The sequence below is a fragment of the Corvus hawaiiensis genome, chromosome 2 (assembly GCF_020740725.1).
Source record: "Corvus hawaiiensis isolate bCorHaw1 chromosome 2, bCorHaw1.pri.cur, whole genome shotgun sequence".
NCBI classification, from domain to species: domain Eukaryota; kingdom Metazoa; phylum Chordata; class Aves; order Passeriformes; family Corvidae; genus Corvus; species Corvus hawaiiensis.
The window spans coordinates 99649403-99793581 of NC_063214.1; the positions used below are offsets into that span (position 1 = coordinate 99649403).

Here is a 144179-nt window from a genome sequence, read left to right on the forward strand (position 1 = left end):
ACATTAATAGGAGAAATTTTATTTGATCCTTAAGCTTTGTATCTTTAAGGCCTTGTTTAAAAGAATTTTAATTTAATCATGTTACTGGAAATCCTTTTAAATACTCTACCGTGATAGGATGTGTTCTCTCTCTTTTGTCTCTTTCTCATTGTCTTTCATGTGACTCATGATAATGCATTGTTTCAATCTGTAATGTATTGCTGCTATTGCTCGTAACACCTTGAGAAAGAACAGGATCAGGCATTTTTTCAACAGAATAAACAGCAGTGAACTCCACTGAATGTCACCATCAGGGCAACAGGGAAACAAGCTTGAACATGAAGAAAGCACTTCCAAAACATTACAGGCAAATACAGCTATGGATGCCTTTAAAGGGAACTAGCTGAAAAAAGTAAATGCAAGAACTTTCTTGGCAATATATGGAACTATACTGTAACTCAAAGCTGGGTCTCAAGGTGGCTTGTGTTTTAGTGTCCAGAACATCACATGGTACGTGGCCCTATGCAGAGAAAAAAAAACCAACAAAAACCAACAAAACCCTCACACTTTTGGACAACATATGTTCTAAAACTCATTGACTGTTTTTATATTCTTCTTGCAGCTTTTCTTCTTTTAGTTGCTTGAAGTTATGCCAATCTCAGATCAACAAAAGAGATTTAGAGAGCGGCAAAACTTATGGAATGAATTATTTCAAGTAGCATGACATCTCCACTCCATGTACAGAATACACTAGAAGCTTAAAGACATTACAAGGTAAATGACTCCTCATTTGCATGTTTTATTGTATTAATTGCTATTATTTTTGATGGTTTGAAAACAGAAAAGAATCCAACACACAGACCACAACAAATTAAGTAAGTTTCAGTACTGTTCATTACTTTGGCACCGGCACGATAAGAAAGTCAATTTAATTTTTAATTGCAATAACAAAAATAATCACTGTTTGATCATTGAATCTTATTTTATACTTGGAAATATAAAAAACGTCTTCAGCAAATCTTGTCTGTCACCACAAGCCCAACGGCAATTTGCTTCCTAGACTGGTAAGTTATCTTAATGAAGGCTATTTCACTCCATGAATCCCATCCTTTAGTAAACATGACCTACAAAAAGATTTTTACTTTGCAGAAAACTCAGAAGCTGAGAACTGTCTTATATTGGCAATTTCCATGTGTCACATAAATAGAACAAAATTGGTAATGATGCCATGAAGATTTTTGCCTTTTCTTTTTTACCTCTGTTATACCCGTTATACCTTTTTACAGCTTCTGTATTCCTAGTGCTTTTGCCTACATTCTTGGACTTGTTTGTTAAGCTAAGAGGCTAAACATTTTAGAAGCTTCATAGGTAGGGATCAGTGTGCCCCAGGCCCCAAGGTCCTCTCCAGAACATATTCTGTAAACCAAGATAGAACCATCCAGGGGAAGGTTCCTTGGGGAGGGGGGGCTCACTTGAGCCTCTCATTGGGGAATCTTTGATAGATATGCTAATTAGTAAAGCCTATAATGTTATACCCAATGTTGGGGGAGAGGAGGAGGAGAGACACAGAGACACAGGGAAAGACTCGGCAGGGTGCATCTCGATGCATATGACCTGGACGTGTACACCTAAGGATCCTTAAAAATAAATACCAAGGTAAAATCCCTTTTCCCCTTCTAACTGTGTACGCCTCTTGATTTTAAGACCAGGAAAAGGCATCAGTAAAAAGCACCATCTTTTAAAGCTGTAAACCCTCCTTTGATGAAGAAATGTGATACCACATGTCAAACTTCAAACCATTTAATATTTCATGGAGATGCTGTAACAAAAAAAAAAAAAAAGAAAAGAAAAGATAGGGTTAATACTATTAACTTGGCTGCTCCTTTTCCATTGAGGTGAACCTTGCTCTTGGGGGTAGGAAGTGAGATTTTATACTTTGCTATCAAAGACTTACACTTCAAAGTGATACAAAAGGCATTTAGAGTGACAACAACCAACAACCTGTTCTCAGGAGGTGACTCATGAATGCACCCCAGTAAAAGCTGATACAGAACAGAGGACAAGCTGCAAGGCATCACCACAACCTAGGCTGCCGTTTTGAGAAATGCCCTGTACATATCCTAGCTTCACTCTTGGATATTGGCTACTGCCATAGCTACACTTTTACTACTTCGAAATTATTGACACGTGGTTGGAAGAGTGGAATTGAAGAAAACTTCCTCTTTTTATTCCTCATTCAATAGCTCCCAGTGTTAATCCCCAGCAGAAGAATTGAAATCAACTCACCTTCATGATACTTGTTTATTCAGACAATATTACTCTGTTTCCAACCTTAAAATATTTTGCATCCAAAGCTTTGATATGGTTAAGTATCTTATTCTTAAACTGAATGCATAGACTTTTCTTATTTGGTTGCCAGTTCAGCATATTAATTAAAATTTTAAACAAATTAACATAATAATTTCAAATCTGCCATATTTTGCATGTAAATGATCACCAGCCACATAGAAAAAAAAATCAAATAGAAAATTACTGGCAGAATCTAGTCTCTGAAACAGACTTCAGATGTTTTCAAAATCCAAAAATTCATTATCTCAAAACGAAGGGTCAGCAAGAAAACCTGACTCAAGGGTAATGGTCACTCATGTTCTGATAGACTGCCTAGAAAATCTATTTAAAAATAAATATTACTATAATTTTTACTATTACTATAAATCTCCCTTTCTTCAGTAGTCAGATGGTGATATTAAAGAATGGATTCAGTCCCTAACAACACCTGCTTAAGTGATCCACCACCACACTTTCCTTTTTGCATCACCAAGATTTTGCTGGGGATTACATGAGTCACAGGAGCTTTATGAAAACATTTGAGAACAGGTTCAAAATGCACTGTTAGAATTTTTTTTTATTTTACAGCACATTGCAATAGTCTCACTCTCTGGTGGCAACTACCTGCAGAGAACAGAAAGACTTTAGCCACAATCAGCTATTGAAAACTCCTTTTCAGATAAACTAAGTGGAAGTAGTGCTTTTGATCCAAACTTCAGGTCCCAGCAGGGAAACATTTCTGATAGATCAGCTGGGTCAGCAGGCTCACTTACAGCTGCTACATGGATGATGGCAGAGTGGCAGGAGGAACAAGTGTCACAGCACAGGACTGCAGTGCTGCTTTAAGTCACAGGCCAGTAAGAAAAATAAATCTCAAAAACCTAAATCTGAATAGATTCAAAGCAGGAATTTATTAATATGAAGAGACTGCTGTTCCTGGATAATGCATTTACATAAAATTGCTGGTCTTTGTTTACATATCAACTCACAGCTCAGCTTTATTAACATGAAAAAATATATTTTACCTACTTCTGTTTACGTCTCTGTGCTTACTTTTTGCAAAACCTGCTAGTAGAATGGGTAAAAGCTTGACGAAAAACTAAGAACAGAATGTTAAGCCACCTAGTTAACATGCATCAAAGATGTTGGAGTGAAAGCTCCTCTGGACTCAGGCCCAGAGGGAAGCCAAAGCACAGGGATTGAATTAAAACCTTTGGACAAGCTGAGATACATGAAGCCACACCAAAGTGAAATAGAAATATAGATTTTTAACTTCAGTAGAAATATATGCCAAGTGCCTTAAACATTAAAAAGCTGTAGCAGAGACCTTAAACATAGTTCTTGCTGCAGCAGTGTTACCTTTTCACAGAATTCTTTACTTTAGACAAAATATAGATAGAATTACACTGTTCATATTTTTTAGATAGAGTGTTCACATAAACAAGAGCTGATAGAAACTGTACATGCAAATCTGTGTAATACCTATGTAACACTTGTGTAAGACTTACGACTGTTAGAATTAGACCAGGATAGGTTAAGAAAAGAAAAGCTAGAATCGTGTGTTAATCTTATTGGTCAGTTAGCAAATGTAATCCACACTTCTGTAAGAAAAAATAGATGGAGCATATAGAACATATAGAAGAAGCTGGTTTTGCCTGCTGTTGCTGCTGCTGCTTGGCTTTATCATGTAACTTCCTTCGAATTCTGCCTTCAAGAAAGCTGTGAGACTATGAAATAAAGAATTTAGCAGAACAGCAGCCTCCTCTACTCTTTTACCCTGGTCCGGGAAGGAAGGGTACCCTGTCAAAAGCTTAACACAAAGGAAACTGGTTATCAGTACAAACAGAAGACATGCCAATTGTGAATATTTTACTTACTATATTAATACAACCTAGCAGCACTGCTTCACTTAAATGGTGCTTCACAAGCACTTTGATTAGAATAGGGTCCTAAATTCAATTACAGTGTCTTTTTAACTGAGAAAATAGAAGCAGGCCAAAGAAGCTCCTAGATATTATACACACAATTTGAATCACTCTGTGTTTTTTGCATTTGTTCACTAAACTTCAGAAGCACAAAACAGCATAGAATCTTTTACTTTTGTATTCCAAATCAAAAACTGAGCTCTCTAATGCTTAACTTTTGAAGAGTTGCCATTGTAAAGCTCAAGAGTTTTTCTACAGCTAAGTTTTAGTATTTGCTAAGCTGCTCAGTTATACTCTCACAAACCTGCTCAAAGAAGAGACTTGGTCCTTCAAGGTTTAAGTTTAGGCTCTGCAGGCTCAAGCAAGCTGCTGTTTTCGTCATGTGAATTGCAACAGTATTGGCACTGAAAGGGCAACCACCTCCTCTACATGGCTTACACTTGGGCAGAAAATTAAGAGCATGATGATTGTAAAGCACTGTCCTTCTCCAACTGAAGGATTTCACTGTCAAGGATTCTCTAAACTAAAACAACTATTGACTGAAGTTCAAATAAACTGACTCCTAAAATGACATTTTTGTATACAATATTGAGAAAAACAGGAAATTTAGCTTAAAAGCCAGCATAAACCTAAACAGGCATCATTTTTTCTACAATGTTTAATGATAGAATAAGTGCATTTGCAAGTAGGTACTGGTCAGGCATATCAAGTTACTTCTTGGATTGCAGTCCAATTCAAGCTTATTTGTTTTCCCAAAATACTTTTCTCTCATTCATCTTCTGTATTACAATAGTCCAGAATAGGGACAATATGCTGGAGAGAAGAATTAAAAAACAAAAAACCAACAAATGACTAAAAAAAAAACCCCAAACCTGAAGTTGGTTAGTTGTTTAAGCTGACACAGACATTTAGAAGGTATTTATCTGTACTCTGATTATGTAAAAACCAGTACAGTAGGGACAGCACCTGCATGGCACCTTAGAGTTCTGCATACTAGAAGTAAGACAGGCCCGCATGTTTGTTGTTTCGGGTCGCATACCAGTTTTGGGATGCGCCTCAGAGACTTCAGTGGCCTGAATTACAGATGTAGTAAAAGGTGTTAAGACTCTCGACTGCCCCAGCAACTCATTGGCATTAAAATCTACCTTAAGTCAAAGTTGGTATAATAGCCCCACTGACTGCTGCACTTTTCACAGAATAATTGTTTGAAATATGATTGCACAAAACTAAAAAAGGAGTTGATACATAGAAAGAAATTCATACCATTCAGCTTGCTAAAATTTTACAGTATTTCTGGTTTCAAGGCTAAATACAAAGCTTGACACACATTCATATGTGGTGATTTTTTGAAGGGTAGATGAAAAGGGGGCAAGGAAGACAGAACAGAAAGAACAGAAGGTAGAGACTTCTACAGGCAACAGTAGGAGAGCCTTTTACCGTCCCTGTGAAAAGCTGCCTGAATTCTGAAGCTGAGATTGAAGCAGCTAGCAGGAGTTTGCACAAGGAAGGGCTCAATTTGTGAGTTATATAAGAATTCACAAAGTACTGGGCAGTATCCAGATGTAACAGGGCCAGCTGCTTTCTACCATTCCTTATATTACACCTTTACTGGTTAACAGTGGGTCACAGAACAGTGGGCTCTTGTCAAATGCTGTTTTAAGACTGTTTTGCCCTAAAAAGGCCCAATGAAGCATGAAGTGAGAGATTTGGGAGTAGTGAGTGTGGACCAAAAAAACCTACCTACCTACCCTGAATGAGTGAAATAGCGTATTTTAAATGGCCTCTATTGGGTAAGATAGGGAGTTACACGGGCATTCAAAAAAGATACAGCACTCGGAACAAATGAACAAAAACTCCACCCCATGGCTGGGGTATGAACAAGATGCCAAACAAAATGCTTTACTGTTACCATTCAAAAACTTCCTGTGTTTTAACTGAGAAGTTCTTTTGATACATATCAAAGACATGTCTAAAAGCATGCCAGGACTCATTGCACTGTTCCTTTACTTTCCATTAGCAGTCTCTCGAAGCACACAACATAGTGGTTTACAACAGCAAAACATCAATCCACAGAATTTAGAATGAAGCCAGGCAGGAAAAAAAAATATTTGGTCTTAAAAAAATGAACCCTTAACTAGTCCAAACTTTAACCAGTCAGATCTATGACTATGCAATTGTATCTGCCAGATTACCATATCCAGTGGGTAAGAAATAAAATACATTTGACTCAAGAGAAGGAATTTAACACAAACAGCTAAACATATTTTGTTAAAAATGGGACTTTTCAAGTTCTTGATGGAAGATGAAATAAATAAAGGGTAAGTTACGTGTGCTTGACAATGTAAGAATATTTTTTGTGACATTTTAAGACTATTTTCTGATGCTTAAAGAAACAGATTGAAATGAGTGTTGTGGACAGTTTTCAGGTCATTAAGCTGTGAAAATGCCAAAGCAATTAGGGTCATATAATCGAAGTTTAATGAGAAGTCTGAGTTAACACTTCATTAGTGGTGCACTACCTGAAATGGTTTTGAAAATGTACTTTTTGGTGCTTCTTCCAAACCATCTGAGATCTGTTCAAACACTTGTGTTTTGTTCTGAAAAGATTTAACACATGAAAAGAAGGAACAGTTGTTTTTCTAGTCCTCTCGTCTTCCCTTCATCATTTTCTTACTTGAAGAATCCAAATCTCCTCCCAACATAAATGGAAGCAAACTAGGTTTAAACATTTGAAAAGATATAAAGATTTATTAAATGAATCCAGATTTGACAGGTATTACATTAAATTAAACAGCAATAAAGTTTTACTAGGGTTTATGTACAGATCACAGTGATTTTCATTGTGCAATGAGGGCTGACTTTGTAACTTTGAACAGTACTTACACATGTGAGCTACAACAAGCAACCAGCCAACACACAACATTAGCCCAAGTTAACCTTGCAAGTTGAGCAGTCCAAACGGATTATGCAGCACACAAATGCCTGCTACCACTATCACTACTTACTACACAACAGAGTATTTATAAAGCAGTCAAGGTTTGCCATAGAAAAGTGCAAAACATGGGAAGTCTGTACACAGTACAGTACAAAAAGGATTCATGCTACAGTCATTGAAAGCTGAAAAATAATTCTATAGCATAGGAAGCACTGCATCACAACTCTTCTGAATGGCAAGCAGATGGGCTGAGGAACAGCCGTATCTTCATTGCTTTCAAAACTGTAAAATCCCTGTTCATCCATTTAAACATAGTTTAGTACCTATATTTGATCCATAACAATGACTTTCTACAGTGGAAGATCACATTAGTTAAAGCTCAGTAGCACACATATTCATTGATCAAGCTAATTTACAGGAAAATCTACAGCATGTTCTTCATTGAAATCATGAAGCATTTATATCATTTGGTTACAAGGCAATTGAGTTTACAATTCATGTTTATCGCTTCAAACCTCAGATTGGGCAATTAAAAATATATATATATATAAAACTCAAAAATAAAGGTTGTTTTTTTAATGCTTAATATTCTTGTTCACGGATGTAGAATACCAAAGGCCTGTGGGCTCTCTCGCAAGACAACAGTCCTTATGCAACAGTCTATACGCAGAAGTACACATTAACAGAAAGAATCAAAATGAAATGAACTTCAGAGAACACCCTACTTGAATAGGAACTGAAAAAATGTTCTAGTCTTCTTAAAAAAAAATCCATAAATCCAGAGTTCTTAGTGCAGTATTTACCTGCATGAGCACTCAGACAGAACTACATTAGTGGGCCATGAAGTCCCAGTAAAGACTTAATATAAAGCAGACTCACTTGTGCAAATAAATGAAACGGCCAGGTAATAACACCTCATTAAGTCCAGGACTGTAGAGAAAATAACTGATCACTTAAAATAATGATTCAAAAATGTTTTGGTTTTATTTTTCAGTTCAGGATTTTAATTTAAAAAAATTGAAAGCAGTTTTGTACTAGAAAGCATGCCGACGAGGTCAGTAGTTAGGTGTATGTACACATGGCTCGGAAACAATGTAAAGTCAATGGATTATCATTATTATTAATATTGTATTCACTTCCTTAGTCTCTATCATAATGAGTGTCAGTGCATCCACTGCCAGCAATGGCTAAGATTCATAAAAAGAAAATCCACTATCTCCTGTTGTTCAAGCATTCCAAACTTTAACCACCACTGTGGCAAATTATTCAAATTCAACTTCATTTCCTCAGATCTGAAGACACAGAGCAGCTTTGAAATTTGAAGAAAAATCCTATATTTAGCACACTTTCTTGTTGCAGTATGCAAATTTTTCAATAAGAAATTGATGTTGTAGTATTCAGAGTCCATAAAATACCATAAGCTTGCACATCAAGAAAACTCCCGAACTGTTTGCTCCCCCTTAGACAAAGTAAGCTGTATTTTATGTGTTTCAGTTTTTCCAGTTGATTTAGAATACCAACTTCCACAGATAAAAAAATTAATCTGGCCCACTATATTTGTAAGAGAATAAGGTACTTACACTAGGTCAAAATTGTAATTTCCTACGCATTGTCCTGTATTTCATTATACATTCCTACACAATATTTATTGAGTGGCAGCTGTGGCCATCAACTTGCATTGATTGCATCACGACAGTTTTCTGATATCCCAGAATTATCATTTTGAAATATCCTGATTTTGTTACACATTGTGCATTTTTGCAAAGAGTTATACAATCTACACTTGGCTTTATGAAGAAATAATCTAATACCCTAGAAATTACAGGTTCACAGCAGCACTTCTGTATTGTTTAAACAAAAAAAATGGAGGTCACTTTTCCACAAGGAGACCCCAGTAACAGATCTGCCATAAAATGATAAATATGGTAATTTCAGAAAAAATTTGGTATAAATATGGTAATTTCACTAGAAGTTATCTAAACCCACAACATCCTGTAGACTGTAATTGCTTTTTGTAACTGAAGCACTTCAAAATCAACTCTCTTATATTAACACAAGTATCACAATATGTAACATGAAAAAAAAACCGGAAAAAAGAGATTCTGACTAGTATACAATCTACCTTCATGTTTCTGTGCATTCATATACATAGATACATACATGTGCACATACTGATATTCAGTGCTACTTAAAATGAAGCAATATTGCAAATACTTCCAAAACACAGTGTGCTCAAGCTGCTAGAAAGATGTTAGCACAGGATTAAAAAAAAGACTGTGCATCTAAGGTTTGAACTCTGTACATACAAAATTGCTGGCAGCAGGTACTAGGACATCTTCAAAAAAGGGGGAGCAGAAAAATAAGGCTATACTATATATTCAGTCTTCCCTCTGATACTCTGTAGTGCCCAGCATTCAACAACTATTTCACCAATGAAAAAGATCTGTTACAGCTCATGCTTTATACTTGGAGAAGACAACAAGCTTGAGAGGGAACAACTACTGTCAGAGTCAGTTAAAGCTCTTTTATCATTATGCACTGACTTGCATGTTTACGAACAGTTTTCATGTGAGGAATCTCATTTCAGACAGTGTATAACCACTCAAAATTCTGGTTTGCAAAGAGACACAGTTGTAACAGAACTTCATAAATTAGCCATTAAGATGCATCTTAACAATAAAACATGCCCTTGTCTTTCTGCTTTCAAGTACTATGGTTGTAAGTGTGAGGCATTGGAAATTTTAGGTACAAATCTTTTTTAAAACGTAATTATTTTTATTTTTTACAAAGAATTATAAAATGTATATAAGATGATGAAAAACTCATTTATCCTTTTTAAGACTTTTATTCCTAAAGAACTTCTTGAAAAACATTATTTGAAAAATAAAAATCATAGACTCTGCAAAGTACAAAAATTTACATCTTTGCACAATTCCTGTGCTTTAGTTGTACTGTATTCATTATATACATATATACTAATTTGTGCTTTTTATTACACAAGTTTAGTATAAACTTATAAAATTAAGTCTATGAGTTAACTATGCAAAAAGGGTGTGGGAATAGCAGGAAACTTAACCATAAGTTAAAAAAAAATCGTAAAAATATCTTTTTAGTTAGTCTACTTAAGAGCAGACTATCATTATTACAATTTACTAACGTCCAATGTTTACAGCAAAAATTATTCCTGCCTGCCTCCATCTTTTTAGACATTTACTATATATTAATACACATATCTGAATGCAGTATCATTCTTAGTCACAAAGAAAATCTTCATTTATATCTGAACTCCATTATTCTTCAGACTTGCTCTTAGCACTTCAATTTCCTTCCAGTTTCTAAGACAAAAGAAATAACACAAAACTCAAGGTGTAGTATTTGAACTCAGTAACAAATATCAACCTATCACAGTTATAAAAGAGAATATCCAGGGTACAGAATTAATCTGACAATCTTATTTCTCTAAAGTCTGCATTCTTCATCGAAAAACCTTACAACTAAGAACTATCACATTTCCTTATCAGTCAAATCAATCTAGGTATTTCTTTTTAACACACTATTTTAAAAGATTTAAGGACAGAAGAACTTAAATTTATCTGTATGCATATAACTCTTCATCACTGTAGAAAACCAAAGCGTCTGAGATTAGTGATCTTTGTCACTCCGTAACGCATTATGAATCAGAAAATGTAATTTCTGCATGTGGCTCGCACTCACAGATCTGCAATGTTTTCAAGAGCATTCTTGACTTTGGACATACCTTGTCCAGTGTAGATGTTACATTCAGAAGTTCTTGAAAATTTCTAGATCTTTAGGAGGTACTGGAGGTGTCTTGTTCCAGTCATCTTCAGGATAAGCTTCAAAATTGGAAGTATCTCCATCATTGGATACTTTGGGCACTATGGGAGGCTAGTCAGAACAAGCACAACAAAAATGTTAGTAGTTTCCTCAATGAGCTCCTCTCCATCATAATAAAGCAGAAATTCTATAAAAGATCTGTTAAACAAATGGAGTACAGATTTACAGTTCACCTTTTCCCTAATAATGAATGGCATGAGAGAGAGAAGCTTGCAGCAACACATACATATTCCCACACTTTGTCAACTTTACAGTTAAATACTGTGGTTAAAAGTCACTTAGATAATTAATACACTTAATGCAGATACCTATTTTATTGAGCACTAGTTTTAGCTGCTTTGCAGACTGAAGGTAACTACTGCAAAAAATTACAACTAAACATGTTATTACAACCAGGCACATGTTACCACAGCATAATATGCCACTCTTCTTCATTCCTCTCCTCTTCTGTGGCCTATGAACAAAAAGGTGTGTAATCATATTAGGCTCTTTTCAACTAAGAATCTCCAGAGCAGCATGGGAAATTGCTTCCATATTGAAGGAAAAAAGCCTCCTCTTTGCGCTGCTTTCAAACAGATTGATTGCTTTCAAAGAGGTTGAAATTACTTACTTCTGTCTACCTACTATGATTTTTCCTAACCTAGCAATAAATTCAAGCAGGTAAAGAAATTGCTTCACCATAACTCATTTCACAAGGATGGCTATAAAAGAAGCTTAATTCAAATGGACTGGTTTTATGAAACTTGAAGGTGCTAAGAGAATTATCTGTTTTCTATTTGTTTTCTCAGAGAATCCTTTCAATTTCTAGTATTGCTCGTCAGCTTCACAGTACCTGTAGTTCCAAGTCGTCTTAAATCTAATATTGAGATTACTCTGCACTTCTGGTCACAGACAGTGAAGTAAAGATGCTTTCATGAACGTTTCACTAATTGCAGGGGTTAATGAAGGGCAAAACCCTTTCTCCTCTCAAGGGACATTCATCTCTCTATCCTTTTCTCAGCAATTGAGAGCTTACCTATCGTGCTGAGTCCAACAGAACACTTTAGAATAAGAAAACCTTATGAACGATCACTGAACTGGCTTAAAGTTAATACCACAGACGGAACTATGAAGTTGTAACTATAAATGTTATTCTGCATCTCCTCAAAAAGATAAAAGTCTGGCTTACACTAGCTCATGAGATTTTATCTGATCTTTTGGGCTTCTCAAAATGATGTCATCATCAGTAGGTTTTCAATGGGAAAGCACAGGTCCCTGTAAGATAGTACTTCTACCCTTCAGCCAAAAGCAGAGTCCTAATTTTGTGTCTGGCAGTCACAGTAGAACTGCCCAGATGCTGAAGAAAATGTGCAGAATCTGCTCTGCCCCAAAGAACTGTCTGCTCCACTGTGAGCAGTGTCTGGTACCCCTCCTCCCCAAAACAGTTTTGTTAAGTGTCACACAGAAAGAGAAAACAAAAGAAAAGAGAGAAAGGATGATTAATGAAATGATTTTCTCTCTTTCAATCATTACTATTATTTATATGATATTCATATTTAAGACCTTATTAGGACCATGAAACAATGCATCATTTGTACAATAGACAAATTAATGCTTTTTACAGGGGAAAATGGAGCATCGTGTGTATTATTTCATATTTTTAATCTCTTCAACAGTATGAAATTGTGAAACAAATTCTGAAGAATATAGCTGCCTCTAGAAATAATCAAGTAAAATTCTGATCCACTTCACATCCCTACTCTAAGGTTTCATTAAGTAGCATCTCATCTTCTAAGAGCTTAATGTAACCATCACAAAGATTAAGAAACAAGTTTTGTATTCATAATAATCTGAATGCTACAGTAACTCTTTTAAAATTTATTTTTAAAATAAAAATGCCATGCAAAGGATGTTTGGACCCAAGACTTTTGATTGTACATCTAATGATAATTTTTTAATACTATTTGATTTTTATTGCTTTGGTTGTCATAAACTTCAGAATTTATATACTTATAAAACAGGTTATTATCCAGTTTATGTTCTTTGCAGGTTTCAATAAACAGATGTGACTGCATTACAATGCATATACATAAAACATCAGCTGGGTGCAGTAATGATTAAAAATAAAACAAACCCACGCATTTGAAACACTGTAAACTTATTTTTCTTAAAGAGAAAGGTCACTACAGCTTTGTATTACATGTTGTTTACAAGAATATGTCAAGAACATTTTAATCTCATCTTTTTTTTTTTGCAAGAATTCAAGGTATACCTGGAAATTAAGTGGAAGAAACTAATGCAAAGAAAAGATAAACAAATGTTTAATTGGTACTTGATTGACTGCATATGGCAACTCAGTCTCTGTTACAGAAAATCACTGCTGTAAGGAACTGTACAAGTTAGAACTCTGAGGAAGGAAAGAAAGAAGGCAGTTTTACTTCGAAAGGACTTTAAAAAGCATTTTGCAGTGTTGATAGCTTTTGCAAACATCTGCCCTCATGCAATACTAGAATTCAGTGCTGTTAAAAAGTATGTTAGAATTACATTCATAAATCCTTCTCTTTCACCTTCCCTATTCCTCCTATTCCCATATGCATTACATTTTATTAAAACATTTACCTGAATTGAACTTGGCACAAAAATTTAAAGCTCACAGTAAAATACTTCCATAAATGTAAGGACAAGGAAAAAAAGAAAATAAAGTAAAATCAAACCAACAAACTACCAAGCCCCTCCACTTCCCCAAATAAAAATCCACTTACGACAAGTAATCACTTACAAAACGCTAAACCTGTAAACTAAACTTTGCATTAACTAATCAGCTTCAGCAAACTAAAGCAGGGATTTATTTTAGACATTTCGTATATAGACAAAAATGCAAACAGACATTTATACAACTAACTCTGCATTGCAAAAGAGCAAATATGCCTTTAATTATTAAGTGTGTGTATAGGCATGTGGTCATACACACACAAACACACAGATGCAACAGCCAACACACCTTCAACAGATCAGCTTAAATGAACAATGATTTCTCCTTGTGATGTCTATACAGTATTTGCAGAATGTACCTTTAGTCTCCTTTGAGGTACAGCATCCCAGTCTATAGACCTGAACCATCGATGTCTCTTCACATCATCTGCTCCATTCTTTAAGGAAAGAAATCAAAATAACTATTTTGTAAGCTACATGTAAGCCAAACCATGTATTTCATTACAAGAACTGTGATATCAAAGCAGACTAACAGTCTATCCTTTTTTCTTTTTTCCAGGTGATAATCATTAAAAGATTCTAAAGGATAAATTCATAGTGTTAATTCCCTAGCAGTTCCTGAGTTCCAGCAATAAAATCCAAATATTTTTGATTTGGGGTTTGTTCGGGCTTTTTTAGCATTCTTCTGACACAAGGGAGATCAAGAACAGGCTTTAAAGTACTCACAAAACCATTCACTACAGTCCTATTTACTTCTGTTTTCTCCAACATTTTAGACAATGCCTTTTATTCAGATATACTTTCTAATTCTTGCACTAGGAAAAAATAACTGGCAGTTGATGGTGTTTAAATAAAAATAATGTCTAGGGAGCACATAGTTTTTTCAAATATTACAGTCGTTTAATGCTAACAGCAAGAGGTTCTCAGTACTGTTATGAAAGTAAATATATTAAAACATTTGTTTTCATTTTAGATACACAGTTAAAGGTGTATTTGCCTTGTAATGATTACTCTCTCTGGGTTGCCTGTTTTGATTAGGTATGTAGGGAACAAAAATGTATCTTTTTTTCATGATTAAGCTTCTTTCAAGCACAGACTCATTCTCAAGGCATTAAGCACCAGGGAAAAACATCTGGCTGTCTCAGGCCTGATCACAGCACAGCACTCAAGCTTATGGCACATACAGCTCCACAAAATGAAGTGTAACACACATTTGGGTTTTTTCAGGTTTATGTGGAGTGGAACTATCCATGTTCATATCCAATGAGGCATCAAGGAGAACAGTATCACCTACTTCCCTCAAAAGCAGATCTGACTCAATGCTTCACCAGAAAATGTCCAATGGGATTCACATCTTTTTAAACCAATTATGATCGTGGAAAAGGATCAGACAAGTCTGACCTACTGCTCCCACCCCAAAATCTGCTTTTAATTAGAACTGGTTTTGATTTAGGCATTTCAGTCAATTGTAGGGAAAACCCCAAAACAAACCTAAGCAACCACAGACTAAAAAAATCCCAAAACAACACAAAAACCAGCCAAACACATTTCCCAAAACCCATGTTTGAGTAAGTCAAGATTTGCTTCTGTTCTTGTTTTCCTTCAAAACTGTCCAAAAATATACAAGTTTTCACTTTGAGTGAACTTTGAGTTTATAAATTTTCAGCTTAAGAAATCCTCCTGAAAAACACTAGGATTTCAAAACATAAGAAAAACATTATTTCCTGTTTTTTCTTACCAGTCTAAGTTTGTGCCATAAAAGGCTCCAAAAGAAAACACTGGACAGCTGGTTAAAGCATTTATACTTTCATCAATATTTTAAGAAAACCCTGGATGATTGTGCACCTTTTACCTTCCTCACCTATGTTTACCATGTGCTTTGGGCCTAAAAGAAAACCTCTAACATTCCTTGCCCAGAGAAATAAAAATTTTAGATGTCTCTAAAGAAATGAAAGGTTAAACAAGCTAATTTCAGTATCTATTGTCTTTGTAAATCTGTTCAGATTAGGGTAAATAATTCTTCCTGGTGGAAGAGTATTTGACTGTTCTTATCAGCCCCACCAAGACAATGAACAGGTATCATGGTACTACAACAATCCTTATACTCCTAAAAATAATTTTTAAACTTCAAATTTGGTTAGTGCTCCTTCTGGGATTAACACCTCCACAAAAAAGAACCAAATGAGCTGGCACCCTGTACTACAGGACTTAATACCAGGTTTCTGGTCTAATCTCGCTTTTCAAATTAATGAAGGGAGTGATGGTGGGGGTGGTGCTGAGGACTGAGGGAAACCATCATGAAGGATAGCATTAATCCAAATAGGAGAATGATTTTCAGAAAAACAGAAATACACAGGTTAAACTTTGCATTTAGGATTGCATAACCAAAGTAATGTATGGGAAAATGTATCTGTTTCATGCTTATAAAAACAAAAACTTTATGAAGAGCTGGTCTACGTATTTCCTACACAATTCTTTCAACCTCGTTCTGTGTTACACATAAGATTTTACACTGACCTTCATATTTCCTAGTCGTCTTGTTCTGTCAACCACAAGCAGCTTCTTAATAAGGTCTCTGAAGTAAAGAAAACATGTTCTCTGTTAAACAGAAGTAATTTATATTTGACCGTCATACAAGTGTTGCAGAATACAACATACTTCCCTTTGACCCATTCATTTCCTCATCTTTTAGGATATTTAAGAGTAAGCAATAAAAAAGAATCTAACAGAATTCTTGCAAATTGCTTTTAAACTCTTTCAAGAAACAAAGTAAAAAAACTCTCTCTCCTCCCCTGCCCCTTGCCAAGTAGCAAGCACCATTTATTTCTTTGTATTTTTGTATTTTGCTGGGCATTCCAAATCTCAAAACGGATCTCCTATCTGTTTGTTAGAACTCAACACTAATATATATTAAAAACGCAGATAAAACTGCACCCTCATCTTTATGCTAAATATCCAGGGAAACCATGGAAGAGTTAGTCATCTGCTTTAAACTAGTATCATCTATAATTTCATTGAAAACAAAAAGCCTCACCGAGATACTGGTTCATTCAACAGATCTACATTACACTAAATCAATATTTCAAAGGACTAACAGACATAAAACTCTTCCATTTTAATAGCAAAGTTCTTCAAATATTAAGGCCCAAACAACTATAACAAACCAAAAGTATCATAATTTATGGAATTAGCTTGATTACTTATGAGTTGAAAAAAAAAATATGGCTTCATATTTCCATAAGCAGTTATGTTTTATCTCAAAGATTATTTTGTTAGTTAATTTTAGAAAAATGGCATTCTGGTCTAATTGCATAAAGTACCAATGACAAGAAAGAACGAAAGTTCAACCATCCTTATTTCTACAATCTCACATAGTCCTGAGAGATGACATACTGCATGAAATGCTGGGGATTACAGAATATGGCTAGTTCCAATTTTAAACAATATGAAAGGTTAAAAAAAAAGTCAACCGTTTTATTTACATAAAAGAACACAAACATAACAATGACACACCAGCCTCTTTCCATCCTTATCTGTAACATCTACTATCCCCCCCCCAAACAGCATTGTGTCACCTATCCTTGAAATCACAAAAATGTATGCAGAAAGAACACATGAACTGAATGTGCTAGACTGTTTAAAAAGCTGTTGCATTTCGCAGGAATACAATTCTAAAATTCAACTGGAAGAATATTCAATTACCAGGTACATGAATAAAAAAGTCCATGTAGAAAGCAATTTTTAAAACTCTCATGATTACTCCAGACAATCAATATTTGAATTAGATTAAATCTAATTAAATGTGACCAACTCCTTTTACAGTCACCTTCACAGAAATATCCCTTTCTACTTCACAAAAAAGACCATTCCTTATGGAAGGGGCTACAAGGATGACTTTAAGCACACTTTAAAACAGAAGCAGGACTGAAAAGAAATCCAGAAACCCAAAAAAGACATTCACAGAGTTTATGGCCAAAGATACTTTCCTATTCCTATAAAACCAGACAACATTTCATGGATCATTCTTGGCTTCCTTCAAAAATTCATCAAAGCACAGTTAAGGGATGAGCTTAAAGAAGATTCTTGCTGCGTTGGACAGAAGAAATATCCATTGAATTGAAACAAAAAATAGATGGTTTAGTACTTCTTTACTACACTGGTTCAAAAAAATAATTTAAAAATTATCTTGTTAAAATTAATTCAATAGATATGTTGCTGTATGTATTTGGAGGATCAAATTCTACATGAAGGTCTCTCCAGACAAATAATCACTAAAATGCTGTTCCAGTGACATTTCATTTGGAGTTTTCCAAAACTGGCTTTTCAAAGACAAATTTATAAAAGCAATAAGAAGGATTTACATCCATGAAGCAGGTGGGAAAGCAGAAGTGGTACAAATTCAGAAAGTAAAAAGTGCGGGTGATAGGGGGTAGGTGAGTAAAATAATGTCAATGCCCGTAAGCTCAAGCAGTACATATACCTAGGGAGAGAAGAGTTCAGAAAGGGAAATAATTTTGCTGCCTCAGAACAAAGAGTTAAAATACTGTATAGCACTAATACTTCAGAAACTGTCTAGGTGTGACAGGACCCAAGATAGTGTTCTTTCTGCCTGAAATAAAGACTTATTGGGAGAAGAGAGAGAAAACAGAGAGGCTAAAAACGTAAGGTAAGAAGAAGACTGCCTTCACTGGACAAAATAATCCTGGCACTTGCTTTAAGTTAATGATGCAGATATGTTCAAAGATTACCCAGTTTTGCATATTGTGGTTTAAAAGAAGGAAGAAGGGTTGAGGGCCAAGACATTGTGCTCACAACTCACTGCAGAAAGCAAGTGAAGCCACAGAAACAGTGTGGCCAGCAGGACAGGACAGTGATTGTCCCCCCATACTTGTCACTGGTGAGGCCACGCCTAGCGTTCTCATGTACAGTTCTGGGCCACTCACTTCCAGAGAGACATCGAGATGCTGGAGTGTGTCCAGAGAAGGGGAATGGTGAAGGGTCTGGAGGATAAGCCCTGTGAGGAGTGGCTGAGAGAGCTGGGCTTGTTTAGCCCGGAGAAAAGGAGGCTCAGGGGTGACCTTACCAGTCTCTGTAACTTCTTTCACTATATTAGATGGGTTGTTACTGATGATAACCTAATTTGAGGTGTTCCAGCTTCTGGTCACAATATTATACTTCAGTGCACAGAATACTACAAGAGATAACCAGTTTTCCTTCCAATACCAATTGGATTAGGAAGACCAGACAATGAGACTACACTAAACTGGAAACAGCGTAGAGCTACTAAGAGAAAACTGTTACAAAGAGACAAAAATATGAGACACTCGTCAGCCTAAGGGGAGGCAGACATGCCTCATTCACTGCACCCAATGATTCAGTGGAGGCTTTAAAAAAAAAAAAAAAAAAAAAAAAAGCCCTTCTCAAACGATTAGTTTTGCTTTTATCTGTTTACCCATTTGTGACAGTAAGCAAGTGCCTAACAAAACATCATGAACGATTAACATGTAAAATAAGTTCCTGTCTTCAATCCCTCATTCATTCACTCAATTATCTCTGGTTCTTAAGAGAAACTTCATGTTTATAATTGCATTTCTTCTGTTTTAATGTTTACTAAAAATTATTTCAGTTATGGATTTTTTAAATAGAAAAAAACATTTCATCTGCAATGTACTTTTAACAATTGCAAAATACTGAGAATTAAACACACATTATATGTATTTGTAATACTGCATATTGAATTGGGCCCCCGCTATCATAAATTTAAGTTGGTTTTACACTAGAACTTCTGAAGTACGAGAGTTCTTTAAAGTAATTATGTTGAGAATGATTTAAGTAGTATGTATCTATAGATAGAAACAGCTTAATGTTGTCTTCCTGCTCTTCTAATTTTTACTCAAATTACCTCCTTCGTATTTCTCCTCTTTACCTTCTTACAGTACAAGCCAATGAGGCTTGTACAAAGTGGAAGAGCATTTAATATCCCATAATACACAGAAAAGAGTCAGATACTATCTTAAAACTGTGCCACGACCTTGAAGTCTACCAGATATCTAAGTTTATTTGGACTGCAAGTGTAAATGTAATATAACATTTTCCAACATGATGTTTCAGAAAATCAGAATCTGAAATCAGGTCTTCTAAAAAGATTATTTAGGAACAGTGCTCAGGAGGTGTTTAGAATAGAAAAGAAAGTGTTGGGAGTTATGGACTTACTTTACATATAAATCCAAATGCCTCGGGAAATCTATTTTGCCAGCAAGAATCTTCTGATATATACCAAATGGATTGTCATCAAAAAATGGAGGAAACCTATTTTAATACAAAAAATTTTTAGGTATTAGAAAAAGAAATTCTAAAAATCTTATAAGCCATATTATGTTATAGCAATTCCCCTCAGAAATAATTGATTATATTGTTCTTTCTGGTAAGACACCACCAATCAAATACTATCTTGAAGAATAACATAAGGCTGCCATTGCAAAATAGAAAACATTTTTGTATGTAACACATTGAATGCAGAATTAAAATTTAAATATAACAATAGAATAGAAAAATATTAAATTGTTACATTAATGCAGTAAAAATATAATTTATGAAACAAATTTTCTGTGTTAAAAGTAAAAAATTATTTGCTTTTACCTCTAAAACCCAGGGATATACTCTCCAAAAGAGGACTACTATTTTTGACCTTGTCCTGTAGTTACAGGCACACCCTTATTTACCAGTTTCTGTCTAAAGTGTTAAAGAGTCTTCGCATTAATACATTATCCAGTTCAGTTATTTGTTGTACTTCTTGAATTCAAGTATGTTTTGCTAGATAAGGTGTTTGAAACAGACAGACTACTCACAGCTCTCCAAGTGCAGCTGCCTTTCTGTGTGGGACAGATAAAAGTTTTCATTTCATAATCCTCCCCACGATGAATAATAAATTAAGATGTAATTAAAATTCTACATTTATATTGTTTATGAAGTTCTTAATGAAGTTATGAGCTGACAGAGAGACTACTTCTTGTTGTACAGTTACAGTAAGAACTGTTTTCTGCTGTGCTTCCTTTTCTCGTATAGTACATCCCCCAAGTACTGCAAGAGGCTCAGGGTACATCAGTACAGCCAGCTGAGCCCAGGTGCCGACAGCTTTGAGTGTCAGTCATGTTCTTAAAAGTTACCACAGGAAACCTTCTAAGGGAATGGAATAACTCATTCACTAATCTCAGTCCTGCTTTGCCCTCTGTAACATGACTCAAACAACCCTCTTACTATGTTTCTGCCTCAAAATCCCTACAGAATTTTAAAAAAACCCCAGGTTTTGAGTGTTGATCATATTAATAACATCCAACCACTATTACAGTTTAATTAAAATATTTTCACATCTCCCTAATGTTTTATAATTACTTTCTCGGAGAACTTAACTGTGTGCATACACACACAAATGCAGTGCTTGTGGCTTTGGAAATCACTGGTAGCACAAAAACAAGGAGGAAAACAACATTTCTTCACTTCAGGCTATTTTTTAAATTTTATGGTACTCAAACTAGCTTATTCCTCAACAACTACTATAGATTATATTCATTATGTTTTCAGAAGTATTAATTTCTTCATTATTCAGCTGATGATCACGTGGATTAGCATTCCCTTTGAAATACTGCAAAATTCGTCCACGGAAAAAATCAAATCCCACCAGAATAATAAAGACAAGCTGTCTGTAGGCTTATGGAAAAAAAAAAAAAACCAGTAATAATTCAAAGCACTGAAAAGCATGACTAAACTATCTGGTTAGAGAAAGACTAAAGTACATTTCTTGCTGGTGTTCAGAAAGCCAGAATACCTTCTTTACGAAAAACTACTTCCCATCTAACTGGAAAGTGGAAGAATCTCATGAAGAATATTTGTGTTATTAAAAATTCCTGCTTTGACACTCAAGAACAAAGAAAACATGGTATGTATTTAACATACACAAGTTTTTCCCACACAAGAAAGACTATCATATAAAGTTTCTTTTTTAGTCAAGCAATATTAACATCCTTCACAGTCTCCACAGCAAGCTGACAAACTCAATTTTCTATTTGTTATTACCTATTAGAATCTATAAATGCATAAAGCAATTAGAATGATAACTTGTAACTACGTATTACAAAGCTGCCAGCTGCAGTAAGCAGATTACTCTACATGACTGAGGTGTGAAATCAAGAAGAATAGAAGTATACATATTTTTTTTCATATTTACATGCTTAAGTTGCTCTTTGCTTTCCCACTTTGAAAATCCAAAATTACTATGCCTAGAGTTCTTGAGAGAAATTTAAATCACACTTGGCTGTATAGCAATTTTATGGCAATTCTGCCTAAAGTGCATTTGAACTGTAGGCAAAATGGGAACAGCTTTGAAAGATTACAGAGTTTTCTTACGGACAAACCAAGTAACTTGATTTTGACGCTTTTTGTAAATGTCAACCTTCAACAGATTTCAGACAAAACAATGCAAGTATTGTGCTGGAAGCTACCTAATAAATCAACAAAAATCCCCTTGAGTTTCAGACTTTCTTCACACCACAACACAAACATCTGCCTTCTTTTCACCAACGGAAGAGAAGCTACAAAAAATATCATCTCTGTAAATGGGAGAACAGCTGCAAACCATTCATTTTGTTAACTGAAGCATAACAGTGGCATGGACATGAGTCTCAAAGACAGTCTGAAGAACAGAAGTTGTAAAACCTCAAGGGGAAACACACAGGTCTGAGAATATGAAACTGCAGACAGGAACCACTACCTACCTAAAATGACAGACCAGCACATCACATATGACCAGCAAAGCAAAGACAAAAACCACAAAGCCCACATCAAACCACAAAATTCATATCAGCTGCATATCTGATAGCAGTACAATTACTAATATCTATACATATCTAATGTCAAATAACAAGTATATTTTTCTCTGCATTAAATTTTAACAGAACTCATTTACTCAAAATAAACAGATGTTCCAACTTGTGTATTGACAATTTGTTCAGCTTGTTTAGATTAATGCTATGAGCTTGGTGTTATTCATCTGTTAAGATTTTTTCTCACCCTTGCTTCTCCCTGTTCTTTCCCTTTTCTGTGTCTTACTATGCTAAACCTAAATGGGACCTTGCCTTAAACCTAGTTTGTGCAGAATGAGAATTCCATGGGCCTCTGGAGATTAAGTTAGGGAAATAAGACACTGTAGAACAGGAAGGTGTGGGATTGTTTGTTTGTTTTTAGAGAGGCCATTTCCTTACACACACATCTACCAATTCTTTTCAATTGCTTTTGGGCTTCAGAGAAACTAACTTCAGGAAAAAACTATCAAATGTCTTACATTAATTTACTTGCAGACAGTAACTTAGTCTTGAAGTCAGGTTTTGTTCACCTTCAAATATTTTCAGATTCTTTAAATCTTCTTTGAATTTTGATGGATAAAGTTAACTAGGACTACTTCTGTAATAAAAGCCTTGATAGTAAATATCTAGCCACATCCTGAGCTGGTGAGGAAAAGGGCTTCAAAACACTATTGCCAAGAACAGCAAAAAGCTGATGAAATGCTAAAAGCATACACTCATTGTGACAACCATTCCATAATTCCTGCCCTCCTTTAACCCCCCCCCCCCCAAAAAAAAAATCCTAAGAAAATAGTATCTATCTATACGCCCATCTCAAAAAACCCAAAGCAGACAAAAAAATCTCCAAACACAAACATCCCAAAAAAACAAGCTTGTGTTAAGCCCCTGTCCCAGCTTTGGAAAACGACTGAATGCTACTGCGTTTTATTTTTTAGTGTTGGATGGAATCCCTATCCAAAGCAGCATTCAATCATTATGAAGAGCACGTCTATACAAGTACTGTAGTAAAAATCCTTAGAATATCACACACAGCAGACAGCTGCTCTGTCAATCAGTCTATATAAAACCTCACTTGCCTTTTAGAAAAGTGGAATCTATCTCTATTGGTTAAAAGTCTCTAAAGGCCAAAGTGTTCATATTAAGGCAGCTCCTTCCCATCCCCCCCACCCTGAAATCTGGGTCTCATCCCTTGAGCCAGATGGCGTCAAGACACAGAAGACCCAACACAGAAACAATGGCAGCTGCTCCCTTTTTTTATGAACAATATATACCAGTCATATTTCAGCAGAATGTACAGCAGTCATACTTCAGTACCCTGCAGTCTTGAGGTCTCAATGACTCCAAATATCTTGCTTGATTACCACCTGTAGTCAGTATGTTAACTTTGTAAACCATGTTTCCATTAGTGGTCTAGCAGAGAGAATCCCACCAACAACTCCTTAAGGCACGCAAATAAAAAAGGCCCAATATCCACTTACACTGCGACCACACAGACCTAACAGAGAGTGGTCCCACTGACACCCATAGCGGGAAGGTAAATCACAGCTGGGTGACTGCAGCACCTGCGCTCATATTACAGCACCAGACACTTTTATCTACAGTCTTCCTGCTGTCTAGGACTAAGATTAGTGGTAACAACCCTGCCGGGAATCTCTTGTTCCTTTCATCTCTCTGAGAAGGACTCTTTTGACCAACTTGGGCTGCTCACCTTACAGGGAGCGATGGAAGAAAGGTGAAGCCTCGTCTCTGTACAGATCAGCCTACATAAATAACCATTTTGTATCAGACCAGTCAGCCAAGCCTGCCTGGGTCAGCCAGCAACTATTATATATTTTTATTGCTTTTCTGTCCACAAATTGCCGTGAGAGTCAAAGTCAATACATATACAAGCCTTCAGGACACTAAGAAAGCAAGCAGTGAGTAGCAATGCTGTGCTGGGATAAAGTTGTGTTGCTATTGGGTGGACTTTACAGCAGTACACGCAGTGGATTAGTGCTCTGAAGTGACCACCCATCCGTCAGGGGAACTACTTGCTAAGGCAAACTTACAACCTTGTCCAAACACTGGAAGAGTCACCAAAGCCACTTTGAAATGACAGTACTGCATAGAGAAAAGGATGAATAAATCCAAGCAAGGACACTTGGTTCTGATCATTCTACAAAGCTGCAGATTTATAAGGAAAGGCCACAGGGGACTCCTGACACATCCGGGGACTGAGAAGGTGTAAAGCAGAAGGCAGAAGTTTTAAGAACTATGAAATCAAACTGATGAAATATACTATGTTTCTTTGTAAGCTATGAAAGTCTTGCTTTCATCTGCATTTGTCATATAGCACCCACCACAGCAAAGCCAATTGCTTTCAAAAATCCCAAACTTTTTTTGCAAGTACCTTCAAACAACACAATCAAGACAAAAAAAGGGAAAAACATGTGGATGCCTTGTTTAGCACACAAGTAGCACACACTCTCCCTAAATTAGTTATTTTACTGAAAAAAACATTTATTTTTTGAAATCAGAGCAAACTGAGACAATTACTCTTATCTAACTAATACTAACAAGTCACAAACAGTTAATTATACTAAAGCCAGACTGTTTCTTCAGTTTGAATTTGTATCTTCTGGAAACATTGTTTATCAAACAAATTCCAAAACACCAAAAGTAGCATTTGAGCAAACTGATTTCAAACAGACCTATAAAGCTTTCCCCTGTTCTTCCTCTGGGTTAAAGAAAACCAGAGCTCAGTTGCAATAAAAACTGTATTAATAAAAGTTCTCCTACTTGCCACTATGCATTTTTACAGACTGAAGTTCCCACTGGAACTAGGATTTCACTATGCTGAAAATTAATTACAGAAGTTGTCCTGTTCTTTTCCCTTTAAATAGAAATGATTTTATGAATAAAAATTTGAACTTTGACAAAACTTGAATTTCCAAAACAGATAAGGAAAAGAGAAGCTGTTAAAAAAGTCTTAAGTAAAACAAAAACAAACAAAGAAAAAAACCACAAACTAAACAGAAAACCCAAAACCAAAACAACAAACAAAACCAATGAATTCAAAAACCTAAAACATTCCCATAACAACAGTGATATATGTTCTTTTGTACAGCTTCCCAATTCCTTTCTTCAAAGGCAGAAATTAAACTGGCATATCAGTAATAAATTTAACCCAAATTTGCTAATCCAAATATTGTAAACAGAACTAGCAAATAATTCTGTATTACATAATATTGCTGTGATATAGTAATTATCACTTACCCCGACAACATCTCAAATATAAGAATTCCTAGGGCCCACCAATCCACAGCTCTTCCATGGCCTTTACTTTGTATAACTTCTGGTGCAAGGTACTCAGGAGTGCCACAGAGTGTCCACGTTCTGGGAACAAAAGAAAGAAAAATAAAAACAAAAAACAAACAACAAAAGCAGATCAAAGTGAAACTGAAACAACAGTAATAGGAAAAACCAAACACACACATAAGAAGTACCCAGCATATACCTATGTATTTACTGTATAAAGAAACAGAGAAATAAGAAGGGCCTCTACAAGATCTGAACAGATTGCTTTGATGATCTTCTCCAATTCTCCTGGAACAGAGATATACGCAAATTAAGAAACTTCCTGTCTGCATAAAATATCTGTGTACTGAGTTTCCCAGCTGGTGGTGTGGTACTCTACCCAGCAGACTACACATTGCTTTGAATTATTGACAGTCTTTTTCACTCTGTAAGCTGTAGACCCTGGAAGTTCATGGACTACTTCTGACAGGCCCAGCAGAAGACAAGCTTATTGGCCTTCTCCAGCAAAACAAAGCTTAATTAAAAAAAAGGGAAGGAGGGAGTTTTTGAAGAAGTAGTAGTTTAAACAAGTGAAAATCAAAGATTATTTGTTTTATGATCTAGGTAAAGTTTTTCAAAGAGTATTGGAATCTAACCTATCGTCACTTCCACAATAGTCACTAAAAGGTAAACATTTTGTATTTTTAGTTATTTACAATATTTACAAGGTGTAGTTACGCAAGTGTGAGACAAGCAGGCAATACGTATTTTTGATATATTTTAAAGTCATTTTTAGTCATAGCTTTCTATGGTAAGGTCAGAATAAAACTGTTATATTGCTAACTAACTGAGGCTCAAATTCTATAAAGAAACAAAACAAACTGAAGCTAAGCAGTTAGGTTTACGAAGACCAAATTACATTTGAAAAGAAGAATATTCTGAAATAATTTCTTCCAGAAATGTGAACTTTTCTTCGTAAAAATGCCCAAGTAGAATTTGCCTGGCTTCGCTCCCTTGATTTAGGTTTAAATGTACACTTGAGAAAAAAATATGCTCTCATTTTGAATAACTTACCCTTCCCCAACATCAAGTCAGAAGACGGAACTTTGAAAATGTGCTACCAGTTCAAGAGAAATTGAAATCACAGCACAGAATAAGAAAGAAAAGTGTATCACATTTTAAAAGGAGTTCTAGTAAAGTATGACAAAGAATATAGTCACAAACGGTCACTACACATGATTTCTAACTTGCACCAAAAAAACCCTCTCAGTATTTGTGAGAGGAAGAATTTTCTCCAACCAAACTTGTAAAACACCTCTGAACAAATGCAGTAAGATGAATAGCAATCACCTTTAGAAGTAATACTAACTCAACTTCTTTTTTTCTGACAATGAAGGGTAGATGATTGTTCCACCCTACTCTGTGCTGACACAGCCTCACCTTCAGTCCTGTGTTCAGTTTTGGGCACCACAATGTAAAAAAACACATTAAGCTACCAGAGAATGTCCCAAGGAGGACAACAAAGATGGTGAAGGGTCTGGAGGGGAAGCCTTATGAGGAGAGGCTGAGGTCACTTGGTCTGTTCAGCCTGGAGAAGAAGAGACCAAGGGGAGATCTCATTGTGGTCTTCAACATCCTCACAAGAGGAAGCAGAGGGGCAGGTACTGATCTCTTCACTCTTGTGACCAGCGACAGGACTCAAAGAAATGGCCTGAGGCTGAGTCAGGGGAGGTTTAGGTTGGATATCAGGGAAAGGTTTTTCACCCAGAGGGTGGCTGGGCACTGGAACAGGCTCCCCAGGGAAGTGATCACAGCACCAAGCCTAAGAAAGTTCAAAAAGTGCTTGGACAATGTTCTCAGGCACATGGTATGACTCCTGGGGGTGTCCTGCACCAGGCCAGGAGTTGGATTCGATGATTCTGATGGGTCCCTTCCAACTCAGCATATTCCATGATTCTCTGAAATATTTTAAAGGAAGTTTTTGGGATGTTTTTTTGTTTGGTTGGTTTTTTTTAAGCCTTAGCCTTGATTCATAAAAACAGTTAAGATAAAGAAAGAGAAGCTGTACAGTCAGTTAAGGCTTTAAATAAAGAATTATGACTTGAACTTCTTTAAGCTTCATTTTACTACGGCGAAAACCAAATTACTCCAGCTAAACTGTCAGAAGTGTTAAGCACACCTTGCGTCCAATGTGCTTCAAGGTTCTTGAAACTACATTTGCAAGTGTAAAGAATACATATTTAATTTTTATCATAAATTTGTCTAAAAACCATAAACTCTTATTTTCCAAATCGAGCATACTGAATTCTCACATACGTTGCTGCTTTACACTACTGCCATCTAGCAGTTACCTAGATTAGGACTACAAAATGAAGAATAACAGCAAAGCTCTGTCATCTTTTAAAATGAAGTATTTCTCCCTCTCCCAAATTTAAAAAGCTGTATCCATCATGTGACTTAATCATACTGATTTAGCCAGCTGTGCAAATGAAGCAGCTGACAGTTTTACTGTGTTTTTACTGAAGCAAGAGGAAAACTAATAAAGGCCAACGTAACTTGAAGTCTCCTAGCTGCATTAGGAAATAAAATTCATTACCACCAGGTTAACCACTTCCTTAATTTCAATCAAGAAATTTATGTTTACTAGCTACACAAAAACTTGGAAGAAGCTCATGTTCTTTTTTAAGATGTGTATTTGTGCCGTAAGATCATGACTTCTGTTTCGTCTTCTGCTGGTCATGAAACAAACTATTCAGTATTTTGGAAAACACATCAAGTAAATGCTACAAAAAGATAGTATTTTAATTTTTTTTATCATTACTATTTTGTGACTATTGCATATTCATCTGAAACTTCAGATAACGTTTTTGAAGAAAAATTACAATGCAAAAAAGTAAGAATAGACTGTTCCCTTTAGACTGCTACAAAATATTCATGACTCTGAATTTTCAAGATTAAAGCTGAAGTACAGGTAAGTGATAATTGATAAGGTTGAACATGTAATTTTAAAACATGAAATAAAGAATCTACATTGGTTACAAAGGTAAGCTACAAAGTAAGTTTGTGAAACTTTTGAAGAGTACTGTGTGAAGAAGTTAAGTCTCGATGGTTAATACGTTTTAGCATTCTACACCATTCAGCATCCATCTCTGTAGTACTTGACAAGCTTTTCTGCATAGGAACCAGATTAACAACGTTTGTCTTGGTATTCTGGCAGTTTCTCTATAATTATATTTAATAAAGATTGCTTTGTATCCAGCTGACGAAAGTTTGTTCTTCAAGACATTCCTGCTTCCTTCTACAGCGACAAACTATACACTTTGCAAACTAGACTTACTGTGTCTTACTTAGTCTTTTTCTGTTCAATCCACTGTGTAGAACAGTCATGAAGCACATCCAGCTTAAGCAACAGTGCAGAACTATCCCAAGTATGTTTAAGACTAATCACTTCTCAAGTTTCTAGAAAGACTCACAGGTAAATTTTTTAGGAACGTAAACTGAATAAACTAAAATTAACAGTGAATAACATTCCAGAAAAAAAATAACTCAAGTCTTAATTTTACCTAAAACTTTTATAACTTTCTGAGTGAAACCTGTCCATAAAAAATCCATGAAATTCCATGCAGATTAGTTTTGTGCTTCTCTGAAAGAACACGGGAATTAATTCCCCCCCCAGAAAACCCCAAACCAAACCAAAAAAACCCTACCAAAAACCACACAAAAAAAGGAAATCGGATCAGAAAAAATTTTCAGTGAAAATACTATACCCAAAAAGAGGTATATGCTTTTCAGAAAGAGAAAAATGTAACAGTTGCAAAGGTCAAAGGAAATCCTTTTCACAGCCTTCAGGTAACAGTAATTTATAAAAACCCCCTCCCCATCTTTCTTCTTGACATTGCCCCCTTTTAAAAGTAGTAGCACATCTATTTTATATGAATGTACTTACAAGAAACTGAAAAGGTTATTAAGTCTTCTGTTAAGCAACATCAAGGTGGAAAAGAGAAGAAATAAACAGCAGCTGAGGCAAAGACAAACTGTTTTGGAGAAAAATTTAGAATTTTTACACATACACTATGAGTAAAAAGGGAGGAACAAGGATAAACAGAAGGACATACCAACAAAGAACAGAAGGAGCAAAGAAAACCTCCTCTCTTTCCTCTGTCTCTAACAAGAAAATATTAAGAGCCTAGCCCTTCAGAAATTGTACTAATAAGAAGGTACAGGTGGCAGGCTGCTTTCCACAGCGGGAACATGAGCTATGAGCCAGACACTCTTTCTAAAGAGCAGCTTAACTGCAGGGCAACATGGTGAACATTTCATCCCTTCACAAATGGTAATGGGAAAAAAGGAAAATGTGTACAGAAAAATGTCAATTAGGCAGCTACACAATCATTAGTGTGAAGCATTATGTATTTGGAATGTGCAATTGTAACCAAAATCTCGTGCAGACCATCTTTTGATTTACGTACTGTATCTTCTTTCTAGGAATGTCTTTGCTGATCCTGAGAGCAGGTTACCTCACAATGTTTGAAAAACATAAATACTTCATGACTTCTTTTTGCAGTTCATGAATACTGTATACATGCACACATCTATACACTCACTGACATCTATACACCTAAGAGTCATGTGTACAGATGTTTGCCATGAATAAAAATGACAAAATACGTCCTATACTTTTGATCAAATAGGCTATGCCATAAACAAAAGCACCTACTGGAGTGCATTAATAGATAAAAGGCTGATAACTGTGTATATTTACAGTGACAAAACCAGTGTCATGATGATTACTTCAGCTAGTGGTGAGAATATTACATAGTTCCAAAAAAACCCAGTAACACAAAAAGCTAAACCAGATTAGCACAGGTTAACTACCTGTGCTCTAACTGAGAATGTCCTTGCTCATTCCAATTTTATGGTCTGTATTTATGTTACCTGTTGTACATTTGAAGGTATCAGCTATGAATATAAAACTACTATAATGTTCCATGATTCAATTCAATACAAACTGATCAACTTCACTGCTCTCCAAGCAATATAGGGAACACAAACCCAATTAAAACCAGTAGTGGTAACTTAGTTTAATATCCTAAAATATATTTGAACAAATTTACTCTTAGAGATTCATCTTCCAAGTTGAAAAATATATTCTGATGTGAACTATCACCTTATTTAACGAAGGGTTACTTCTCTTGTGACCTAAACCCACAAAATAGGAACTACCACTAAGTGGCAGTATTTACATGTAAATGCAAGTCATAAGAATTTGTATGAAAATGTCTTACAAAGAGATTGTACTACTTTCTTACATGGATGTTTGTAACCTCTTCCCGCAAAAAGTTATTTTGATTTAAAAACAAAGTATTAAAATAAAAGGCCAGAATTTGTAGGCCTTTTTGCTTGGGCAGTGGAAACTGAATTCAAATGCGTTCGTAATAAAATTCTATGGTTTTAAAACAGATTTTCAGACCTTAAAGGTGAATAGAACTTTTCATTACATTTTGTGATTGGATTTGTCTTATCTGACTTTTACTTCATAAGGGATCTACTAAGCAGCTTCCTCAGATCCACTCTCCTTTCAAATTGATCTTGTAGAACTCTCCTCACACCTGGACCCGTTTGTTGCAAAAGCAGCATCAAACAGGCTGATGACCAAAGAGGATGAGCACCTACGTAACACCTAACTCACCACGACACTGCCTCAACCAGAACAATCAAATATGGTATCCCTCAAGAGATGACTCAAAGGCATAACACCAAACCTTGTCACACCGCTTTCCTGATACGACAGGAGGTTTTACCTCCCTTTTCTTGAATCCCAATGCTCTTGCTTACTCTTAAAACCATGTATTATGGTCTTGGAAGAGCTGTCCGAAGAGCGAGAATCGAGAAATCACTGGGCTGGGGGGGAGCCTCCACATTATCAAAGAAGTTTACATATTTTAAATTTTAAACTAAAACTGACAGCAATATAGAAGCTAGATTTAAATAGATCAGTCCTGCTGAAGCTGGCCTTATGGTTTCTGTCTAGATTTTTGCAGTTTCATTTTAGCAACAGGCTAGTGAAACCACCATATCCCATTTTAAAATGTTATTCCTACACTTCAAAAATCTCTAAAAGGGAACTTTTTACAACACGACTGCTGAAAACTTAAATATACAAAAGCAGAAAAATAAAAATATTTTTCTCTGGTTGCTTGTGTGTGATATTCCTCCTTGTTATACCTAAGGGGTAATACTGGTTTCCAAACAGTCACTGTAAGATGGTAATTTCCTTCATATTAAGGGATTTGACATAAGTGAACCACATGGAGTGCTAAATGAAATGCTGAGCACCTGAAATCAAACTTTTTTTCTAACTGTTTAGCATGCAAAACGTAATTACCATAACAAAACCCCACTCACCTGTCCACCAGTTTTTTTGCAAATCCAAAGTCAGTAAGCTTGATATGTCCTTCTTTGTCTAGTAATATATTTTCAGGTTTTAAGTCTCTGTAAACGATTTCTTTGGAGTGCAGGTATTCTATTGCACAAATAATTTCTGTCGAGTAAAACAGTCCTGTGCTGTTGTTGAAACGCCCCATGTTGCGCAGGTAACTAAAAAGTTCTCCTCCTGGCACATATTCCATTAACATATATAAAAAACGTTCATCGTGGTTGGTCCAAAATCTGTAATAAAAGTATTATTTTATTGAATAAAGAAATTATGTCTCTGATTTGCTTTACAAGTAGATGTCTGTAAAATGGCCTCTGCTGACCCAACCATGTACATAAGTGATTTCTGATTCCCTGCCTGCAAATATTGAACCCCCAAGAAGTCATCAGGATTACGTTAAGACATTCAAGTAGCTGCTTAACCTGCAATGTAAACCAGATAGTTGAGGATAAGTACAGCACAGGCCAAGAAAAAAAATTGATACATTCTGTGTCATCGTACAAAACAGGTCTCTTCTAAGCACCAGACAACTGACTTGATATAAAGACTACACATTTTTTACACACATTTCATATTATCAGGCATTGCCAAAGTGATGGTGGTAGGCAGAATCTGCTTTTGTAAAGACTTTCATGACAACATGTTCAAAACCAGACATCAAAGAGTGATCCTTCTCCCCTCCTATCCCTTCTTCCCATGAGATACACAATCCCAACTAAAGCATCAGATGCCAATGCTTGCTCTTCTATGTCATGTTTCACAAAAGCAATAGAAAAGCAAAAATGACAGCAAAACAAGATTCATTTCTGTACCTCAGAATTAATCTAAGGATAGGTACCTTCCACTCCTCAGACTGCCACCTTTTGTTTAAGAGCTATTTTTGTGGTAGTCAGAGCCACGTAAAGAACATGTAAAGAAGAAAGAAAATGATACATGGCTTTAAAATGCTTCATTATAGAATACAGGAATCTTGTCTTCCACATTCCCCTAAATCATGCTGTTTTTCTTTCTATCTACATTAAACAACTCACATACCACAACCCTCAATGTAGCTCAACGTTTAAGAAGAAGGAAGTATCTGGTAACATCTTAAAGCACACTACCATTTAAAACAAAGAACAATCCCTAATTTCATAATAAAAGGTAGAGAACACTGTATCCTTACCTACTTATTGATACAGTGATACAAGAACAGAAGCTACTTTAGCTTCTAGTCAGTGCTTCTGCAGTATCACAAGTACCTTGTGCTTAATCAGGGCACAGAGCCTCAGGAAAGATAAGCAGAGCAAACTGAGCTCCCTAACACACGAATGACTTTTACTCAGGAAGATTTTATTTTTGATACCAGCACTGAGGAAACCCAGGAAATAAGACTGAGTAACAGACATCAGCTACAGTTCTTCCATTCCATCAGTGATGGAGAAAGCAGAGTCCAGCTTGCTTTCTGCTTTTATGGAACTTCTTCCCTATCACAGTCATCAACATCATTAATTGGCTACTGATGATGTGATGTTCACAGTATCTTTATCGACCATGCAAAAACACTCTGCAAATGTATTTAAGGTAATTAGGCAAAGCTGTATCTACAATAAACAATGAAAGAAGAGCAGGAGTGGGTGCAACAAAGTAAACCACATTTATGGGAGAGGAAGAGCAAAATCTGACAATACAGAAGGACAAAAATGGAATACCTACATATACATTAAGCACAGAATTTTTACTGGAATTAATTTCTTCAACAGTTGACTCAAAGGTTTGTCTATCCACAGAAAAATGGATATATTATTTGGTATACATGAAAAAGAGCAAAACGAAGAACTTCAGTACTTGCAGTTCAGATTGCTTTAAATGGTAATTTAATACAAAAAAAAGAAAAAAATCACAAAAGCTGTGATTAGAATAATGGGTGGTATCATTAACTCTACAATTCAGCTTTACTACATAAACTGTGGATGCCATTGTGAACTCCTACAAACAACCTGTTTTAGCTTACACGACTACAAGACGTAGTTGATTTTTATTAATTCTTGTTCTCTTCAAAAACAGGTCAACATTACACCTCACTGTAATAAGCTGCACCACAGTAGTATGACATGTTATTCAAACACGTCAGTAAAGATTGCCTAGGAATCTCCTGTGATCAGTTGTTGCAAAAGCACCTAAGAAGCGTTTAAGAAAAAATTGTACGTAGATGAGTAATTCCAGTCTCTACAGAAACACTGTACCTCCCTATATACAGAATAGGTATTTCTCAAAAGTAACAGGAAAAGGGGAAAAAAAAAAATAGGACTCTTTACATATAGGAAGATACATGGAATTTCCAAACACCAGAAATGAATTACATGCAGTATTACTTTATAATTTTCCATCATAAAATCCTGAAATAATATGCTGCACTGACACCTATTCCTCCCTGTTTTGCAACCAGGAAAATACCATCAGTGTTTAAGATGGCGAAGCTAACTGAAAACACAAAAACCAGACCACGTAGATAACATACTTTAAATGCAATAACTATAAACTATAGTTAACTAATAAACTAGTATAAACTAAATATAAACTAATAACTATGAACTATAAAGTTTCTTCCTCATTTTTGTTAAACATTTATAGTAACTAACAGAAAAAAACCCCAAACATATATTGGGCAGGGGGTAGCTGAAAAAAGCTTTTAGTGTGTGACAAAAAGCTGCAGAAAGTGCTATTTGTCATACACTCTAGTGATAATCATCCACAAAGGCTTGTTTAACCTAAAGCACATAAATATTGTTGTGACCTAAATTTTAACCACCTCACTTTAGCTGCATTGCTTGGAGTCTCCTCTGCCAAGGAAAGAAGGCATCACATGGACAATTACATGAGCACAGCTGATGCAACATATCATTGGACATTTCAACAGAAAAGGCAGAGCTCTAGAAGACATGAAGAATATTTGCCTTGCACACAAACTGAACTATTTGAGTTGCATCCCTTGGCAACTCAAAAAATCCGTTATTTTGTAAATAAGGTGTGAATGAAATCCAGGAAAACTCACCTGTTTGGATTTTTGATCACTTCTGTATGAACATGAATCCTCCCATCCCTGTCTCTGACATCTCACCCAAGTTTCTCCATTCCTGCTGTTCTGACACACAGACCTACTGACATGGGGTTTATTTGGCAGTTTCCTTGTTGGTTATGGTAGGGTTTTCTCTTAAAGAATTTACAAATGTACATAGATAAACATAAAACATCCTGTTCCCCCTGTTCCATCCATATTTCAACCCGTCTAATCAGATGTACTCAGCCTCTCCATCTTGCTTTCTTCCATGAATCTCAATCTCTGCACACTCTAAAACTTATCTTACTGATACTACGCCACACACAGGATTTCTGAACACTAGCTGGAAACTAACAGCATCATGATGCTGGAAAATGCCAACACCACACCAGGGAAAAAGCCTCCTCCTGCAGGGCTCATTCCATCTTCTGGATGACTACCATGCTGTTCCTTCTTCTTTTCCCTCTGATACTTTCTTAACCCCGGGAGGAAGCTGCACTCCCTGCAGCTAGATTAACTAAGGTTAATTTTGTCTAATTTTATGTAAAACTGATTAAGGCAGATAAATGGAAACATATCTTGGGTAATAGCCAGCCCTGTATCCATGCATGAGAAAATATAAATGGAAATTAACTCTGCAATTACCAGACGTTTCATTATCCCATTAACAGATGTGGACTCAGACACACAAGAAGCACTGTGGTGCTGTGAACAGAAAAGTAGGATACGTTCTTTCTCTCTTTAACAATGGGACCATTGGGATCATTAGAATTACCTCAATTCCACAAAAAAAAAAAAGTATTCTTCATGAACTCTGTTTAAATCATGCTTCTCAATAGGTTCCATCACTTACAATCTCAAATACAGGAATACCGAAGTCAAAGAAGTGCTGCAGTTATTTAAACTCTTTAAAAATAAAGTTTACAAAAGTATAGTTCACTTAAGTTTTAAAAAACTAGATATTTAAATCTAGGAATATCTTCATCTATTTACCAGTATCTACAGCACATACATGTAGAAATACTTTCATCACCATTCTAACATCAAGAATCGTTCTAGAAGTCATTTTGATGAGCCAGTCCTAATAATTCATTAGCATTTTCCCCTCACTTCAAGAGAAAATGTCTCTTCTGCAGTGGGAAAATAAGAGAGAGAAAACACCTTATAATAAATTATTGTTTGAATGTTTAAATTATGCCTCTCAATTTTAAATTCTTGATTCTTCTAAAATACATACTTTATTCCAAAATCTATTTTAATCTAGATTACATAATAGAAATTAAATGCTTGATGTCAGTAAAGTACATAAGAACTTGCAATGAGACTCTGGAGTAATTTAAATGCACTTTCTGTATGACTGAAATGAATTTTAAAAATACAACAACTTACAATCTGATCAAAAACGGGTGGTTGACTTCTTTCAAGACAGACTTTTCATTGTGCACATGTTGCTCTTGCTTCAGTCGAATGACATCAGGAATGCTCATAACTTTCAGTGCAAAGTAACGCTTGCCCATTTTTTCTCTCACCAGATGAACACGTCCAAAGGTACCTGTGCCTGAAAAGTTGAAGTAGAAACATCAACTTACTGTAAAAAGGGAAAAAGAACAAAGATAATTTGCTAAATGAAAACACACAGGAACTCCAATTATTCAGGTGAGGAGATGATAAACGTAAATGCACACAGAGAGGTGAAGTGATTCAGTAGGATAAGGAAGTGATGGGAAATAATACATAAAATTTGTTGATCCTCCTAAATATAAACATTTTTTTTAAAATCTGCTTATAGCGCTCAGTGTCATATCACTTCGAAACAGTAGCTGTCTGCCATCCTTTTTTTTGTAGTTAATGTATTCCTTTTCCAGTTCACTCTAAAAATTAAAAAAGGAAAATCAAAACATACTGACTTTAAAATAATGCATTAGGCATTTCTCTATTCAACAGTCATTAAATTTCCTTTAAAGTACACTGAACTCAAGACAATTGTATGTAACTGAACTGAGTATCTCTTTTAGTTTGAAATGAAAGCTAAAAGTATCAGATTTAGCCACATTGGTATTTGTTGTGCAGCACAGTGTTACACATTTGAAGATGAACACACATTTCAGCTCATTGGGTGGTTCCTTGTTTTTCTGCTCATTAAACAATGCCATGGAGGTTCCATTACCACAGTGCACTAGATATTTTTAATCCCATTCTCAGACAGAAATATGTGCCACTATAAAGGACACTTGGCATTCAAACCAAGTGCCTAACTTGTAAAAGGTCACTTTCCCCAGAAAAGTCAAAGGCTTATACTTAAGTTGACAATCATTCTCCTCTTCTTTGCCCATACCCTAGGAAAGGCAGCACACAGACCTGTTACAGTATTATACACTGGTTTGTTACTTGATTTTGGATCGTGTTGATCTGTTATGATCAATTTATAGTAAAAACAATTTCCTAGGATGTGTAACAAGTATAGGGAAAGGAGTATGTATGTGAAAGGAAATATATTTTTGAGTGGTAGGAGAAAAAAACAAACAAATGAACTTCTAAAATTGCATTACTGGGGAGATGAGAAAAAACAACGGAGTTTTTGCATCTGGTAGGTTCAATTTATGTTTGAAGTACTTGTTTTCTGTAGGTGTATTCTCACCTAAAACATTTTGTTTTATTTAACAGTTTTCCTTTCCAGTCACTTAAAATATTGTTTAAGACACAGCATTTACTAAAAACAAAATACTCATCTTACAAACTAAAAACTACCAACCCCAGCAATCCAGTTTTACAGAATGTGCAGCTCCACTAACAATACAGCTTTCAAAGCCAGTTTTTAAGCTAAAACTTCTCACTACACAAACACATCAAGGATTACCATTGTACAAGCACAAAAGATTCTATCAAAGAAGTTTTACATTCCCACCTGTCCTGAGTTACAGTTCTTTAACCATGAAAACTGTATACAGGTCTCAGAAAAAGCCTGCTGTTACAGCAAAGTAAACCATCAGGTTACCCTGGAAAATTTATCAGGCAATTAAATCATTTAACAATGTAGTCACATTACATGACCACACCTGCAAACTTCATTTGCTCAGAGATGGTCTTCTGCAGTAAAAAACAAAAAAAAAACCAACAAAAACCCCAATCAAACAAACAAAAAACCCCAAACAAAACAACAAAAAAACCCCCAACTCCAAACAAACAGACAAAAAAGGCCCAAAAGCTTCCAAGCAGAGGCATCTGTTCAAGCTCCTTGAAATACTGATTATTGACATGTACACTGAATGCACAGACAAAGGAAATTAACTTGGGTTATTTCTGAATTAGGAGCTGAAATTTAAATTCTGAGTAAAAACACTGTGAAGAATAACTATAATCATACTGCAAATGAACACCATCTTTCATTTTTAAAACTTCCAAATGTGGACTCAGGGAAATTAACAATACTAACCCCATAAGCAAATGTGGTTTTACATGCATTTTGATACTTCTATGAACAAACTGCTTCCACAGACATACTCAACAGATAAGTCAAAAGTGAACATGTATCTAATTGTTCCTAAGTCTCTAGAGATTACATGTTTCAGGACTTGTTCTGCTTGTTCTAGAAATTTTTATTTTAGAACGCTTTACTTTTCCCTATGATATTGGTTTAACTTTACAAGCCACTGTTCAGAAGTACCAGCAGTAATAATAGAAATCATAAGTTCCATCTATATGTCAGGGACCTATTTAGCAATAGTTCTAACTTTGGAAACACTTCCTCCTTAAAAATGTCTCTGCCAGGAACAGCAAAGCCTGGCAGGCTGTTCCAGAATAGTGGCAAGGACCTAATCTAGAAAGCCTCTGGGAAAACCAGAAGACCACACACAGGCAAGAACAGAGAACCTCCCTAACCAGTTTTATTGTTGAACTGATCCTAGGCAGACTTTTTTCAAACATCTTTAGCACAGTTCCAAGCAACTATGAAAATCAAGACAATACAGACCAAGAAGCCCTCTAACATTTGTTTTCAGACATCTCCTTTCATAATAGGCATTTTCTCCCCATCAAGTGTTCTCAGAAAATCCATTAGGCCTGCATTAGCTGGCAGTACCCAGACACACACCCACCACTCTTCTGTGGGACTAATTGTTACGCTTTTTGTTTCGTTTTATGCCTAGCCGGTCTTCAAATAACCAGATAAAGTTTGCATACAAAAAATACAAATTCAAAATCTCACTTCAAACCTGCTCATACTTTTAGCCATTTCTGCAAACATTTTTAAGATTTTCTTCCTTGCCTTGCCTCCATAGGGAGGAGGGAGAAACAGGATGACAGTCAAGGTGGGAGGCTGCAACAAGATGTTACTCTGGTTGTTTAGCATAGTCAAGAAAATCTGGTTTTTAAGAACATGTCGCATTGTGACTAGGTGGAAATTATGCCCCTCAGATTCATAAAAAGAAAACTCAAATCCTGAAGCATTCAAGTGTCAGTATACAAGGTAAAGGCTCAGCTCCATAAATTTTCAGGAAGGTTTCTGGAAGCAAAAAAAGGCAGCGTTATTATTAGTCTTCCACCAAAGCACCACTGCGTTCTACCCTCCAGGAATGAGACACTAAATTCACAGAACAATTTCTGTTAATCCCTATGAAAGAACTCGTCAACTTTTTCCCCTCATCATCTCAGAGTTCAGCTGTGTGAACCGATTAAATTTGACCTTTTGTGACAGATAAGTAAACATTCCTTAGGATTACCTTAAAATGGAAATATTCTCTTGTCCATAAGAATTAAGAGAAATCTTGCTTACAGATTTTTACATTAGTCTAATGACGTTTATTTAATATTTGGTTCAAACCAAGAGAACTTGAGGGACCCTGCACCATTCTAGATTAGTCCTGGGATCTACCAAGTACTATCCTGCTGAAGGAAGAGCAATGGCTTCATACACTCCCTACATACATAATCCTACCTTTCTGTTTATTATAGTACATACTACCAGAGTTTCAGAGCAAAAATAAAGCACCTACATGAGGAAATCACACCTCAAGAGAACAGCTGTTCTTACAAAGTCTGAAGGCAGATTTGTAATTTGCACAGGCCCCTTCTCCCTGCTAAGTCCCATGGCAATTGAAGATCTCTGGCCACCAGTAACAACAGCAAGTGAAGAGCGCCTGTGCTGTTTTCAACACAATTCAGGATTTTCAGGACTAAATGGGCAAACAGAATAAAATATGCAAAATGCTAACCACTAATCCAGTAAAATCTGTTTACAACAGAAACAATAAAATTCTTGGATCCCACTGCAAATTTTATGTGGTTGCAGAGATTGAAGGAATGCCAGCAATCTTCTCCATTAGGTAATCTTCTCATGTTAAAGAGAGGAGGCCAAAACCTGCAGAGGACCAACTTGGCCTAGGTATCAAACGCAAGTAGGGTATTTTCAGTCTTACAGAACAAGCTGGATACCCTAATACCATGCAAAATACCATAGCAAGTTTCCAAGATTTTGTTCTCTTTGAAGCCTAGCAGAAAAGAATAAAGAACGTGGGAACATTTCTGACGCAATTTCAGATACTTTTGATGCTAGGTAAACCAATCCTGCAACTTTTGATCAGCTAAAACAATTGAGTGAGTACTCATGTAGCTACTATTTTGCTATTGATGTAAATGACTAATTTAATGCTAATCCAATGCTCTTCTTTATTTGCTCCCATTAATTAGACCCAGCTATTCCAGCTTCCCATCCTTTGAATCCCCAGCTCTTCCTTAAAACCAAGTTTGCCTTGCTCAGATAGTTACCATCTGTTTTAATGAAGAATAAACTAGGTCATGTGAGCTCTACGACCCTGAGGGCTGCTTTCTGAGCCCCAGAAGGGTTGGCCCTGACTTCAACAGATGCCTACAAAAACCATCAGATGCATTCACTTTTATTTACAGTTAGAAGAAACATTTCCTACTGTGATGAGTATTAGTCTTTATTGATAGCCACAAGCACAATACACTTAATTCTGTTAAATATCAGAGATGAACTAAGTGAATTGTATCAGATTACAAACTCACTACTGAATGTCAAATTTTGTCTGCCATTTAATCTTTGTCTTGTTTTGGGATGGAACTTGAACAGGCTAGACTAGGAAATGGGGGTTGTCAGTAATTCTTGACAAAGAAGTGGAAAAGTGGCACAGCAAAGGAAAAACAGCCTGCCCAAACAGACTGGTAATCAGAAGATTAACACTTGGGAGAAAGATTTGGGGAAACCACAAGGCACAAGCAACTGCGGGCTTCTACAACAAAAGATGTGGTTGGCACATGAACAGGGCAATTCAAAATGAGGATGATGATTTTGGACATCACAGTAGCCAAGTCCACATTTTTACTAATGTTTCAACCCATAGACCAATGTCACTGAAAACGCCAAATTCAGTGTCTTCATTGATCTGCAAGCCAGCTGTGGATTGCTCACTGTAAATCTTAGACCATTGCTTTTATAGATCTGCATTACTCTAGAGGGTTCAGATCTAACACTGAAAAATATGTCAGAGAAATAACAAAAGTCAGAGGAGGCTTTATAGGATGCCCTTTTTTTGTCTAGAACTGAGCTTCTCACACTGCTGAATAAATGAAAGAAATGTCTGATCACAATTTTTGCAAAGCTTTTTCATATCCTTCAGTGATACGGACTGAAATCAGACATAGTCTGATTAAGATGTTAACAGCATAGAAAACAGAGATGTGTGTGTAGTGTTCACACTGACAGCCCTGCCAGAGGAGCTTGCTTCTATGCTTCTTCTTATTCATCCGTTGTGCTATGAACACTACATTTCCATTTACATCAAGAACCCCCTGAATAAAGAAAACGTCTGTCTGCTTAGCAACAATGAGAGCAAGAACACAGCGAGAACTATGCCCGTCACATTCCAGGCAAGATCACTGGATTACCTGTTCCAAAAATTTTACTGGCACTGGCAAACCAGTGGTTTTCTCTTCTGTTCTGGATGATAGCTTCACCCCTTGCCAAACCAACTGAAAGCTCAGTATCATTAATTCTTTATCCCAGCTCAGTAGAACAAAAAAAAAAAAAAAAAATTAACTGTGCATGCTCCAAGTACAGCCTAGCTTTTGACTCAAAGGGGATGCCGTAAAAACTTTCCAAAGATCCCAAAGACCTGGCAATTTTTAGGTTTCTTCTTACTTGGCATACAAGGAGCCTGCAACAACACACCACTAAAACTACATTTCACCACCTGGAATTCGGTTTAGTCTCTTTTCAATTTCACACAAGATTTAATATGCCAGAGAATACCAAAAAGTTGTGTCAACAACTCTTGTTGTTAACCCACCCATTTAAATCTTTCTGAACTACAATCCTTAAGAACAAAGGACATGGGAATCACCAGGCTAATTAACACCCATCAGCAGAGTTTCCTGTTTTTCACACAGTTTGGAGACACGTTTCTGATTTCCAGAAAGTGCCAATCAACTGAACACCAATGATGCAAGTTCCTCTGTAATTTTGGGTTTTTGATTTTTTTTTTTTGCTCACAAATTATTGTCTCTCTACAAAACTATTGTAAGTATCAAGGCGTCGTTAAGCAAAACAAGCAGAATTCTTGAAACTTTCTTCTGTCTCTTTATTCTATCTTTCTTTTGGAATACTAGGGACCAATAAATACATGAAACCAGAAAGTATCCAGATTGCTGGTTACTCTCAATTTCTAAACAACTCTTAGAACACTGATTCTAAATGCATCTCCCTTCTCAAAACTTTTAACATCAACAACCTTCAGAACAATTATCATAGAATTGGTATTTCCCTACTTGGTTCTTCAATGGTATTTTTGCAACTCTTTCTTTGCCTTTCATGATCTGCAATTCGTGACACGTTGATAAAAAGGAGATGACCAGATGAGTGGATGATAAAACTTTTACTCCATATTGATACTAGGACATTGCAAAATCATTATTACTCCTATTTTTACCTATTTAAATATTACACTTGAAGTATAGATAGGTCACAACTTGAAAACTGGAGTTTTTTATAAAAACAGCTCAAATAGTAACCTTGAAAGCTGAACTTCTTTTTCATCTAGAAACTAAGTTTTATACTACTTGCTGAACTAAATTAAGGAGGCCTGTGGAAACAGCTTATTTCAAATGATACCAAACACCAGCTAAAAGTGAAGCTTATCAGTCTGTACTAATAGAATTTAAAAAAAACCAGCCTATCATGTTTTAAAAGACAAGTATATTTAAGCTAAGAATGAGGTACCTGTCTGGTTAGTAACACATGCCAAACTAAAACACTAGAAAGCATTACATTTTCTCTTTCATCTGGTGAGAATTTCAGGTAATTAAAACATTAACAAAAAGTGCCACATTTTAATAGCAGGAAGAGAATCCGTAAATTGGAAATTATACTAGAAGACAGTCCTTTTTTGGAATTTAAAAGGTTATGTCATTCAAATCCTATTCACAGAACTGATTTTTTCAGGTAGGGAGAGGTTAAAATAAGCACATGAACTAAGAGCTTCTCAGAATGTAAATATTAAAAGGAAGAATTTTTAACCTATGGTTTCCTTCCAAATAATTTCTCAAACAACAAAAGCCAGACATGCAAACCCCACACCCAGCCTTCTGTACATTAACTGATGCTTAAAATTCCCATCAAGTTTTGAGTAATTCAGGACTCTTTCTAAATAAATATATGTTCAAAGTTAACCTTTTCTAATGGCTTTAAGTATTTAAAACCACTATGAAACAGCATCCTTAAAATGAAATCTAACACAAATGGACCTTTAGGCTAAAAGTTACTATATTTCTATTTAATTCAAGTGTGTTACACTTCCATTTACCATGGACAAAATGGGACACAAAATAACCCAGACTCAGGCAAAAAGAAGGAAAATCAACAAGATGAGTAAAGTACTATACCAGGTACGATAAAATCCCAAATTTTAGTCTACAAGATTTGTCGTGTTTAAAAATTCCAATAAAAATGTTATGACAGAAACATTTTATAATACAATCCAAAGTGATGAATCTCTCTTCAGATACTGTTTGATTTTGTGTCTGTGAAGAGGTGTGAGTTGTGAATATATAGCTCCTGCTTCTTGAGCTGGAACCAGTACTACACTCAGTATTTTGAATTGGATATCCCAGAAGCAGTCTAAGCCAAAACAGTTTGTCTTCTAATTTTCTACAAGGATGAATAGCATGCAGTTTACCTCTGGTAGTACATAAAGAATCACTTCCAGTAAATCATTAACACACCATTTTCCATTTATTCTGTTCAGTTAATGAGAAGTGTTTCCCAGTGATTTTTTTTCCCCCTTCCAAAAAAGGTAAGTAGGGGGAAAAAAAAAATACCAACAACCTATGCAGGGACATCTTATATTGGAAAAATAAAAAGCTCTGTTTCTAAGTGTCATTCTCATAATCAAATTTTTACCCAAGAGGACAGTAAAGCTCTCTCTCATCATTTATCAGCACTTCTATCTTCACCTTCAGTTTCCCTGGTGACAGGAAGTATTTACAGAAGTGTTTTGGCTGGTTGCTTTACTCAAATTCAGCATGAAGAAATTTAGTTGGTTTTCCACCAAAAAAAAGAAAAAAAAAACAAAAACCAAAACAAAATAAAACAACCAAAGCTAAACAAATTGTCATGTCACAGCAATTACAAGTTTCAGCAGACTGAAACCCTTTTCAGGTAACTTCAACTAAAAGAAACCATCATTAAGGCCTTCAAAGTTCAAAAGCACCTCTGTAAAAGTTACACGACTCTTCAGGTACTTGAAATATTGTTCCAACATCTTTTGAACTGTCAGTTGCTACAGTTGAACATACGAGATCACATATATTGTCATGAAACAATTATACACACGAAGCTTACAATTACACCCAAAGAAAAAAGAAAACCTTAAAATAAAACTGGCCAGCCAAACAACTACAAAACATGGCTGTGCCCAAAACTCATGTTTTCATCTCAGAAAAATAAATAAAAATAAAATTTTGATGACTAAGAATCAAACCCTAATGCAATAATCCGTAAAGGACTTAGAGGCACTTAGTCCCAAAAAAGTTAATGCTACGCAGAATCTAATAAAAACCAAATCCATGCAACAGCACAGATCAAAACTTTAACAGCAGCCCCCTCAGAATTAGGTAAGTCTAAATAGAGGCATTTAGTAGGTATCTGATTAGCCACCTTTCTTTTCAACCCAGAAATATGTCTCTTCATACTTGTATACGATTTTACACAATCATCATCTTTTGGTCTGTCCTGCAACTCAGCTTTTCTGAAACAGCTACTTGCTGCAAGTCAGTCCCATGTTAATGCAAAGAAAGCAGGAGGCTTAATATCCTTGATAGTGTCCTTTTAAAAAGCAAACAAAAAAAATCTTGTTGAAGTACAAAGGTTTATTATTGCTGACCCAATGTAATAAAAGCCCCATTGTTTGTACTTGACCAACTTCCTCCTTCTCCAGTGCTGGACAGAAGCCTTTGAGGGACTGGTACCTCTTGTAATACATTCCTTTCAATTACATTTCACTTCCATCTTCCCTGAAAGCAGTGCTAAATCAGACACAAATCAAGAGAATGTATTCCACACAGTGTGCAAAAACTGTATTTTTAAATACTTTTCTGACAGATTGTCTATTTATTACTTAATATGTACTACAGTGATAGTAAACTATAAGACTGAAATTATGTTGAAGAGGTTCTGTTGAAGACAGATCTAAGACTTACACTTAAGAATTTAAATGTACTCAGGACATTTTAGTTCTCTCATGTGTTTCAGGAAATGGATAAATAGGCAACTAATAGAATAGTGTTCCAGGATTAGCTATTCCCTGTGATTTTCTGTGTTATCACATAATTAAACACAGAAGGTCCTAGTCCAGAAACACACTTTCATGTTTGAGAACACACATACCAGCACAATTGAGAGTCAGCTGGAAAGGCCAGGTTGAAAACCTGATACACTAATATTCAGAAAGCAAAATGAAATCAAAGTTCAGTGGTGGCCAACACCTACTTTTCAATTTTTTTTCCAATCCAACTTTTCACCTTCATTTTTAAATTTTAAACTGACCTAGAGCTAACTCAGGATATGGAAAAACAAAAGAAACAAAACCTCTGGACATTCCCACTGAAGACAAAGCCTAACCACTGAGTGGCAGTTAAGGACCTCAAAACATCAGAAAGTTCAGTTTTCACATTATATCTTAAAACCTTAGGACTGGTATTTTTGAAAACTGGAGTGCTTTCCACTTTCAAAGACAGATTACCACAAAGCACCATTTACTTCGTACCATCTTCCTCATGGCTGGACATCAAAAGACACAGTAAGCGTATGCTTTGAAAGAATGCCATTATTCTCGGCCTGTTCCAATGTATGGTGGAAACTTACAAAAACTCTCTGTAAAATACAAAAAAAATGAAACTAGCAAAGTTGCAGGCTAAGAGTATACAAGCTGTTATTGTACCCCAAACACAAGGTGAGAGACAGAATTTCTCCCATCTTTTAAGCAAAGAATCAACAGCCTCCCCAGACACCATGAGCAGGAATATCTTCACTTACTGCACAGCTTAGCTTTGGACTAGCCATGTGGAATCCCCTGCAATTCAACAGAGGAGAAAAAAGGTACTTCTATATTCAATGGAGTGGTTTTACACATCCAATTTATGAACACAGAGGTACCTATTTCCCTCTGTTGACTCTACACACACGTAGGTTTGATAGCCGTTTACAGTGCGTAGGTCTACATTCAGAGAGAAGAGATTAACCTGAAAGTTACATGGTCTGATAAGTGCATGTGGGATTTCATGTGGGATGACATGGAAATGACTGAAACAGAATATGCTAATTTGTATAAGGAAGTATATAAATTTATGAGGTTTAAAAAAGAATTGTTGGCAACTCAATAAATTCTTCATGCTCCATGTCATGAAACCTATGCCAAATGATACCTATACAGCTTTATAATCTTCAGCACTGTTACCTAAGAAAAACTTACTGACTCAGCGTCACAAATGTGGTATTAAAAATGTCAGTTCACTCATCTAGCTCTTTTTCAAAATACTGATATAGATTAAGTCTGCACACAAGAAAAGATACAGTTTGTACAAATAATCACAGTTCAAACCATATCCAATTTGCAAGCTTGAATTTCTCTCTATGTTCTGTAATCTTACATATGTTATTCAAGTTTATACAGCACAATAGTCTTAGAAGGTATTCAAAACATATTCCTCACACTTGAGCTATTATGCTGATAGAGAAAAATATTTCTGATGTAACTATGACCTTTTCTAAAAATTCTGTTTAGTATGATCTTTGTTTTGAATGGATTGTAGTGAAGTACTAGAGATTTTATTATAATATGCACAAATGACTCAGCATTGTAACCATAGCAAAAAGAAGTGCCTTTCCAAAAGGCTGAAACAATGCCTTTGCATCTACAAGTTATGAGCAGTTGCTGTGCCACTACTATCCTGCATTCTAGCTTCTGTAAATGAAGTTTTACAAAACAAAATCAAACTACAAGCCCACAAGAATTTTCTCCTAAAACACTACCTCAATCTGGAACAAGCACTGCAAATATATTTATTTTTGGTTAAAGGTTAATACTCTGAGAATTCAAGAGTGGAAAAAAATATTCCTCAAAGGGAAGGCTTCGTTTATATTCAGAAGGAATATCAACTGATATTCCTAAGAGAATAACAATGCCTTAGGTATCTAGAATTTACTTCGTGTGTTCCATTACCCTTCAAAATTCTCACATAGTATACCTTACAAAAATTAGTGTCACTCTGTACAAGATAAGGTGATGAAATCACCATTGTTTGGCACCAGAATGAACATCACAATATTCTCCACATAAAGAGCTATTATGCAAGAAAGAGGAAGTAAGTCTAGAATATCCAAATAAAGTTATATTTTATATGGAACTGGAACAAAAGCCCTAACACAAATATTAAGTTTCAAAATCCCAGTCTACAAATTCCATTCTCAAATATCAATTAAACATTTCAGAAAAAATCTTGATAGTGCCCAAGAATTACATTACTAATAGAATTAAAGACTGAAAATATCACTTGCATTAATATCTAACGTTACTGAAGACAAGCCAATGGTAATTTAACATTTAAATACTCTATCAGAAAAGGACCATGGTCTGAATTTGTCATGATATTCAGGGTTGTATGGATCAGTCACTGTTTTTTCTCTGCAATGCAGAAAAATAAGTCTAAACTTAAATTCTGTTCTAACTTCATTTCACTATGTGACTGAAACACAGAATGGATATATTAGTTTTTTCTGTTTTTACTATGCAGTTCCCTAACAGGAAAGAAAAGCCACTCTACCAATCTCCCATAGTTTCACCTTCCCCTGAGTTTTATGCACACACTTTCCTTCCCATATTAAAACCGGGATCCAATCTCTCTCCATTATTATACCTCTAACATCTTGCCCAAGGAACCCATCCAAGCCAACAAATAAGAATTTAAATAGAACACTGTACATAATTGACATTATTTAAATGGACCAGGATGAGAACATTTGAGAATTTATGAAAAAGTACACCCAAACAATCTACAAGTAAATTCCTTTCATTAAACAACCCTGATTTTCCAAATGACTCATAAGAAACTAAGTCTGCAAGAAAAGAGAAAAAGAGTCAATACTAGAGTATGTTTCAGAGGCTAAGGCATATATCGTAACAATATCATTAATTCTGCAACAGTAAGGATAGACTTTTTGGCTGATACCTGATGGCATTTCTATATTGGACACTGTTTCTGTACAATCTTTCCTTTTGTTCTTCTTTAAGCATAACATCATCTGAGGTCCAATATTTATTTTTAAAAAGTTTGTACTAAACACAGTTTGCAAATTTCATACATCTGAAAAGACAGGTGGAAAGATGCAATATGTCATGAACAAGCAAGGATAGAAGTGAACTCCCTACACAATACATTTTTTCCCATGCAAAAGGAAGATTGACGTACAAGGTTATAGAATATATCTCATTTGCAATGACTATTAGCTGTCTCCGAACAGGTATATTTAAAGAGTAAATATATATGTATAATAAAGAATTTATCAGATTTGAAATTATTAACAAGAAATACACACTTGCCGCCTGGAAGGTCAACCACATCCTGGGCTGTATCAAAACCAGTGTGGGTGAGCAGGTCAAGGGAGGGGATTCTGCTCCTCTACTCTGGTAAGACCCCACTTGAGCAGCGTACAAGTTCTCAGCACAAGAAAGACACAGCCCTGTCAGAACGGGTCCAAAGGAGGAACACAAAGGTCATGAGAAGGCTGGAGCACCTCTCCTGTGAAGAAAGGCTGAGAAAAGGCTGAGAAAGCTGGGTTGTTCAGCCTGGAGAAAAGGCTCAGGGGAGACCTCACTGAGGCTTTCCAGCAGTTAATGAGGGCTAAAAAAAACAAAACCAAAACAAAATAGCTACTTTTCACATGGGCAGATAGTGACAGGACAAAGAAGAATGGCTTCGAACTGAGAGAAGGTAGGTTTAAGCCAGATGTTAGGTTAGATTACTCAGGTTGCCTAGAGAAATTCTGGACACCTCATCCCTTGGAAGTGTTCAAGGCCAGGTTGGATGGGGCTTTGAGCAACCTAGCGGAAGGTGTCCCTGTGCACAGCAGAGAGGTTGGAACTAGATCATCTTTTAGGTCCTTTTCAACCATTTCAAAGCATCCTCTGATTTAATGAATACTCAAATCTTGAAAACAAAATCGAGTTCACTTTTTTTTGTAAGAATCAACTTTTTCTTTCAGATTTTCTGTTATTTCACTCTGCTATCCTATGTATGTCTTCATCATACATCAAATTTCTTAGCAACATATACTTACATAAGTAGAGATATCAGTATATAACACATCTATACACATGCATCCATTTATCCAAACTCAGCTTAATTTATTTTGTTGTTTACTGCCATAGTTGCTTCTTACTTCTACTCTACAATTCTCTCACCACATACAACCTCAGAATTACCTGAACCTAGTCTGATATACTTAAAAAATACCTTATACTTAAATTAAAGGAAGTAATGAAGAGCAAATTCAACACCACTTTGATAGGATAGATTAAATTACAGCTAATTGAATTCATGAGCTATAGTTCACACACCAAGAGTACTTGATTTGCCCTTTGCAGACTGTTTCTCCAAAATTGAAACATCATTGCTGTCACTCAATATTATACCTGACACAGCACACAGCTCAACAGAAATGTATTTTAATTCATATTCAATTTAAAGAAAAAACAGTTCAATATCATTTATAATTCAGGATTTACATTTAAAGGAATAGTACACAAGCTCAAAGCTGCTAAAATTAGAAGGCAGGGACAGATTTAAGGATCAGAAATAAACACAAAACCAATCTATCTGGGCCTGCTCATCAGCTCGTATTTAATTCAAATCAGTTGTAACTGAAAGCTATGGGTAACCTGATTGTTATTATACTATTATCCATGAACACTTTTTACAAAAGGTGAAGCATGTTAACTTTTCAGTAGAAAAGCCAAAAGGTGTACTTCTTCCTTGAAGACAGATGAAATAGCCAAACAAGAAAAATTATCAGGCATATTAGGTGTTTACTGCAACTGAAGCTTGTTTCAGATGCTTGCAGATTTCCTAGGAACAAGTAACAGTCTCAGAAGACAGGACAGAGACTCATGAAATTATTGTTTCATATACATGAGGTCCTCCTACATCACTGATGGAAGAAGAAACCAGCACTGCACTACACAAAATACACCTCCTCACAAGGTACCAGAAGAAAGCTGTGCCAACAACTAATAAAATTTCATACTTCTTGACATAAAAACTAGATGTTAGCCTTTGTGGGACATGCCAGTAGACAAGCTAAATATAATCAATGTTTAAAGAGTCCCTAAGCACCTGTTTTCACTATAGTGGCCTTTTCAGTCAAGTTTACTTTCAGTCTTTAAAATGAGATCTGTGTATGACATGCAAAACTACTTAGAGATGACTGTACTTTACGGTAAATTATTCAATAGTCTCCACCCCACCCTCCCCCCCAAAAAAAAAAAAAAAAAAGGATTTGTCTTGCTTATAAAACCTAACAACTATACTGTGGAAGGCTCTCCAGAGCAAAGTGATCAAACCCAGTATGGCTTTTCTCCTTCTCTTTGCTCCCCCTTCCCCCAAGTGGCCTTGCATTTCTAGATGACTTTTTTTTTTCTGTCCTATTACTACAATCAAGAATCATATTTCAGAGAAGCAAAGGAGGCCAAGCAACAAAGTTGTGTTTGTTCTCAAACAATGCAGCTCTTAACATTTCTATCAAAAATGAAAGCCAATCGGACTAGAAATCTCAACTATCATGGGAGGATCTGGAGTGCTGAATCTCTCCATAGCTATTACACCCAGCTGCTAATAGAAGATTTTTTCCCCCTTGCCCAAATATTTTAAATGCCAAAACATACAAAGATTAGAGAGAGGTTTATTAATATATTTTATTACACGACATAAACCAGACATATTTCATGCAGGAGTGCCCAACTTGAGCATATCAGAGAACCCATTAAAAAAGCGCCATAGCTGACTTATTTCCACATGAATAGATGACATTGCGCACCCAGTATTACCAAGCAAAAACTACAAATTCAGTTACACTTACCAAATCAAGAACTAATGACATCAGTTTCTTCACTTACAGTCATATAGAACACCCAACTGTGCTCCTAGTTACACTTTCACTCAGTTCTACCAGTTTTGCACTGAAAAGAAACAATTACACCAGAAATACAAACCCACCTAAACAAAATGGAAGTGTCTCAAAACAGCATTAAGCCCCCTCATCCTACCTTTTTTTTCCAACACCACTTTTAGTAGGAACTCCAACATTCCATACCAAAGACATAGCCTCACCTATGCATTTATCTCCATTGCCTGCCAGCCTTCTCTTGCTATGTATTTACTTTAGTATGTCCTCATTTCACCAGGAACCCTCTTTTTTGAAATGCAAATAGCAACCACACAAAGTCAGCAAAATTCAAAAAGAATATTTGACACAGAGGTGTACGTCCTCGTCTCCAAATACTATGCCAAAGCATTTCACTTGCAATCAAGACCTGGATTCAAAGACAAACTTATCTATACTGCAGGCTTTTATCACCCTGGTACACTCACAGGAAACTCTTAAAGCAATGTGAAATAGGCATACACTAAACTATGAAATAAATAACTGTGAAACCAACGCCTGCTTTAGCTTTAAGTTAGCTGGGTTTACCTGCCAACCTGTCAGGACTAACAAAAAAAAAAAGACTGCTTGCTGAGACACCAGTTAATTAGTCACGAAACCAGTTGTCTTCCTCATTTATCATTTCACAGTGTTGCTTCTCTACTTACGATTAGCATGTATTTTAAGCTCTTCTCAACAGATCAAGAATTCACCGATAAGAAACATCACTTGCACACATACGTATTTCATGTTCAAAATAATTTTAAAAGAATTGTTTTCACAGAATTATCCCACATCAAACAAACCAGTCAGTACTCTGTCTAATCCACAACCAACAATAATCTAGGAGCACCGAAAAATTTAGGCCTGCCTAAGAACCAAGACAGAAAAAAATTATCACCACTGCCACCAAAATAAATCTTTTAGCTTACAGTAAGTCAAGTGTTGCAGATAAAAAGTTGAGATAAACCTAGAAACTCCTTACTTATTAGAACAAAGAATATAGTTTATTTTATTACATACTTAACATAGATAGCTGTCACAAGCTTTACAGCATCAGGATTGGATGTGCCCCAATTTGTATATACTTTTCAAGTGATCATTGTATAAAACTGAACGAATGTGTAAAACTGAAATGAAAAAAAAAAACATTTTAAAAAATATCCTTTTTTCCCCCCCCAGAAGAAATATATTTTCATGTTTTTGAAAACATTTTGCATTAACTGTTAACTCTTTTTTTCAGATTCTTCTCAGTTACTTTTGTTTTCCGTCTAATGGCTCTGTCTTGTAGAACACACTGTCTTTCTCACAGCTTCTTCCCAGCTGGCATTTGTAGCAGAAAAAAACAAAACAAAACAAACCCAACTTTAATCAAGAAAAATTTTCCATGAACAGATCCAAGGAACCACTGCTACTCACTGTAAAAACTCTAGAAGAGATGTACAAAAGCTTTCAAACAGAGTAATTTGAATTAAGGTGCAATACTGGGAAAATTTTAGGAATGTTTTTTAAATTTATTGTAAGCCAAATTCCATTATTTCCAAATACATAAAAGAATGAGCAATTTCTACAAATACGGGAACTGAACTGTGTCAATTACTATACAAGGAGGAAGAAAAATGTTGCTACTTCACCATAAATTCTAAATTCACCATCTCTGAGTGTGACAACTGGCTGGCCTAAATAAAGACATAGTGCCAAAGTTTTTATAGGCCTTTGAAAGTCACAAAAGTCAGGGAGCATTTAATGGCCTCAGAACACGAACTCAACATACTGACATGCAACCCAAAAATTTTTCATAAAGAGGGGACAAAAATCCCAGTTTAGAAACAGACTGACCAGCATTGTCCTCATTGTTTGTTCTCCAGTGACAGACAACAAATTACCCACTAATCTTCCTGACAACAAACTAAAATTTTACAATGCATACTCTGAAGTTATTTTTGGCAAGCCATGCAAATTAAAACTTTACAGGCTATCATCTCCTGCACCCATGAGCTGTAGGAAGCCACTCCAAGCTGGGAGGGAAGAGGTCTGAGGCTAGAAGTCTGTGATCAGTTTAGGGGCAGGTGGCATGAGGAGTCTGCTATTATAGCACCCAGAAGTTCAATATGAACACAGTCAGCCAGCAGCCTCTTCATTTTTACATTCGCCATCCATACAGCTATTACAGTGCATCCTCATTAGCAGACCAGCCAAGGTAAAAATCTTATACCCAGTTTAGCCTGTTTTTGGAAGAGTCTGTAGAGGGATAGCTCTCTTAACAACTACCTAAATCATTTCAGAGCATTTAATTTACTGACTGGAGCAATACCTGAGAGGCATAAAAAGCAGTACTAACTAGATATTTTGTTTCCATCCAGAGAGTACCCTGCACCTTCAACAATAATGGCAGAGTCATCACTATTAATATTTCAAATTGCTCTAAGTCATCATATTCACCAACACAAACAAAACAACACTTTAACAAATACCAAGAACACTCTGTATGAAGCTACATTTTAGCAAAGAACCATTCCAAAACTCATAAAAAACACAGCATAGTGGACACCTTAAACTGTCACTTTATAGGATTTTGGTAATCAGCCATTACCTCCTTGGTAAGAATCACATAAAGAAGAAGCAAACAAACAAGAAAACCAACAAAAAAAAAAAAAAAAAAAAAAATCCCACACCTTGGCACCTTCACCTGATTTCCTCTTGTATTAGACAATGTCAGAGGGTCTATAATCGCATCTTCCAGGCAAAATAATTTACTGCATTGTTAGCTTTAGTGCTTTTAAAAATATGCCTTAGACAATACCAAGACTACATACAAAAAACGACACATGCCTAAGTTACAGGTTACAACTACTAGTAATTGTTTATACTACATAGCTCTTCTGTTTTGAGTTCCCTTTCTCCAGTACTTCAATAAGTACAAAATATAAATAATTACACCAGAATATACAAATTGCATATTAGAATCAAATTAGCAACAGGTACATGATCTTCCATGAAAAATTAGTTCAGAACCAATCCTTTAAGGAAGTAAAATAAAATCCTAGCTTAAAAATTAAATTTAAAAACACTCCTGCATACTATAGGTACTGTATGAACCGTTTGTAGAAAAAAGATCTGGTAAGTGTGATAGCCATTAAGAAGTCCAAATACGCTGACAGAAAATGAGCAGAAGACTTACATATTCTCACTCTTCCTCTATCAAGCTGCAGAATGGTAAAACTTACAGTTTATGAGTTTGTATAAACTTAAATATATATGTGTATTTATGTATATAATGTATAATCCAATTGAGAAAGCTGTAGGTAACATTCAAACCAAATATCCGGTAAAGAAACAAGAACAAAGATTTCACATAAAAATTAATCTCTTGATATATAGACATGATAGCTTGTTGGCATAAGGGCTATGAAATACTCTCCTCACCAAATAGACAGTCACAAGACTAGAAAATCAGATACTTCGGGAGCAGTTCCACTGACCAGATCAACCCAGCAGAAAAGTCTAACATTCCATCACCATCAGCAGCATACAGAAATAGGTTATACCACACAGTTCAGTGACATGAAAAGGATGCTTCCTTCATTGAACTTAATGTGCTTCAGTTATCAATAAATAAATAACACACACACATACACAATTAGTCTGATTTGAAACATAAAGCAGACCAACTGATTCCCTGGAGAAAAACAACAACACATTTACACAAAAGTTACTGTCAATCAATTAACGGACCAGCTAGCAACTGCTTCAAGCTTGGATGTGAGTGAAGAAACTGGCCAGAAGAAAAAGGATAGACAAATGAAAAGTTTTCATGACCAAATCCTACAGATTGCCATCTTTGATCCACTCCAGTATTAAAAATAAGGATAAAAAATCCCTGTATTTTATACAAAAAACTGAACCAGTGCTCTAATATGAAGTACAAGCAGTCCGGTTCACAAAGTGAACATTCTTAGCAAAGAATGTTGTATCATATACCTCTCCCTTCTTTATTTTTTAAAGAACGAAACCAACACTTGTTCAGTCATTTGAAAGACAAGTCTTCCTATGGGAAAGTAGAAACAGTCTTATTTTGAAAATTGCTCTACTCTAACACCTAAATATCCCAGGTGCACACTACCACACAGTACCCAGCAAAATTTTACTGTACCAATTTCAAGCTACTAAAAAACACTCTAAAACGTTGCAGAGATAAAAGGATGCTTTCCCAAGAAAAGATAACATGTTAAATTACTCCTCAGTAGTAAAAGCTAATACTGAAAATGTTTTACACTGGTAAGTGTCAACAGTAAGGGAACTATACTAAGCTAAATAATTTGGTTAAAAAGAGCTTATGCCCAGACAAAACCTTGGAAGGTAAACACAAGTTCCCATCTGTTACTTTACAAAAATTCACTCTTCATTGCTGTATACACATCTATGTCTCTCATAATAAACAAAAGTGGTATATAAATTCCACCACACTTGGTTTTTTTTTTCTTCAGTTATACTGCCTATCACCCTTAAAAGTGGACCAAACCACGATTAAACACACTTTAGGAAGGGATTTGTTTCACTAAGTTTTCATTATATGAAAGCCCAAATATAAAGGCATTCATTCCAAAAGGCTGCTCTCCCTGTCCAGACGTACAAAGACGTACAAAGTCAGGAACCTAAACACAGAAAAAATTGAGTCAAGTCCTACGAGCCTACATGCTTTCTCAACCCCTAGTACTTCAAAGTTCCTGTTTCTTCCCACTGAAGAAGAAAAAAGAAAAAAAAATAGTTAAAATCTATGTATCTCTTCAGGTTTCTTATCTTCTTCAGTTTGGGCTGAGACACAACACTTAACAGAGGAATTTTTCCGAAGTATTTTCACCTGGTACATTAGTTTTATTTAAGCACAAACTTGGCAGGGGAAAGGTACAGTGTTAGGTGCTTTTAGTTTTGTGGCTGAGTTTTGCATGCTTCTTACTTCTGAAATATTAGTAGTAGCTGGGTTCCAGATTATTTGATTATTTGCATTGCAAAAGGCACTTCTGGGCATCTCTGTGCTATTTATAGGACTTAACAAATTACTTATCTTCAAGAAGTGTATTCGAATGTCGAAGCCTGTTCTATAACACACAGTCAAATTCACAACATCAGAAAAAGAATGCTGAATTTCTTTCTGCAATCAATTAAATATCTAAACTAGATTCAGATAGAAGAAACAGGTGACAGGCAAACACTAACCATTTACCTCAAGACTGATTTTAAACACTGAAGATAGAAAAGCAGAAATATGAACTTTCAATTTTCACATGTTCAGACTTCTTCCATACACTCTCACTTTTCTGACCTCTCTGAAAGATAAAAGAGAATACTTGTTTCAATCCATTTTCTTCCAGCCTAAAGAGAACAAGAAACTTATGGGAAGGGACCTGTTGCTGCCTAATCCACAATAAACACTATGGTATTGAAATTCACCTCAGCAGTGGATGACAGAAAAAGCAAGAGAAGAAAGCTGAGTCACACCTGGTCATTTCTCTCTACAACACCAGCTATAACAATAATGATTTATTTTGGGACAAGTGTCATTTTGTGGGAGGGAAAAATGAAGTAAGAAATACAGAGAGTGAAACCAAAATCCAAGTCATTTAGCCTTATGACTGAAGTCTCAAAGACATTCAAACGTAATGGTGAATTCAGGTCACCACTACAGTCACAACATTCAGACCATGTTTTCTTTCAAAACTTGTGGTATTTAAGAACATTGCCAAGTAAAATCATGGATTATTATTTATCATCTCAGTATCAAGAAAAGGTGACCAAACAGGGAAAAAATGCTAATGTATCCCTTAGAAAATTTAAAATAGGTGACAACTTTGGTAGTGAAACCAAAAATAACACGTGGTAAGAAACTGAACTAATTTAAGCCTCCAGGAAAAGGAAAAAAGACACAAGTGTTCTTTTCTTGTAAAGGACTTGGCTACTCTGGGGCACAATTTCTTACTTAGACAATACTCTGACATCAGACTACAGCTGTGCACCTACTGTCCTGCTGATACAATGCCACTTGAAATGTATTTGGCTAGCATATTATGTGTGTGAACATAGAGAAATTAAGTATTTTAAAATATATAGCACCTCATTTTTCCCATGAACTTTTTAAAATTTTCCCATGCGCATAAAAATGAAAACACTGGTATGCCCAATTTTTTATTCTGCATTTGTTTAGTGTAAAGAACTTCATGGGAACAGTAGTTTAAAAGAATCTTTTTGCATAAAAATGCTCTTATTAAAACATTTCAATCAATTGAACAGATTCACAAACCCAAATTTATACTTACAAAGCCTGCTATGGAATTCATTGCACTTTGAAAAGCAGGCAAGAAACAGATCTCAGAGGAGAGAGGGCAAGAAAAAATTTGTCATCTTTCTCCTCCTGGTTCTCTTCCTTCTACCTTTCCTATTACCATGCATTTCAATTGGGAATGTAACACTTCTCCCACCTTCACCTACTCAAAAGTGAAGAAGTACCTTCTGGTTTTCCTGTATTACTTATTCTAGCTTACCTGAATTACTTTTTCATTATGGCATAATTAAAAATTTAGCATCTCCATTTCACGATACGTGTCAGGTGTCCAACTGCAGGCACTCTGGCTTCTGGAGCAGGAAGGTTGCCCATACTAAATGCTCAACAAAACCAAGGATGATTCACAAACTATGCCACTAGTGTTCAGAGTCTCCCTCTTTCACTGACCAGACCAACATAAAGTTTGAAATGAGTTCAGATAAGCATGGCCCATGAACTTTCAATGAACATGGTGGTCACGGCATATAAATTTTTGCTTCTGTACAGCACAGAACTAACTCAATCTTGGCACAGTTGAGCATGTAAATTCACTGAGATTCACAGAGTATTTCAGCCTGGCCTGAACAGCAGTTTCTGAGTGTGCTGAGCAAACATTAGTATTTCGACCTCTTTTGAAAGGAAAATTAATTCAAAACAACCAGGAGGACAACCAGGCACCTTCAACAGCTCCAGAGCAAGAGTGTTCAACTTTCATATAAAAAGACTAGTTAAAAAACCCATACACTTCAAAGGTTCAAAGACACATTTTCAACCCCTCAGGAAGTACCCTTAAAGAAATATTTTTCCTGTTTAACTTCTCTTAGTGCCAGAAATCAGTATGTGCCCCAGTCTTGTGCCCTCCCCAAAGCCGTGACTCCACTTTATCAACTAAGCATTAAGGAAGTCCATTTCAAAGCAAATCCAGACTCTGCTCCAATTGCCTTTTAACAAAGGGCCCACAAACAACCAACAAAAGTTGAGTCCTGAGATGTTTGAGGGAGACAAATGTCCCCTGAATCGTTATGCTAAACTGTAATTCCCTTTTGCCCTTCCCACCTTCACAATAAGTTCTTTGCTAAACCAGGCACAGCAGAAATCACAGAAAACCCATGCAATCCAGCCTGCATTATGGCAGCCAGGTTAACAGAGAGATTTTGATTCTCTGAGACTATGAAGGATACTTAAAACAGTAGTTGCTATATTCAAAGCAGGTATTCAACTGTTGGGTTTTTTTACATGGATTTTATTGCATCCTCAGAGAGAAGCTGGATAAAGTCATGGATGACTACAATCTCACAGACACCAACATACTCTGTTACCTTAAATATTACTCATAAATAGCTGCAAGAACATGGAACTCACCTCCCTATTCTGACACTTTCTCAAGTTGATAGCTTCCACAGCCATAACTATTTCTAAGCCTGGGTATACCTACAAGCAATGATTCTAATATATGAGATACCAGAACTTCCTGTTATGTAATTTTTGGGTATTTCCCCTCCCATCTCCAATTATCTCAGAGCACACAGCCTTCAAGAACATCAGCACAAAGAAAACGGTTATCCTTACCAGAGCAGTCAAACTGCGGACAACTCTAAATTGCTGTAGTGAAACTGATGACATTAATCCCATCTATTTGTGCAGGGAGATCAAAATGGTGGATAAGGTAATACAGACTTAAACCACTGCTAAAAACAACTCTAGATATACTCTTTCAGTACATGTGATATAAATCGACAGTTTACTTAACTAACTGAATTTAAAAACTTAAGCCAAGCAAAAAAGTTTCTCAGGCTAAACTACACATCTACTCTACTACCCTGCAGTATTTTGCTTTATTTGATTTAACCTGCAGCCCATTTAAATCAGGACTCCAATGCAGCATGTTAGTAGGTGCACACAGAGCAGCGCAACCTCACACAGACTTACTGACTCAGATCCCAGATGCACCACAGAAGCATTAGCACGGCACTGCATCGTTTATAAACTCGGCCACTCAGAGCAGGTATTCACGTGCTCAGTTTCAATATCGCTTTGAGGCTGCTATATTGCTTCCTGCTCAGGAGCAAGACCCTCTCACAGACTTCTACTGAAGCACAAAGGTATATCTTAAATTCATTTTTCAATCAACTTACAACAAGCCAGCTCAGTTTCTTTGACAAGGTAAGGCCTTGTGCAGTTTCATTCCTTTCCAGTTTTGCATTTTGTCTTTATTCTCTCTATAAAACGACTAATGACACAGTTCAAAAGAGATGCAAAGAATGGTCATCTTTTCAGACAAAGCTATTACAGAAAAAAGAAAAGAAAAAAATCAAGCTGGGGAAGTCAGAGAATGAAGGGAGACTATGTATTCTGTCAGTGCCTTGACAGGCAGCTATCTCCTCCTTTTACCTTTTATTTCCTTCTTTGTAACTTCCTAACAGGCAGTCTCACTTTAAGCCTCTCTTTAAATCCTGTGGAATCACAATTTTCCCTTTCCATAGCCTCTAAAGAGCATCTTAAAGAACACTCTAAAAAAGGTATACAGTATAAAGTTGACACCAGGATTATTTCCACATTTCTTCACTGGCCTCAGGAATATTTTCATGAGTACTATGTCTTCTTTCAAAATTACTGTTTTTTCTGCAATCTGTATTTCATTTGAAGTCTTAATCTGTAATTTCATCCTTAAGTGATGACTACTGTATCCACATGGTCATGATGTAATGAAGAAAATCAACCACTTCTGGAAGAAAAAAACCATCACAACCCTTTCAAGAAGTCTCTTAATAATCTCAAATAATTTATCAGTAAAATGTCTGCCCACGTTTCAAACTGGAATATTATCTCAAAACACAACGCACTTCAAGAGAAGATAATGTGTTATTCACTGATCACAACACTCTTGGGCCTTTCCAATTCAATTTTTAAAGCCATCAACTTCACTAATAAAGGGTTTCTATCATACCTTTTTGGCTGAAGAGAGCTTACGGGAAATTAAGATTTGCATCACATTATTTACTGGAGTAAATCTATCCATAATGATTTCACAGTCCTATAATGAAGAAGTGAATAAAACTTCCATGTAGTTGAACATAAAAGCTTTTAAACCAGGTGCGAAAACCTTCTACCAAAATTCTACACACGCAAAGCATCTTTGTATCAATATTCAGGGCAACAGCATGACGCGGGTTTGACATACGCTCAGCTGCATTCGGCTAACCTGTCTGACCTCTTCCTGGCCCGGCAACTAATTTATATGATGAATTTTTAATCATGATGCAGGTAAATGAAGTTAAACCAGATAAACGAGGTTTTATACCAAAAGGTCTTTTAGCTTCAGCAGTGGCAGTACTCATCTCACAGACAAGCTAAGCCCAGGTCCGGGTACAGGCTTGCTCTACCGCAGATCCCGCAGCCAGAGCCAACGACATGGCAGCACCGGGGCCATACAATGCCCATAGCCCCGCAGCGCGGCTCCCGAACCGCGCCGAGGCTGCGGCGCGTCCTCCTCCGCCTCCCACAGCCACCTACAGCCACCCCCAGCTGCCCTCACACCGGCCAGCGGTGGCGCGGCGGGAGAAAAGGGAGCGGGGACGGGGGAGCGGAGCGGGGAGGCGGAGAGAAAAAAAACACAAAAAAAGAGGGCGCTGGGGAAGGGGGCCGCTGGCTATTGGGGCACCACCTCCCGCCGGGCACGGTCATAGGCACCTCGGCAGCTCCTTTGTTCCCCTCCTTCCCGCACTCACCCACGGTGGCCAGGGTCTCCAGGTCCTCCAGCTTGTAGGAAACGGGCTCCAGTGCGGCGGGCGAGCCGGGACCGGCGGGGCTGGGGGCCGGCACGGCGGGCTGAGGCGCGGCCACTCCCGCCGCCGCCGCCTCGCCGCCGCTCTTCGCCCCCATTTTGGCCTTGGCAGCGCTGAAGGCGTCCATGGGGCCGAGCAGGCGCCCCGCGGCCGCTCAGCGCATGGAGAAGGGCGAGAGGAAGGGGGAGGAGAGAGAGCGGCGGGGACGCAAAGTTTCAGTCTTCAGCAGGCGGGGTGGCTGCTCCCCAGGGTTGGAGCCCGCTGCCGCCTCTGAGGGGGCGCGCAGCCCTTCAGCATCGCGGCCGCAGCCGCCGCGCCGCCCGCCGGTGCCCGCAGCAGGCAAGGACCGCCGCGCAGACAATGGCGAGGGTGCGCCCAGCCGCGCCACACGCGGGGCGGAGGGCGGGGTTTGCCGCTGCCGCTGCGGCACCGTCCCGCTGAGGGCTGGCGGGGCGGGGAGGGGCCGGAGGAAGCGCGGGCCCGCCACACAGCGGGAGCGTAGCCCTCGCACCCCGCCGCGGGCACGGCCCGGGACCTTGTGACAGCCCCGGTGCTCTCTGCTCGTCCTTTCCCACCCTGCGTCCCGCCCGAGGGGCAGCGCGGCGGGGCTGCGGGGAAGGGGGTGGAGGGGAGTGCCGGCGCCTGCCGCGCCTGCCCCGCGCTCCCTCAGTGCTGCAGGGGCGCTTGGGACGGTCCCGTCGCTCCCCGCAGAAAGTTAAAAATGAGCGGTAGAGCCCTTGCGAAGCGGCAGCCGGGCCCCCCTCGGCTGCACAATAACAGCCCTGCGAAGAGCCGGTCGTTCCCCTCGCGTGGGAGCGCCTGTTCGAGTAGCTCCCCCCGCACGTCCCAAAGGATTTGCCACGCCTTATTTTACACCCCGTTTCCAAGCAGGTGTGGCTTCCGCACCGTCCACAGGCGGTCCGCGTCCCCTGCTCCAGCCCGCAGGGTATTCGTGTGGCTGGGGATGGCTGGCGGGAGTGCTGGGCTGCGCTCGGCCGAGGCAAGGAGGCACCCGCCTCATGCAGCAGCAGCAGTGGAGTACCGAATATAGCTCCGTCCAGAGCAGCCAAGAAGCTGTTGACGATTATGCTAGAAGACAGGGCAAATTGGTGTGTGAACCAAGTCACGGTAAAGCGTACACATCAAAATTGGGAATGAGATCCGAATTTTTTTCATGCCTAGGTCTGGCCCAGTTTTACCCTGTTCACAGCTCCTACCCTATGCTCTAGTGAGCAGGATATCTGCAAAGCTGATGCGTAAATCAAGTCACACAGGTGGCATTTGGCATCTCCTTTTTATTAAATGTGACATCATGAGAATTAAAGGCTTATTCTTTTTTGTGTGGAGTAGGTTCAATAATAATGAGGAATAATTGTGCGTATACAAAAAATGAGTACAAATATATAAATTGTTTATAAGAATTAAAAATTTATGTACATTTATCCTGAAATTTAAGGCATCCTTAGAGTGCAATTTATCGTCGTAATATCAGAGGATATAACATGCACTTTTAGCTTGTTGACATGAAGAGTTATGAATAATTTGGAAAAGCGTTAGGTCATCTCTGCTTCCTGTCAGCCTGTGAAGTCACCAGTCAAGGAGGATGATATCGCTTCTGCTCCAAAATTTCGAATTTTATTTGTAAACTGTTTGGAATGCAAGTTTTGCATTTCTATTTTTGCTTTGCTACTTTACTTCCTTTACTACTTTACTGCTTTACTTCCCTTTGTGCTTCTTCACTGTGAGGTTGACTGAGCACCAGAACAGGCTGCCCAGAGAGGTTGTGGAGTCTCCCTCACTGGAGAGATTCAAAAACCATCTGGATGCAATTCTGTGCAATGTCCTCTGGAATGACCCTGCTTGAGCAGGGAGGTTGAACCAGGTGACCCACTGTAGTCCTTTCCAACCTTACCTATTCTGTGACTATGTTTTGTACATTGTATACCAGATTTACCATGATTTAGGCCTTGAATGATGTATTTTAAAGATTCCTTAAACTGTAAATTGGAAATGTCTTGGCAAGCTGTAAATTTAATTCCTGTTTGATAAAAAGGTACGCAAACCAACAAAGCTCTTTCAACAATAACTGAAAATGTTGTTTAAGATAGCAGTTTGAAAAATAAACATTAAAACTTTGAAGAAATCTCAGTGTGTATAAAAATGTAACTTCGTTTTTTTAGCCAAAGAATTGCAAATTGAGAAAAAAGATACAAGCTGATTGTGATAATTATTTGAAAGAGAGAGTACCTTAACTTCAGTCTACCCAAGAAAATTGATATTTGGTCTTCCTGAAACCTTTCCTTTTCAATAAAAACTAAGAAATCTTTCACTGCTCAGATGTTAAAAGGACGTAAAGTACTTTACATAAGGTGTTGATTATCTTCAACTGGTATTTCCATTTATGCTACAAATTTTACTTAATGTTTAAATTACTTGCATCCAAGACGATAAAACTTTCTTTTAAAGAGCCTCCTACTGACATGCTTCAACAGTTGGTGGCCTGTATGATAGCACACATTTAAAAGAGTTGTGATCGGCAAGGTTCCTAAGCACAGGATTAGCTCCATTTGATGCAGTGTTTGTTCTTAAGATTAAAGTTTGCTTCCTTCCTTTGTGTCCAAGGCATTTGCCAGTTGTAGTTGTGGCAATATAATTGCAATGTTTATATTTAGAATATCAACATATTATTAGTGTGCTTTGCCACCTCTGTATAACCCACTTAGAATTTATCTTGCAGATAGTGATTATTATTCACAATACTTCAGGGAAAGAAAATATTCTTTCTACATACAGTGAGGTGTTACAGTGGGGATACTGCAACACGCGTATCAATCAATGAGGCCCGTGGAAAGAAATATACATGGACCGATTCTTGGTAGATACTTCAGAGAGATGTTTATTTCTCCAGCCGCATGGCCGGAGCTCTGCCGAGGAACTGAGGCAATCACGGGACCCGAGGGTCCTTTGCCCGCGCAGGGGAACACAAAACAACCAATGAGGAACGAGGCTGACCAGGGGCAGGGAAACACCGTGCCTCCCCTCAGGGCCTCTCTCCCAGGACCCCATGGCAGGGGGAGGGACCCCAACAGTGAGGATGAGAATCAAAACTCCTAACTTCATGAATTGCAAGTGCAGGTAGAGCTGCCCACTGGATTGCAATAGTGGATATGAAGCATAGTTTCTTGTCCGATTTGGACACAATTCATAGGCAAGCCTGCAGCCCTGTACTCCTTTTCTCTTTCTTTTTTGCTCTTATTTTAACTTAAAATGTGAACTTTTGGTCACAGGTACTTTTTGAATAATCTTGACCTTTCGCTTGCTCTTGATAATTCATAGTTCTCAGCTTTTTCAGTTTCCCCACACATGCATTAGGTGCCTACACCCAGGTTCCTTTATCTTAAAATAGTTTACCGCCTTTATGTTTCCATTCCTTTACCTTACAGGTGCTTACACCAATGGTTAGTTCTATTTTTGTTTTCCTTTAAAAATACCAGATGTTAGAGATGATTCTTTCCAAAGACAGTGAAGACCTTTCTAAAAGAGATTTTATTTAGGGGAAAAAAAAAACCAAAAAAACCAACAAAAACAAAAAAAACCCCAGAGAACAGTAGTTTGAATAGTTTTCTCAAGTTATTATTTTAGTTAGGGCTTATTCTTCTTCTATTTCAGCTGCAAAAAATGTTCAGTGTACTTATATTCCTTTGTAAGATCAGAATTTTCAGGGACCAAAAGAGTTCCAGGTGTCAATTTGGTTATCCCCTGCAACCTTTCACATATGAACATTTGCCAAACTTAGCACATACAACCACACTGGTATTTAAATGTTGCTTTGGGTCCTAAATTACTAACTTTCCTCCCATTCCTTCCTTTTTGTTTGTTTGTAGTTTTTTTATTTTCTGCCCGGAAACCTTTAGTTAACAATATTAAACCAATGGAAAGGATAACAAACTTTCTACCTATCACTGAATTGATAGATCATTTCTCTGTCATTTTGAGGGGACATTGTGGTACACATTCCATGTAAATGGAATATGATTTAAGCGCCTAGATCTCTGGGAAAGGAATCAGTCATTTAAATGTCTCCATGACTGCAGACAAAAGAGCCTTTCCTGTGGTCTGAGCAGGTTTGTCTTTGTCTACCTGAAAGCCTCCTTCTGTCTTCCCTGCAAATATATAATTTTCCTTATAAATCTTGTTAAAGCATATCTTTACCATCACCATCATAGTAAAACTACTACTACGAGTTTGCTGGAGAACCTGTTCAAACCTGTAGGGAGGAAATGGAGAAGTCCTTCAGTGGTGGTTATTACTAATAAATAGCTCCGTATCATCTCCTTTAGTCACACTACATACAGTGCCTAAAAACATGGGACTGCTCTGAGGCGGAAGCATAACTAGTAAAGATAATTAGTACTGGTATGTGTTTTTCATTTGTTTTGTTTTGCTAAAGAAGTTCATGATCAGGCAAGCCCTATTATGTAAACCAGCACCCTTTCGTGCAAAAAATCCCAGCCTGTGACAAAGGAAGGGGGAAATTATTCCACCCATCTGAAGCAGTTCCTTCATAGTATGGAAATAAGCCCATCTGTATAATGAGCAATCACACACCATGCGAATGTATCTACACACTCATAAAGCAACTATCACACTTTTATTTGAATATGATTATGTTTAACGTTTTTTAAAAAGCATTTAAATTATGATGAGTATAGTCGCTGTATCCAAATGAGAATTTAAACGCAAAGAGTATAACAGAGTTGCCTACATCCAAAACCATGTTTCTGATGAGTCTTGCTGAGTTGGTTCCTTGCTTCAGAAAGGCATTGGTGTAGCCAGTTCAAACATGGAAATGCTGTTACTAGGGTGTCTAGACTTCTGCCCAGTCTGAGCAAGTTTGTGCCTAGCTTCTGCCAAAACTAGATTGAGATCTGGAAACAAGATGTTGCTTTGCCTGCATTTGCTGAGGAACTTGTTCTGTTAAGCATTCTGAAAGTATATCTTGTATACATGCAAAACTGCTCCCCTCACAAAAGTAAGTTGTGGCCAATGTTTTACAAAAAAAAAATGTTCTAGCAACACTGTTAGCTGAGAGAAGACCCTGAAACACCAGCATGCTGGACAAGCTCTTTGAAGTCAGGTACTGACATTTGCTTCAGTTCAAAGATAGAATAAAGTAGCAATGCACTAGGACATCTTTCTGTTCATTCTTTTCCCCAGCAACTAGTTATGTACATCGGCACTGGCATATCTCATTTTGAATACTCAGGATAGTGTGCAGGTTACAGCAGTCACCCACAAAATGAGATATCCAGAATTTTTGATCTTAATTATATGAGAAGAGCTCTCATTCTAGCCTCCCTTGTTTAAGTTACTGCATGCTGGTTTAGGACCTGTTCTCCCAGACTGTGCATTCCTACTTCACAAACACTTCATATTTACTGTGCCAATGAAAGGACGTGTTAGCTACATTGCTGTGTGGAATTCTGTGAAAGCTGTGTAAATTAAATATAATTCAATTCACATTTATTTATACAATTTATGGTATGTAGCTATAGTGTATTTTTACAAATTTTACCCCCTTTCTGCAAAAATTAGTGTAAAATAATAAATTCCACAAACGAGTAAATTGGTTTGAGCTTTATTTTTTTGTTGTTGTTGTTGTTTTTCATAGCAAGACATTCATTATGTCAACTTTGTAGCATTCAGGGTAGTCAAACAGAATAACAAACCCTATCTGTTGCTACCAGCTTCAGGGAATTAAACTATCTCCACAAGGAGTTCTAAGTTAGATAAATGTAGAATTTCTGTGACAAAACATTTTTTCTCCTGTATTTAGAATAGTTAAAAGCCTTTTAAAGTGAAATTGCGTATGTCTTTTTTTTTAAGACCTGCACATCTAATGCATGAACAGAATAAATCTTTTACTTCAACATTTTTGAAATTTTATTTGATTTCATATTGTTATTTTCATATCCAAGACTAAGGACTTGGTGAGAAAAAAGAAACAGCTAAAATCTTCCTCTAGTCATGGGCATCAAAGTGAGAATGTTGCCAGGCCTCAGAGTCCATCATATCTGCATTGATTTAGCATCAAATTTTCCCCCTGTCACAATTTATGTGGGCTTCAGGTGTGGTTCATTTTAACCCGATCCAAATCTAGGCTGCCACAATTCTGTTGTTCTCCTCCCTCTCTCGCATCAGCACCCACGCCCTTGCTTTTGCTTTTGACACTCAGGTAGCTTCCTGGTGAGCCAGTTCAGGAATTAGCCCAGGGATTTATTTAAGTAAAGTTATTAGGGTTTCTAGCCAAATCACTTCCCCAAACCCTTGCCATGTACAAGGTTTTAGGGCATTTGGTGCCCTAATCTTACAGCTGTGGGGAATTCTGAGCCAGACTGAATTCCTATCAAGCTGGTTCAGTTTTATCCACCACTTTCTTTTGCTTATGCCTTTGCTGTTTCATGCACTAACCCTTGAAAAAAAAATTGGCACTTTGAATACTTCATAGATGTACATGGCTGCAGTTGAGGTTCCTATTAATAGTTTTTAAAGGTATCTTAATTCATAAATCTCTTCAAACCTAAATGATTTTATGCTCTGCATGACTAAATCACTTCACAATGGTGTTGAAACTGGCCATAGAATCAGAGGAAAGTGATGGGCACCTCATTTAGATTGTCAGATGGTAGATGGTATTCTGGATTCCTTTCTTTGCCTAGCTCTATCAGGAAATAAGCAGTTAGATTTAACTCAGATTGATTCTGGATGAGACTGTCATTCTCTCTTACCTCTGTAGCACTTAAAATCAGCTAAGCAAAATCTTACCCTTATTTACTCCAAGGTTAGGCAAATCTTTTCAAGTCTTTACAGTTTATCTCTAAAACAAAGATGAAATCACAGCCCCCAAAGTTTTACAAGTAGTATACAGAGATGTTCTATAGATATTTATATTCATGGCTAAATGTAAGCAAGTCTTGTTATTTTTTTTCATTTAAGACAAAATGCTTGCATGCATGATAGCTGCATCTTTAAAATTGGAATTGAATTGTGAAAAGAAAGGACATTATCAGTTGAATTCAGCAAAATGAATTATGCATTTATTATTTGTAACTTGTGTCTTCTGCTGTGAAGTAATGTATTCTTAATCTGCTTTTAATGTAATTAAAATACTATAAAGTCTAAATTCATTCTGTAATATCACGCTTACCACTTTAACTCTTCAAGCTGGCCTAATTTATACTTTTATCTTTTATTATCAATTAATATACTTACAGGAATATGGGCTAAAGCAGATAGAAAAGCCTTCAAGATATTTCTACTGATACCCTTACAATCTGATTACTACTGAAGGTGAAGAAATTGGTTTTAGATTTCTTAAATTCATTACTCTTACATATGAAATAAAATTTTTATATGATATTCAAACTTCTTCTGCTAAACAAGTATCTCTTTTGCTGAACAATTTCAAAGTGATATAACTGTGATTCATTCATGTGTTCACAGTTCAGTTCATGAACTGTTCAATACATGAGAGTCATTGCAGACTCATTAAGCAAAGTATTTAAGCACCTACTTAATTTTTGTTAGTTTTAAGCAAGTGCCTCGATTCTGTTAAAGCCAATGGAATTATTCACAAGGTGCAGTGATTCAATAACTGCAGCTGAGTTTACATGTTTACATGCATGGTTAAAGTCATGCATGCACTTAGTGCTTTATGAACGGGAGCATAAACCAAAAGCATGAAACTGAGAAAGGATCATATTTCAAATATAAAATGAAAATGGAATAAAATGAAATTTCTTAGGAATCATGCTCATTTAACTATGAACTTCAGCCAAAAAAAAAAGGCATCGTGGCATTTAGGAAGAGTTAAGGGTCAATTTAATACATGATCATTACAGATCTGTGCAAACCCTAGGTGATGCCCGTTACATAGCTGGTCACAATAACTCCCGAAGAAGAAGGACAATTTATCTTTAAGGGCTTTATTTGTGAATTCATTTAATGGTCTCACACTTTTTGCTACTTTATGGTACATTTTATTTTTTTTTCCATTGTGTATTGCTTTGATGTAGTATAAAATCTGTGAAGTAGTCAACATAAATATTAAACGTCATGATTGTTGGGCAATACAGAATATGAATGTAGCTGAGTTCAGTAGCATATGAGCAGTCCAGCCTTTCATTGATCTTGCAAAACAACTAATTACATAACTTTTCTGCTATACTTAGCAGCTGATCTCTGGCCTTTGAGTCAACTTTGTGTGTATTGGAAGATGATGGATCATTTCTTTAGACAGCTGGAACAGATCACTCATTCATATATAAGAATGAAAACTTTTAGAAGGCCAAGATTTGGTAGACAGTCATTCTTCTATTCAGGTTTCAGACTTATGTAATTTTACAAATTTTATACAGATGAAATTAGGATTATTTATTTAAATGTAAAATCCAACAGTTCAAATTTAAGCTACTAGCATTTCAGGGGATAGGTTACTGCATCAATTGAGGCAATTGAGGCAATTGCAGGGAACTGCAATCAATGCAGTTCCCTGCAAGTCTGAGGGGAATGAGGAAGACAGTGCTTGAATGAGGAAATATTCATTTAGGAAGAAGAAATGCTTTAAATAATCTAAAAATAATTGCAAGCATTCTTTTCAAGCTTTGATCTTAGTATATTTAGAAATCACATCTCATCATTAATAAATTCACTTTATCAAATTTTATATCCAGTGTTTTGGAAAATTTCTCAATGTGTTTATCTCCTTTTGCCATAATAATTTTTCATCATCCATTCATCTACTCATAGTCACAGGGATATATCTGTGATGACAGAGGCTTTGCATCAGGTGTAATCTACATACACTTGGGATTGGTTTGTTTGTTTGTTTGCTATGATTAGTTAGTCATGGCATACTTCAAGTATTGAAAAAATGGTTGCTTAGATACTGATTCCAGCCTAGTGGAAATTAACAGGAATCTTGCACTTACTGATGTCTGAGACTAGTAGATAATATATCAAAAATTATATATTAATTTCGTAAAAGAATAAATAATTTTGGGAAAGTCTCAGATTACAGGAAAAGGATCTTTGTTGGTGTTTCCCCCCACCTCTAGTTTCCTTCTTTCTCTTTCCCTGTATATGAAAGAGACAAAAATATATACATTTTACTGAAATAGCTCTGACTATATATTTTTATTTAAGAAAACCCCAAAGCCCCGTTTTTAGCTTGGGCTGCATTTAACTGCTTGATAGGTCCTGTAACAGGGGGGATAAGGTTTTTATCTTTATTTGGTTACTCCTTTTTTGTGACTGTTACTATTCAGATACTTGACTCCCTTAACCATTTTATCAGTGGTGTTGCTTTCATGAGTATAAGAACCATGTTTATATGTTGTGGGTTTCTTGTCTGTTTCTGTTTTTGGAAACTCTTTCATCAGACAGCCAAGCAGTCTCATTGCTTTCAACAAGGTTCATATCTCCCACTGACACCTGTACAGTTGCAAAGGTTACTACTCAAAAATGAAAAAAACTTTGCTAGATGGCTTCACATTTCTCACATTCTCCATTAAAAATTATACCCAAATTCATGATAAGAAAATCTAATATGTGAAAAATGAAAAGATGTAAATAATAAGTAATAGCAGACATATAGGCCAAAGAGAATGAGTGTTTTCTGTTGGAAAAGTGGGGTGGGCCGGGTAGTGGGAGTCAGGACTTCCAGGTGGCAGGGCTAAGGAGTAGGTCTGCTGAGGATTTCTGAGCCCTGGGGAAAGTGTTTTGAAGGAGAGTGTTGGTAGGGTTTCCTTTTTTCAGCTTCGTCTTGAACTTCTAGTGGGGGGAACACCAGATTTACATTTCACTGGGGACTGAGAAACCCAGTCTATAGAAACAGCTGAAGTTTGGATTGATCATACCATGCCATGAATTGATCATGGCTCATGCCATAACTTTCCTGGACAGCTCTGTCCTTTTCCAATCCTATAGGAGAAATGGGTAATAAATGCACATGCAGTAGTGCGTGACTCTATGAATCTGTTTCTAAAATTAATGGGAGAAACCTGAAGTTCTTTAGCAATGATTTAGCCAGGTTTGTCAGTTGTTTTTAGTATCTGCATTTGAACAGCGGGAACTTGGGGAATATTGGGAAGAAGAAAATTACTGTAATTCAGAAAGAAATGTAAGGGGATACAGGGATTTCACAAAGAAATAGTGAAGAGATAAAAGTGCTTCCCTAAAAATGCCAAAGTACAAGTTTTAGGGTATAGGTGACTGTAACACTGGTGAGGTGTTTCTCAATGAGCATATGCTCTTTAGTCTGGACCACCTCATTTTTCTATCACTGGTAATACTTGACCACGCCAACCTATGCCCCCAGGGATTGTTACATAGGAAGAGTGAGGAATTTAATGAAGGGGCATGCATGAGATTTTCAGAAGTTAGGAATTTAAAAGCTGAAAATGTGAAAATCATATTGTGACAGTGTTAGAGATAGTAGAGTAACGAGGCTAAATTGGACAATGGAGACATCAAGTGTTTCTACAGGTTTACTTAGTACTCTTCTACTCTGTTATTTGGGATGGAGTAAAAGTTACCATTGGTAGCTTTTTCATTCATTATAAATATTCAAGATCTTTACTAGAGTGGTGTGCTGTTCTATTAAAATTATTTCGGTTTTATTATTTGATGGTGAAAAAAAAAGCCCAAAGATGACTTGCACATTTGCGAAGAAATGTGAAAATACTTGGTGATATTATTTCTGAGATTCAGTGAGAAGTGGTTTTCACTAGATGATTTGAAAACCACTGATAGCATTTATTTGGCAATATTACAAATAGTGCATATTTTAATCTCATTACATTACAGATGATTTTTATTTCTTAAAATCAGTAGCTATTTGCTGAACATAACATGAAAACTTTGATACTTGTTCAAAGCTTTTTGAGAGAAAGGTTTTAACTTTAGATTGGGTTTCAGAGGTTGACAATTTAATCTCCCCAGCCATACTCAGGGACTTTGAGAAGGAAAAATCCTTAATGAATTTTAATGAAAACAAATGGCAGCTTTTCTTGGGTAAGACCATTTGAAATGTATTTCTCGGTTTGGTATTGTTTTATGAAATCAGTTATATGCATTTCCCACTTAAGTTTGTATGTGATTTGGAGTCAATAGGAACAAAAGAAATGTTTAAGCACTTTGTTGACTAACAAAATGTTAAGCACATACTTAACAGTAAGTGCTTTACTAAATTGAAACTCTTCTAATGTTTTCTCCAGTTGTGGTGAGAGTAGAGTGAAAGAAGGAAAAAAAATTACCTTTGATCTCACTGAACCATTTAAAATAGAGGTATGGCTCTCTAGGAACCTATTGTATCAAATCAGGCCAATTCAGTGGAATGAAGCTTCAAACTGCATATTCTTATTACAAGCAACACTAATTTCACTGGGTGTGAAATTGTTTTTTGCTAATCCAAAAGCATGAAATAAGCACTGAGCAAGGAATATCTCATAGAAATAAAGTACCACACTGATGGTTTCTGGCAGTAAGTAATGATTAAGGGGAGGGAAAAGGTATTCTCATGACACAGGATTGCTGCAAACTGAAAAATTCCCTTTGCAGCACCCTAACTTACTCGTTTCCAAAGATGTACTAAATTTTGATTTCACAAAGCAGTAAAAGAGTCAAAAGTCAAACTATTAATGCAAGCAAATATGATATTAGAAATTAATATTTTTGTGGCTTTATAGATTTACTGAAATTATGAATTTATTTCTTGCCAAATGAACCTTACAGTGCAGTACAGAAATAAAAGACTGGCAAGTGATACATCACTGACACATGTAGATCTCTGTGCTAAGGCCTCCCAAATAATTAAAATATTTTCTATTAGTTTGCACATGTTAATATAATCTAAAAGAACTGGGTTCCCCCTTATTACAGATATAATGTAAGTTGTCACAAGAAGTGATTATGCATCAGGTATCTCAAAATACAACAGCAGTGATAAAAATATTCTGAAAAAGTTCTGAAAAAAGGTCTGCCTCAATTCTGAGAAGTGTTTCTGCTGAAGCTGTGAAAATCAGTCAAGGCCATGAGAATATCTGCTCTGTGGTGAAGCCTCATAAATAAGTAGGGAATTATTTTAACATGGGGAAAACTATATGACCTCTGGAGCCCTTCAAGACCTCTTCCTATATACCACAGAAAGATTTCTGCTAATTTCTGTTTGTCTTTATTTAGCAAAGCTTAATTTCATTACAATAAAGCAGTGTTCATATCATAGCTTTTATGGGAATCTTATACGTGCCTCCAAAAAATAACTCAAATTATTAACTTACATTTTTATTCTTTAGATTTTTGCTTTTGTAAAATGTAAACATGAACATAAAGTCGTATACCGATTATTTCATTCTAATTCAGTATTCCTGTTTTTATCTCGGTTTATGCTAGTGAAAATTATATATTTTCTAAGAAGTTCATTTATCCAACCCAGGCAACTTTAAAACTAGATTAGAATCACAATTTATATTGCCATGTTTTAGTTTGAAACAAAATGTTTCAAATTTAAACAAAACATTATTAAGAGTCTAATATTTTTCTTCTGAAAACATATTAATTACTTGAGTTTCTCTTTGAGTTATGCTTTCCAATTTTTAAAAAGTGTATAATTATCATGTAAAAAGCCATTATGTATCTTCATTTATCTTTTGGAAATCTCATAGAAAACTGATTTTTTTCACTGAGTCTTGAAAACACGCATTTATTTCATATAGAAAACATTTCACTAAAAAAAAAAAGATGTCTTTTAGTGAGTGCAAGTGAATTATCTGTTTTTTATTTTCCCTCTGTAAAATTCTCTCTGTTTCTCCCTGAAGAACTCGATTCTTTCTGTGGCATAAAAAGAAGAAAGAGTTAGCACTGCTAACTACACTAATGTAATACTGAAACCAGAGTTACAGACCCCAGTGCACTGAGGAAGGAACTAGTAATCATCCATGAGTGAGTGGAGGTCAGAAAAGGCAAGGGCAAGTGTGGTGTGGACAAAGCTAAGATTTTACCTTTGATAGGCAAATCATAAGCATACAAAGTCAAGATGGAAATGCAGGTGCCTTGTCACCTCAGCCACTGGGGTAAAATGAGATTCAGGCAAAGTTAAGCAGTCCTCAGCTAATTGTTTCTTTTTCCCTCTGCCCCTTCCACTTGTCCCCTCAGCTGTGTTCACTGTTCACACCGTGAACAGTCCTGGCAAAGCCATCAGACTGAAAAGTGATGCCATAGAAAGGGAGAGTTTTTTGCAGCCTCACCAGTTCCTTGGTTTGGGACACCACACTTTTACAATAATAGCTCTCCCAGAGAGATGGAAGGAGTGATCAGGAAAAGAGAAGGTAGGTGAGCCACATGAGATGGTGCTGCAGCTGAAGAAACCTACATAAGATAATGACCTAACAGACCTATTTTTGTCAAACTATGCCTTGCCATTGACTCACTACAGGATATAGTGGAGTCAGAACAATTGTATTCTAAATCTAGACGTAAGCTAAAGGTGTTTTTAAGATCCAGTGTTCTTAAAAACAGAACACCTTATGTTTGCTTATGTACAGTGGTTATGAAATTGGTTGTTGTACCTAGGAAATAATCTGGTTCACCAAAATTAGTAAGAATAGTCAGAAGAGACACAAATGTAGGGAGACCTGTTTTTAGTGATTTCTAGCATTCTTAGGACTGCATTCACAGTTGAATTGTAAACTGTAGTCCTTGACAATAAACTCCATGGTTTCATTCCAAGTGATTTCTTTTGTATTCATATTTCTTTTGCATTCCTATGGTGCATGATCCACCTTTTATAACATAGACATGGTGTTGTATTTTGTTTTCTTATTGTTTTGGCCTTATTGTCAAAAGTATTTGGGAAGAGCCTGTCTTCACATCGTTGAGAAAGAAATCTGTCATTTTTACATTGGCAAAAAATTTATTTTGTTCTAGTCCTATTACTGCAGTATCTCATTAGAGCCAAATTTAACTCAGGATCTTGCCAATCTTGACTTCTTTTTATTATTCATAGTTCTTTACTAACTTTGAAACACATTGTCACAAATGTTGGACAGCTACCCATATGAATTTCTCAACAGTTATTATCAAGGTGCTATTATACTTTCTGTGGGGCTTTTGACATTTTTCAGCCTTCTTCCATTATTTCACATCTCTGTTTTTTCTATATTTAACAATCTCTTTTCTTCTGTGATTGAATGTTAATATATAATATAATATAATATAATATATAATATAAGTGAAATCTATCATGGCTTTTGGTTTGAAGACTAAACCCTGTGGTACCATCTGCATTTAACTGTGTTAAGTTTTGTTCTTCCTCATGACATATTTAGCATTTATATTTCTCCATATTTCTCTCTATCTTTCATCTATTTCATTATTCTGGAATAAAAACATTTTGTTGCGGAGCTGTCACTATTTGTTTTTTAGTAGCCTACAAACTTATTCTGCATTCTATCTATTTTTCAGTTCTGTAAACACTAAGAATTTCTGGCATATTTCATTCATTACCACTCACAACTGCCTTTCCTTCTGCTGTTTTATATTTATTTCACCTTCTGTAGCAGCATTTGTATCAGTTTTTGTAATGCATATGTGTATTTAAAAAGTATTGGTATAATGATGATTCAATATTTTACTTATTTTGCAGGAATATAAATATTTAACAGAATTTATATGCTCTGGTTCTTTTCTGTCCTCATCCATTTCACACATATGTATTTTATCAACTGAAACCTTACTTTTCAAAATATGTTTGATAAAAATTCTCTTTGCATGATTAATGGGTTGATTAATTACTGCGATGATTGATGATAAATGAGCCTAAAGTACATACAACAGAGGAATCTTCCTAGAAAGGATAGAAAATGAGGAAAAAGTTTGAATTTTTTTCACTGTGAAGTATGAAAGAGAATCCATACTTATCCTAAATCAAGATTTTGGAAGCAGTGAAGACATGCAAGTACTACACAGGTCTTTTTAACTGTGGTGCAGTGATGGATAGTGCAACAATGCTGCTTCTGTGTTTTACCAGGTGAATTTAATAATTATTTAATTAAAATTATATTAATTAAAAGTTCAGCTGAAGAGTAGAAATATGCTGACAGAGTATGCTATAAGCTATGTAAGTTATTATAAAGTCAGCTGCTTTAACTGCATCTTGCAGCCCAAGGTATCCATTTCCTCCTCTGGCCTCACTGTGTTCTTCACAACACTGGAGTCACCTCACTACTAAGCTTTGTCTGGCAAAAGACCCTGGAGAAAAGCCCTGCAGAGAAGGTGTGAAAAATTAAGAGAAAGAGCTTAGGAAGCTTCAGGCTCCCTAGTCTTCTTTTCATGTTGAAAACAGCCCTGGTTTTTGATCCCTGCATCACTACTGCTAGAAAACAGACTATTCAATAACTATTTCTTCTTTTCTGTGAGATTCCTCTGACTATGACATTTTTGTACCAACTTAAGGAGGCTGGGTGATGTCAGAGAGGCAACAAAGCCAGTCTTGTGCACTGCACAGGGGGAAGGAATGTACATGACTGGTCTCCTCCCAAGTTAACTCTCATGAGAAATCAGGCAGTTGTAGAGTTTCAAAAATAATTCTTGCCTGAAGTAATGGAAGATTCACAGATCAAATGATGTATTTCCTGATTCTGTAAGTGCTCTTCACAGTTTGTGAGAACTGCTAATTGACAAGCAGAATTCAGGCAGAATTCAGGCACAATTTCTGACACATCTTCCATAGGGCTGAGCAGCACTGGACAGCTTAATGTTGACTAGCAGATTCCCAGGTCCTTATTAATATAAGAATGAAGCATGCTATGTCAAATTGTTCACTTGAGAACAAGTCTTTTAGCATTTGTAACTAGAACTTAAAAGTGAAGCTGGTTAGACAGCTGCAAGAGTGTTCTACACTCTTTTTATATTTTTTCTAATTAGGTGTTCTTTACCCCAAACGTAATTTTTTTTACGAGCATTTAACTTTTGTATTCTTCTGATTACATTATGCTGAGTGAATACTGTGTTTCATTACCTCTTTTGCTCTCTTTTTATGCTTGTTACAGGGTCTTGATCAATTTTTAAGATTATTGTTACTGCTTTGGATTGCAGTAGAAAGCAGATTATTTATAAAAGGAGTGGGTATGACAGTGGTTGTACAAATGTTCTCCTCTAATGCCCAGAAGTTTTCTACTCTTCTGGCTTTTCCAGGAAATAAGTTATCCTTGTTGTAACATAATCATGCTAAAATAGTGCTTTTAGGTAATTTCTTATGAGGATTGATTTTAAGGCTGCTATACTTAAGACTGAATGCTCACTTTGGGCTCCTAAATTAAGGTCTGAGTTTTGTTAATGCTCAGTGTCTGTCAGTTTCAACCAAGACAGCTGCTGCATACTCTACAACATCAGAAAATCATATTACTGTTGTCCCTGTGTGGGCATAAGAAGCCAGTTTTATATTTGATTGAATTAGAAAATCTCATACATTTATTTTTGCATTTTTGGGAAGAATTCACATTGGGCTTAAATTTTTAAGGATGTGGCCTCATTTGAAAGGACAGAGATTCTCCTATACAGTGCTCATTGGAATTAATTGGGAGTGACAGTCACAAAAATAGCATGTGTCCATCATACTGCTTAGGCTTTAAAATTCTGTCTGAATTGTCCTTTTTTCAAATTAACAAAAATAAAGAAGATATTTTTATCACCACAGTCATTCAATAAATCATGAATAGCATTTTATACTAAATCTTGTACTGATAAGTTACTGTGTGTTTTTAAGAAATAGTTAATATTTAATTAATATTTAAATTATTTAGATGCCTTATTTTTCATTATTTTAGAGAAATGGATAAATATTATGTTCTATTAATATCCATGTCTGATCATGTATACAATTCTAGGACATGCTACATCTTTAATTAATGTACTTTTTGCCAGAAGATTCCACGGTCCTTGGCATTGAAGGCCTTCACATTGCTACTATAATTAGTCCCTATGTAATCTAGAGCCTAATAATCATATATAAATTCCCTACTAATTACCCTGTAATCTACTATTTGTTGATTAGAAGAGCATGAGATGAGTATTTCTACTATTATTAATCTCAATTTACATGATAATTATAGGGCTGTTGCAGATTTTCCTTGTTTACTCACTTGGCTATGCTGTGCGGCCTTTCGTTGTGTTAATAAAATACTGCTTTTTTATATTCATCCATTTTAATCAATACTCAGCCAGCTTCTCCTTCCATGCACTTCTAGCCTGCATTGTTCTTGGGCTGGTACACAGGCAGGTCACTATAACAGGTCATTTGTTTTCCCTGAAAAGCACGCAGGCAAGTTTATGTGAAATAGTTACAATGCTCTTGTCTAGTTTAAATATAGGGTGAAACCCTGCCAGTGCTGAAGGACAAACACAGGGAACTGTTGCTCTGTGGAGCAAGAATGTACACATACCTGCTCTGAAGTTCAGGAGGAGGCAGTGTGGTTGGATACTTGGGTGAAGATGAAAGGGAAAAAAAATAAGGTTAATTTAATGGTAAGGATATACTATAAACTGCCAAACAGAAGGAGTAGGTGTGGATGAGGCTATTTTTGTGTAGCTATGTAATGTATCAAAATAGCAGGGCTGTGGGAGATGGTTTTAATTAAGCCTGTATCTTTGAAAGGGTAATTTTGCTTTTCACACAAGGAATAATAACTAGTCAGATGGACACAATATTTTTATTTGAATAAATGGTTGGTACTAGCAGTTTTAGGTGTGATTCAAACTAGCCAGACAATACCACTTGAAAATCCAAAGACATGAAACATGTTGATGTATATGATTATGATGTATTTGGGATTCTAGGAAGAGGCTGAATTTATGGACGAGGAGGAAAAGATGGAAGTATACTTCAGCAAGGGAGACTTAGAAAATTCGAAGTGTTGTTAGGTAGGGTCTCATGGAAAGATAGAATGAAAGAAGGGTAATTATCAAGGTAGAAAGTTATAACTTTTAAATAAGGTATTCATTAAATTTTGCAACAGCAAAATATCTCAATTAAAAAAAAAGTGAGAAGTTAATGAAAATGATAAATTAGAGAAATTATCTGAAGTCAGTTAGATGAAATCCAGTAAAGAATAAAGCAGAGTAAGGCACTAGGGGATCAAAAAAACCCCAACCCCAAACCAAAAAACCAACAAAGACAAAATGGGGAATCACTCTTTAGGCAGAAGGATTGCAGAAAAGCATTTTGAAGAGACTTCTACAGCAACATAATAAATGTAAATCAATAGTTTGATGTGGTTAAAGGAAAAGCAAATTTCATTCTAGGAGGCATTAGCAGCTGTGTTGTACATAATACAGATAGTTTTTTCTGCTTTTTCCAGATATGGTAAGGCCTCAGCTAAAATAGTGTGTCTACTTTTAGGTATTATTCTCTGTGAATGATATAGGCAAGTTAGAGTAAGTTCAGAGTAGAGCTAGAAATGCCAAAAGATTTAGACAGTATGATCTCGGAGGACAATTTGAAAGCACTGAGTTAATTTAGAAAAATATGACTGTTAAAGGATAAATCCTCAAGCATATACAGGTTGTTGCATTGTGGTTTTCACCTATCTTCCATGTCCACCAGAGGACAAGGACCACATTGACTGAATTTGCAATATGAGAGGTTTAAGTTAAATGGGAAAAGATAATATTCAAAACACGTTGATAATTAATAACAGGAACAAGCCGCCTTGGTGGAAAAATAGTGTTTCTATTATTAGAGACTTCGAAAGAGAGTGTAGGAAACCTCTGTTAAGAGCGGTCCAGCCCCCTTCAGTAGACAAAGATAAACTCAGTAACTTTTTTTTTGTTCTTACGCCATTCTAATATTTCCAGTTGTTTTGGTTTTTTTTTTTTTTTAAATTAGTGGCAGTAACACCTTGGACTTTGGAGAGTATTTTAGCTCCTAATGAGGTTGATGTGTCTAAAAGTGGACCTACAAACTAGCTCCAATACATGGAAAATGTAGTGGCAGAATACATGAGTGAGATCCTTTCCTCTTACCAGCTTTTATATTAAATCACGGGATATGGTGTATGACCCCCAGAAACCATGTAAACAGATGAAAAATACACTGGGTGTGTAGTATGAAATCACATAGCTCAGCTATATCATGGTATTTGAAAATTTTTGCAATTATATGAGTTCAGATTGATGCTCACAATTTAAAATTAGGTAATTTCCACTAGAGTGCCTATTTTCAGATTCAAATTATAAATGACTCATTCAAATAAAATTTATTCTTATGAATGATACATTATCAATCTTATTTGAACCATTGTGAACAAATGTGGAAATTAACAGAAATAAATGTTTATTTATTTAAATATAAATAAATCCATACGAAATTATACCTTTGATAATCGGATAATGTTCCATATAAAAAACCTCACACACCTTAAATATCAGAGTGACTGACTTTCATGAAACTGCTTGGAAAATCTGAACTCTAGAGCCTTCTTTATATTAAATATATTCAGTGAGAAATTTTGCTTACATCTCCCAATCAAATAAATATCAGTCATGAATTATAGAGAAGCCATCTTTCAAGAGTTAGCCTTGTATGATGGAAGCCACCAGCACATAGCCAGTGTTATAATTAATACAAGGATCTAATTGTTGCTTTGCTCTGAATAAATGGAAAAATGATAGTTCCACAGAGTGGAGGTCTTTATGGAATAAGTGATATGTTAGTGTACTTTTATTGTATAAGATATTGTGAAAGATCACGTTAAGATACATATTTAGGACAGTTTTCCCATTAACTCCTGTCACGTAGAAGAAAACATTAGGGATCTTTATTTTTATGATAAATAACATATGTTTTAAAAGCAATACATTCATTACTACTAGGGTGTAAAAGTAAAGAGATGTATCCTTAAAGTGCTGTAAAATTTCTTACAGACACTCAATCTATATGTGTGGCTGATTGTTTCGATACGATAGCAAGATTCAGAATGTTCCTTTTTGAACATTTGCTTATGAAAATAGAGGCAGTGCACTGTGCCAAGTTTCCCTCATTTTTTGCTGTCCCTTTCAAAATCCATCCTTTTTAGGTTTTGAAGGACTGCCATATAAAACCACTTGGTAGATTACCCAGATTTCATCAGTAAAAAATTTAAGATTCTATCACAGGATAAATAAGGGAACTCCCATCATCACTGTCATTACCCAGGCACTATAGATGATGCATTTACCAGCTAAAATTAGGCTTGCAAGATAAAAAGCCATTTAGTTTTAAAATTCTGTAGAGTTCATAGAGAGAGAGAGCTTCTCTGTTAGGCCTCTTTTCTGAAGCAGAGGATAGTTTTATGAAAATCTTTCTTTGACTTCCTGCCTCAGATACGGAGGTGGAAACTCCCAGACTGTCAGCTGGAAGCAAAGGAAGAGATTGTGATATTGAGCTCAGCAGACCTGGGCCAGGACAGGGAGGAACCCAATCTTGTCACCAGGATCATCAGGGATAAATCAGGTTATTAGGGAAGTATTGAGACAAAATGGATAAACTGGGAGTGAGATGATGAAAGAGGGAAATCATTGTTATGGAGTCAAGAAGAATTGAAAAAGGAAAAAAAACAGGTAAGTAATGGGGAAAAGCCTGGTGTGGAAAAAATTGGAAAAGAAGGAAAATACTGGATAAAGACTGCAAAAGGCTTTGTGACCAGAGTCACATGCTCCTCTTCAGAAATTAGGGTTGAAGTAGAGACACATCAAATGTCATCAGCATTCTACTGGTGACCTATGCAGACCATCACCATGATGCAACACTTTATGGTTTATTTTCTGTTGCTTCTGTTTAGATTTTGGAAAATACGCACAGAGAAGGATACATTAAGGAGATACAAAGTTTCCAAGTACTCCAAATTAAGAAAGGCCAAGCAGAGGCTTGTGTCTTATGTTAAAGTATTACCTTTATTTACATGATCCGGGATCTGGTCCCATGAGTCTGCTCTTGTAATGGAGGCGATTGTCATCACAGTGCCTTAAGTTTCATTTTAACTGCAGCTGGAGGCTTTGAAAAATTACTACCTCGCTCTCTATTAAATAAACACCATCTACACTATGTACTGCAATTATTCATTGTATGTAGCCAAAGAATAATGAACATGTAACAACATCCATGCTATTGCAGACGATATAGTGGGAGACTGAATCAAGATGGGAGAGGTGATCTTAATTTAATTGCTTGGTCTTTTCTGACAACTTGATTTTGTCCATTGAGTTCATCTAGTCTGGGCTGTTCTTTGCCTTGGCCTTAGATTCAACAGTCTAAAATTGACTGTGAAATGTATGGACTATCACAGATAAATACCTCTCTGCAATCTAACTGTTGGGGGTTTTTTATGCTGAAGAGGAAACTTTGTTTCTAGAAGCTGCTTTCTCATTCAGGTTTCACCAGAGCACTTTGTCTGCCAGAGTAATTTTTGCCTTACTGCCTGATTTGTATTGTTCTTGCAGCTTTATTGCTATAGTCATAGAGTTTTTACTAGTTGCACTTGAGATGTGCATCTTGATTGTAACTAGATAATCAGTGGAAAGATTTTATTCTTATAAGCACTTCATGAATGCAAAGTAGATATTTTTGATTCAATTGTGCTCTTTATCCTTTATTTTTCCTTGATCTGCCCTCAGCATCATGGAAGTGAGAAGCAATCTATTTGTACATTTAGGGAAAAAAATCCCTCATACCCCCTCAGGAAAAAAAGGAAAGAAAAATAAATGAAAAAAAATACAGTTGATTGAAAGAAGAGGTAGTAGCAGAAATTAATGAAAATTTCCTTTGAAATGTAAGAACAAGTAGAAATTAAGAGTGGAGATGAGGAAAATAAAATGAAAGAAACCTAGTGAAAAGATGGTATCTCATAGAGAGGGGGAATCAAAGAGCTTGTCTGATATCTGGAGGCCTCAACATTCGCAGAATGCAACATTACTTTTTCCTGAACATTTCCTGTGTACACAACTGGGGGAAAATCTGTCATGACGTGTCCTTGAAGCTGTTGTGACAATACAGGTAAATCAGAAACACAGCCTAGCAAAAAAAAAGAACTGTTCTCTGGAAGCTGTGTAAAGCCATCCTCTCCAAGGCTTATTGCCTTCCTCTTTCATCTGAACATCTCTCTGCCCTCTGGGAATGCTGCTACCCTGGGACTGTAACTGTAATCCCAGAAGTCTGCTCTCATCATGAACTAGTACTTCATTTGTGGTCACTATATTTAGCTTGTAAACTACTTTGTACCAAACACAAGTATTAGGGTTGCAAAGGATGTGACGCAGCAAATGAACAGAAATACTTTGTGTAATGCAATTTCACTTGTTACAAAAATAGCTACATCTAAACCCTGTGGACAGTAAAAAAACCATATATATATATATATATGTATATTAAATAGTGCCAGAATAATTCATCTATTGGTAGATTTACTGTGTGGGAAGAAAGAAAGTGATTGAAAGTACCATGATAGCAAAATCAACTGAACCGGAAAACCAATAAAGAGATAGAAGCTGACTTGCTAATTACCACTACAAAGAAATGGTTAGTGAGTTGTCTGTGTGCCAAACACTGCTTTCAGAGGGCAGGGTTCAGCTTATTCTACATTGCTTGCTCCCTCCTTTCCCCCTCTTTTCCTTATGTTAAACAAAGGAAACTAAATGATTTTCAGGAAGGTAGCAGCATCTGTTTTTAGTAAATAAAACTATTTCTGCCTTTTTTTTTTTTATTCTCCCACCGACTCAGAGTAAGCTATTCAACAGTTCTTGAAGAAAGCATGGTCATAAATTTGTCAGAAAACAGAAAGGTGACTGTGGCACATTCACTGTATATTGCAGTATTCACTGCATATTAGGAAGCTGGAAAGTTTTCTGGGAGGTGAGGAAGATTTATGTGGTGTCTCTTTGGACCCAGCAGTAACCTCTTCTGGTGCAGTACAAACACATGGATATCACTGACAATTTAGATAATTTAGATACAACAGGTACACAATGCCTTCACACGAATTGCATTCAAATTGTATGGTAGGCACCATGAAGTGCAGTAAATGTCTTTAAAGTCACACAGCAAACATTTGCCAAAAGCTGCAGGTACATCTAGTGTGGGTCACTACCTGGTAGTGGCATGGTAGAATCAGTAGTGGGATAATTGATTCTAAGAGAATTGTCACCAGACTTCAGCAATAACATCCTGCCAGGAAATACAAGGCAATTTATGCTATTTCAAGCCATTGTTCCAGACTGTAAACTCGAAGAGAGATTGCTGCATTGATTCCACAGTCATTTTATGTTTTACAACACTGAGACTAAAGGCATTTTAAATAAAAATTGTGAATCTGGAAGATGGCAGTTTAAAAAAAAGCATCTGACATTATGCAGCAATGTGCTCAGGTCTGTAATCATATTATAAACTTTCCCTGTAAGTAAGATTTAAGCAAAGTAGATAGGATCTGGCAGTCATCACCCTTGGCTTTATGTGAACAATAGAAAAATGAATATCATTATGGCCAGTCTCTCTGGTACTAATGATGTTGTGGATCCTGTGGCTATCTATTGTCAGGCTGATGCCTTAAGAGGCCACCTAAAACAGAGACTAGACAAGAATAAGGAAATAAAGGTAGGTATTTATTTGAAGGGCCTTCAAAGGTACCCTCTGGGGAGCCAGAGGCTGCTGCCAAGATGGACCCCAAGATGGACAACAGGTCACGAGTTCTTCACACTTTTATAGGTTTGGTTCATTTGCATATAAGGGTTAATTCTCCAGTTAAAGCTTCAGTTAATGATATAATTCCCCTCAGTTTACCCCCCCTTAGAGACTCTTTCGTTTATACTTTTTGGTCTAGGACAGTCTTGGTGTCCTTGGAGAGCAGGCCTGGAGAGGCTTTGTTATGTCTACCTAGCACAAGAGAGCAGAAGTTAACAGGCTACAAGAAACTTTCAGAGTTACACACTAGGCAGTACAGAAATGGAAAAATATGAAAGTTAAAACCTAAGGCATCAAGGTCACTGATGACTTTTTTAATAAACTAAGTAATGTTTAGAAACCTTCTTTACATTTGAACAGTGCTCTGGAAACCAGAACCAAAATCTGCAAACTCAGACACTTGGCTCAGTGGAGACCAAGTGACCTGTGACCTTAGTAACTGATGATCAGGTTTGTTATGTGTCTGAGCATGGGTCTGATTAACTGGGGTTAGACATACAAGTTTGACATTTTAGAACTGCTTTTTAAATTTATTTCTGACTTTGAATTTCACTGTGGTATAATTTTGCCCTGGTGGATCAAAACAATAGTAGTGACCAAATATCAAGTGACATTTTCATTCCATTCATTTTCTGTGAACCAGGAGAGAGAAGGCCAATATACCAAAGCTTATTGCCACCTCTGACTACCCCTAAAATTATCTGTCTTACAGAAATATATAATAGGTAGACTTACACTATTAAACAACACTCAACAGTTGGATATAAATCATGCTAAATCTTTTATTGAGGTCTGTTTTTTACAAGTAGAGCAGGGACAGCATATACCAAGCTGAAAGGAATTTTGGACTAGGAGCTCCTAGAGTGTTTTGTATACCTGCAGGCCTGGAGTAAAATAAAATGAAGTCTGATAGCTAATACCAAAGAACAGGAGGCACTGTATTTTGTTAAATGTACCATGTCAATGTCACCCTTTCTGTCCCTTTATCCTTTGAGGGAGCACAAAGTGAGCTGCTTCCATGTCTTTGCTGGACTGGTTATTCTGGCCAAGGGTTCCTGACCTTTATTTTTACATCCATTTCTTTGTGACAAGGCTCTGGCTGTTTTCACTATTAACTTTAAACAAGCTTCATGACTGGGAAAACCACTTTGTATTCTGATGTCCATGTCTTTTACAGGATTACTCTAACTTAAATGATGGTGTTAAGTTTATGACTTAAAATACTGGCAATATCAGAATCATGTGATGGAATTCAAAATTAAGATATGTTGTTATTATTAGACATTTTTGTATTCTCTTAACTAAGACTATGTTGTCTTTTGAGGCTGATGTTTACATTAAAACTCTTAACTGGTGCCAACAAAAGCAAGGCTTGCCTGCCTAACAATAGGAACCCTGTTATTACATCTTGATGAGTGCTAAGAGAAAAATGTCTCCCTGCTGCCATTGCTCAATTAGGCTGGAACAAGCAGTGTGAAGGGAAAACATGGCACTCATCGCAGGTTATCTATGAATGTGACCATATCAAGAAAGTGGTGGTGTTTTTTGCAGCCTGTGACACAAGAACACTCCAGCATCTCTGGGTATTGTTAAGGAGCTGTCAGCACCACGATAGCCTGGCTCCACTAGATGTCTGTCCAGAGAATGTAAGGGGTTAATGCAAAATAAAAGAGATGGAAAATGGAAGACAAGATGAAAGAAATAAAAGCAATTAGTCAGCACAAATAGTGATGAGCCTCTTTCCAAAAATAGCAGATTTAACATTTATTACGAGCAAGAACAGAAGTATCTTACTGACATTGGCTTTGTGGTAGGAGAAATATAAATAGAAGCAAGCAGTTATGAAAGCAGTTGAAAGAGAACTAGAAAACACATGAAAGAAATTGGAATCACTTAATCTGATTACAAAGAAGTAGGAACCTCCACATTAAAGCTAACGTTAATATTCTCAAAAGTAATTAACAAAATAAAAATAATTAAAATGAACTAGGAAACAGGCATCCTTAGTAGCCAACCTAAATTGGTTAGAGGAGGTTTTTTGTTTGGGTTTTTTTGGTTTGTTTTTTTTTTTTAATTAACAAATTATGAAAGCCAGGAGGATAGATGGACTTGATTTATTTTCTCTCTTCCTTTGGTTTATGTGGACTGTAAATCAGTTGTTTGCTTACCCTTTCTCATTTGAATCACCTCTTTGTTCACTGGGAAATGGTCTGAAAAAACTCCTTCATTTTCCTTGCTTCCTGATGGATTGTATCATTGCAATTTTATTTGGGAAAAAAATAGAACAAGGGAGATGATGGTAGACACAATGCAGAGTCTTATTTTTAAATCCCTGTTTTGTTTTGGCACAGTTCAAAACTGAGAGTCAGGTTGTTGGATGTGAACCAGCCCTTTGAAACTTTTGATGAGGTTTAGATCTGATGCATCCTACCCTTAATCACTACCCACCCACCCTGTTGAGTCTGAGCCTGCATTTCTCCCATTACATCTCTAGACAACATCCAGCAATGTTCTGGGAAGAAAAGTCTTGCACATTGCTGCTACCTTCCCCTCCTTACGAAGAGGTAACCCACTTTTATCAGTCATGTTTGAACATAGTCTGAGGTCTAATGCAAATCAACAAAAATGCTTAGAGCCGACCTGCTTTTGGCTGAATCTTTGGTCATACATTACTTTGGCACTGCAGATGGCTCGGATATACTAATGAGATTGTAAGGAGAGTGATCAGCATTTTTGGATGTAGGTGTGGTATGTTCATAAGAGGTATGGTTTTGGGTTTTTCTAAGGTACTCTTGGGGTTTGTGTTAATAAATTATTTAAAAACAAGGATGATGAGTACATTAGTTTTTAATGCAAAAAGTCCAGCCTCTTTGCCAACAATAAACTCAATTGTAATATTACAAAAAGGAGAACCTAATAAGTAGTATTAAAAACCCTACATAAAAATGTAGGAAAAAAGATACCAGTCCCAAACTCATTGTAGAAAGAAGTATTAGTATTAGTATTCGTAGCAGAGGAAGGAATGCAGAGATGTCCACTGAATAGAAAGCCACCATAGAAAAACAGCTCTGGTTTTCTCCAGTGATGAAGGACCAACAGACAAAAGCAACCTTAGACAGGAATGGAACCTAATATGAGGGATTTCCTCTATGTATCATGATGCACAGAAGCCACAATGTTTTACCATAGCCTAGATTTACTGAGAGTTTACCAAGAGTCAGCCTTAGTACATGTAAGGACTCTCGCATTCACTAAAGCTCCTCAGACTACAGGCAGCCAGCTAACTCCCTAAGAGGTTCTCATTGCTAGAAATGTGGGTAAAATGCAAGTGCTTACAATTGCAGAGAGATTAAAAAAAATTAAATATTGATTAACTGAAATTATCAAGTACTTGCTAACTGCTAAATTGTAGTAAGATGACCCAGGAAAAGTTCCAAGATTTTCCATTTAAAGCACTGTTTGTTTCTACTTGGTTCATCTTCATACTGCATCTTCTTCTGGATTTGCAGCACCTTCTAAATGCTCCTACTAGAGCCGAGTTTACACTTTGTGCTGGATGACTGGGGCAGTTAAAACTTGATGCTGGGGTAGGCCCTTGTATTCAGAAGGCAAAAATTTCAGGTTTCATGGTCTGCTTCCTGTCTTTCCACAGTAAACTCAGAAAAAATATAGGTGACAGGGAAATCAGTCAACAAGTTGATGTTTAATAAGTTGCTGTTCACTTGAATGAAATGGAACAATTAGCCAATTAGTGGGATTTGCATTCGGCGTGTAGTCTAAAGTAATGAATTTTGGCTATTGAGATAAAATTAATTCTGCTAAAATGAAGTAGTACAGAACTACTAAGATATAATACTTTAAATTTTCACATGTAGTTAATAAGCAATTTTCAGCTGCAAATAGGATAATCTTCACTATACTATAATTACACTTTCATGGATATCTTTGACTGTTCTAATAGAGCTGCAATGTGGATTGCAAAGCTCACAGCCCAATTACAGTAAATATCTTGACGATCAGCACGTGTCCACTGCATCCAAATGGATCTTTCTTTCTATTCAGAGAAATGTTTGACTTCTAAATGACTTCTAAACCAAGTGACAAACAGTTTAACAAGCTGAAGCCTTAAAAAAAAAACAACTAAACATTTTTTACTTTTGTGATGTTTCCATTGCTAGAAATAGTCATTCAGCATTAGTACATGAAAAGGTACCTTTCAATCAAGGAATTATCACTTCAAATCCAATTGCAAGTTTCTAAACCATTTTCCTGTTAAAATCTATCCTGGCCATGTAATCGCATTAGCTGTTGACTCGCTTCTATCTGGGCAAGGCAGAATGTCATGATTGATGCAGAAACTTGGCATATGTTAGCTCAGGCCAAAGAGCATTTCTAAAAGGATTATCCACAGAACAGACCTTGATACAGAATCACAGAAGAATCCACAGCTGTGTTCACCTATCTCTATACTTAATGCTTTTTATGGCTGTTCTATGGAGAATTACTGAAAAGCATTTTGTAGAATTATTCTCCATCTCTTGTGTATGTGTTTTGGCTTTAAGTTGTCTTTGTAGATGTACAGTGGATCTATACCACCAGATACTCTTTTTCAGGTCTAACTATTATTGAATGGATTAAAGCGGGAAGACCTAAGAAACTGTATATTTAACCTATATAAAAAATTATGCAAAATATACTCAAAAATAAAGGAAAATGTACTGAAAAAATAGAGGAAAGTTTGAATTCATGATGATGTGCAGATTGTTGTCTAGAAAATAGCTGTGTGGTATAGGCAGGTAGACCACATCAAAGGTACGAGATAGATCATGGTCATCCTGTTAAGATATGAGGGTGACTGTTTAATTATATACATGTTTCCATGCATTATTCCTTCAAATTTAGTACCAGAATAAACTCTGTTAGCATATATTTACATATTCTCATGCACCTCTCCCAGCCTAACTAACTTTTCTTTGTAATATCAACACTTCCAGTGGGATTGAGTCCTGATGACATCAGTCACATTCTCTAATTTTTGTGATGGTGGCTTGCCATCTGAGGACATCTCCAAGCTTCCTTCTCATTTTGGGGTTCTGCATTAGTATAGATTTTTCTGTAGTCTTCATGGGGGTTAACCTAAATTGCATCTCTCGATTCTAGCAGTGCCAGATACATTCACTTCCCAGGCCACACCTGTAGACCTGGAACTATAATGGGAGCACTCTACCAGCTCAAAATTGTCTGCATATGACTTGCACTTCAGAAGTGGGGTGTGAGGAGAATCCTTGTTATTCAAACGAACTCTAGCAGGAATCAGGATGCAGCCTGACAGAGTAGGTGACCCTCTTTTCTCCAAGGCATGACATGGAGAAGAAAAATATTGCATAGGAGATACAAACAGGAAAAAAAACAGGTCAGGAGAATTTATGGAGCAGAGTAGCCTGCACACAGAACACAGCAGACACACAGAAAGGCAGTGTGCTGGCAGGGGCTTGGCATTGCAGCTATGTTTCAAGAGAAGGGAATTTTTAGTTCCTTTAGAAGCTTACTTATTGAAAGAGCCTTTATTACGTTAACTCTGTGATCACTGCCCTCTGAAAAATTACCCAAAGAATGTATTTGGAATTAGCCGGTGAACTTTGTTCTGTGTTGCCAGCATATTTTCTTTGAACTTCATGCACGAACATGCCCATTTCTCAATATAACACTCTCAATTTTTTTTTTCTTCTCGTGTAATTCTACAGCTGCTTGATAGAAAAAGCGAAAAGAACCATTTGGTCTGACACTTCTGAATGCCCTTTTCTAGTCACAAGGAGAAAAAAAAATCCAGTGATAGGGTACTCAGACTGTGTTTAAGTCATTATATCTTGAACTAACATCAAAACTAGAGTGTGTTTATGTAAAGTATTTGCTTTATTCTGTGTGTGTATAAAAGAAAATACTTAAATCACTGAATCTACTCGAATAGAAAACTGATTTTCCGTCAAGCATTGCACTGACTCTAAATATTTCTACATTTATAGCTGGCATAAAAATCAGAGAACCAAATTAGGTGAAAGGATGAGAGAAACTTGACTCATGCAGTAATGTGGTTTTTCAAGGTTCAGCATGTGGATGCTCTGGCAGACAGAATTGGATTAAGTCTGTCTTTTGAAATGCTTTCCAAAATATTTTGAAAACATTTGTGTTACAATATAATACAAATCCAACTAATTCTAAAATAGGTGATAAACATGATTAACTTTGTAGTGGAAGCTATTCAGAAAGCTTTAGGCAAAAACTGTTGCCATCCTGATGAATTAAGAAGGGGATAATATCACTCTAATGGATATTTTTGTATAAGTGTATGTCATAAGGCTTTGTAATTAGATAGTCCCCGATCAAATTGCATATGCCAGTTTTGACAACATGTTGTTTTAAAAATAAATTCCCTTTCATCATGGTCTTTAGACACCTACACACTGATAATGTGTAGACAAATTTCCACTCTGCCCCTTCAAAAAAGACCATGCAAACCCCAAGTTTTCTGGATCAAGACCATATTTAAGCCCCCAAATTGTATTTTATATAACTGTTCTGGGTTTGGTTTTAATTATTCTCCTTTATTTCTGTTTTCTTTTACTGTGCACACAAATAGACTGATGGGCCGTCTATTTTTTGAACAAAAATAGCCTCTATTTAAGCCATGAATGTGAATCCAGGTTAGAGTGTCCCAGACTTTTTTTGTGTGTATATATATCTGGACTATTGCTACAGATTGCAGCTAGTATAATGCAGGGACTTTAGCTCAGCGGAACATGGATTTCAAGGTGCCCTTGTGATACTGGAGATCAGTTTTGCAGCAAGTGGGGTGTTATACAGTGCTAGATAAAAAGAACTGATTACAAAGCTTTAAGTCTTGTCAGTACCTGGGAAAATATCAGTACAACCTCCTTTGGTCAAATCCTTTCACTCTTAACTATAGAAAGAAAGATTTTCCTATATAGTGTCTATTAGTTTCTTCAGTTTGTATCACAGGGAGTTAAGTACTCTCTATATAAATAAACAATGCAGAACAAAGCAAATACCCATGACAACATTGACTGTTTTTCTATGCCAGGAGGGTGTTGTACTTCAATAACAGATGAATAATAAATACATATCTGTAGATTCAAAGTGGTTAAGAACATAAGGCCAGACCTGCTGCCTAGAGAGACTCTGAACTCTCCACCCGTGAACCTGTTTTAACCTGGGCTGGATGAAGCCGGAGCAACCACACCCACTTCAGAACTTCACAGAGAGTTCCCTTTCATTCTACATACATTCACACTTACATTTATATGCTTATATATATATATATATATACATGTATATATGTGTGTGTATTTCTTAACAGTTCATCTTGGCAAAATAAGAAATCTAATGATCAGGCTTTTCACATTTCCACATTTTCAATGATGTATATATCTAGACATTTGTAATTAATAGAGTTTTTGGAGGTTTTTTTTGGTTTTTTGGGTTTTTTTGCTGCTTCTGTATTTGCTTTTCACGTCTATCCAACTAGCATTCTGTGTTAACAAATAGTCTTGTGCTACTTTTGCTGATCATTCTTTCCAACTATTTCTACAGCTTTAAGAATGGTGCTGTCTATGTTCAGTCATGCAAGACCACACACAGGGATGTTTTGGCCACATAGTCCAAAAGACTACTTCAAAGAAGTTGTACTTGGGGACTTACCTGTGTAGCACAGGAATTCCTCTTACAAAATTTAGCAGTTGGACAATAGTAGTATCACTCCTGAGCTCAGTAACAAGAGTGACACAAGACCATCCTTAAAACCTGTGTTTTAATCAAGCTGTTCAATAGTATTTGTACATGCCCTTTTGCCAAGCTGGTAATTTGTCTCTTTGTTCTAATTCTGTTTTGGTGAAAGGTGACTGATTTATGGTATAGGGAAAACTGGCTTTTTGGATTATAAGATTTTAGCCTGCTGATTTGGCAATCACAGAAACAGGTATTCAAAGGAAAGGAATGACGTTTGTATGGTGATGTGAAATCCTTGGGTAGAAGAGGACTGCTTCATTATTATGTCACCTCTTATGAGATGACATTTCATTTATATTGCTTCTCCAAATTGCTTTCAGCACAGAATAAACTGGATGTAACAGTGATCCATGTTGGTGCAAAAACAAAATTTTGAATAAAAATTCATTGAAAGAGAATAAGAGGTGAAAATAAATCCCCAAAGTAGAATAGGCAGTGATGAAGGTAGGCTACTATAACTTTAATTTTTTGCCTGCTTGTGCAATATAATACTATCTCTAATTAAGTAAACACAGAACATATTTCTAAACAAGGCAAATCCTAATCCTGTTTTATTGCAAAGTTTAATGCTGACGTCTTTCCCCTCACTCCTTTCTCCATTCTTCCCCCTGCTCTCTTAACTAAATAGTGCTGGAGAAGTGTTATATCTCCACAAGTTTTCAGTTGTAGTGACTTCGATATGCACAAACTAGGTGGGGAAAGAGTAATTATATATCAAAATTTTTAGCTATTGTATAAAAGTTCTGCTTACATTTTTATATTGAAGGCATTAAAACAGTACTGCAACTAAAAAGTCAACTTCTTTAATAAAAATAAAAGATTAAATTTAAGACTGGGACAGTTGATTCTACCTGGTAGGTGACAAAAGCAGTTATTGGACTTGCTGTCATTCATCAGCAGTCTGAACCTGCATGGACAGGTATTGGCTGATGTTACAGAAATGAGGTTGCATTATTTTGGATATTGCATTTAAAAAGGATGGCCTTAGTCTAATATCTAGGGATGAATGTCCCTCTTACTTGAAATTTCAGCTAAAATTATGCACCCTGTTGCAGTCATTAGAGGACAATTACATCCCAATGGGAAACTTCGGTTACAGTGGTAGTGTGGTATTGTTTATTTGGTGCATTTATTTGGATTTCCTGCATTCTTGCTTCATCTTTCTCTGAAAGTATTTAAGATAAGTATTTCATACTGTTACTCTTTATTTTGAAATACAGCAAAATCTGATACCAAACAATTTTCTACAATAATTCTAAATGAATTGAGATATTCTGACCTCTAAAAATAAAGAGTAACAGAAAAAAGAGGCAATAATCTGTGATTACAAGATGAAATTATGTTTACAGAAGCAAAGCAGAATTATAAATTTCCGTCTATGTCCAAAGAAATTTTTCAGAGGAAAAGGCATAATAAAAGTTCAGCACCTTTCCTGCTGCTGTAAATGGGCATATGCACATATTAGTAATTTTGTAGGAAATTAATATTGAGTATTCTTACTTGTGAGTCTATGTCTAGTTGACTACTGTTCCTTCTTTTCACTGCTTCAGAAATCTTAATTCAGTGATACTTGTACGAAGTAAGACCAGATATCCATTTGACCAATCCAAGTATAAAATGTGATGCATAGTGCATGCCAGAGCTTGCTCTATTTTCCAGTCTTCTGTGCTTTGAAATAGGTTTTGTTTTTCATTTGGCAAACTGGCAGCACAACTCCTCACAGCTGTTACAACATTTTCATGGCAATGCATATTATTACAGACTCATAGTCTGTGCCTTATATGCATGACAGATGTTTTTGTTTAAATCCTCAATCAGAAGCATTTTTATCTTCTTTACACAACTGAACAACTCTAATCTGTATACAGTAGGTATAAACATGCATAACATTTTAATGAAAAATGGCCTCTGCATAGTAATCCTATTATTTCTTTTAAACACCAAATAACTTTACTCTTGGATTTTAATTTATGTTCAGAAAAATTTTACATTCTGATCTGCTGACTCTCTTCTTTATGTTCATTTTCTACGTAATTTAATGGAATTGCATTATTTAGTATAGGGCTATTAAACCATCCCGCAAGTTTTTCTGCCTGAGACAGTTATCTACTAAATCTTAATTGATTTAATAACTGCTATAAAATGTGTTTAGCATTAATAGAAACATATATACTTAATTTCTAATACATTTTATCAGGTTTTGCTCTAAGGCACAGTATACTAAGGAATAAACAAACAAATAGATTGGTTTATTTATAAACAATGAAGACCAAAGCAAGCACCTAAATGAAACACTGATTAATTCTTCCCTGCCACATATTCTGAGAAGCTCCCATAGGAATACATGCAGCTGGGAGGCAGTTCTGAACAGGGACATGCAAACAATTTTTTTGGGTTTTCTGTTTGTTTATTTGTTTGCTTGATTAGTCAAAAAGCTCATTTCAGCCTCTGTGCTGCTCCAGTGGAACCTTCTGTGTTTCTTTGTTTTTAATAGAAACAAAATGGTGGTCTTCACATTTCAAAATCCTTTTCAACTAACCTGCTCCTAAAAACTACCCTTTCTAAATGTGTTCAGCTGTTCTTGTGATAATATGTAAATTCAATTTCTTAGGAGATACCTTGAAATAATTGATATGGCCTTTTTCTGACTAGAGCTATATTTCAGGAACTATAAAATCCCACAAACAGACCTCTAAGAGGGAACAACAGTCACAATTATTTTGGCTTACTAGATATTAGTTTGAGTACTTTGCCTTGTGCATGATCTAATAATCTAGCACATTAAAAAAATAAAGATTTCAGCAGCAGAAATATATATCCATAATGCTCTCTGACACAAATGTGTGCAGCAGTGATTATTCTTGTTTGCTCATCCATGAAGCTTCACAGCTTTGAAATATGGAAATACTTTGCTCTTCTGGAGACACAATTCATCTTACACCTCCTCAACACACTGGTATGTAGGGAACATGAATCTACAGTGTTACAGGACTAGTGAAGGTAATAACTTATTTTCCTTAAATAAAAAAGCCCCAAACATTGGGTAGCTCTGTACATTATGCAATTATATATATTTAGGTGACCCAATAGATATTAATACCCCTAATTTAAACAGAGAGAGATAAAATGTGTTCTGCCTGAATAAGCAACGAGTTACAACAGTTTCATAGATGAGGAAATACTCTAAATAAGATAAAATAATTCTTTTTGTTTACCCCTTTCATCTTATCCAAGTAATTTAAGCATTTGTCACTGTAAGAACTTGAAAAAATAATAATCCTCTCAAACAGTAAAATATCAGAAATTGTTGTATTTGAATTATATATTTGCCCATCAGCAATCTTTGAGGAGATTAAGACATGAATTTTTCAAACATTTGGAGTGCTACATATAGACTTTTATGGGGTTTTTTTTCACTCTGTGAGTCTATGTTCATGAAAATAAAATTTCTTTTTACTTTGGCCAAGTTAACTGGTTTAAAACTGCTTTCATACAGACAGGATGTAAGTACACTATTTTGTATGTCTGAAACCTGGGAGAACCATACCCACTTTTTTGCTAATAGGAGCAGTCAGCTCTACTACTGACCAGCAGAAAGTTTGTAGGAATATGTCCATAATCTATGGATTTTTACATTATCATTTTCCCTTCTGTGTTTATGACTCTGCAGAACTAAAATATGAAGCACATCCACACAACACTTCACAGGGAAGCTGTAAAACACCGGCTTAAAAACTAGAACAGCCCAAACTGCATTTATTTTTAAGGGGCACCTGGAAACAACTGTACATTGTCAGATCAACTAAAACCATATTGAGACTGAAGTAACAAGGAAAAGTACCTGTAAAAATTTTTGTAATTCATAGCTTCTGTAGAACATACTCTGTTATATCCAAAAACCCACAGGTGCTAGAAATATTTTCTTCCACAAATTTTTCAGAGATACCAGAGAAACTTGAATGACATTTTTAAGTTATGAGTTCATTCAATAGATGCAAGTGTTACTGTACTGCAGAATGGTTTGGTGCGTATTTGGCAGAAAAGTTCTCATCTTTGTGTGTGTGAATATCTTGTAGTCAATTGTGGTTGCCATAAATGGTGAAATTATTTGCACTGCTGTTCAAGGTCTCTTTTTTTATGCCTGAAGGTATAAGAATTCAATCAAATAGGGGCTATGAACTCTTCCATTCACAATGCAGAAACCATATTGTGTGACCAAAAAGATGTAACAGATTGAACAGTGAGTTGTTCCTCAGAAGTTTTCATTGTCATCTCCAAGACTTAGCAAGATCTGACCCCCATGCTTGCCCCCCCTTGACTGGGGTGATAGAGGGTAATAAAGCATTTGAGAAAAAAATGCATTTTGAGAATGTGGCATGTATTTCATTAGCACCGTAATTCTTTCAAGAAATAGTTTATTGAGAGCTATTTTCCCAGTTGTGTTGCTAATATATTTTAGATAGATGTCATGTATGAATTTTCAGAGTACAGGTCTTGACTACTCACTGGGACATTATTTTTAATCAGTCAAGTCCAGTTAAAATGCTAAAGTCTTTGTGTATATAAGCATATAGGTCTTATAAATAACTTATGTTCCCATAGTGTTTTATTTTGGTAGTGGTCAGAAAAATACAGATTATTTTTCTTTATACAGATTGGTATTTATTGTATTCTTTCCTCTGATTAATGATAACTGATGCTGTGATTCCCAAGGCTGTATACAAAAATGACAGGACTTACTTGCATTGGCACTGAAAAATAAGCACATTCATTTCAGCATTTATGTGTGTGTGAGATACTTTTCATAATCTGTATCTTCTGTAGGATTCATTTATTTGACATATGAGAAGCAATTTTTCTCAGACTGCATAGAGACATTTCGGAACTCATTTGGTGAAGAAAGAATAAAGAATAGAGGTAGATTCACAAGTAGATTTAGTCAATTATATGTGCCTAGTATAATTAAAACAATGTAATTTTTATTATTAATAATAATAGTGTGATCTAGAAGAAATAATTGTGAAGAAAAATAACTACTTTTATCTCTTGGCTATACAGTCATCCAGCTCTTGGTCAATTCTATATTTGGGTGGCTGAACACTTCCCTAGAAGAAGATATCACCGATAAAAGAAAAGAATCTCTTCTGAATATTCTAATCATTAGGGTATAGAAAAGCTGAATGGTGACATGCATGCCTAAATTACATCCTCCTACTTTTTACAAAGCACGACCCCTGGCTAGTTTTGGGGCAAGGACCAAGAGATGACTCTGGTTTGGATTCCCCAAATGGAATGGGTTTAACATATCCTACCAGGTAGCTTCAGGCAGTTTTCTTGTTAGTGTTTCCTTGTCAGTGTGCATAAATGCTGAAGTGCCTCATCACAGACATTTAACTTTTTGTGTGTTTTGTATCCTAAGTGTGTCTGAAGTCTTGACTACATGGGTGAGTACAAACATATTCAAGCTATTTTGTCCCTTCTCTGGGGTGTATGAACACACACAGGGACAGGCCTGCGTTTAAACCAGTATAGAGCTTTTCTACTGACTAGCCAAGAAGGCTTTCAGGATGATTTGCAAAGTTAAAAAAAAAATTCAAAAAGTCACCCCTGTTAAACAGCATCAGGACTCACCTTCCCAAGTACAGATGTCCATGGTTTAGGTATTACAATAGGTGTCTGCAACCTACTCCAGCCTTGAAACATTGACAGAATGATGAAACAGGTTTGAACTAATCTTTGTGATACATGAAGTTGAATTGGGACTTTGGGGGCTCTTGTTCATGTGTATAAATATCTGAAGGGAGGTTATAAAGAAGACAGAAATGGGCTGTTTTCCAGAGGTGCCCAGTGACAGAGACACTGGACACACATGAAACACAGGAGGTTCCCTCTGAATGTCACAAAACACTTTTCACTGTGATGGTGAGTAGACTGACAGGTTGTGGAGTTGCCATTCTTGTAGATATTTAAAATTAGTTTGGACATGGTCCTGGATATGGCCCAACTCTAGGTGGCCCTGCCTGGGCAGAGGGGTTGGACCTGATGACCACAAGATGTCCCTTTCAACCCCAGCCATTCTGTGACTCTGTGACCCCATAATGTGTGTTTTCTCAACAGGATTTTAGAGTTATAGCTTCTTTCACTGCTTCATTGTTACAGAGATTGATATCTAGGTCTTAATACCATGTGGTAGGGAGAAAAAATATGCACATGGCACTATTTTTATCTTATAATTTAAATAAAGATTTAATCTCAACACTTGGCTGGGTTTCTTGGGCAGAAATGCTAAGTAGTGCAATCATTGGAACTAAATATTCCGTGCAAGTTGGCACAGGAATTAGAATAGGAAATGTGTTGGAGTTTTCCCATTCTAAAGGTGTGGCAAAGAAATGTTTTTTCAACCAATAAATTCCAAATTAATGAAATTTTCCAGTCTATATTGATTTTCATTTAATATTAAAAAAAATTTAAACTGAATCATTAGACATATTTATGTTGTATGACCAATTTGAGTTTTAATTAACTGTACTTCATTGACAGAAATCCTTTAATGTTAATCCACAGGAGTGTTATTAGGAAAAGCACACTATGAAACTAATATTCGATTATTGTTGAGTTACAAACATGCAACATAATCTCTACATCGTAAATGTCTGTGACTTTTTCATATAAATATATGGCAGTTAACTTGTATTGCATATTTGCATCCCTCAACAGGCTTTTAAATTTTTTTAAGGATCTTTCATGCTGAAAGCTCTGATCTCAAATACTCTGCAATTTCCTTGACATGTCTTTGCTCTTAAGTTGCTTGTATATTTTCTTCGTCCTAACTCTGTTTTGCCATTAAAGTAAATGAATGATGACTGTTTTATTCAAAAAAGATCACTTACACAGTCCTTTCCTAAAAATATCAGTAAACAGCACAGAATTTACCTGGAGACCAGTGTTCTACCACACTGAGGGCACAAACACACCCTGCTAAGCAGAGGACATGGCTCAGGTAAAAAATGTCATTCCACATAAACCTTGCTCCTTGTTTTTTTATAAGCATATTCATTTTAGTAATTTTGATCCCAGTTTCTTCCCATTCCATTACTGTGTTTTGTAATTTTATGTTTTGTGAAGTCTGCAAGACTCTGGTTTTAGGAGTATATGACTATCTAAGGACTCCTTGCTAGCTTTGGTGAAATTATTTACAACTCTGCAACATGACCACAAAATGATATTGATTCATGATGGTCCTGCTGGGGAAGCATTTAGCACCCTATCCTACTTGCTTCAAAGAGAGATAAGTGATCACATAGAAACAGAATTACAGTCACTAGGGGATTAAGGAAATAACAGAATTTTCATTATTTTTACTTATGTAAGACACCAAATATGTGAAGGGGAAAAATTAAAGCCCCTGTAATATTTTTTTTTAAAGTTCCGTTTTGCATGTAATTTATCATTTATAATCACAATTAGTTATTTAAAGAGTATGAGGGCAGATTATCACTCTATGCACTTCCTGAATACATACACTCACAAATGTACATGTGCCCACCTGTCTGGGAATCTGAGGAAAATACACTCTGTGACAGGACGTGTTTCACATGGCAGAGGCTCAGAGGAACACAGTCCTTCTACTGTATGGGAATGCATAAGAAAACAGTGTTCCTTACTACCGTTCAAAATGTGACTCCCAGTTCAGCGTCAGACTCCCCTGAAGTTCGTAAGGTTTTTGGGGTTTGCGAATTACTTCTCAGTTTAGTTACTCATGAGCAGCTGGGCTCATGGGTGAGTGTGATGTGTGTTTGTATGTGCATGTGATTTACACAAAATGTGATGCAACACAGAAAAGTAAAAGAACCCCTCATCAGGAGCAACCAGCCCAACAGAACAGGGTTGGTGTGACTTTACAAGAAATACACCTAATGGAAAATTATATGTTTCAACACTGAGAACATTTCAAAACCTTTGACAGGGGTTTGGCATACTTGCTAATGAGATCCAAAGAGAAAACTCTGGGTTTCTGTTTTGGTTTTTCTTTCAACCCCTTACACTGATCTTAATGGTTGCAAAGCTGATATTGGATATGCAAGATTTTTATGTGAAAATGTTTAATGATTTTTAAAAGAAAATTAATAGCTCTTGCTCCTCAAGGATAACATCATTTTAAGCAGGTGACTTTTGCCTGGATTCCCTGCAAGGGAAGGAGGTGTAATGATGTAGTGACAAAATTATTTCTGCATAGGGTGTGCTGTGGAGACATAATGGGTAATGTGCAGTGAGGTGAGAACAGAGCTCCTGCAGGTGTGCAGCTTTGCAAGGTGCTAATTAAAAACCAGGTGAACACAAGTAAGGAGCAGGGTTGGTACTTAGAGAGGTGGTGGGGAATGAAGGTACAATGCAAACTCCATGTCTTGTAATGCACAATGATAAAAGGGTTCTGATTCTTCTGTTTTGCCTGACATAGCCACGGCTGAACAAATTTAGTCCAGAGTAAATGTTCAATTATATATCTTAGAAACAGCAATCCCTACTCTATTATAAAATGCTGACAAGAGAAAGACTTCTCTTGTTAAGTCACACATGTTAAATTTTAAAATCTGTTGTGGGAAAGGGAACACTGACAAAGGTAAAGAGATGGCTTTTCCAAAATTTGTGCAACAGGCTGTTGAAGTTTAAACTGCCATTTGAATGCCAGCTGCCAAATAAATCAAATGTGATCTTTCCTGGTGAAAAAAACAAAACATCAACTTTGACTGCTATTAGGAAGGCAAAGTAGGAAAAAAAGGTCTCCCATGCTTCAAGTTTAAATAAATGTTTCCAGCAAGACAATAAATCAAATTGCCAAGCATTTTCATGATCCAGTAATCAAACAGAAAATTTTAACTGACCAAGTAAATATTCCATTTTGATTGTTTGAAAGTCCTGAATTGCAATTTTGCTAGGTATTTATATTTTTTCTTAAAAATAAAGTTGGAATTTAAAACCATATTCTGAATCAGAAAAAGGAACTTTTTACTGAAGATATGAACTGTGACTTATAAAGTTCAAAAACTGTAGAAACATGACGTTATGTCTTCTTTTAAACTTCATGTTTTTCAGCATCTGTAACACTTTTCCAGAGATTAATTTTGAAAATAATGTCATCACTGTGCATTAATGAATAAGCAGAGTGTATTTGTTTTGGAGTGTATTCTTTGCATATAGTATTTTCACATTCAACCTCTATAACTGGAGTTCTTGAAGACAATCAAAGTTGAATAAAACAAATTATTAGGCCTTTTTTTCTCATAAAAATTCTATGGAGTAATATATTCAATTATATTTTGAAAAAATCGTATTTGTTGCCATCAACAGAATTTGATTTATTCAAAAACCTCTACAGCTTGGCTTTGTTTGAATGTTTCAGATAGTTACTTTGTGTGGACTCTGTAAATTTCCTGAATTTTAGTGCTTAGTTTTGATTAGCTATTCACATAAGCTCTTTAAATATGAAGTACATTGATTTCAGCATCTAAACTCGATTAATATACATTTCTCAGACAGAAGTGTTTTTATTCTTGCAACAATTCAGTTAAAGTCATCCCAGTTTCTAAGTAAATTAAAAAGGCATGGAAGATTTTAGTTCTGATGCACAGAAATAAGGATTTAAGGATAGGTAAGTAGTAGAATAAGGTTTCGAAAGAAATGAGCTTTGTATTAAAGCAGATCAAGCAGGTGACAATACCAAGGACACATTTGTAAGGAATGCTATAGACAAAAGAGGTGTTTTTAAATGGAATAGGGAATATTCAGAGATATTAAACATCCCTGCTTATTTTCATAATGTTATTTTTAGTTCTTTGACTTGGGCAACTGACTGAGATTAAATGAAATTTTAACAGCAGATAATGAAATACCTTTCAGAATCTGAGTATATATGAGGCAAAGTCACAGAGGAGATACCTGGAAAAGCAGGGAGCTGAGCTGCAGTCTCCTGTGGCCCAGAATAATGCTCACTCCATTGAACAGCCTTTCCTCCTTCAGGTAAATTAACAGAACTGGTCATGTTTCTAATTAGAGGGACATTAAATCTTTGCCTGTGATTGCATAACTGTACATTTCACCTTCAAGGTCTTGTATATAAAAACTTGAACTACAACCCTGCAAAAAACTTTGTCTATTAAATCTATCTAGAGTCTTATTCAGATATATGTTGCAAGTGATCTCAAAAGATCGTGGCTGAGTTAACTCATATTTAAGGGACAATTATTTTGCAATTCATCGTACTAGATAATAGCAGTACCAGTACACTATGCTAACATAGAGTTTTCCATGACAGGACCTTACAGATTTAATGCTAATTAGTTAGTTTAATGATAACACTGAGAAAACCAGGGCAGAGTTTGGCGCTCAGTCTTAAAATCAGGAGAACCACATAGTAAGGAGGAATATGAATGAAGCCCAGAGAGCAGAATGTTCTACTTGAACACCTATTGCATATAATGGAAAGACCACTGAGAAATCCCAGGTCTGTCTTTAAACTCCAAGGGAAATTGGTTTGGGGTCATGAAAAACAGATTTTTCCTTCCAGTATTGTCTGAATGATAAAAGCAATAGTTTGGGGGTGTTTCTGATGTTATTTTAAAGACTTTTCCTCATAACAATTAGCATGATCACACATATAAGCAAGGCAGAGCTGCTCTGAACTGAGAGAATGTCCCTGAAGTCAGTTTCAGTTGTATGTGTTCCATAAGAGAGGATTCACAACTCTTCTAAGCCAATAAAAACAGCACTAAAATATGAGCTTTTGAATCAAGACCTATTTTCTAAAACGGGAATATTCTTTATCTCTTTTGAGCATAGATATTTTCTTCTTACTTTAGGGATTTAAAACAGAATGATTTTGGTATAAATGTATATGTATCCATAAATGCTATGCAAATTGGTCATTAAAACATGACATTTCATCCTGCAGTGATTTAAAGGGAATTAAAATGCAATAAATTGAAAAAAAAAAATGCAAAGGTAGGACACACAAACCAGCAGAGCTGTTCTTCCTGTGCTTTTTAAATTTCAGTATTTTTGAGATACAATAATTTTGTGCTGAAAAATCAAGCCAGTCCCACTAATATGTAAGTAATTTCTATAAAACACATGATAAATGAATCGAACATACAAATGCAGTGGTCTTCCTGCCAAGGTAAATTTTTCATGCTGAAACTCACTGGATATTTTCACTCTGTGGAGCCTCAGTTCTGTTTTGTCTGATGACACAGTAGGGATTAATAAGTTGTATTCCACTGCCATTAGTTAAACATGTGATAGCTACCATTTATTTGTAAAGTTTGTGAACCTTCAAAAAACTGACAAGTCTTTAATTCCTATCCATCCAACCAGTATAATATGTCATTTTGTAATCTGTGAAGACTAAGGATTCTCTTGTATTTTACTCTAATTTCATCTTCTCAGGCATGTATGTGTGTTTGCATGTGTCTTAAAGGTCAGAATGCAAGACTGTAGGGCGTTTCATTCTAATGGATTAGCAGTTGAAGAAAATAAAGGACCACAGTGCAGATATTCATCCAGGTGGTCCAGCAGCTGAGTGCAAATTGTATAGACTGTGAAGTATGGGTGAATTTACGTGCTGCTCCTAGAGGAGGGTCGGTACTGTGTAGCATTCCTTCTAGCTGGGATGGGAATACATACCTCTGATCTAAATTAATATTTAATTCTCAAAAGTAATGTACCATGCAGTACTGGAGCCTTTGGTTAGTGTGGTAATAAAAAGAAGCTTAATTGGAAATTCTTTTGAGAACTTGCATGTACTGTACGTTATTAGCCTGGGGTAGGTCATTCTCACCTCCATTAGTTTTCTGACTGATAGAACACATATACATTCTGCAATCTGTGTAAGTAGAGAATATGGGTTTTTTATTCCCCCTGCTATTTTCCTCAATAGCTTTCCAATATTTTCTTGCTCCAGTAAAACAGGCTGATGTAACAATTCGGCATGTATTGCTTAAAGCTACTTCCATTGTCTTTGGACAGGTTGGCTGCCAGTTCAAATGGATTTGTTGAAACAACGTGCTTTTACCAGGCTACACTCGCTTCTTCTCTTAGCAACAAGAGGTTCTGACGTTAGCAAGCTTATTTTGGAAAGCTCTGCTCTGCTCAGTGTGGGATCAGAGCACCCCAAGGGCTTGAAGTCAAACTTTGTAACTTGTAGCTTAATCAACAAGCTTCAGAAACATCCTAGAGACAAAGCAAAAAATATTTGCTTTAAAAAATAAATAAAGCTGAGAATATGGTAATGAAATGCTTAGGGTAACAATTGAAGATGCCATAATGGCTCAAATATTCAGTTTGCTGTTGATTTACAATGACGTATTAAAATCAAAGCAGGATTAAATAGGCTAATGACATTGAGAAGCCTGTAGCTGAAGTTAAGTAATGTTAAAAAATCAGTAGGAGATTCTGGTAAAAATAGAATATAACAGTTGCAGAAAATTAATTGATTTTTAAAAATAAGGAAAACCTAAAGAAAAAGGTGCAAAACCTTGTCTTGCCACTTTAGTGACCCCCTTTTCCCCCTTGCAAATCAAGTGAATGATGTTTTATTTGTAAAAATTTTTACAGGACAGATAAGGCTAGAAATGCAGATAAATATTCCTGAGAGTTCTCAGCCTGGGAAAGATCCCAAGGGCTTTCCAAGCTTGTTCTGGGGTCTCCGGCAAGTGGAGGAGAATTTAGCTATTAAAGGATAGAGGAGAGGATAAATCTTAATAATACAGTAATACTACCCATTTCAGTGTTATTTGAGTATGAATATTTGCACACATAACTTTAGTACTTATCTCAAGTGTTTTCCTGAGCTAAAGACTGAGGACAGCCTTGAGGAGCTGAGACCTGGCAGACTGTACATGAAAGAAAACTCTCGTATTCTGTGTCTGCAACTGTGCTTTGTCTGCACCTCCACATTTCATAGGGATTACTCCTGTCTCAGTGTGAGTAATGACTCTGACCATCAGGATAGGTGTCCCTTGGGCCAGGCTTTGATCACTCTTCGAAGAAAAGTGCACTTCATTTCCCACTGACTTCAGCAGGGCTTCAGAGCACTGAGCATTTTAAGGGTATCAACCCATGTAGTGCTTATATAAGAGGTGGTTCCCGAGAATTGGAAAGAAGTCATTATTCTTTGGGAAAAGGAGTTTGAAATGAACAATGAAATGTTGCCTCTGGTGTGCCATCAGATGTGTTTCCCTTTATCTCCTGATTGTGAATACATTAGCATCAGCACTAGAGGGAGAGCAAACTTGATAAACCCTTGAGGGCTCGATACTCACAGGACAAATATTGCTATGGAGGAGTGCAGTCACTGACTGCAAACAAAGCAAATTCAAGGGGAAAATCTCTCTGAGCTAACCTTTTTAAAGTAATCCTTTTAAGATTTAGTGTTACTTCTGTATTACTCAATTTCTTTGTTTAAACATATAAGGCTGTAGTTCCGAGAAAGTTGTTTTATAATAAAATACACAAGTATTTCCAGGGCTTTTAATGTGTGAGCTACTGCACAAACCTACAGCTCCAGCTGCTGGCAGATTTTCCTGGATTTTCTCAGCCATGAGACGTAAAAGAACTCTAAAAAAACACCCTTTTCCACATAGAAAAAAATAATACATAAATAATAGTAATAAATATTCATAATTTTTCCTAAACCCACATATGTTTAGAGACCTTTTAATCCCCTTTTCAAGGACAACCTTGCACTGTGTTACAAAGAGATACTCAGGATACATTACTAACACGGCACAAATCACAGGCTAGGTGGATACACTGAGTCACAATGCTGATATATATATATGTATATGTATGATTAATCTAGATATCACTAAACTTTCCTGATCTGTCTTTGTGCCTGACAGGTGTTAGTGGATTGTAGGTTTCAAGCTAAAAGATAAAATGAAGCTTCTAATTTAGATAGAACTCATTGCTTTTATTGTCTTTTGTCAAAATAAAAATGCAAAGAAATTCTTGCATATGAGAAGACTGGACTCAAGCCATGTGTGTACATGTGTAAAATGTACAAATGATAAACCAAACCCACAATTAAATTATGGAAGTTGTTCAAGATAACAAGGGAAGAGACAAGGAGTAAAATGCCTTCCTTGAGGAATAAGTTAGTGTATAATATAGCCAGATCTTGCAATTGTCTTATTTTTAGGCCAGTTTCTGGAGTATACTACTGAGTACACAGTGACTGCCTATGGATCTGACAATATGAAAGATAAGGATTTTTCTTTTCTTTTTTTTTTTTTTCTTTTCTTTTCTTTTCTTTTCTTTTCTTTTCTTTTCTTTTCTTTTCTTTTCTTTTCTTTTCTTTTCTTTTCTTTTCTAAATGTAGGCATTAATAGAACTATTTTCATGAAGCTTTACTACAAACATAAGCAAAGTAGTAGGAGAAATGTTAAAAGTAGCTCAAAATACATCTGACCACCAGAGGTCAATGTGCAAGTGAAACATCAAGGGTCGCATTTGGGAGACTGAGTAAATCAATGCCTTTCTCTTCAAACTGAACATATCTGAGCCTCTAAAGTTATAAAACCCCCGTGAAACCTGCTGATGAAACAGCGTCTCTAGAAACAAATACTCATACACATAAAAACCCTCAAAATCCCCCCAAAACCAACCAACCAAGCAAAACACCCATCCTGCCCCCGCAAATAATGGTGCTGCTTCAGGTTGTGGTTTCATATTACCTATCTGCTGTGAGTGCTTATTGATCCAGAAAAGAAACTGCAGTTGTTTTCCTCTCAGATTTCTTTTTTAGCTAGCGTGAGATGGGTCTAGACCTCTGCAGAAGCACAGCCTGGGGCAGCCAGGTGTTGTAGGACTGCACTGTGAAGCCAAAGAGCTCACACCCTTCTGATGACTTGCATGAAAGTCAGGATAGTGAGATCTAATGAAATTTCCTTTTTTATGATTTTGTGGAGGATTAATCCTACAATTTTCAAATATTATCTGGATTAAAATACATGATTAAGGATTATAAATTTAGCTTGAAAGATTAGGAAATATCAGAATTACCTCTGCTTGAGTAATGTTCATTTGACCCTATTGGGCACTTGTGGTATGACTTCATTTTTAATTACAAGATCACATGCTATTTTCCAACAGTAACCCTACCTCATTTAGTTAATAGGCCATTTCTGTTCCAAGAATGGTCCCAACTTGTATAGTTAAAGATATTCATACCTTACATGTAGAACCACAGTTCCTCATACCTTAGTTCTCCACATATAAATTAGGTATAATAATAGCATGCTGTCTCACTGGTATGTTGTGAAAATAACTTAATTGGTGTTTGCACATCACTTGGTGACTACAGCAGGCTTCAGGGAAGCCCAGGAGGAAAATAATAATTTTGTATCTAGAGAAAACCTTGAGTCACGTGCATTATACAGGGTGTGGGACACATTTTGGACAATGACTAACAAACAAGATGTGGAAAGAGAACAGATCAGCAGTGGCATCAGGTATCACATGTTGGCTGCACTTGATTTTAGCAGGTTAAGTGCATCCTGGCTCATCTGCTTGAAATGTAAAGGAGAGGAAGGGGCAGGAGCACAAGAACTAACACACTTCAGTCTGCACACTGAAAAGGATATTCACTGGTGGGAAAGGAAAAGAGTGTGTGGCCAGGGAAATAGAAACTGCAGGGTAATCCAAGGGTTGCACAGGATACATTACTTTGCTGTTCTCTAGCTTTTGAGTGCTAGAGCTTGTAAACTAACCACATTCCTCTGAACATATCTATCCATCTTTTTATGTATATGCTTAGATTCCTTCTACTCAAAGAAACATCCTAACTGCTCTAGATTCTTCTCTGACAGTCCTTAAATAAACATTCATGAAATACAAACCTCATTCCACAAAAACCACCAATAACCAAAAGCATTCAAGATCTATATCATAATCCATCCCTGCTAACGGAAACCTATCCGGTCTTGCAGCAGTCCTTGTAGGTTCTCAGCTAAGTCTTTAGTCAATCATGCTGATGAGATGGCTGATGAAAGAAAGCCTCTGCAAAAAAGAAAAGCCCTACAAAAGATTAGGCTGTCAAACTGAGACATCTTTGTGATCATAACTGGTGGGATGGTTTCAGACAAGTCTCATTTTTAGGGAGTTCAGGACTATAGAAGACCAAACAAATCCCTAAATATCCACTTGTTTTTTTTTCAGAAAGCCAGAGGCAAAGCCAAGTGCTATATCAAAAATAATAGCCTAAAATTCTCATAATAAAATATGACAAGGAAAGCAGCTAAATTTTGCACCACTTTCAGGTATCAGTTTAGGTATCGGTTGGAGAGAAAACTTAAGGTGTCTATTGGAGAGAAAACCTAGCCCAACAGTCCAAATGTAGTTCTATAGAACAAATTGCAGTTCTCAATCTAGAAATGTAAAGTATATATAAAATTACAGCTGTAAATTCTCTATTGTAAGGAAACTGGCCAAACCTTATTTTGGTAAAGATAACATACTTCTGCATCTGCTACATAATTTGATAGTAGTTGGAAACTAGAACAAAGAAAAATCACTGCAAATATCAACAACTTTGTAAAAAAAGATAGGGTCATTGGCTCAAAACAAGCTGAAAGAGAGAGAAAAAAGCCTCAATATGTTTAAAAACCATTATCAATTTCATCTTAATTCTGTCTGTGTTTTTACGCAACACTTATTTAACTACATTTGATCTCTGCATATTTCTTACACAGAATCACAGCTAAAAAGGCTATTTAGAAATTAAAATCTAGGATGACCTTTGCTGCCCCCTATTAAAGGCGCTTTTATAATTATTTGTAGCAACTCTGTCATTCCATGAACATCAGTTATGGTGCTGCAAGTGGCTGGAGTAGATTCAGGGTACAGTATTTTCTTTTCACTGATTACAGTAATCAGTACCATCAACTCCATCTAGCTCCTTTGTTGTCAAAGGAGAAAATTCCATATTTCAAAACTGTTTATGACTGAAAGAATGATCAGCTCCCACTTGACCCTAAACTTGTGCAGGATCTGCTGCTCCAGCTGCATCTCTACAAATCTATGGGGCCTGATGGGATCCATCCAAGGGTCCTCAAAGAGCTGGCTGATGTCATCACAAAACCCTTCTTGAAGATTTTTGAACTGTCTTGGGAATCCAGAGAGGTCTCAGCTCACTGGAAAGTGGTTGTTCTGACTTTCAAGAAGGGAAAGAAAGATGACCCTGGAAACTACAGGCGTGTCAGTGTCATTTTACTGCTTTCAGTAAAAGCATGGAAAAGATTATTCTGGGAAATACTGAAAAACACCTGGAGGACAATATAGCCATCAGTCACAGCCAACATGGATTCATGAGAGGAAAGTACTGCTTGTTGAACCTGATTTCCTTCTACGACAGGGTAACCTGCCTCGCTGATCAAGGGAAGCCAGTAGATGTAATCTTTTTGGAGTTCAGTAAAGCCTTTGCTACAGTCTCTCACAACCTCTTTCTGGACTCAGTGATCCTGATGGGTCCCTTCCAACTCAGCATTTTCTATGATTCTATGAACCTGTATGAAAGGAAGGACTTACCAGTATTGGAATGAAATGCTCTCAAAAGTTCACCCAAAGCAGGGAGGTTGGATCGGCTTTCCACATGGCTGGTTATGAAGCAGCCTTAGCTTGTTAGCTCTGCTGGGTATATCCAATGTGTTTCTGTATCTTTCCTGACAATTTGGGAGTGTTTCTGTTCTCAACAGTAAAAAGCTTAATAGAAGGGATCATTTCTAATATGATACTGTGCTCCTCTACCTCTGATAACATTTTCCTCTCTATTGCCAAAAGGATTGTTTTGAAAGTGAATTTTTGCAGTGAATAAAAGTGACATTCTCCAAAAACAGATGAAAAAAAAAAGCTTTTTAAATATATAATGAGAAAAATATTAATAAAACAAAGCAAAACCACATTTAGCAGATATAGGCAAAATGTTATCACTTTTTTTTTTTAATATGTTTCTATTCTCAGAAAATATTTTAAGGAAGTATTCTAGGTGAAGATTGTCCAGAAGCAAAACATTTAACTGAAAACTATAGAAATATTTTGCAGATGTACTCATAAAGTTTCTATTTCTGGCTGAGTGAAACAGAGTAAAAAAAAAAATCATAGGGTTTGTTTGCTTAAAAATAAATTTTCTCATGCAACAATTGAATGATATCATTCAGCCATTTCTATCAAAAAGTTAATGAAAGTACTGGGATAGAGTGTTGACATGGAGCTAAGAAACATTGTTTAAAACCCTACCACTGCCTACAAGTCGAACAAACAACACAAAGCTGATGGAACAGCATTGGTTGAAAGAGCAAACCAAAATAAAAATAAATATTTTCAGTTAGCCCAGATTTTATTTTGTCCTGAGTTCTTTTAAAACAATTTTTTAAAAAGAACTGAAATAACAAAAATAAAATGCAGAAACTACAAGTGAAATGTTTCAGCTTCTCACAGTTATCCACTACTCTTTCTGTAGTAGTCCCAAATCTGTGAATAATCATTCCAATCAGTCCAAATCCACCCTTCTGGGTATTTTCTGATTTTTGTTTGTTTGTTTGCTTTTTTTTAAAAATAAATTAAATGAAATACTTGTAACAAAACATAGAATTTCAAACAGTGCTCCCATCCATGCACAGATTACTTAAATTCTTCCCCAGTTGTGTGGTCAGTGAGGATTCAGGCTGTGCATGTTGGCCCTCTGCACTTATGGTTCCGAAGTAAGTGAAGCAGCAAGTCTCTGCTCCAAAACTGTGATGACAGCACATGCTGAAAAAGCATCCATTTTGATGTGTGAGGTCTGAGTGGTTCAAAAGGCCAAGCAGCTGTCAGACATCTAGGAAGAGGAAAATCCAGTAAAAGACCTGGTGTTGGATGAAAATCATGATAATATATTTGCCAGGGGAATTTTTGGCTGCTGACTTTGGAAGGGGTTTTTTGCTACCGTGGTTTCTCATTTTGAGGAACTTGTCACACAGGAATGGGGAAATGGCTTTGCACTGGCTGTTCAGTACAATAGCAAGGCCCTGCTCCCGTGTAGCTGTGGTAGAATCTGCTGAGATGGAGAACACTGAGTAACACTCTGTAAAGACAATGGAGAGCAAAGATGAGCCCTCTGATCCCATAAGGGCCTTTCCATTCCTTGCACCAGGGTACTTACCAGCCAGCACACCCCTTTTGTTGAGAATCAAGACTGAACTCTTATTTTAATCTTTCAGCTGGCATGGACACACTTCCTTGGAATAATTTAAGCCACTGAATACCAAGTGTATCATCTGGCCGGATATTTCATTATAGCCTCACCCAAGTTACACAACTCTGAACATAGCCTTTTGTTTTGTCAGGAGAACTACCACCAGCTGAATTGCCTGGAGTTTCACAACAAGGACTTTACAGTTGCATTATTTGCCCCATAATCTATCCTAGATAATCAGGAACTCTAGTCTTGTCATAGTAAATCTGGCAATGTTTCTGTCCTATCTAACCCTGTTACAGGCTAAACAAATAAATACACTGTTTTTCTTAATAATTTTGGGGAATTTTGACTTGCCTTTTTCATCTTGAAATCAGTGTAACACATATATACCTGCTCCTTAAAGTCATGTTTATTTCTTTTGTAGTCTAATTGCAAGTTTGTCCTGCATCAACAGGGAATTTGTAAAGGAAGAACTGACTTTCTTCTTCCTTTTGGAGAACCATTGCTACTGTCCCCAGATGAAAATGAGTTTCCCCAGGGAATTAATTATCAAAATAATCTGCAATATCAGTCCTTGATTCACTTGCTGCACAACTGTTACAGAGGTATCAGCTGATGTGAGTGTTCAGCTGATGTTATTGTTTGTTCAGCCAAGAGTTTGAGGCAGTTCTGAAGTATAGATTATGTCTTTATTTTGGTAAAAAAGTACAATAGGGCTTTGTCTGCAAATACAGGAGCAGGAAAAGTCAGGGAGGAGTTTTGGGTGGTGGGTGGTGTGGTGGTGGTGATGTGCACTGAAAGGAATAACACCATAAAGGGTTGAGTCTGGGAAAGTTCTCTGAACTACACAGCACAATGTAAAAATTGTGTAATGGTAGAGAAATACTAAAATATTAATGAAGAGTGTCTGACAGCTACCAATCTTTTCATGTTGATGCTTTTTATGACATAGTTACTGCTTTTGTTTTTGATACCAGAAAGTAAGTCAAAGAGGCTGCAGAGTGGCTAATTAAGGCTATAGCATCCTCTTGCTGTCAATTAAATATTTTGTCCATGAGAAGTCAAGATTTTAATATACGGAGTTTCAAGTAAAAAAATAACAATTCCAGAATTTAGGAAAGGTCTTGGACAAAAAACCAAAAGCCATCTACTCTGTTATGCTCTTTCTCTCATTAGTTAGCGCTGGGTATTTCATGACAAGACAATAAAAAGAGAAAAGCTACTTCTACCAACACATAAATAGACTAATAATCTCTTCATTTTTATATTATAGGGGTTTACTTAAAATCCAATGATTCAGGTCAACATGATATAGACAGTGGTATGAGTAAAATGAAAATAGATTTGAATCTGCTGTTTGATATCCAGAGTCAACAAACGTGACAAAACTATTTGTGAGTCAGAAGTCGTGTAAGCAAGCCAAATAGTTGAGACATCTTTCTCCCAATTGATTATAGGAGAGGTATTTGCTGTTCTGGTAACTAGAGTACAACATTAACATATTGGGCAGCAGATTTAACACAAACAAAGGAAGTAGTTTTTCTTTAGACAGATAATTAACTGATAGAACTTAGGGCCACGGGATGTTGTGGAGTCCAGAAAGAGCTTGAAAAGGGTTCGAAAATTTTGCTGAGCATAGATCATCATTGACTATTTAATAACATAGTCCACTCACACACTCAGAAATTCCTGGAACAGCTGGCTGCTGAAAAATAGTGTAGAAAGTGGCAGTGTCAGATTATACTTTCTGTGGTTTAATATCTTCAATGTTCTGGCTTCTGCTTCTGTTCATCAGTGGAAAAATGATTCTGGGCTAGATGGACTTTTTGGTCTGACACAGTGTGGTGAATAATTTTTGTGCTCCTGTTAAGAAGTGAGAGAGTACAGAGCTGAAAAATCCCATTTGACTAGCAAGACTGGCCCAAGCTTATAGAACTTAAAAGTCTCTGAGTTATGAGCTGAAGTATCTTGTCAACATTCTTGGTGCTGGATTTAGGAGGATTTGATGTCTTCCTACCTCTAACAGCAGCTTGATGAATGATTGGCAGATGTTTTTCATCTTTGTATCTCAGCTTCTCTGTATCTTTTGAGGAAAGAGAATGCTGACCTACAAGTAGAGATCTTCTTGTTAAAAGCACCTGCAGCCCCCCGACAAACCTAATTTGTGTTATTACATTAGTGTTAACTCTTTGCAGTAAAGTATTTAACTTTTGTTAAAATTCATGCTTGTCCAGAAAACTCTAGTTTATTTTGAGATTTAAGCTCACTACATATTCACAAATACTTTATTTTAGTGCCCACACTGAATTGCTGAGATCACATCTGTAGAAATGTGGTCCATAAAGGCACCCGGGCATCTCTATTTTCTGTAATCTGGTTGAATTTTGCCTTATATCTAATATGTAAGTTGTCTTGTCGCTTTTAGGAGAGGTGTTACCTCCGTCACGACATGACATCATTGTGCCTAGAGCAATCGGCTCTGTCCGGCTGAAATTCCCGTTCGCGCTATGAAGGTCGGAGCAGCAGCACCCTCTGCTGGGACCGGGGTCCAGGTCTTGGTACAGAGCAAGAAAAACCTTGGGCGGGGACTTCCTCCTTAAAGGTGGGCACTTTCACTTCCGTGCATTCCTCTTCTCTGTCTGTCTGTTATAGAAATAGGGAATTCTGTGTCCTTTTCCATCACTTAAAATAGAGCTGGAGTAATGTGTGCCTAGTTGGGCTTCACGGGCTTCTTCTGTGTGACGTCCCTGCCACACACTCAAAGGCTTTTCTGCTTCTCTGTAGGAAGACTCAGAAAAAGAAGCAACGAACATCAAAGAAATAAGCAGTGTACGGCTGAATTAAAGAGTACTGCTATCTATTTCTAAGCATCTTTTGGAAATTATATGAAAATATTTTCCCACATTAGAAGAAAATCAAGCAGGATAGAAATGAGTCTGAGACGTTATTTGTCTGTATAATATCAAACACTTCGGATTTGCATGGAGGTTAATAAAAATAAATATGGACTCAGCTGAAGCAGAGATAAAGCTCTTAAGAATCCTAAAGAAATTGTTTAATTACAAATCTGAATTGAAAAGACAAATTAAGCCTTAAAAGTGCCAAGCTTTTTAGCAATTAGTGATCGTAAAGGAGTGTTTTGTGAGTTGCAGAGGTTAAAACAGTGAAGTGTGGTATAACTTAGGATATCAGAAACCCAGTTCTGTTGCAAGCACAAAGACTAGTGCCACCTCAGAACGTTTTTTTACTAACATGGTAGAGCAATTTGTTTTGCAGGAAGAGTAAGTGTCAACCACGACAGCCAGGAGAGGGGAGGGGAAGAGCGAATCAAGATTAAAGACTTAACAATGAGTTCTCTCAGTCTTGGCAGAGAGGTGTCCAGAGGCCCGATCTGCGGCTGGAATGAGGAATGAAAATAAACGGTGTGGCTGAAGAGGAAAGTATTAAATGGAAAAGGAGTGGGAAATTGCTCTGTGAAAAGAGATGGATCAATGGCTTAAAATGGCTTTTAAGCAGCCTTTATTTCTAACAAAGTACCAGATCTTATAAGCGATGAACTGAGATGTTGCCAAAAGTCTTTTTTTCTGGGACTGACAGGGATGCTAAATCCCCATGCATTCCAGTGGCTTTGGTAGGACCTTTGAGTCTTCAGTATCTGAAGATCAGTTACAAACCATGTTCTTAGTCCCAAAATACCTTGAGAAGAGGAAGTTAGGTTCTGTAAAACTGAAGATTCACAAAAAAAGTGATAAGTGTAGCTTTTTAAAATCTGACTCCAAGAAATTATGTTTAGACTAGGCATGAATATAATTTATTAGCACTATGGAAAAGACAAAAAAACCAAAGATGTCACACGTGCAGAATAGTGAGTCTGACATAAGCAGGAGGAGTTAGACAAGTGTTGGAGGAGGAAAGTTGAGTGTTGCAAAAACGCTTCAGGGGTCAGACATGTTTTGATACTAGAATGATGCATACTATTGTGAGAAGGCAAGAAAAAAAATGCATCAAGAAAAGCAAGTTAAGTAGAAACACAGGTATTGAATAAGGTTCACAAAATATCACAAAAAAATTACAAAAGAATTCACACTTGGGAAAAAAATCAAAACCAAACACAACAACCAATCAACAACAAAAAAAACCACAACCAAACCAAAATAACAAAAAGCCCCAATCAACCAACTAACCAACCAAAAATCCAAATACATTATAAAAAACTGTAAATGTTTGCAGAACTTAGGGTGGTAGCAAGGAAAAAAAGTTAATGGAATTATCTAAATAATGTTTTTAGCATTTTTGTTCACTGAGATCTCCCTTGGAGTAAATTTGTTCTTTCAGTTTCTTCTGGTAAGTAATTTCAGATAATTTTACTAGTCTGATTTCTAAAAAGACCTTTTGGACTGGTGGTAGCATGGCTGTTAGAGTTGGTTTGGAATATGCTATCTAAATGCAGTTTCTGATAAAAATGCATTGAAAGGAAAGGAAAATGTATTTCCAGTTCTGATAGCTATTTTATTCTAAACCCATTAAAAAACTTTCTGCATGTAGCCCACAAATTATGATACAACACCTGAGGGAGCTGTATCTGGAATGCTTCATTTACCTTTGGAAGGACATTCCAAAGCTGGGAAGGAAAGAACTTCAACCAGGGACACCTTTTTCATCTTGATTATGTGTTTAATAAAAAAGCCCAAAAATGTCACAATATTTCATAGAATAGGTGGCTGGTTATTTATCTCCACTAAGCTGTAGATCATTTATCATGAGGCATAAATTTTTTGTCTCTCTCTTTTTTAAAAAATATGAGTTTCAAAGATTCAGCATTATGCATCATTTTCAGACTCACTCTGTCCAGTGACTTGCCAATAAAAATTTTGCCATTTCTTTCTACACAGTTTTTTACTTTTTCAGCAGATGAGAACAGAAGACAACATCCTGACAGCACACAGCTGCACAGCTCTGTAAACTGCTCCTGCTGCTGGGAGAGCTGTGACTCGCCAGGGTTTCTGTATGTCTGGGTCAGACAAGAGAGAAATGCTCTGGGTGTTTCAGGCATGAACTCCAAAACCTCTTCCCATTCTTGAAGCAATTCTGCAGCTTAGATACCACAGCGCTGTTGTCAATGGGGCTGATGTAAGTGAAAGGTAAATGTATCCTGGAAAGAGCAACTTTATTGGGCTAGTAGCATAATCCATAGGATAGGTCACATTAGAAGCTGGAAGCAAACAGAGATGTTAATTTAAACAGATTTGTTATTCTGAGTTCTTTGGGGGCCCCCTATAAACTGTCTTAGTGCCATCCACAGCCTTTTAGCAGTTGCAATGGTAAGGCCAAATGGATCCATCTAAAGCAGTTGTCGTATGTCCTGTCCTGCCCCCAACATTATTGCCATTTCAAAGGTTTTGCCACTTGAGCCTATTGTATCTATTTTTGCCGCCATGGATTATTATCTAGTATGAAAGCTTAATATTACTGACACACGAGGCCTTTTGCTGAAAGAAGTATCAGGGGCATAGAATTTTTCTCCCTGGATAGTCACATAAAAGCTGGTAAGTGACAAAATAATTTAGTCACTCTTATGCTGAAGGTACATAACTTTTTGTGTCTGAAAGCATCAGGATTGTTCATCTACAGAACATACGAGAAGGGCTTGAGGAAGCTTTAAAGGAAACTTTCAGATGTTCTCTACAGAAGATACAAAGGACCAAAGAATTTGAATCTCTTAAATTTTCCTGTGTCAGGGAATTTTCCCTGCTAGTGATTCCTGTACCATTGTCAGGACTCCTCCCAGCCCATACCAGCTTCTCAAGGTAAGCATCTTACGGAGAGAAGAGAAGCAACTTCTTATAATGGCATTGCTCAAACAATAAACACTTTAATTCATGCAGATTTAAAGGAATGAGCTATGAGCAGGAAACAGAAATTAGTTGAGTAACAAGTATGTGGAGCTTGTGTAGTACCCAGCTGATGCATGGCCAGATTCTAAGACTGAAATAAAAGGTCATGGGCATCAGTGAGCTCTATGGCCCGGGCCTTAAGAGATTTAGAGCTTGAACATCTGTCTGTGCTATCTGTCCATCTTGTGCCATCATGAATTATGGTCAGTTGTGAAGAAAGGAGGGTTCATGTTCTTTACCAATCCGTCATTGTTTATTTGATCTGGTGAGTGGGGATGGGAAATCCTACTGTTTGTAGAGAAGAGCTCTTATCTGAGGTTATTGCCATTCTGAGCCTATGCCAAGCCTGTTAGAGTGGCAGAGACACTTACTCCCTTTCTTCCCCTATATCACATTTGCTGTTTCTTGGCTGGACTACAAAAAGAAAAAGAGCAAAATGTTTGTCCAAGAGCTGTGACTTGAAGGGAGAAGATAATATTAATTACCTTGAGCAGTGTCATGAGTTTCCTAAGGGAGGTTGCAGAAACATTAGCAGGGAGTTGCATGCTCCTAGAAGAGACTTGTACAGCGTAGCTTGTTCAGTGTGAGACAATGAAAACAGGCTCCAGTTACTAGCTACAGGTTAAAGCCCCACTTTGCCCTGGGAGAAATGCACCTCTGCCAGAAATAAAATATAATTAGTAATTCTTTGATTCTTTTAAACACTTTTACACAGAATTGTGGCCTGTTTTCATTCCTCTGTCCTGAACAATGTGAACTGGTGATGATGATGTCAAGGTCTCTTTAAACAAAAAGCACTGTTTAACAGGTCATCCAGGAAACCTGAATTCAAGTTCCTCACTTTTGCAGGCTGTTGTTTGCACATTGAAAATATCCATGGCTGTTTGATCTGCAGGATTCATTTTGACACTGTGCCTCAAAGAAATGCATTCTTGGTGAAAGCAAAAGGCAAATCTATCCTGAAAGAAACCCAAACCTTTTCCTTATGAGGAAAACTGCTGGTGTCATGGTCTATCCTGAAGCATATAGAATTGATAGTTGGTTTCTCTTTCAGATTTTTTCTCTGTACTGCTCAGAATTCACAGAATTCTCTTTCTGAACATTATGAAGATTTCTCCATTTCATGTTGACAACCACAGTTTTAGTAAGGTTTATTAGGAAAAATTTAGTTACTTTTGGGAGGACTGAGTTTTCTAGGCGTGTAGGGGATGTTAGTCTGCTGCACGGTCCTTTATCTGTGCTGTTTTATCTAACCAATATGCCCTCTCCTTCTTGTGTTGTTCATGTTGGACACAGACTTTATTCACCCTGTTACAGCTTACATCCATGTTGAGCCTGATCTTCCCGAATCAATCCTGGCTGTGGTTCATAAATGATTTCTTACAATCCTACCTGTGTCCTAATAGTTCTAACTTCGCTTATCCATGGACACAAGGAATCTGCTTTTACCTATGAAGGCTTTGGATTTAGTTCCATTATTGCTTGTAACTCATTGGCTACCTCGTAAAAGAGATCTCGATAAAGCTTTGTGTTTGCGCTCCTTCGTATTTCGAGACCCACTTGCTGCTTAGACTCACACTTGCTCATCTGTGTACAGCCTCTGATACTTCTTTTTTTTCTCTCAGTTAGAGGAAGCTGCTTACTCTGGATTATTTTAAGTGCTTCTAGGTCTTGCCTTTTGCTCCTCTGCTGCTCTGATTTGCTTGGGTGGCAGACACTAACTCTTCATTCAGCTTAGTGCTATGCTACTGCTGGCCCTGGGAAGATACAACATAGTGGCCAAACATCACCAGGTATGCAGTGTCTCATTTTACCAATCATCCTTTGTCTGTTTATAAAGGTGACACTGCTCTTGGATGAGAAGTAAAGGAAGGTTCTCACTAAAAGAAAGATGCCTTATTTATAATACAGTGACATTATCATGTTGCTTAATTATTTTGGTTCTGTTGCATCACTGGCAGATATCCTGTTACCTGAGCAGAGTGTATTACAAACTGTATTTTAAAAAAATTTTTCTTTTGTTTCCATCTGTCACCTAACTATCCTTCAGAAAACCTGCCTAATGCACAAACAGCGTATTGAAAAGTGCTAATTTACCGTCATCATACAGTTCCTCTCCTTAAACATTTTCCAGTGTTTAGACCTTACATCAGAGTTTCAGGAAGCAGAACAATGAGTCTGTTAGATTCTGCTTTGTTTTTTTTTTGGGGGGGGTTTTGTTTGTTTGGTTTGGTTTTGGTTTTTTTGTTGGTTTTTTGATTTTTTTTTGTTTTTTTTTGTTTTTTTGGTTTTTTTTTTTTTGTTTTTGTTTTTGTTTTTGTTTTTGTTTTTAATTGCACTTGGCTTGGCTCTCTTGGCTTGGTTTAGAAAAGCCTTTTTTCTCAAAATGTACAAAACGTAATCTCATGGGGTGGAATTTACCTAGTCTTGGAATTTACCATGCAGATGTCTTTCATGTAGACTTGTGTTTCTGGGAAACTCACCCAAGACTCCTTTAACAGCTGTTTAAGAAAAAATCACTTTCAGGGTTCTCTTTGTCTCATCTCATCGCAGCATGCATTTAAAACAGCTCATAAAAATTGCATGCTTAAAGTGATACTTCTCCAATGCTGACATCTGAAATTAGCTAGAATAAAATTTGCTCATGATGTCACACCTTGAATCTATTAGAGTAACTTCTGCCTTTCCTTTAAGCAAAATCTTTTCGTTCACAGACTGCAGTAGTAGTGAATAATCTCCTGTGTCATGTGCTTCTTGTGATTAGATTAACCAGGGAACATCTATTATTTTAAGGCCTTCAGAAACCTGCACTGTCCAATACTTTATTAGATTTTGTGAGGCCTTCCACAGGCAGTGTAAAGGGGGTTTTGCATCTTGTCAGACAGCATCAGTAGTTCCAAAGCTCTGTATGTTGTACTTAAGTGCTGCATTCAGCAGTGGCTCTTACCAGCTGTGTATGATCGGACATCACAGCCACAGGTGGCCTGGTGGCACTGTTCTGCTCCAAAAGCAGTCTCTGGTAATGCCTTTTGAATGCATCAACTCAATCCATTTCTCATGGTTGTACTCAGAAGCCCTGTCACATTTTGGGTTTGCGTTATTGCTGCTCTTCAGAACCTCCATAAAGTTGCAGTAATTTAGAATTCTTGTGTTGATTATGGTTTTCTTTACCCTTTCAAAACCCTGTCCTTGGATGTCTCTATGTTGACCACCACTATACTGCAGGTATTATGAAGTAAATATTATCAGAAATGGATTTATTGTAAAAGAAATTTGTTTGTTTGTTTTTACTTGTGTGTGTATTAGACCTATGTCTGTGGGTTTTTCTGTTTGTTTGGGTTTGTTTTTTTTTTAAGCCATTCAGCTCTCATATGCCTCTTCAAAATTCTAATAATTAATATTTTGTTCTTAGTTTAAGTTTTATACATGGTGCATGTTGCAAATAGAACTTCTGGACCTTCTGCCTGGATAGAATTTGTGTGAAAGGATATCTTTATCCTTTGGCAAAGAAAATGACTTGTTATATACTAGTCAGCCTTTCACTGGGGCTATTGCATGCACATCTTATAGAAAGCCTGACTGCTCTGTAATAGCTGGAAGGTCATACAGTAATCTCTGTCAAGTTATACTTTAATAACAAATAAAAGTTAGCTTCTTCTAACCCTCTTCTATAGAAAAGATACAGGTGCATTTCTGAAAAGGTAGATATTATGCCTTTTTTAGGAACAGAGAAGATAAGAGAGAGAAAAGTGACGGACATTGTTTAAGATCAGTCAAGGAGGCATGAGGGGTAGAGCTGGGAACTGAATTCCGAGTCTTGGTCCAGTGGTTTATTGTGCCTCCACAATATTTCATTAAAATTTATAGGGTGTTAGTGCTCAGTCATGGCACAGGCAAATATCACATCTTAAAGTCCATTGTGTATAACCACCAAAGTAATTCTGAATAGTTCATAGAAGGGTAGATAGGTCGTTTCAAGCTCATTTGCCTTATCATAAAAAGGATTCATGAATTTATTAGGAGTAATTACTGTGTTGAAAGAAATAGTCTCCCTCTTTCATTCTTACTTCCTAATTTTTTTAGAGGATATGTTTGCTTCAGCAGCTGTTTAACTTCAGCAGTGATAGATTATTGCCTGTCAGTTTTTGTTTAGGTTGCACAGACTGCACTGTGTTTTGCTCAGCTATCCTAACCTCACAGCTGGTAACAGACCATACATTAGATGCATTATTGCAAACACTAAGTTTCCCTTTCTAAGTCTTCTCAAGAGTAGAAACTGACCTTAACTTTGTTAACAAACCAGCCCAGCAAGATGAGTTATGCCCCTATTTTTCTCTCCTGTCAGATAGGGAATAATGGTATCTGGTATCCATCCCAGTGATTTTCTCTGTGGCTGCTCAGGGCACATATTTTCTCAAGCAGGCTTTTACCATATTGAATGGAGCAGATTTTGGTAGTGATTCATGCTATCTTTCTGTTCCCACAATACAGGACAAACAGGTTAACTAGGAAGCCTGACTCAGCAAGTGCAAAGCCATTATTCATTGTGGCAAAGAGGAGGAAGTGAAATGACACAGATTATGGTATACAGAAATACAGAATAATGATGAAATAAACAAATAATAACTAATATGGTTTGAAAACTGACCACTGAATGAGCTACCTACACCAGATGGTGGAATGAGCTCCTTACACACAAGGGTCGCTAAGTCCTAGGCGGTGATGAAGGTAATACATATAGAATGACTATTAAAATTCTTGCTTCAGGTTTGTAAAATATGAGATGTAAAAGATGAGGCAGAGATCAGTTCTATGCAGCAAGTTTATTTCTGTAACCATGGACTTAATAAATTGAGGGACTGAATATTAGTTAGGCTGTAATATGTTCACACTACTGCTAATAAAGAAAATTTGAATATTATGCCACTGTGCTTCATCTCCATCTGAGACTGTCACTAGGACGAATTAATTTTACTGTGTGATGCTACTTTTAGGGACTCTTTAACATGAAATATTCTCTAAAGAAATATTTGGATAAATTGAGTGCGTATGAAGACATCTTCCTCAATGGCAGGACAGAGTGAATTATTGTTGGTGGAAAAAAAACAGGTAGAGACTGTTACAGGACTCAGTGTCACAGGAGATTTCTGTGTTGGCAAAGGAACTGCTTGCATTAGTGTTACATCCAAAGTAAAAAACCTCTCAACTTTCAAACAGCTTAGCAAAAGCCAGGGTGAGGGCAGTACAAAGCACTGAGTGCATGGGAGAGACACAAGCATTTGTTTCACATAAAGCACCTGCTTATACACCCAGAGGGCAGATGGAGGCTGTTACAACTCTTCTTTCCAACTTCCAGAAGCAGCAAGAGCAGGTCTGTGACTCAGTGCATTGCAAAGTTCACCTTTTAAGTTTCTACTCTTTTTATGAAATGTGCTGATGTCTTAATGAAGGAGATACAGACAATGAGACATCCCTGCATGGCTCACTGGAAGTCTGAACCAAAACATCTTTCTCAATCTTCTTGAAGTAGCTTGGATTCTTGCCTGTCATGGGAGCTTATGTTCTGCATGCTCCTTCACAGCATGACAGAAAATGCTGCACTGAAGCAGTGGATCAGAGATTAATATTTAAAAATTATTATTATTTTTAGCAGAAAAAGCCAAATTACTTGAGACATCTGAGAGGGAGCTAACCATGGTTGAATAAGATGGAAGTGCTCAGGAGTGTGCTGATTTAATGAACTGAATGATGAGGAAGCCAGTAAGGGTCAGACTTCACCAGTTATGAAGTCTTTACCATTCATTGCTTGCTAAGGCATCAGTACACTGACCATTGCCTCCACAATGATGATACCGCTTCTGATCTGCTCTTCTGCCTCATCCCATTTTTCTTTCTTAAGGGAATGCAGTGATAATTGGAGGGAATTAGGTGTACTGATTATTTTACTGCTACTTATGATTTTACTGTCAGAAGTGAATGTTATTCTCTTTTCTCAGAGTTACAACTCCTAGTTTAATTTAAAGCCAACAATTATCATCACTCTTTGCCAACTACCACAGTCTGTTACAGTAAAGAAACAAATGACACTCCCAGTCAGTAAAGTGACCTTCTTATATAAGCCATGGGAACTTAATAATTCTTTTCACCCTGAATGAGCAAACAGTAAAATAATTATTAGAGTGAAATAATGAAGTTAGAGAAGATAATTTTCTGATACTCAGCCCAAGGTCATCAGGGTGTATCTGCACTGAAGCACAGGTGAGGGAAAAATACTTTCTGCCTCTGGAAAGAGACAGAGACTTTCGAGGAATAGGAGAGTCGGAAGGAAAAGGAGTCAAAGAGAGTAGGGAAGAGGAGAAAAAGTCTTCACAGACAGAGTATGTAAGGAAAGATCTGTAATTTCTAATCAAAGAATTTGCCGGAGACTGTGTAATTCATACTCCTGTTATGTGGATATGAATGTTTACAGTCCAGCTAGTGCTAAAATGAGAGAAAAATGCACATGGTACTATGACAGTGTACTTTATGGCTATGATCTTTAAGGTGAACTTCCTTAGAAAAGAGCAGTTTACACTGTGAAGAAAAATCCATTTAGAAAATTTGAACATTGTGTTTTGCAACATTACAGTTTTGAAAAACCGGACACCAGCAGAAATTTTTCATTCTTTTAATGTGTTTGAGCTGTTTTTGTTATTACGTATGCTGATAATTCTCCTTAGGAATTTTTCTTGTTACCTTGCAAACTTCTGATAAAGAATAATTTGTGCTCACTTTTCAGTTTAAGAAGGTTCACAAATAGAAGGTGACCTATGAATTTTGGAGTTGGGGATTAGTTTGTGAAGTAATTAGGCAAAGGGTCGTAATTTGATAACGTTGCATTGCAGTCTTCCCTGAACATAGGTGCAGAATACGTATTTTCATTTGGAAGACCTGCAAATGTAGCACTGTCCACCAGAGGTCATCAAAGACTAAGAAATTTCTTTTAAAAAGACCATCTGCTTCAAGATGAAATAGCCCTCAGAATGCTTCAGTTTCTTTTTTTCCTCAGTTTCTGCAAGTTGATTTTTACTAACACCACAAAGTGCCTGATAATATCTCAAGGCTAGAATTAAGCTGGGCAAAGCTGCTCCTTTTCTTGACTATATCCTGTGATCCAACGACTCCGCTCCCCTTGCTGAAAGCTGCAGTCAGTCCCTTCGATCTTTCTCGAGTGTGTGATAATAAAAGGAGATTTGATGCATATAGTGGTTACTTGCTCTGTCTGATCAGATTATTTTCAGGAAATATTTTTCCCTGCAGGAGGCACATAATGCATGTGATTTAAACCCGAGCCTGTCAGCTGCACACAGGTGTGCACTCCCATGGGTTCAGCTCTCACACAGAGCACAGCTGGCACCTGACAGGGAACCCGGGGAGCCCCTTCTCGCCCACAGAAGCTCTGACCATACTGATAAGAGCTGGAAGCCATAAGGGGCTTTATTGAACTTTATTTCTACAACAGCTACCTTCTGTTTCCAAACCAGCAAAACAGGGGCTGTGAAGAGACTTGTCAAACAGTTCTCTCTCTCTTTTATGGCTGCCTTTCCTCTACAGGAGAGAAAATTGCACTAAGCAGTAATGAGAAACAAGAATTTAGGTGACTAGTTTTTGTGGTTTTAATGGTGTTCAAACAAAAATGTGTATGACTGTCATTTTCATACCCTCTTCATAAATAGAGGCTATAATAGCATTATCAGGGAAATTTTTTAGTACATTTTACTTAAATGTACTAAAGTGTTCTAGCACATTTTTCTCATGACAAACACACTTGTACTTGTGAGACATCTTATATAGGCCAAAAATATTGATTATTCAGACTAGAGACTAGGAAAACTAGAAGAAAACTTGTTAGATTTCTTTTCCTTATCTTACATATACATTTTAAAATTTGAGTATTTAGGCTCTGAAGTAGCTACCTAGGCCATATTTAAGGGTATAAGAAAAAGAAGCAATGTATATTTCAGTAAGAACTTCAAGGCCTCAGAAAGAAGAAAATAACAAATTCAAAATACTTCTTATTTTGTTTTTGTTGTTGCTAAAATTGATTAGAATAATGAAAAACAAAAAATTAACCAGTTACTGTAACACTTGGAAATCAATGGGAAGTCATAAAACTACCCCTCTAGCCAAGTAAGATGCCAAGAAATTCAAAATGCATAAATTCTTTCATGGATCCAGGAAAGAAAAGGAAGGAAATATCTTCCAAGAAGAAAGAGAATAAGAACCTTAATGAACTGAATCTTGCCTTTGGATCTCACTTTAACTGAAACATATGGCAAAACTTTGGATGTGGAAATGGTCCAGTTCATTCATTTGCCCTATTAGATTATTCCAAAAGAGAGGAGAATTCTGTGCTTTCTATAACTAAGTATATACAGAGACAAATCTTAAATTTAAAATTAGAAAATGAAATAGGAGTGTTTTATTTAATATATAATGCAAAAGGCTACAACAGTCACTTCCTATTTTCTGCACTGTTAAGATGGCAACAGTAAGGAGTTTTGTCAAATATTATCTCTTTTTGCTGTGACAGATGGTGACAGCTAGAATTTTAAGGAATGCCTAAATGGCATAGCACAAACCTATATGAGTAATGGAGTCAAATTTCAAGCCTTCATTGGTCTCATCGGATCTGATAAATCTTGGCACACATAGAAGAAAGCTGACCTTTATATGCCTGATCAGCTATCTCCCAGGGATGCCAAATATTAGTTGTCTTCTAGATGTTTACCTAAGTCTCAAAAATCTGGTGAAAAGCATAATTGCTGAAGACTTTTGAAGATATGAAAGAAACCACAGAAGTTCTTTGCTTTGGGCTGAGGGGTGGGGGGATGAGGAAATAAGAACAAAAAGAGGGGAAACTTTGAATTCCAGTTTGTCATCCTCACTTTTGAATAAATAGAATCAAAGTCCTGAAGGAGATGAAATTAAATTAAATGTTTGAAAACTGACCTGTAGGTACCATCTGAGAGGCATGAGAACAATTCTACCTCAGGACCATTCTGCTGACCTGGTTAATTAATGAAACTGTAAAAACATCATGGAGAGAGTAGTCTATTAGCCACCTCTAAAAGCCAAAGCCATTTGGTAGCTGGAAAGAATATGTAAGTTCAAGTTCTTTAAAATTAAATTTATAAGTCAACAGCTTCGAATTTTTTCTGAAGCAGAAGGCTTTTTGCTCTCATCTGCAGTGCTAAAGCATCCAAAACCCCCCAAATGGTTTAGTTGATCCACCTTATTTCTTGTTATATTGAGTCAGATATTATTTTCCAACAGCAGCCAAATCTACTCTTCTTGCCTCTTGTCCTTCCACTACAAACCTCAAGGAACAAATGAATATTTAGGCCACTAGAATATTTAAACCACGAGGCTGTGGTTAAAAATAAGAATCAAAGTTGACCGCAGGCCTGGTGCAGTGATACTTAGTCTTGGAAGTCTTTGGGTCAATTAAATTTTATATGGGAGGCTTAAAATCTCATTTTTTCTCCTTTTTTTCCTTATTTTTAATTTTTTTTTTTTTTTTGTTTTAGCTGCGAGTGTTTAAAAAGGATTTATAGATAATCCTAAAAAATTGTGAAAGCACATTATACAATTTTTTATTAATTTTCAATTATTTTATCTACTAATTTTCTGTTATCTGTATACTTAAATTTATTTTTAAAGTATATGATTAAATTTCATTTAAAATATGTCTCTTTTTAAACAGGGATAATTCTCTCTTTTGAAGTATGCAATCACTATTTCTATTATTTTTCGTGAAGTATTTTGCACATTAAAGAAAAACTGGTTTCATTTTTAATTGTTTCTACTAGATCATGACTTCATTGTTCCTACCTTTGAAGGGATGGCTGGAGCTGGAAGGCACTTCTGGAGGTCCCTACGCCCACTCCCTGCTCAGAGCAGGGTCTTCTGGAGCAGCTTGCTCAGGGCTTTGTCCAGATGGGGTTTGACTCCAGCCACAAGAATGGAGACTCCACAGTCTCCCAGATCAACCTGTGTTTGACCACTCTTGCAGTAATAGAGTCTTTCTACTATTTAAAAGGCATTTCTCTTACGCCTCCTTGTGCCCACTGGCTCTAATAAAGGCATGACTTTATAATTTACTGTTCTATATTTAACCTGAAATAGTAACAAGTTCTTTGAATATATAGATTTAATTATTGTTCTTCCCTCCAATAAACCTGTCAAGAAGCTGATACTTATTGAAAAACCACATAACATGGCCTGATTTCTGTAAATCAGCCCCCAGGTTCCTTTCATCGTTAATAATGCAATTTACCAGTCTGAAGGAAATTTTAGTTCCATGAAGAACTTTTTAAATTTTCCTGAGTAGTATTCTGCATGTTCTTTTGGGGTAGGTTAGACTGCCTACAGTAACCAAATGAAAAGAAGTTGCAGCAACCTCCTGCAGATGACTGAAAGGCTGCAGTTCAGTCTAGAGTCCCAAGCCATAGGGAAGTAACACTGGCTATTTTAGACAGCTGTATATAAATGATAAAAAATTAGAAATAATAAATCTGCATGATCACTCCCAAACATTTTTAAGAAGTTCAGCAGTACAGAAGCATATATGTCCAATATGTTTATTTTTTCCTAAGGAGAAATCAGATTTTCACTAAAATCTCCTTGAATTTAAGACAACAAAAGATGTATTCATCTGATTACCAAAGCTGAAGTCCCTTGATGCATCAGCTTCTATTGCACTGCCAAAAGGAAACTTAGCTAGAATATTGGAGAACTCATATATGGAGCTTTTTATCACTTTTTAATAGGTATTTTCTTTTGCTGAAATAAAAGCTTCCAAGAAAAGTATGGAGAAAGAAAAAACCCAGTTATGCAAATTCAGCAGAAGACTTTTGCATCTGTACAAATGAAACTGATTTTTTGATGTTCAGTATTCAGCTAAATTTGAAGGCAAAGCCATAAACTAGTGCAGATTATGAAAATCCTTAACTATTCCAAATCTAAAAAACATTAGTTCAAGATATATTTCAAATGTATGGTTTCTTATTTTAGACAAGATCCACTGATTACTCAACTTCCTCTATTGCAAAATAACTTTCACATTGCAAAAAATCACTGATGTCAGTGAAATTAATTTTCTCAGCAAAACATAACTTCTGCAGTTTTTTGGAAAGGTTGAGCTGATAGAAATGATTTTGCTGGTACTAGCCAGCAATGCTCTGAGTTATCCTAGTTCTAGTCCCTTCTTTCATGTTAACATATGGCCTTGTTCCATACCATGAGCCAAAATATTCATTTGCCAGGTCTGTACAAAGTTTATGTATAATTTATTCCAAAGACAGACCAAGTCCATAGTCCAAGTTTTGTTGAGACTGAATGTTTCCTCTTTTATCCAGAAGCTAAAAAATCACATTTAATTTTAAACTCAGCATTTACTTTATTCTGGATGTATTCCTAACTTGTATGTTCAGAGGAGGAAATGGTGTATAGAGAGGCAGAGGTAAAGTCCCATGGCTCCCTGTTATTGTGTTGAGAAACACTGAACACAGACCTTGGGGCAAGCAATAAAAATTGAAGCTAACTTTGTTTATACACTACATTATATTTAGAAAGTAATTCTCTGATGTGGTGCCAGAACAGACTTGGGAAAAAGTCTTTAATGCACAGCAAGGGTTAGCTGTCTAATGAGGTATGAGACAATTATATTAATCAACTATGTCTTTTCTTACTGTTTTTTCTTACTCTCTCAGAGTAAAGAGCTGCACATTGGCTGTCCCTCATTTTTATTGGGTCTGCCAAATGTAACTGCACGTTAGAGTTCAGGAAGCTCCTAGAGACATCTGTCTGATATTTGTGTTGCTACAGCTGCTGATTAATTTATCTATGTGGAGCAAAACATTTATCTCTTGTAAAAGTCGGCTTCCTTTCCTTTTCCTTAATTGCTAGGTTAAGACAGTTACAGTTGTTTTTATTCTTCAGACACATATAAAATTCCCTTGAAACCATCCGGACATCATGTTTTTCCTGTATATATCCCTATATATCCTTACACTGTTAATAGACATCCAGAAGCAACCCATAATACACCCCAAAACGATTGTAATGGGTTTGTGTGGTTTTGGTAGCAGGGAGGACAGTGAGGCGGCTTCAGTGCCAGGAGCTTTCCCCATGTCCAACACTCAAAGCCAGCTGACTCTCAGATAGACCCACTGCTGGTCAAGGCAGAGCCCATCAGGGACAGTGAAGATCATGGTGAGGCAGGCTGTCCATGAAAGCCCATGAAAGTCCGTGTGGAGCCCTGGTGGACCCCCATGGTGGAGCAGGTGGATGCCCAAAAGAAGCTGCGGCCTGTGCTGGAGCAGGATCCTGGCAGGACCTGTGACCCCACTGGACTGCTGGAGCACTCTGTTCCTGAAGGACTGCACCCTGTGGAAGGTGCCCATGTTCGAGCAGTTCATGAAGGAACTGAGGCCCATGGGAAGTTGTCAGATACTGAAAATAGTTCATGCCTTAAACATCGATATAAAGTTTTGCTCGTTATAAAGAAGCTACAACTGAAGAAGCTTCCCTGAAGAGTGGGACTTTGAACTGAAAGTCAAACTGTTGATTAGATAAAGGGAAACAGATTGTTCAGTCACCTCAGGCTGAGAGAAAGGTGTGCATCCACAAAAGGCCAAAGCCACCAGCTGCAGCTATCCCCAGCTGAGTTTGGGGTGGGGGGAGAGCACAGCTCACAGAAGCCAGGTTTACACAGACTCCCCCCAGCTGAGGGGGAGGAGAAGGGTTTGGGTGCATGGTGTAACCTCTGGTGAGAGGCAATAAACACCTATCCTCTGATTACACACACTGGCCCAGCTGTGGAACCCCCAACCCCACAGGGCACATCCACGGGACTTTCCCGTGAGAGGCTCGGCCCCACAGGGCTGCACGTGGTGCAACAGACCCAGAGTCTGCTGTGAGAGACTGACCTCCACCCCAGGGGGACATGGCTGGACATGCCCACCTAGCCTAAGCATATAAACCCATTGGACTCTGTGCCTTCTGGGGGGACCTTCACCACCAAGAGACCAGCTGGAGAGGATCAACGGAGCATCTTGGGACCCACAAAGTGGTGATATTTTCCTTATTCTGTCCCTGTGACTCTTTCTGTCACACCCACCCCCCCCCCCCCCCAATCTTCTTCTTCTTTCTTTCTTCCTCTCTTTCCCTCTCTCATATTTACCATCAAATAAAACCTTTACTGTTGTCACTGGCATACGGTCTCGTTTGCACCTTAATTTGGGCAGAGGCTTTTCTAAGAACCTTAAACTGGATCATAACAGAAGGACTCACTCTGGAGAAGATCTTGGCAAACTGACTCCCACGGGAAGGACCTCACTCTGGTTGGGTAGAGTGTGAGGAGTCCTCCCCCTGAGGAGGAAGGACCAGCAGAGACAACATGTGATAAACTGACCACAAACCCCATTCTTTCCATGATGCTGTGGACAAGGATGTAGAGAAACTCAGAATAAAAGCTGAGCCCAGGGAGAATGGAGGAGTGAGGGGGAGGTGTTTTAAGATTTGAGATTATTTTTCATTCTCCTACTCTGACTTGATAAGTAACATTTTAAACTAATTTGCCGAAGTCAAGTCAGTTCTGCCCATGACAGTAACTGATGAATGACCTCTCCCTGTCCTTATCTTGACTCACCAGCCTTTTTTATATTTTCTCTCCCCTTGTCCAGCTGAGGAGGGGAGTGAGAGTGTGTCTTGGGTGGGCATCTGACATCCTGTCAGGGTTATACACGGTTTAATATTGATGCTGTATATTCTGACCTTGTTTACACTGGAGTGTTTTTAGTTACTTGTTCATATACTGATGTCTGCCTTTTACAGATCATTTTTGTAGCTACCATTTCTCCTTGTTTGTTTAAAGTCCAGTAGTTGCACAGCATGCTCGCCTACTGTGAGATGGAGGGAGAAACCTGTACCTGCGTGAAGCATGCAGGAGTGCCTCAGTATCACTTGCACTGCTTTTCAGTGTGTCCTGCTTTATCTTGCTCCTTTCCTTGCAGTAGTTCATTTCTCATGGGCAGTACCCAGATTCCCACCTTCAGAAAATACTCAAGGTAGCTTATCAGCAGAAAGCTTCTTATTTAAATGCACCAGTAATTGCTACTTTTCTTAAAATGTATACAAAGCAATGAGGGAACTTGGAATTGCACAGTACAGGCATTCCCTTGCTGCTGTTCATCCCACTCAGCTCCCTGAAGAAATGATGTATTGGAGAATCAGAAGTGAGAGCTTTGTGCTCCTCTGACCTCCACACAAACATGCACAATAAAACTCAAACTTTACTCAAAGTAAAGGAGCTGCACTGCAGAAAGCCCTATCAGACAATAACAGCACCTTTATTTCAGCAGTAGCATTAGCAACAGTAGGAGCCAGCTGTCTAAAGCTTTGGTCTGTAAGCTCATCCTGGATATTGTATGAAGTGGGATTTAGAGAATACTGCATTCAGAGAAAAGCAAGTTTAGAAGGATTTTGTTGATATCAGATTTGAAGAAAACCTAACATGATGTGCTTTTCTGAAGACAAAAAAGCTTCCAGCTGACAGCTAATGCAGGTGTTTATAGTCAGATATAACAGAGTGTTAATGTATCTACAGTGTAAAGAGAGATAAAACCTTGCTTCTGTTTTAGGCTCATTTATATGTGTGACAAGTATTATGCAGAAGTTGCAGGTTATGATGGTAACAAGTAAATCAATAGGAGACAAAAAAAGGAGACAGGAATAAAAACGAGGTGTTTTCATCCTGGTTGAAATGAGGGTCCTTCAGAGAGCTCAGGAAGGATACTTACAGCATCAATTTTAAACATCTGGTTAAAGTTCCTAAATTAAGACAGTCAGCATACAACTGTATTGTAACTTATATGTAACTGTACTCCAGTGGGAGAAGGAGACAGAATAATGTGGGTTTTATTTTTTTTAATCTTTCCTGTTCAAATCTCTAATTAGGTAATTTAATCTAGTTTGCATTAGCACTGTACTTTGATTCAGCAGAATTCTTTTGAAATAAATTTCCTTATCACTCCTGCTTGCCATGATTTTGCAGAAAGGAGAGGGCTTGGGGTTTCAATGAGACCATCTCAAAACATGGGGTTCAGGAGTCTTCAGGTATTCAGACTACCGAAGCACACTAGAAATGATCTGAAGTAAAGCCTCCAAACTGCAGGTGGTGTTGGAACTTCTGCTCTCCAGATCAGTTCTTGCTGTGTTGCCCTGTTTGCTGATGCAGACACAGTCTATCTGCTAACGTCAGTCCCTGTAAGTGCCCTCACCAGCATTTACTGATGGTAGCAATGAAAACTGCACTATTGCCAGAACTGAACCCATGTTACTAAAACTCATTTTAGAGAGGTTCAAAATCATCTTGAAATCAGATTTTAGTGAAAGCTACTTTATGATTACTGTTTTCCTGAGAGTCTGTATGAGAGGAAAGGTGTTAATCAATTTATGCTTAAATTTCTCTCAGTCATTAGCACTCACAAATTGCCAGGCTCTCTTGAATCTTGGAATTGCCCATAACTGGCCTTACAAATCCTTCTTGCAATACTTTGCTCAGTAATACGTATAGCCAGAACACTCTTCTAAATTTGGGGTTGCAATCAATCCTGGTGTGTTGGATTGTCTTTGGTGGTCTCACTTCCATCAGGTGTCAGCATTAGCATTTGTGGTCACTGCAGCTGGTTGTAAATTCAGCAAACATTTTTCCCATTGCAGAAAAAGCTGATTGATAAAAAGATCATGCCAAAGTTCACTTCAAGTCAAGAAAACAGCGTAATTCTTTAAAAATAAAGGAAAATCTGGTCCTTGTTGAACCTCAACAGGTAACTGCTTTATTGCAAGATTATTGCTATCTAGTAGATTAAGCACTGAATGAAGAAATGAATAGTCTAATCTATTGTTAATTTGCTCATACATCTTGAAATGTTGGATTTTATTCTGCCTGTGTCTCATTTCCACATGCTGATGGAATTTTTTTTTTTCTATCACAATATGTGAGACAATAAAAGATGTACCTCTCTACAAAGGAAATGTAAAGCTAGTAATTTTTTATTTCATTCTTCCAGATGAGCATACTATTAAAGTGCATATTAAAAAGGTTGAGGAAACTCTGTGAAAAAGAACACCAAATCTGCTCAGAAAAGGAGAGCTGGTGGATCTTTGTGTTGGGTTGACCCTGAGTTGATGGACAGTCTTTAAGACCAATTACGCTTCTCACAATTTACATATTTAAACCGCACGGAAAGGCGGGACTTCCCCTTTTTGGTCGGAGCTCGCCTGCTGGAAGGTGGGGGGGCTCCGAGCCTCCCGGCCCCGCTGGGCCGGGCCGGGGCCACTGCCCCTTTCCCCCTTTCCTATCGCTGCGGCACGGACCCTGGGTCACTGAGGGGGACTGTCCCAGAGCCGCAGGCAGCTAAAACCAGCCATGGACTGCTCACAGCTAAACCCATCCAGCGCGGCTTCTGGGGACAGGCGGGTCCCTCTCCTCTCCATGCGGAGCCGGCGGAGCCAGCGGGAGCCGGCAGAGCCTCCTGTCTGCAGCCAGCACACTCCGTGCTGAACTGAAGAGGACACCACGCAGCCAGCAGCACAGAGGGAGCGAGGCTTTCCCCACCGTAAAGCCTGAACGGGAGCACTCTTCAACATGGCGGCTTCAGAGTCAGAGAGAAAGAGAAGTGAGTCACGTGGGACGGAGCTGAGCATGGCGACGGGAGAAAAGAGGGCGGTGCCGCGATTCTGGCGCGCAGCTTAAAGGAAACCTTCTTGCATGCCGTGGTAAGAAACTGTAATACCACAAACTGTTTGTCTCTTTAATCCATTTGAAGAACATGGGGGGGGGGGGGTGGAGAATCAACGTGTGCCTATGAAGTTTGTGAAGAGTGCCTATGCCAGGCTATATAGAAGTAGTAAGAGGCTGTTAGAGACTTGTGGCGAAGAAAAGCCTCTGTGTGCAGGCCAAAATAACTTATCCTTAAAAAGATGAATAACCCCATGTGATGGCCCATGTTCTGTAGTGTGAAAGAACTGTGAAATTCTTCATGGGAGAGATGTTCTACACACAGCAGACTGTTTGTTTCCGGGCGGGTCTGCTATTGGTGGCAGTTTGGGAACCACGTGCAACTGAAGGAAAACCCTTTTTTCCTTAAGCATAAGAGAGAGACTTTTCAAGAACTGCAACACTGACTAACATCCCATGTTCTGTTATCCCTTGTGTGAGCTGGATAAAAGGAGAGAAGTGCTGGAAAGAGGGGGGGGGGGGGGAATTTACTTTAATTTTGTTTTGTTTTCTCTTTACTTTTAATTCTGTTAGTAATAAAGCTCTTTCATTGTACTGCAACTGTTTAAGGTTTGTGGCCTGCTTTGCTTTTCTCCTAATTCTTATCTCACAGAAGGAAAATAAGTAAATAATGAATATTTTGAATCAAAACCACTACATTTAATTGGTGTTTCTGCCCGGTTTCAAACTCAACCCGCTACAATCTTCAAAGGCTCAAGCCATAAAATAGAAGTTCCCTCCTCTATACAGGAGTGTGATTCCTCTGGTAAAGCTTTGAGGACGCAAATGATGAAATGTTGACATGGAGCTGCTGAAGCCAGCAGCATGGCAGAGGAGGAGAGGCAGCCCTGTGTCCCCAGGTTCAGCCAGCATCCAGACCAAGCATGTATTCCCAAGAGGAAAATACACACACACACACACGTGATCCATATACATCATATATATATAGCTATATATGTCTGGCCAAGCAGAGTGCACTTAGGTGGCATTGGGGTTCTGCCTGCCCCTGGCTCTCCCAGCCTGGCCATGCTGTGCAGGGAGCAGCCTCTCACCACACAACCTGACGGATGCAATGTGAGGCTCTGAGAGAACTGGCTTCCTGTGCAATTGATATGTGTGAGCTGATGTACAGTGTGCAGCTAAGCAGTTGAGAAACCCAAAGACGTAAACAGGAACTGAGAAGTGTGCTTGTCCCCAGGTGAAAGCTGAGACCTGGCTGACACAGAAATACCACCCAGGAAACCCTATGTAGCACGGGGTGTATAGAGGATGTTTTTTTCAGTTCAATGTTAAAGTATAACTGACAGTATTTATCTTTTTTTTCCTAGAGGTTTGTAGCCACCTCACTCACATGGTTACCAATATCTGTATCTTTTTTATGGCTTTGAGCTGAGCTCTAAATTTAAGCTCTCACTTTGCAGAACATTCCTCACTTGGAGCTTGGAGAGGTGCAAGAGACAATCCAATCCGTCGTTAAGGCTTGTCCTGGGTGCAGGCAGCTGTTCCCTTGCCCTACCAACAGTGTATGGTGGTCTTTCAGTACCACACTGCTCATGAGCCAACAGAACTGGCAATGCTGTTGCTCTGAGGGAGCCTGGAAAATTCCAGATATGCCCCTTATTGCAGTCAGATGCCTCCTCAGAAAAATGTGAATTTTGCCTCCCTGTATTAGAGCTGATGTGCCTTTGAATGCAGTTGCCTTCCCTTTTTCTGCTCTTTCTAAGCACAGAAGGACCATCAAGTTGCTCACCAAAGACTTTGTGTTCCAGCAGGGTGCTACCAAATGCTGAAAACCTAGTTGTGCCCACCATCAAGAATCTTTCTCTTTAACTTCATGTCCTCTTAGCACGTAATTTCCACTGCATTCCAAGGCTTTTGTTGTTGTTGTTTTTACTTTTTATTATTGCACTTCCCCTGTAATGACTGAGATTTGTGTCTGTGTGTGTACACATATATTTAAATGCTAGTTTTTTGGGACTGTGTATTTGCAGATGCACGACGGTCAGAAATTTAGCTTCAGAGACTCTCGTGTACCTGTCTGAACACTCACATGCATATTTTGCTCAGTTTAATATTAAAATGTCATACTGACATCACAAGATCTGACAACATTGACATAATGAAAATGTCAGCATATATGATGGTGGTAGTTTGAAAGAAAAGTAGTTGGTTTGACTGGCAGTTGAGGAACTTGTAGAGCTCTTGATCTAATATCAAGTTTTATTTTCCACATGAAACCAATTTGTTTTAATAAAAATACTCTATTCATTAGGCTTCTGTTTACCTAGTAGTTAAAATTTTCCCAATTTGAGGTTCCTCAAAGTAGCCAGAAAAATATCCAGTAATAAATTTTGGCCATAATTCATAAACCCTGACTTCCACTGGAGGTAATATGCTTTTCACATATTTTTTAAAGATTGCTTTAAATTTGAGACACTTCTCCTTAGACTTTTTTTCTCCTGATAACACACTTGAAAAGTAAATGCAAAAAAGATTAAATCTTAATTGAAACAAATTAATGTAAAATGAGGTCCTTTAGGTCCAATAAGCTTTAGAGATCTGTACTGAGGTTTATTTTAACAAGAATGTTAATTAATTGCTAAGTGCTGTGGTTGTTTTAAACTTTGACCATTAGCCTGCTAAAAGTATTTGCTCATGTTCAGTGGTCCTTGAAACAGCCTTCACATTGAATGGCCAAATGTTAGTTGGATTTTGTGACATTACAGGGGGTGAAAAGCCTTCTCACCCTGAAATAGGAGTTTGGATGTCATTACACTGAGCCTGCACAAATACAGGTTTTCAAAGACCAGGGTTTGCTTGAAGACAACTACAACCACAGTATTTGGGAGTTTTCTATCTGAGGAGAAGAAATCTGTCTTCTTCACATCTAGGGCATACACTGTGCAGGAGGCTGACCTGGGTAATGGCAGTGATCTACTCGTTTTTAAAGTCTATTGATCCAATTGATCATTCATTCCCTTCTCATACCCACAGTTTTGTCTCTCTTCCTCTTTTAAATTTTTCCTTAATCCATTTTCCATTCCTGTATGGCCTGTCTTGTTTTTGTTACTCTGCAGTGCAATCACCATTACTCAAAGACCTCAGGAATTGATATGTTATTGATATGGGCTTTGGGTTGATTTGGTTGGATTTTTTTTTTATTCATCACTTCTCTACTCACAGACTTCTTAAAGAGATGTCATTAAGAGCACATCTGCTCACATCTCCTTACCTACTCAGAGATGGAACAAGACAAATAAATAAATATATTATCTATAAGTCAGCCTCTGCCGTCAGACCATATCTAGATCTTTGAAAGCGTGAAAAGCCTCAAAGAGATCTGGCCACAGGAAACCAGCTTTGGTAATATTTATAGTTTTTTTAATCATATTGTAATTGTTTGGTACTCTTCATAAAGCCTATTCATCAGATAGATATAAAGTGTCTAGGCAAAATTCTTGTCAGTTTGAACCTTGGTATTTGTGTATTCATGACACAGAAGAATGGCCAAATAAACACAGTTCATGAAATTTTAAGAAAAACTTAAATCTCTCCTCCATCAGGAAATGAAGGAAAAAAGAGAGTGAACATTAGAGGGAGCTGTTGTACAAAGGAAAAAACCCAGCCGTATTTCAGAAACCTTTCATTTCTTGTAGGCAAAATAATAATAATAAATACAATGCAGAAGAAAAAGAGAGGGGAGTGAGCATGTAGGAAAGAAGCCATGACAGTTATAAAAGGAAATATGATTATGTTCAGTGATTTGATGAACACGTCCCATAACGCTGATCTTTGGGATGGCATGACAGGGCTGTTGTGCTACAGACAGGCTGCTTAAAAATGTCAGTGTAACAGTCACCCTGCAGCCACCCGACTCCTTGACCTAATTAATTTTGCATGGCTTGACAGAGCATCCTTCAGGTTCATTCATTACTTCAAAGCATAAAGCTTGTGCTGCTTTTTGTGCTGGGGAGAAAGCGGGAGAGGGAAAGACTGGGGAAATCAGTGTGGTTTGGGGGGCTCCTGCAGAAGAATAAGTGTTTTTAAAGCAGAAGGGTGTCACCTGGAAGATGTTTAGTGACCTCATCTCTTCTGTGGCTTGTGTTTTCTCTCTGCTGTGCTACCCTGGGCACTTGGTCTGCTTTAAAAGGATGCACCCAGCAGTGAGGAAGGAGTGGCTCCCACTTCTTGGAGAAACTGGGCTTTATTATAATTTACTAAAACACCATTACTAAAACACCATGAAACTGCTTGTTACTTTCCCTGTCATGCATGTAAAATGCAAAGTTTTTGGCTTTGTTCCCTGAAAAAACATAATTTTTTCTGCTTCTTTTCCCACATGAAGACTTCACACCATAAAAATGGGACAGTCTGAGGGCTGGTCTTGATAATTTATGACTGTTTTCCAGATCCTGTAGGTTGTTACAAACAGGACTGAGTGAACAATTAAGAACCAAAATCCTTAGCAGACTCCACAATTAGGATTCAAAGTAGAAAATTAGACTTTTTTTTTAACATGATATTCTGTGAAATTTGGTCTCAGCAGAAACAGTAAATGAAATAACTTCTGTGTTCTATGTGCTTGTGGTTTTAGTTTTTCCTTCCCTTTAAAATAATAATTTACAAAGCACAGTAGGGATTTGCAGTCATTTTTCTTTTTCTGTTTCAGGATATTATTTCCTGGAAAACCCAGAGAACACATTTGCTAGATTGAGACGAATTCAAGCTCACTTTTTTGGTGAATGATCCAGTACCCACTTTTTTCTAAATTTTCATTCAATTGTCCAGACTAGCTGGCAGCTGTTAACTTTTGAGATTTTTTTTTGATTTTGTGCATTTTCAGTATTTTCATATACACAGAAGAGAGCATTGCATTTTGGAATTTACTTAGATCGTGGAATATGCTTTTATTTATCAAGCATCTCTTGGTGTTAATTTGTTTTCAGTTATCTTGGAGACACTTCCTTAGTCCATACAGTCATTTTGAAATAGGAGAATCTATAGAACTGGGATTCCTTAACAGTAGCACTGCAATCCTGACAAACTTCACTCTTAGGAACTATAATGGATAAGGAAGCACAGAAAATTCTGTTCACTTAGGATTGCAGCTTGAAGGGCTGCACACAGACATTTTAAGGACACAAAATAAGATGGAGAACAATGTTTCCATCCCTACATCTCAGTGACTAACTATCCCATTCTGTGCATTCTGGGCATGCTTATTTGATGTATTGGCTTTCAAAATGAATTTCAGTTAAGGATTAGCCTCAATTATTTATTTTTTTCAAAAAAGTAAAAGCAGAAGTAAAAACATGAAAATAAAACCATTTGGAGGAAGAACACAAAGTCTCCTTCCATCTGTAAATCCCTCTATTTTGAATTCTCTCACAGCTTTAATCTTCCTGCACGTGGTGAGCAGATGACTTAATTTTACATTCTCTCTGTACAAGTGTATCAGTAGCTGCATTTGCCATACTGCTGAATACATTACAGAAGCTTATTCAAACAAAGTTTAAAATTATTTCAAAACTAGAATGTTAATGTATGCCATTTTGGAATTCAAAGGAGTGGCCCATACCAGTACCTCTGATAAAGATATGGCATTGATATTTTTGATTTATTGATGATTTTGAACTTTGGTGGAATCACAATTGATATTGAATGCAGTGAATTTAAGATTTTTTTTTAAATTTGAATACAGGCAAATTTATTATAACTTTGGTCTTAATATTAAGGATACCTGCTTTCTTGAAATGTAATGGCATTCTATACTATTCAATTCCAGAATGTGAGTTCTTCTACATCTCGAGAAAAAAATGGAATAATACAAAACTATAATGACATGTAAGTTTATTTTGTGTGTGTGTGTTCAATGGTATTAAAATATTTGGGGCTTTGTATTCAAATGATGAACCCTCTGGCAAGATAACTAAGCCTGTTTAGAATTTTATTTGAAAATATTAATGATAAACTGGAATCTCTGAATGGTACTTTGAAGTAGGGGCCTTTTCTGATCCTTACCACCTTTCTATTCTAATATTTAATACAATGCCACAGATACATGTAAGGTCATCATTATGTGTCTGGATGAAATGTCCTTTATTTAACTGCCTGTATTTCTTGCATCTTGATTGGAGACTCAATTGCCAGACATGGATTTTTAAAATGGTTATTAGGAAACATGAGATTAATGCAGTCTTGCTGACTTAATTAGCCTTACCCTGCCACTTCAATCAGAAATATCAGATAGGATATAGAAGAATGGAAACACCTCAGCTTCACTGACAGTGGCAGGGGGAAACATCTCTGTCTTCATTCCTGGGCAAAGACTCATTGAAATTTGCCTCGTTGAACTCAGGACTCCCAGAAACAAATTTTGCTAATGTCTGGAGCTGTAGTCAACAGCTTCAGATTCTTTGAAGTAGGAATAATGCCTTGGTTTTTTTTGTTTTATCCCTTTTGTATTACCTTTTAATAACTGAGAGTGGACAAAACACAAAACCCTTGCAACCAAATGTGAGCTTTAGCTGTAACTTTGAAAGAATGGGATTAATTAGTTTTGGAATAGGATTATTTAGGGTAATGGAAGCAAAATTTTCCTCTTTTTTTTTTTCATACCATTTTATTAGATGAAAAAGACAGAATCAGCGAAACAGTTTTCTGAGGAATCTGAATTTCAAATATAAGAAAAAAGATTACATGATGTGCACAGCATCTTCCCCTCCCAGCTGATCTACTCCCACTTTCCTTACAGGGTGGTGGACCTGACCCCTTTCAGACAGCTCTGCCTGGGACATGCAAAATCACTGTTACCTAATACCTTTGAGCATATGTCAGAAAACTGCTTATGACACAAGTCTAAATGCAGGTCAAACCCAGACCCATTTTATAATCACCATGTTGCTGAAGTGCTTTTAGGAGAATTTTATTGGACAGGTGTAATCAGATAAGATACACTGTTTGCAGGGTTTCATAAATAACTTTGACCAGATGGATGGAGGTAATTACACTTTGTCTTTAGTAGGACTAGGGTTATAAGATATATATTGCTGAACACAAAAAGCTGAAATGCCTTACCATTGTGAAATAGCAATCAGAAATATAGATATCTCTAAATCCAACAGCTGTCAGTCTGGCTTCTGTCTTTAGTGGAAGAAGAGGTAGGTACTATCTGAAGATTACTTTAACCTCTTTATTCTGTCTACAGGAGATCTTCTGCAGTAATATACCAACAGGCTTCCTGAAACAGGTTATCTCATCTTTCCATAAGCAGTCATACCTGATTTTTTCAATTAACATTATATTACCCCATTACCCCATTATGTATCGCTATTGACCTCTCCTGTTTGTAAATACTGCTCTTGTATACGGTCCTCCTTTCTCCCTTTATCACAGCTTCTTTTAAATTACTTCTACATACTTCCTCTATGGACTGGAAAATCCATTGAGATCCACACGTGAGGCTGCAGGGAGAACAAGGCAGGCAGTATAGCAGAAGTTCTTACAGAAAAAGCTTTCCTTGTGTGACCCAGTTAGGAGTAGGTACAACATGAAGCCTCATTTTGACTGCAGTAAAGACAAAAACTTGGCTCCAGTGTGTAAAACCAAGCAGCATAATAATTCTTGGATATGTGTGGGTCCTGAACTGCCCTGCAGTGCACGGTAAGAAGAGGGTACTGAACCCAGAAGCACGTGCAGTTCTTTCTGTCACCCGCTCTGAGGGAAATAAGCTCTTATCAAGGCAAATGAGGAGTACATCAACTGAACTAAAGTATATATCCTTAAAAAAGAAAAAAAAAATCTTCATAAAGAGAGTCTTCAAGAAAAGATCATCAAATAAAATCAGGAAGAAATAAAGATGACAGCAGACTTCTAACTATGTTGCTGGAAAGACAGTCACCATGCCAACAGTACCAAAGTCAGGGACTCACCACTAGCTCTGTGGACTATGCTTCACTGAATAATTCTGTCCAGGTATTCAAGCTGCTCTTGCTGAAATAGATGTTACCTGGTAGTAGGATGCTGCATCTTGTGTTTTGCAAGCCAATTTGTTTTGTGTGAGAGCATGACCAACACATTATTTTCCTTTCTGGTCTCCTCGGTTTCTCATCTGGAAGATTTTTAATCTTTATTTTCATTGCTGTGACTTTTCAATTCTTTGTAACTCATTAACTCTAGGTAAATCTAGAAAATCAAGGTGGACAGTGGGTGAAGCCCTTAATATACTAGAATATTCTGAAATTACATTACAGATAAATGGATTCTTGGAACAAGAACTATGTCAGAATATGTTCGAAACACTGAAAAAAAAGGTAATTTTAAATGCTTCTGCAGTAAGAATTACTCTAGTATTCTACGGTCTACATTTGTAGTATTTTTCACTCAGTAATCACTGTCATACTACTGTAATCAATAATATGATTGGTATTGCTCAATAATCAAAATCAGTTAAGTGTTGATTACTCTTGTTGCTGACTGCCGTGGAATTTAAGATGGTAGCTATTCAGAAATAAATAGAAATTTTTTAGAAATA

At 36.9% G+C, this 144179-nt stretch overlaps 1 protein-coding gene across 2 annotated transcripts; it reads right to left on the reverse strand.

Moving 5' to 3' along the window:
* Positions 1–1642: 1642 nt before the first annotated feature.
* On the reverse strand, positions 1643–62501 carry PRKX (protein kinase X-linked). Of its 2 annotated transcripts, none has more exons than XM_048328498.1 (9): positions 62076–62501; positions 36713–36881; positions 32253–32516; positions 25827–25946; positions 19927–20022; positions 16231–16288; positions 14073–14150; positions 10925–11073; positions 1643–1798 (listed from the first exon to the last, which is right to left on the reverse strand). In XM_048328498.1, the coding sequence occupies exons 1-8, from the start codon at positions 62257–62259 to the stop codon at positions 10948–10950; spliced, it is 1095 nt and encodes a 364-aa protein (XP_048184455.1). In that variant the 5' UTR covers positions 62260–62501; the 3' UTR covers positions 1643–1798; positions 10925–10947. The 2 variants fall into 2 exon arrangements, with proteins under 2 accessions (XP_048184455.1, XP_048184446.1); XM_048328489.1 differs by lacking the exon at positions 1643–1798 and adding an exon at positions 6953–10502 and having other exon boundaries at positions 62076–62500.
* Positions 62502–144179: the final 81678 nt, after the last annotated feature.

What these genes read in the sequence shown, in the direction of transcription:
- PRKX (XM_048328498.1), bottom strand. Translation starts at nt 62,259, where the DNA reads ATGGACGCCTTCAGCGCTGCCAAGGCCAAAATGGGGGCGAAGAGCGGC. An exon ending in ATATTTGAGATGTTGTCGGG is followed by an intron (nt 20,023 to 25,826) that starts GTAAGTGATAAT and finishes GTATTAAAATAG; the next exon opens with GTTTCCTCCATTTTTTGATG. An exon ending in TACCTCAAAGGAGACTAAAG is followed by an intron (nt 11,074 to 14,072) that starts GTACATTCTGCA and finishes TGTTCTGACTAG; the next exon opens with CCTCCCATAGTGCCCAAAGT.